Genomic DNA, 138,080 nt, shown 5'->3' on the forward strand with positions numbered 1-138,080 from the left:
TAAGGGGAATGGCTGACAAGCAGCAGATCATCATCCACAGGGACCTTGCTGAACTTGAACAGACACCTCATGAGGTTTGGTACAGGGCAGGGCAGAGGTCTGCACGCAGGCAGAGTAATGTGCTCAGCACAGGCTCTCTCATGGGCTGCTCCCCGTGTTGGAGAGGGATCCAGATAAATAACTATTTAAATGTTGGCAAAACATACAAGCTTAACTGTGTGTTCTCTTCCAAGCCTTCTACATGCTTCTCCAGTCTCTAACACCCTGCTTTCCAACTCCACAAAGCAGGGACTATCCCCCACCAAACATCCCCACACTCTGGGTCCCTGGTCCATGCTCTGGCCCCATGCCATCGGTCAATGCAAGCTCACACCATGCAGGAGGTGAGGGCAAAGATTCCATGGGCTGCACATACTGAGCCCCAAGCAATGGAGATGTGATGTCTACATTAGGCTGTTTGTGCAGCTGCTGCAACATTTTTCTTTTCACTTTTTACTTTTTTTTTTTTCATTTCCTGGGTTAATGGTATATAAAAACAATAGGGAGTTTTGTCTTAGGAGATCATCTGAAAACAACCTCATTCTCTCAGAAAAAGGAGCAAGGATGGGAAATATTTTCTGAAAATTCCCCTAAATGAGAACTGAGGCTTTTCTGGGATTCCCAGGTAAATGACAGAGCTGTACTGCTGTGCACAGTGAGGCTTTCAAGGTGCTTAATCACACTGCAATTTCTGAGTCAGGAATCAAGACCAGGACTAGCATCTGGATTTCATCTCCTCTCCAAAATAAGCAGGACTGGTGAAATGCAGACAGACAGATTGTACTTTCCTGTGAAGTCAGCAGGCCCCACCTCTGCCTATCCCTGCAGCTCTTTCTGTGAAATGAGAGCATCCACACGGCATCCCCACTGGAGTTCTGCAGCTTCCTACACCTCACTGGAATCCAGTGACATCCATCAGCATCAGAGTGCTGAACAGGAGAGTAAGGGAGGACATGTGCAGCTGGTGCAGGGAGATAGGAAGGGAGCAGGATGTGCCTCTGGGAAGCCTCAAGCTGCTGAAGAGAGTCCCTCGCCCTTGCCTCAGACACTCCCCTCAAGTCCCAGCTTAAACACAGCCCAAGAGCTCTGTGCTGCTGCCTCTCCCTGCTGCACTTCCAGCTCTTTGGGAAGGAGAATTCCTGGGAATACAAGCCAGATGTGTGAGTGCTGCAAGTGGATCTCAGAGAGCCAGCACATATGGAAAACCAGAGCAAGCTGAGCTTCTCCACAAGGGAATGGGGGAAGAGCTGCCCTTATGATCCTCATGTACTTCACAAGCAAAGCAATGGAGAGGCTGACAGAAGCATAAATCCCAGCTCCATAGACAGCCTTTGCCACATCCTGGTGCAAAAAAGTGAAGGTTATTGGTATTGTGCAACTACACATGCAGGCTTCTAGCTCTGTCTTGGTTCCAGGGAAAACAACATTGCTTCACAATAACTTCCCTTCCTCCTGAATGGCCCTGGGAGCTCATGTGAGGTAACCCTTTCCTCGTACAAGAGTACAAGAAACTCTTTGCTTTCTTCTCTAGAAAGCAGAAGAGCAGCAAGCAGGAAAAAAGAAATCTTGTAGAGATTGTTTTCTGTACTTTTCTTTTTCCCTGCTTATCTTTCACTGCTGTTTTACTTCGGAAATTCCCTGGTATTCAAATATGGTGTTACCAGACTGTTGCACAATTCCCTTTGGAGCTGTTGTATTACTTACCATTAGCCACTTTCCCACACTCTGATCATGGTAAATGTCTCCTTCCTCCCTTTAAAATTTTACACTCTTTCCTCTAGGGACATGCTGATATTATAGTCCCAAAATTTACTCAGCTGGAACATGGGGTAGAAAATGCAAGAAGTCAACTGCTGCTCATTCACGAGCATGAACAATGGGAAAGGAAAAAATCCCTGCTTTCCTGCATTCAGAATTTGAATATTTATCTTCATCAGTGTTATATATATACTGCAAGGATACCTGAGCTGAGATGCCAGAGTATTACATATTTTTATTTCAATAGAAAATAAGCTGTTCTCAGAATTTTCTGCATATTCTCCCCTTAGTTTCTACTTTGTATATTTAATTTTAAGACCTTTCTTTGTACAACAGCTGGTTAAGTTTCTTACCATATTGAAGTAAAACATTTTCAGCTTACTAGATTGGAAAATGCAATTAAGTTATTGTCAGCAATGCACTCTAATTCTCAACAATAATGTGGTCCCTTTCCAAATCATGTGGCAATGGCTGTACCAGCACAGTACATTTCACAGACCTCCTCTGGATTCAAACCCTAAGCCAGTACAGTAATGTGCAGATTTCCCCAGAAACCATCAAAAGAAAGGCAATTGCATCAGGAAAAAGGTTGACTCAAGAAAACCTTGAGGGTTTTTGGGGGGTTGTTGGGGTTGTTGGGGGGAGGTGTTTACTTGGGGTTTGGTTTGGGTTTTTTATTTGGGTTTTTTGTTTGTTTGTTTGCTTGATGGTGTTGTTTGGGGGCACATGTGGGTTTGTTTTTGTTTTGTTTTGGGGATTTTTCCATAGAAAGCAGAGCTGCTGGTCTCCATAACAAAGGGCAGATGGGAGCAGCAGCATTTAACAAAAAGAAACAGTTTCTACATGGTGCACCAGCATCAATGTAGAAAGGACAAAATAAATAATGCACACAGAAACATCTGGGGTTTGTTTGCAACAGATTAAAGGACTTCCAGCAGTGACTGGACAGGGTGTCCCAGTTTAATAAAAATTAAATTAATTTGAACGCTTTGGAACACAGGAACTGGATCACAGTGCATCTCCAGAGCTCCATGCTAGCAGGCAGAATGGAAAAAGGACATGGCCCTTCAGCCTCACACATCATCCTCTCTGAAATTCAGGAAATCAAAACCCAGCTCTAGGTGCCACAGCCACAAAGCTGATGGCATCTTGGCTTCCCTTCTGGCCCTCTTCTCCTTTCTGTCTGCACCAGCAATTTTCACTGCCTAGCTCAGGCAGAACCTTTTGGAAGCTATACATGAGCAGTGACCAAACTTTCTGTCACTTCAGGCCCTTGGATGAGTTACAGAAATCCACAGCTCTCCTACCAGATGACTGCAGGTATTTCCATCACATTATCCCATCAGCATCTATCCTCCTGCCTGTGCTTTCTTTTCTGAGATCTGCTTCTTGTCCATACAGCTTTCCCAGCTGGCAATTCCTGGTGCAGCCTCTTGAGTTCTGCATAGCCATAAAGCATTCCACCCGCAAAACATGTGGAATTCATAATCAGTGACAGAGATCCTCTGGGTTGCCCAAGAGCATAGACAGTGCCTTATTACTAAAACTTCATCCCTCTCCTTTCTGGGACAGTTGATGTCTGGGCTGCTCTCTCCCTGATGGCTCCCTCTGGCCATGCCTCTGCCACAGGGACAATTCTTTTCTTTCAGCAGCTCTTCCCAGCATCTATCACCCCCTGGAACTGGAAAACTTAGTCCTTCAAATCAGGCAGCCATCACCAAAGCCCAAAGAAACAATTTTTCCAGACTCAACCCTCAGCAGGCCCTTTGCTCCTGCCAAAAGGTAAGCAGCACTTTTTCCTTCCTTTGCCTATTCCCATTTCCCACTGCCCAGTACAAGTGAAACCCAGCTCCTGAATGTCAGTCTCTATTTCATGTCAAGTGCTAAAATGGTGCCACATCTCAGTCTTGGAGCCAACCTGGATTTTCCCTCTTCTGCTTCCTCCCCAGGGTCTGACACTTGCTGCAGGATCAAGGGCAGATCTGTGCAGGATTCCAGAAAGCTGCCAAGCCTGGACTCTCAGCAGACTGTACAGATTTTATATTTCCTTGCCTGACATGAAATTCAGTCAGTCTGAACAGAGTTGGACACACATATAAACACACTCACACACACATTAGTGGCCAAGATTGCCCAACACCATATTTTGGAGGCTCGTTTATTCAAAATCAACCAAATAGCCGTTTTGAAAACATGAACACAGTAAAAACAAAAGTGTTTATATTGAGAAAACTTTTCTATTTTCTATATTTTTTTTGTTTTGAAAGAGAAAAAAAAATAAATTAAACCCCCTGAAACAGTTCAATGTTCAAAGATGTACAGCACAGCCCTGTCCTGTTTTCATGGTCACAGATACTGTTTCATCTAGAGACAATTTGTCTTATTTGCTTACATTTCTATCCTTTCTAAACAATAGGCTTAGATGTTGACTATATTTATATCCGAACAAAAAAAACCAGGCATGTGGGTCAAACTGAGAGCCCCACAGCTCCTGTCTCTGACAGCAGCTGGTGCTGGATGCCCAGGGAAGACTACAGCAGGCAGAGTACAACAATAAATGTGTAGTGATTCTTCCTTAAATGCTCTCTCAGCCTCCAAATACTTGAAATTCAGAAACTTCCTGAGCCATAAGTGCCTCTTTGTATCTGGTACCTCTTGATAATTTAGTTGAATGGATTTTTCCAATGTCAGCCAGCTTCTGATTTATGGGATGATAAAAGTTTTCAGAGCAAAACACATCTTCATGGTGCTGTTTCCCTTCAGGCTCATCACGCTTGATCCCCCAGACTGCTGTTACTCCAGCAATGGAATAACAGTGGTGAGTTTCTGCTTTAGACAAACAGGACTTGCCAAAGTAGCTCTATCTGACCCAAGGAAACACTGTCACTGCACCACTGCAGAGGATTTAGTGCTGCCAGTCCTGACACCTACTGCTGCCCCTCCAGTGAGCCCAGAGCAATGAGGTGACCTGGAAAGAGCCACTCTCAAAGCAGCAGCTTCTGAAACCCACTGCAAATCATGTCCCCTTTGACATCCTCCCGATAGCAGCACCTTGAGCCCTGAAGTTGCAGGGAGCAGCCCATGCTACAACCCAGAAAAAAGGCTTTGGGAACATTACCCTAAATGAACAATCAAAGAGAAAGAAACCCACTGAGACTGAGAGAGCTGCCTGTCCTCTGACCCTTTGGGCAACTGAGCCCGAACTCCTCAGGGCTTTTCTGAAAAACAGGCTGAAGTACAGTCACAGCCCAGCAGGAGTCCTAGAATGTGAACTATAAAGGGATTTGTAACAAGAAAGAAAAAGGGAGATTAAGTAACTTCTTACTCTTTAAAAAAACCACAGGCTTTATCCATTCAGCCACAACCCTGCACCTACAGCCAATGTTTAGTTCATGCCTCACAGATGTGTTGGACAGTTAAACGAGATCTCCTGATAAATGCAAATATGTTGTGACAGAGGAGTTCAAGATAAACACAAAACCTTCTCAAATCGTAGCTTACAAATCATAAACTTCATTTCCCATGCCCCACTAGAAAGTAAGTTCCTATCCTGGTTGTATTTATGCTGACACATGAAGTCAGCTGAGATTCAGGGTTTAACTGTTGAAGCAACAATCACAACAGAGGTAGTAGCAACTCACTGAGAATGTGATAGACTGGAAGTCATTTCCAACAGAGAATATGACAGAGAGTAATACTTACATTAGACTACAGTTAAGAGCTCTTCACCATAAGAGCCAGTTTCCATATTAAACTAAAAATGGAACTTGCTTTTGAGTCCAAGCAGTTCCAATGGTGGTTCCCCAGTGTCGTGGTTTTAAACCAATAACTAAGAAAATTACTTATTTCTTGCTGTGAGATATGGATTAGAACAAGAGCAAAACAGGCATAAAACTTAAAAGGGAAAAAAAAGAAAGTTTATTGACAAACTACAATAAGAACACCAGAATAAACTTCCAGAAAAACCTTTTCATCCCCTGTCTACCCACTATTCCCTTGTTCACATGACAAAAAGAGACAAAAACTTTGGAACTTTGATGGTTAAAACAGTCCCAATTCTTGCTACAGTCTTTTCACCAGTCTTTATAGAGAAACAGAAGTTTCTTCCTGTTAATTTATGGAGTTTTTCACAAGAAAAACTATTTTTGTTATAGTTTTCCATTGCTCTAATGTTAGCTGCCCAGAGCTGCTGTTATTAGAGCCCACTCCTCCCATTTTCACATCACTCTCAAGTGTCTATGGGCCATGAGTCTAGGGATGGGATTTTTAAGGATAAGTTATTCAAAGGCAAAAAAGTCTTCTTCATCTGTTTCTGTGAGCTTCACTAGAAAACAGTTTTCTCATTGCCTCTCAAGGCTTCAAATCTTCCAGCACTTCACTATACCATAATTACTCTACTTTTTTACTCAAAATTTACACTTTGAACACTCTATTCCTCCCTATTTACTGTCATGAATTAAAGGAGTGTTTTCGAGACCTTACTGTCCATTTCCATAGTTTTAACAGAAAGATATTTCAGCTTAATTAAAGCATCTTCTTAATTCTCTACCTTTTCTGAAGCTTCTTTTCTTTCCTGTCACTAGTAGTTTATAAAGTCTCTTTTCATGTTGATCACTCTCTTTTCTCTGTCTGGATAAAAAGATTAATCCGCAAGTCTCATCTGGGTAATGAAAGAGTTAAAGTCTTGCCCAGGCTGTTGTAGGTAGTTCTGTGGCCTCGGCCGGTGCAGGAGCTGGAGCCGTCTGTGATGGAAAGCTCCTCATGGCTGCCCTGGAGAGTGCAGTCGCCGCGCCCAGCCCGCTGCAGGCCCAGAGCCCCTCTCTTTCTTCACTCAGCAGTCTCCAGTGAATCCAGCCACAGCAAAAAACCTGCAGCCGAGCCAGAGATCGGCTCGGCCCGGCCCGGCCGGAGCCCGGAGAAAACCCCCTCCACAGGGCCCGCATCCCCCGGCCGGGAGACGCTGGGCCCAGCCCAGTCCCCGCCCGGCCGCATGGCCTGGGCAGGGAACGGGAGGCCTGAAGCTCTGCCACCCTTCCCAGCCAGGAAAACAAAGAGAACCAAGAGAGCTCTGGTTTTACACTTTAAGGTAGGGTTCACAAGTTGATCCCACTTTTCAATGGCCTAAACTGCTGTCAATTCTCAGCAATGACCGATAATTGGTCAGGAGAAAAGACTCCAGGCAGTTCCCAGCAACTTAAACTTTCTTAAAGGTAAAGTAACTCCATGACACCCAGTGACTCAGCAAAGTGAGGATTAACAGTGACTACTTGCTGCAGAGGACAGGTGTCTACATTTCTGAAACTAACAGTACCCCACTGTCACTGTCACTGTCACTGTCAGTAACAGGGGCAGATGCTGGAAGTAGCCCTGAGGCACCCCCTTGCTCCAAGCTGTTGCCTGCTCTTTCGTGACAGCATAGCATGAATTCCCATCCTACATAGCTCAGAGAACCAAAGTTTTGTTCTTCTTGAGGTTGTGATTTGGCATTTCTGATCAGCCATATAATGTCAGTAACAGTAAAACAATGTAAAAGTTGGTGTTTAGTTACTTCCTTTTACTAGAGGTAATAGGAATGTCGAATCCAAACACTCAGAGACCAGTAAGAGAACAGTATGAAATGGACAGCAATGGGCAAGGAATTGCACAACTAGCTTGATGATGGCAGGGAAGCAATGTGAATGCCTAGAGGTTAAATTATCATGGACGGAAAATAAGGAAGTACGGAGCTGGAATCTCTCAGCATGCTAGAAATATGAGATATGAATTCTAAGGATCGAAAAGCAGACCACATTTCTGGGAAATAGAAAAAAGTAAAAAAAAAAAGATAAATGCTTGGAAACAAAGTTCATTAGTGAAGCTGGGAACTCTGCCCTCTCCCCGGACCTCTGCGCAATTCTAAACACAATTTGATAGTAGATCCTCTAGAAGGATGCAATGAACTTAATCTCTATTTACATAGGAGAGTAGCTCTGTCCCAAGAAAAATAAGGGGGTGTTGAGGGTGATTGTGTTAACCCCGGCTGTGCTAAGGAAAAATTCATGGCATGGTTCTTTTCCTCTCTGGCAGTGACAGCCCCAGAGCTCTCAGCTGTGCAGGCTCCACACCTCTGGCTCTGTTACACTCCTGGTGAACAGAGCCAGAGGTGCTGCTGGTGTGGGCACCACTGCACCGAGCCCAGCAAACACAGCTCAGGAGGAGGCAGAGGGGAACAAGGCTCTGGCTGAGAAGGCAGTGCTGGGTTAATGGCTGGACTTGATCATCTTAAAAGCCTTTTCCAACTTACTGACCTCACTGTCCCTGCCAAAGAGCCACTAGATCCCATCCCTCACCTACTCCTAAGATGTCCTTTATCCGTGGGGCACTCCAGTCCTCAGTGAAAGGATCTCTCAGGGGAGAGCCAAATAGAAGAGCCTCATTTTATTGTGGTACCACCTCTGAACTCCACTCCTGCCATATGGTTGAATTTCTCATTGTCAGAGCCATAATCTTGACTCTGAACCTTGACTGGGCTCTAAGCCAGGACAACAGTCACATCCCAGGTCATGTGGTGGTGAGTGAACCCTACCAACAGTCTAACCAGTGTTTTGACAACCCCTCTCAAGTGTCCTTCTCTCACTGTACATCTAGATTTCTCTTTCTTTGGTTCCTAACTGTAACTCCATGTCTGTACTGAGACTTATACAGTGGGATTCACCACAAAACTTGGGAAGGTTTAGGTGGGAATAGACCCAACTGTCCCCAATGGCAGAGCTACTGCTGTTCTCCAGTGATGCTTTGATGAGTATCTGTCCTATCAGGTGGGCTGTATTTTGAGAAACATCTGGGCAGAATCCATCATTGCCTCAGGGCATTTGGAAACTAATACACAATTTAGTGAATAGACTGGGAGACGAGGACACCTACAGGAAAAAGGATCTTCCCCAGGCTGTTCCTGAAGCATTGCTTCAATAACGTTCTTGACATGGCATCGTGTTTTGTGCTACACAAAACAGCTGATGTGTCTGGAGTAGATGACTGACAGGGCTCCAGGTTCAGCAACAGCTCTTCTGGCATTGATGGTGGTGATTTTTTAACTCCTGGAGCTGACCAACATTCAGAAATTTCTGGGTTTTCCTGCTTATGTGCTTCAATAACTTTCAGTTAACATCACCTGAGATACTTAAGGTTGCCAATGTCTTTTTCTCCTCTATTGTGTCTCGTTCAGCAACTCCTAACTTCTGAACTCGAAGGATATAAGAACAGGATATGGAGGCATAAGGTACCTGCCACACAGTCTGCACTCTATCCTTGAATGACAGCCCCATCCAGGCACGATTCCTACTCTCAGTCAGTCTCTGAGCTCCCTAGAACAGGAGCTGTTGATAGTTAAGCCATATATTACACAGCACAACAGAAATAACCCTGCAGATGGCACTTGTCTGAATCCCTTCCTCTTTATGCAATAAACTGCATTTCATTTTAACAAACAGCAATCCTACAAATCACATTCATTTCCTACCACAGCAGGAATAAAAATTCTTAATTTCCCCTCAGGCAAATGTTTACGTATTCACCAAACTTGAATGATTTACAGGCACCTACTGTGACATGCACTATTCAATATTTCATATTAAAATTCAAGATTATAAAGTTTTAGTATTGTGGAGAAAAGAACAATGTGATATTCTGTTTTTTATAGTATTTCTGTAAGCCCTTAGGTACCATCCTGCACCAGATATGATCCCACTGACCTCCCTATGTGTATTACAGGCTGACACACAATGAAGAACTGTAGGGTTAATTTTAAATCCAGTCTCATGAAAGAAAATAAACTTCAGCCCAGGAAATCTGGCAATGAATTGACACACATGAATTGTTGGTTGGTAATCTATCTGCTCTGTGTCCCACTGTAACACACATCAGGCATGAGCCCGGAGCCCTGCACACAGTTTGCTTTAGCTTGGCTCTAACACACCAGGGAGCAAAGCAATAGAACAGGGCTTGTCCTACTGGGTCCCAAATTTTAGTTCTGGGGCCCATTTCTCAGTTCTGCTCAGTACTGCTGGAAATACGCCAAGAAATCTGGTTCAGGATAAGAACAGCCTGTTCCAAGACAGTTTCTTTCATTTCAACATTTCAAACACTCTTGAACGCTTGGCTCGGCATCCAAAGCAGAAACTCTTAATTCCATCCTTAATTCTGTCTCCTGTATGACTGGGAGATTTTATCTTGACAATTTTGGTTACAGAATTGGGCACTTGGAATGAGAAATAAAATTAAAGAAGCAAATAGTGGTTTGTGGTAAATCTGTTGCATTCAAAATGCTGTTACATTAGAAAAGCAACTTCAGTTCTTGTACTGCAAGGAAACAAATCCATCTTCCATCTTCAAGGAACGAGAAAGTGTCAGCTTCTGGGAAGTTAAAAATCATATAAATCCAAACTATATTTAAAAGTGTATTTGGCTAAATACAAATGTCAATACTATGTCTGTAAGCATCTTCATGAAAACCTGTGGCCTCCCACATTAAGCCAAATTAAAAAAACAAAGTGGCCCATAAATGTGAGTAAAAGATTTGAAAGGTGAATCTACATCAGAAGTTGTTCAGTATTCACAGAAGCTTCTTTCATGAGTCTCTGCTTTCTGCCTCAGGGGGTCTTATGTGTTTGTTCTTTTTTGTAGTCTTTTCTGAGGTCCTGTGACTGATCCTCCTTCATGGCTCCATGCAGTTCCCCATTCATGCACACTTCATCGTGCTTGTCAGGCTGAAGCAGCCAATATTCAAGGCTTTCAAGTTTCACCTCCTGGTCACTCACCCCAGCAATCTACATTGATTTCTCTCTTCTTGACTGCCAGGAGCTAAAAACAGCATGCTCTGAGAGCAAATTATTCACATGGGTAAAAGACTGCAGAATCAGAAAGGATAAAGATGAAAGCCAGTTGGCAGACAGCCATTAGTGGGAGAGACATTCTGCTTCCAAAATATGGCTTTCAAAAGGAAAGCGGAGATTATTAAAGGTATCATTAAATAGAATCACTGCTCTTTAAGAATGGCAGTATGTGGTTTTAACTGGAAGGATAAAAATAACATGAAATACTGTATCAGTTACAAAACCAACCAGCTACAGTTTATTCCATTCATATTATAGCTCTGAACTGCCTCCCTTCTGAAGACTATTATTTCTTCTTTATTATATTTCATTTTATTAAGCAGCTTAGAACTGTATTTATTTGATTTTTTTTTTTTTTAGTACTGGGGTTATAAAAAGACCTGGATGATAAACTAATCCAAGGACATCTTGCCTGGTGATAGCTTGGCAGGTTCCTTGGGAACACTCACCTAACACAAATCCTGTAGATAGAGAAGCTGCCTTTCAGGGACACAGAAAGAGTGATCACATTCCAGCACTGGAATGTCACTGTCCCTCTGCAAAAGGACAGATGCTTCTCCATCACAATGGTTGGGAAGAGACTTGGAAATGTGTTGGAACACAAAGAGGTCTCTGTTCTAAGTGAGAGCAGTAATTACCTGGCAAATAAATATTCTCTCTGGAAGGCCCAGACTGCACAGCTGGAAATACACAGAATTTAGAGGCTGATTTAGGGCTCTGTAACAAATTCCACAGAGATGCATTTAATCAGGAGCCCACTCCTCCCATCAGGGCTGTGTGGAGCACTGTGCTCAGCCAGGGTAGGATGTGGGTGCAACCAAAGGCAGTCCCCACCTTCACAGTGCCCCTGCTCTATAGCCCCACTGGCAGAAGTGCGGCTCGTGAGGAGAGTGTGACTTTGCTGTCAGTGACACTTTGCACAGACCTGCTGAACTGAGAAATAGGAACATCAATTTGGCAAAGTATAAATAGCAAGCAGAGCTCCTACTGCACGCTTCAAGTATTACTTAAAGCTGAGCAAGTCATCCTTATCTTACTGCAACAAGACCTTGTTTTAGAAACAGGGAAATTTATGGAAATGAAAGCATAGTTATCAGCTTGAAGTATTAGTTCCTTCAAAATCAACAGGAAAAGTTTCTCATAAATGACACAAAGGGTTTTCTTGCCCAGGCTAACCTTACTCAAAATCAGAATATGGACCACCAGTAACTAGAATGGAAAATGATACCTTACGTGTGGCTTTACTTTTCAAAGCCCAATCCCAGATCTCAACCACTATAATAAAAAAGCAAAACTCAGTAATGGTCACCATATGCAGCTTCTTCAGACTCTTGATCCAAGAGTTGCTTTAGCCCTCTGCATAATGCATTATGTTCACACACTCTACCACCAGTACTCATATTTTATCCCAAGTGTTGAAATGCTGAGATTACTTATGTCTCAAGCTCCTAAATTCATGTGATTATGCAAGAAATCCAATTCTAATTAAAACCAAATTTCTAGCGCTTCATATGGAGAAGAAAATCTTCAAAATGGGACTGCCAAAGTTGCAAAACTCCAAATACCCATAAACAGGCACAAAATACACTGCTTATTAAATCAGACTATTCTTAAGGTACTCTCAAGGCTGTGAGAGACAAACTGGAGCTGGAACTCCTGATACCATGCTGTCATGCAATATCTTAAGCAATCTCTGCCTGCAGAAACCAGGCAAAAATAGAACAAATTCATAGAAGTCATTAGGAAAAATAACAATGGAAGCCCAAAGAACTGCACACTCAACCTGGGTGGAGATGGGGATGCCTCATCCTGCAATGGTTCAGTGCTGCTGACATTTCTTTCACAGGAAAAGCCATCACATGCACTGGGTGAGTTAATGTTTTCTCAGACTACACATGAAGTCTCATCTCCAGCCATGTGGAACTCTGACTGACAGCCTTAGCAGGCCTGTGCATGTCAGGAACAGTATAAAGTTGATATCTGCATGAACTGAACAGCTGTGGAGACAGAAGTTACTTTGGTTTTGCTAGAAGCATAATGACAGTTCTGAAAATTCCCCTTTTCTCCTCACCTATATGAATCCAGGCCCTGTTCCAGACTGTTTCTCATTAACTGGTAGTCTGGTTTTGTTCCCATCACAGCTGAACAGATTGGATATTTTCTAATCATTTCACCCATCCCTGACATATCAACACCCAAACAATTCTCCAGCCAAAAGAAAACATTTGACAGATCTCAACTGTTAGAACACTCTAACCTGCACTTACAGGAAGATATTAAATTAATCCTGCAAAAGCAACAAGGTCTGGCTATGTTATCAGATGCCTATGCTATTTCTCTAAATTAGACTATTTCTAATTTGTCTTTTCCTTTCATTAATCAGCATAATCAGGTTAAAGTTACAGTCACATGTTTACAGCTTGGACTTGTTTGCTGCATCTGAGTCAGACTTCAAGAGAAGTTGGAGTGTCCCAAAGCTTCTGTTTCTCCCTCTGATATCCATCAGCTCTATAAAAGATGGCATCTGTCACTACAAACACCACTTCATTTTAAAGGGGAAAAGCCTTGATGTAACACTCCTGAACCCAAACTTCCCACCAGTGCTTGTGGATGATGCAGTGGATGCCCCATATGAATTAACTCAAAGGTTTTTAATACTGCTTTTAGAAAAAAACACTGTGTGAGCATCAGAACCACACAGTCTGGTTCTGTACTTGTCCCAAACGTTTAACCTGAGCATCAGCAACAGTGCAAGTTGGCATTGGAGGATTTAGAGACTCTCTTTTCCTCATGGATTTTCCGGTAACTGGGTGTTGTATTAACTCAATCTTCTATGCACAAATTGAGTTATTAATCTTTTTGACAATTACATTAACTTAATTACCTCTGTAGAGTTTGATTGATGCTCTAGTGATCACACCAAGGTGACAAAATGTAAAGCTACCTAGGAGAGCTTTTGGTATGGCTGGTTAGTCACTTCTTTGCCTGTCAGAAACGTCTGACAATGAATGATAAAAACATAAAATAAGCCCCAAAACATGGAATCCATACTTGCAGAAAACAGCTCAGCCTCCAACTCCCTCAGGAATACATCCCTCAGGAAAAACATACCAACAGCAACAGAAAAAAGCTTTTCTTGTTGCTATGGCTTAAAGGCAGATACAATTTGGGAGGAAGGGAAAAAGGAAACCTAGGTAAGGTGACTTTTCTCGACTTCAGTCTTTGCATCTGCCAAATGGGAAAAACATAGATATACAGTCTTGATATATACATGTGAAAATGCTCTGTGTAAGAGGGATAATGAACCTATATCATCGATTTCAGTGGGCTCCAGAGCACACCAAACTGCTGCTGTTCCACAGTTCTCCTCAGGAGTTCCATTAGTTCTTAAAATAATTTGATACATTTCTCCCATGCAGCTATCTGAGCACCTTCAGTGTTGTGCTGCCACATATTTACCCGATCCTTTATTTCTTCTTTCTCAGATCCTATCACCCACTGAAAATACACCAGGTCTACTGTTTCATTAAGTCCTGACACTCACGTATATAACTTTTACAGCCAAATAAACACATCGTAGAATCATTGCCATCAAATCCCAGCAGCTTTTTCTGGAGCTACAGCAGCTCGTTATCCCCACCTGGAGGACGGACCGACCCCTCAAGGACCCGCGTTCACTCACAGTTAGTCTCTGTCTCCGAAGGCACGGGTAAAACTCGGCAGGAACCCCAGCAGGACTCGCACGTGTGTGCACCACATCCAGCACAGGACACACGGACCTGTGCATCACATTGTGAAAAACACAGTTCACTCCTTAGAATTTTTAAAAGTTTAATAAAGGATAAAAGAAGGACAAACAATCCAGCACTGGGGTGCCAAAGAACGGCCAAAGAGCACAGAGGCAGCTTAAAATCGTGATATCTATATACGGTTACATTGCTGGGGTTACATGCATATTCATTATTTTACACATGATTCAAACATTCTTTTGAGTTTTTGATGTTTTAGGAACTCTCTTGCTTGGTTTTAACTTCTGACGTGTCTGCAGGACCTTCTGTAAATTAGGTCTATGTATTTTATTTCTTGTTGTGGTTTTATCCTGTTGGTTCACACTCCTAATAGTGCTGACAGAGTTGATAAATCCTTCTCAGATGCTTATGCTCTGCTTTTTGTCACTGTTATCACTTGGAGAGGCCAGCTGGCAGATGTAAGAAACAGAATAATTGCTTTACACTATTTTCTGAGTTAGTTATATGGAAGTATTTTAGTTTCTATTTTAACATTTTTCTAAAGCCTATGATATATTTATTACATTTTCATTCATATGAACAGTGCATAAACTGACAGATTATACAAAGCAGTTAAAAGTAAGTATAAGTTGTACCATATCAAAATATTTGTGATGTAAAAAGCTAATCTAAGAATGTGAAAGCTAGTATTATCATCTATAACAACATCCAGCACAGGACACACACACGTGTGCTGTAGTTTGGACAGAGCTGTCCTTCAGAGCAGTCAGGAGGGCTGTGGTACCAGGGACACCACAAGTGTTTGACGGATCTCTGCTTCTGACAGAACCCCAAACACGGGTTATGGGGCACTCCCTCGAGGGCAGAGGCCCTGCAGAGGACCTTGGTAAATCAAAGGTCTGGCCAGTAACCAAGCATGTGGAACTTAACAAGAGTGACTGATTCTGCACCTAGGACAGGGCAGTCCTGGCTCTGTGAATGGGCTGGGGAATGAGAGGCTGGAGAGCGGCTGTGGGAAGGGACCTGGGGGTCCTGGAAGGCTGGATGTGAGTCACCATTGCCCTGGCAGCCAGGAGGGACAGCATGTCCTGGGGGACATCAGGCCCAGCATGGCCAGCTGGGCAAGGAAGGGGATTGTCCCACTCTGCTCTGCTCTGGGGTAGCCTCACCTTGAATGTTGTGTGCCATTTTGGGCACCACAGTATAAAAAAAAGACATTAAGCTATTAGAGAGCATCCAAATGAGGGACATGAGGATGGGGAAGGGTCTGGAGGGGAAGCCTTATGAGATGTGGCTGAGGGCACTTTGCCTCATTGTGGGCAGTGCAGGGGCAGGCAGTGGTCTCATCTCTGCTGACAGGGACAGAACTCGAGGAAATAGAGCAAAGCTGAGTCAGGGGAGGTTTAGGCTGGATATTGGGAAAAGCTTCTTCCCCCAGAGGGTGGCTGAGCACTGGAGGAGACTCCCCAGGGCACCACTCAGGGGCCTGATCCTGACGTAGCTCAAAAAGTGTTTGGATCACACCCTCAAGCAGGAACAGGGTGAGATTGCTGGGGTGTTAAAAATAACAATATAATATTGTCTTTCACATTTACTGTTGTTACTGATCATAAGTATTTGGATACAGTACAATTTGTAACTCCTTTTAGCTGCGTATTACTGTAACACAATTTATTAGTTTTGCATTGTATAGCTCATAGAAATAATCGTGTGATGAATATTATATCTATGTATGCACTGTATAGCTTATAGAAACAGTGGTGTGATAAATGTATTAGATTGTAAGCCTTAGCAAAACGTGAAATATTAAAATGTTTCTATGTAGCTAAGAGAGCAGTGTGAAGCAATTATGTTGTTTTTCCCACATCTGCTGAGGGACCTCTCCAAGTGATAACAGTGACACAAACCAGAGAAGATCTGGTCTACAGGATGTCATGCAGATAAGTCAGCATGTAAGGCCAAAGAAAAGAGTTTCTGCAACATCAAAATCTCCCAGAAATGTTTGAATAATGTATGAAACACATGAATATGCATAAACCTCAGTAATGTAACAGTATGTAGGTAACACTGTCTTAATCTATCGGTGTGTTCTTTGGCCGATGGCCAGAAACGCCTCAGCGCTGGACATTGTCCCTCTTTGTCCCCTTATTAAACTTTTAAAGATTCTAAAGCATGAACTCTGTTTTTCCCACGGGTGACCTGTGCTCCGGGTCTCGGCGGTCGCTGTGGCGGCTCCAGCTCAGGAACATTCCAGGGCTCTGCGAGCGCCGCGCGCCCCCCTCAGCGCCGCGCGCCCCCCTCAGCGCCGCGCGCCCCCCTCAGCGCCGCGCGTCTTCCTCAGCGCCGCGCGCCTCCCTCAGCGCCGCGCGTCTCCATGGCGACGCGCCGTGACGTCATCCGCGCGCGCGCCGTGACGCAAAAGGGCCGCGCGGGAGGTGGCGGGAGCGCCGAGGTTGCTGTGGGCCGGGCTGGGCCGGGCCGGGAGCGGCGGCATGGCCGGGCCGCACCTGCAGCAGCCCAGCTTCCTCCTGGTGGGTGCGAGGGGCACAGCGTCCTCCTGCTGCTCGTGGGAATGGCAGCGCTGCGGCGGGGCGAGCCCGCGGGAACGGGCCGGGCCGGGCGGGCAGCGGAGCGGTGTCTCGGTACGCGGTGAAGGCACCGCGGGGGGCCCGTGCGGCCTCGGGTGTCGGCAGCAATGCTGCGCCGGAGAAGCGGCGCTTGGGGGGATTTTCGCACGTCGTGGCCGCGGTAAGTGCTGTCGTGCCCGGCAGCCGTGATCGGATTTCCCTTGTGGTTTGTACCAGGCCACGCTGAAGGCGGATTGTGTCAACAAACCCTTTGCGCAGAGGTGCCACGATCTGGAGACGGTCATCGAGGAGCTGCCTGCTAAGGTGAGCGCTCTCTGCTTTTTCAGAGCATCGCTGCTTGGCAAGTTTCAGGGGAATTGGTTTTTTATACTACAGTTCTCTTTGTTCCTCTTTGTCTTATCAAGACAAACTGTCTGGAACGGGCTGGAGCCACGCGGAGGTGTCCAGGGAAGGGCTGGATGTGGCACTCGGTGCCGTGGTCTGGTTGACACGGTGGTGTTTGGTCACAGCATGCAGTCGATGATCTCAGCTCTTTTCCAGCCTGATTCTGTGGTTCTGAGTTTTGGGTCCCTGAGTAACAGGGAAACAGTGGGACTCCAGTGTTGCCAAGAGTTAAGAACCTTTTCTAATCATTAAAGGGTTGTTTCATTTCACTGCCCAGGTGATGCTGATGAGCACTGTTGTGACTTCAGTAGGATCAGAAATAAAGATAGGTCTCCCATAATTGCTGTGTTATAATGCAGTATTTTGGATGGACAATCTGCCCAGTGATAATCCAAAACCAGTCATAAATAAATGTCAAGAGTTATCTTTGTGGGTCCTAGTACATGCAGTAGAGAATATCCAAGTGAGGAATTGTGCACATTAATTCTTTGTGTCTGTTTTCCCTGAAGGAACTGCATGGCATCTTCCCATGGCTGGTGGAGAGCATTTTTGGCAGCCTGGATGGCATCATCGTGGGCTGGAATCTTCGCTGCTTGCAGGGAAGAACAAATCCTAATGAATATTCTGTGGCTTTGGATTTCCTGGATCCCAGGTAAACTCACTCATTTCTGCACAGATTAAGAAGTGAACTGTTGAACAAATGAGCAGTGTTTGACCTTATTCCATTGTGCAAAACTAAGTTCACAGAAGCCAGGCAGCAGAGGGTATTTACCGTGGGATTCACTGTCTGGTGCTTGTTTGCAGTGGACCGATGATGAAGCTGGTTTACAAACTCCAAGCAGAAGAGTACAGATATGATTTCCCAGTCTCATACCTTCCAGTGAGTAACTGAACAGTTTGTAAGAAGGGAATGTAATTATTGTTGCAGCTACTGGAGCTTTGCATGCATTTTATACCTACATTTCAGTTTAGGCCAAGTGCTCCAGGTTTAGACCCATTTCTTGAAATGGCTCCTGGGGGAGGAGAGTTCCCAGCCATAAAATCTCCAGGAGATTGTGGTTCTCAGCAGCTGGATATGTCTGTTCAGCCAAGAAAGCTGCACTGTGGTTCTTACTCTGTCCCCAGAGAGAGGTGTGTGGTTATTAGTAGTTGCAGGATTGAAAGTAGTTTTGTAAACTTATCCCAGAGCAGTGTCTTCCCTGCCTAAGCTGTGTGCCCATGTGCTTGTCTGACTGCTATCCTGGATGTGAAGTGTCACATTTCCAGCAAATATGTTCATCTGCAGAGTTGTTTTGTTGTTTCTTCCATTGCTACCACCTACATGCTGCATATAAATTGGTTCAGATAGTCCTACAGTCTTTAACAAAGGGAAACCTCATTTAAATATAGGGTAATTGCTGGTCCACAGCTCAGTTACCTGGACAAAACCAGCAGCCAAACACCAATACTCTGCTGCTCCCACTCCAACTGGGAAAGTCATGGTGAAGGCTTTTTAAAAAAATACTGAATTTAACTTCAAAAAATACTGAATACTCATTTTCAGAGAGAGAGCTGAGAGTTCTTTAAAGACCTTGCATTTAGACACAGAACTACTGCAATGCAATAAAATCCCACAGATCTGAATGTAGGGATCATCCCAGAAAGCTGGAATGCAGAATCTCACTATCTGAAAACATACTTTGCAATATGCTGAGTAGCGAGATGAATATTTTCTTACTCTTTCAGGGCCCTGTGAAAGCTTCAATACAAGAGCAAGTTCTGCCAGAATGTTCCTTATACCACAACAAAGTCCAGTTTCCTTCATCTGGTGGTGTGGGCTTGAATTTGGCTCTTAGTATCCTTTAACAGTTGAGTATCTAATTCCTTGTAAAATATCTAAAACTGAGAGATCATGAGTGTTTCTTTTCTACATTTATTATGTATGTGGGGTAAATCATGGCCATGCTGAAGAGTTTGGGCTGATTAGAAATGTTTAGATTACAATTTAAAATAAATGTGTCCTGTTATAAACCCTTGTTGGAGGATTTTCTGGCCTTAATCAAGTCAACAACAAAATTCCCAGTGTTTCTCAGTAGAGCCTGTATTTCACAGTTGGTTTTTTTTGTACCTACTTGTAGTTTATGCAACATGGTGGAAAAGAGCACATTCACTTTGCAGGTAGAGTACTTTTGGAATCAGTGTATCTGTGCTGGTTTCAGTTTGAAATAGTCAGATGTGCCAAGAGTAGCACAAACACCTCAATTATCAATGTTTCAGTCAGCTGGAAAGCAAGAAGCCAAGGCTGAATTTGCTCAAAAGCTCTAGCAAGGCACTTCAGCACTGACAAAGTACAAATGTAGTGGCTGTTCAGCATCTCCCAATATCTAACAGCTGTACCTTGTTTCTATTATGTGATCCTTAACTCCGCTCTTCCAGATCCATTTGAATATTACATGTTCTACTTTGCAATTAGTTTGATTACACAGAAGGTAAGTAGCATTTTTTCCCTTAAAATTTCTCCATAATGCTCAAAGGGCCTGCTGCGGTGCTGTGCAGCTAAATTAACAGCAGGGGCATCTGTTCTGTTGGAATTTGTTAATGCTTTGGTTCACTTGATGATCCAAGACTGGATAATAAATAGAATACCCACCTTGGATACCCAGTAAGCAGTCTCATGCCTACAAGGAGCAGGCAATGGATTCCAAATGGTTTCTTTTCCCCAATAAGGGATTCTCTATCCAGTAAGGGCTTCTCTACAGTCAGAACCACAGCTTGGTGCTGTGGGCTGTGGTTATTTGGTTCCTCTGCCTGTTGTTACCTCTCTTCTCCTGCTTCGTTACAATCATTGCTGCAGCAGCCCTTTTCTGGCAGCTCATTTTCCTTTGCTCCAAGGGGTCTTTGCTGCCATTTCATCCTTTCTAACCACTGGGCCTCTGCTTTTTTTATGCTAAGGGGGTCTGGCAACACTCCCCAGGACTGGCTTAAAGCAGCAGTGTTTAACCCCAGGTATATCCTGTGTGTGTTACAGAACTCACCTGTCACCCATCATGTCAGCCCTTCCAACAGTGCTTATTTCATCCTGGTGGACACATACCTCAAGTGTTTCCTGCCCACAGAAGGAAGTGTCCTTCCCCCACCTTCTTCAAATCCTGGGGGAACCATCCCTTCCCCTACTCCCAGGTAATGGCTACAGTGTCAGGGGCAAATTGTGGGAACAGTGCAGACAAAATATGGCTTGTTGGAACAAAATCAAACAAGTAGAAAACACCTCCAGACTTCCATTGTATGTACTTACACATAGGAATAGTGATGCAGTGGTTGGTTATAGTTGAAGTGCTTAGTAATTACAGTAAGTTGCAGAAGTTTGAAATGTGTAATCAGTTTTGCAGTTTGAAAGACTTGTTTTAAAGTTTATAAAATACTGATTTTAGAAAACACTGATTAAAAGCAATGATACATCCCTACATCCCCCCGTAGTGCACCAAGACTTCCTGATTTCTGTATTTTATTTTGCATTTTCCTCCAAGGTCCCCAGCAGTGCCTTTCTCCTCCTATGGCATGCACCACACCAGCCTGCTGAAACGGCACATTGCCCACCAGCCCTCTGTGAACGCTGACCCAGCCTCCCAGGAGATCTGGAGATCAGAAACACTGCTTCAGGTACCTTGCATTTAAGGGAAGAAAATGCCCTGCAACTTTTTTTTCTGCTCACTGAGGGATCTCTTCTTTTTAAAGCAGAGGCATTTAGGCCAGTTTGCTCTAGCTTGGTTTTGGAACTGAGCAGTGCAGCTGTTGCTTCTGGTTAATGCAACAAAGAACCACTGTGAAGCTGTGGAGTTATAGCTTAGAAAGGCACTAAATGTCCTTTCTTAGACTAAGGATCTAACAAGTGACCTCAGGCATCTGAATATTTTTTTTCTGAAAAAGTTTCTGCATCTGATTTTCTTTTTTAAATCTTACACCAATTCTGTGCTCTGTGCAAAGGCAGAGGTTAAATACAGCCAAGTTGGTTTTGTTCATTATCAAGGGAAGGAAAAGAAACTCTGGATTTAGCAGTTGTTCTAAACCAAGTTGCTGAACTAATTGATGTCTGGCAGATGCTAAGAGTTTGTCATCTCAGCCATTGGCATGATAACCTGAAACATCTTCAATAGGTGCTATTTACCAGTACAGCTTAGTTTTCAAGTTATTTACTGTGGTCTTCCTTTTACTTGTCTTCTGACTGACAGTCCAGGATTATTTCTGTTTCCCTAGCTGAGAAAATATTTGTTTTGCAGATTTTTGTTGAAATGTGGCTTCATCATTATTCACTGGAAATGTATCAGAAAATGCAGTCCCCGCATGTCAAGGTAATAATTTGTACTGCACTTGTGAACATCACCTGCGGTTGAGCTCTTACCTTGGGGTAAATCTCTTATTCTGTGCAGAATTTTTTTTGTATATTGGTCCAAAGGAAAGAAATAATTTAACAGAGTATCTATTTAAGTGTGCCAGAGTTGATAATCCAGTTACAAAGAATGTTGTGAATAAGTGTGTCATCCAGATTTGCCTTCATTGCAGAAGTTGTGTTAGTTTTGTTCTGGTTTTTGTTTCTTTTTTTTTTGTTCAAGATGAGTTTGTGGGATGGTCACAACAATCTGAACATCAGTATCAAAGTACTAATGATCGAGAAGATGCCACTATAAAACCATTGTGCTAAATCCCATGGGGGGCAACATGACTGCTAAAAATAGCTAAAATTGATTTCCAGCAGAGATAGCAACTGTTATTGAAATACCAATTAGTAATTTCTAACATCTGTAACCATTTTTTAGCCTAAATCCAAATTAAAAAAAAAAAAACAAAACTTACTAAACTGCAATTTATATTGTTTCATGTTCCAAAATATGCTTTTCACCTTAATGGTGTCAGAAGCAGTTCTGTAGCTACAGAATTGGATTATCTGGCAAGCTCTTGCTCAGATAATTGTAAGCAGTTTGTGGTGGCCTGTTCAGTAACAAACTACTGCATGTAAGGAGTAAGTAAATGTTGGGGAGGCTAAGATTGAAGGCATTATAAATGTAAAGGGAATTTGAAGGAGAAAATGTTGATCCTCTGAATTCCCTCTGGGTCACAGTGGGACTTTCATAGAAGGGGAGAGAAATAAAAGCTACTCAAGATTTGTTCCTGTGTGGAAGTGCAATATGAGAGTTGATTGAAAAATCCTAATCCTTCGTTCCACAGGATATGAAATAAAACACATTTATATTTTGTTAGGGAAAAACATTGGAGAACTGAAATGTGATGGGTTTTGTTTTTTATTCTCAAAGTTGAGGTCAAAATGCAAACTCACTAATGTTGCAAAGTCTCCACTTGGGACTCCCAGCAGCATGGCTGTGCACCTGTGATGGAAAGGCTTTGCTTGAAGTACCTTTGGTCTGTCTGTCTGTCCAGTCTCTGTGCATCAAGCGCTGTGCTTAGGCCAGAAATGATGATTGCTTTAAACTTCTCTCCTCTGTTCACCCTCTGTATTTCAGATGCTCTCTTCTAGCACTAGGGAGCAGCAGTTGCAGACAATGACTCTGCACCTTGTGGTGGAGTAGGGCCTAGGTAGAGCTTACAGTTCTCTGAAATCAGCACTTCAGGATCCTCCACAAGGTGTGTTGAGCCACAACCTGAGGCCATAACTCCCTGATGGTATTTTAGCTTCATCTTTGATGGGAAGTAATCATGAACATGTAAAGAAGGAAGTCTTTGGGGGGTGGAAGAGTGGAATGGGGGACTGGAAATCCCCATGAGATACATAAATGGATGCAGGATCTCTCCTGCAGGACTGAGGAAAGGTTCCAGATCAGTTGGCAGCAGGACTGTTCATTAGTCTGTGATGCTGAACTGAACTTTGTAGACTGTGTGGGCTGAAGGAGAGCAGTCTGCCTTGTGGTTCCTCAGATGAGGAAGTAGAACATCCAGAAGTGTAAGTTCTGTTTTAACACAAGCTTTAAAGGCCTTGACTGGAAACCTAAGGTGGTCCTATACCTTATTCTTAAAATGATTGATAATTATGCAGGTTCACTTGATTCCATTTATCCTTCTGTGTGTTTGGGAGGAAGGGGAATTAGAGACCACTCAGTCCTGATCTCAAGCTGTTTGAGCATCAGTGATTTGAAATGGCTGCATATCTGTATTGGAAGGTGGGATGAGGTTCTGCAGAGCTTGCTCACTCTTTGCCCAGCAGCCAGATTCGTTTGCTTTCATGGGCCAAGACAGATCTCAGATAAGTGACTTTCTTGAGAAGCAGAATCATGGATTTTTCCTTAAACCATGTTAATGTCATCACAGACCTCCCTTTATAGGTAGAAGGCAGTGGAATGGGCATGAATAGTAAATAATTTCTATTGAGAAGATACATATTACAGCTTTGAATTCTTTTTGAGTCTGCTGTGAACCTGAGATTGATGCTATTTGCTATGCTGTCACTGTTTTCCCTTTTAATTCAACTATTTTCCAATTCTTTTGTCTGTCTTTTCTCTCTCTGATGATCTAGAGTCCAAGTGTGCAGCATCTTTTTTCCTATTCCCTTCTGCTGTTACCACAAGAAACCCTTAAAAATAAGTAGTTTGATAAAACTTTGTCATGCTTCCTGACCTTCCAGTGCCAGGTGTTCAGCCCCTGCACTGCATGTGGAACACCCATTAAAATCCAGGGGTTTGCAGATTCCTGTGGCAGGGGAGTCACTTTGGAAGCAGACAATCTGCCCAAGCTCCTGGGGAGCCTGCAGTAACAATCCTGCCACTCCAAGGGTGTGAAACCAAAAGCTGCCAAACTGACAGCGGAGGAGACAGGGTAGAGGCTGTTTAAAGACAGCAGAGGTGTGATCTGGAGAGTTAGTTTAGATGCCTGACAACAGTCATTGGGGTCTGTGTAGTGTACATTTTTTGTTTTATGTTTTTTCATTAATTTCATACATGTGTGTCACTGTTGCTACAGTATCCTCTTCACTGTCATAGTCAGAAAATACTGGTCAGGTTGTTCCTTGGAGAAGGGATGTGGCTGAGGTGTGCAGAGACTTCAGTGTTATGGCAAGATGCCTTTTGCATCAGCATGTAACACTGTGCTAGGTATGTCTTTGCCTTTTTAGATGTGTAATGTTTCTCTAATAGCAAAAGTCATTTCCTCTTTTGAGGAAATTCACAAGACCTGCAGCCTTCCCAAATAGCCTTTAGGTAGAGAGAAGACATAGGATTTCTCTGGACAGGAAAGTCCAATATGAGTTTCTTCTTCATACAAATTGTGCTTCTCCAGCAGAATAGGAAGAAATGACAAAATTTTCAATGTAAAAACGCTTGCAGAATACTTCTTACTCCATTTTTAATAAAACACTGTAAGGGTGTGTAAATCTTTGTTGCTGCAGTTCAATTCACTTCTGAAATGGGGAATTTCTTTGGCAAAAGCTCTATATTCCCCACCAGTCCTTGCTCTGAGCACAGCAAAGAGAACAGCCACTTTTTTGACACCTGCTGTATTTCCAGGTTGATAAAGGGTAAGAAATACTGTGGAATCAATCTACTGAACACCAGAAAAAAAGAGGATACTGTGGCTGCAGTTGTTATTGTGATATGTTGTCCCTGACTGTATTTGTGATGTTCATTTTTCCCCCCACCCTTCTTCCTTGGGCTCATTCTCACTTTTTTTTTCTCTTGCTCTCTTCTCTCCTTTTTTCCCTCCCCCCTTCCTTTTTGTTTCTGTTGTCTCAGCTGGAGGTTCTCCACTACCGACTCAGTATCTCCAGTAAACACCACGGTAGTCCTGCCCAATCCAGCTACCAGGCCCTCCACGCATACCAAGTATTACCATCTTTTCATTTTGTTTCCTTTTTAAAAATCTTGTTCCATCATATAATCTGCCAAGTGTATTGGTGCTGGCTGTACAGCAGCTTCTTCTGCCAAGGTGTGGTTTTATAATTTGAGAACACTGCATTGAAATTCACTAAAATTGTTCAGTGAAAGAGATACTGAGAGATATTAGCAAAGGTCATGGAGAAAAGAGTTAAACTCTAGCATGTTATGAGGACTAATTGGAAACTCTGTTTCTAGAGATGCATTCTTGCAGTGTAAGACTTAACCAGCTATGCTGTTTTTTGGCACCAAAGCTGTCTTCACCAGTGGCAGATTTCTGCCTCTCACACAGTAGTCATTTAAGCAAACCTTGCGTGGAAGAAAAGATCAGAATTTGCATGGCTGTCACCCAGATTAAGGTAGGTAACATCTGGGGGTTTTTAGCCAAGGAAATGTCATTGGATAATGCTAAATTTGTGGTGGCAATGTCAACTTGACTCCACTTTTGCAAAAGCACAAGTGGTACATTTGCAGATTGTTCAGGAAATGTGCATGCAAAAACATTCCTGTTGGAACAGATTGCTGATTCCTCTTTCCCTACTTCAGCCCTTTTATTCATTGGGTCTTCATTTTGGGAATGGGAGGGCTAAGCTTATATACTGTAAAGCTCTTTAGCACTACATGGCATTTCCCTTTAATCTGCTCTTTAATCCTTTTTTTGTTTTGTTTTAATTAAGTGCTATGATATCTCAAGGTGCTGTTTAGAAAGGAACACAGAAAGTACTACTTTAAATCTTTTTTACTGTAACATTTATTTAATTATTGTATTAAGAATGGCACACATCCATCCTGTATGAAAAGGTTTTACAGCAAAAACACTGTGGGGAAAAGCAGTTTTTAAAGCAGTGACATTCATAATGGTGGTGATCCAGGCTAAGAGGAAATTGTAAGAGCTGCTATGTGGAAAAACTACTAACATCACCCAAAATGATGTATTGAAATAGGGTGGTTTTGTAATTCCAAAGGTACCTTCAAGGGGGGCTTGGGATTTTTAAAATGACACCCTTTCAAGGCCTGTAGCAGAGTACTCAGCCTCTCTAATTGCTGTGGAGATCCTGGTGTGAACTCCAAGGGACCACACAGGAGTTCTGCCTTCTTGCACAAACTCATCAGGACTGTAGAAAACTTGGTGATACAAGTTGGAGCTGTCAGAAACAAGCCCAGCCTTCATTAGAGCTGGTAAAGGTTTATCCCTCTGTCAGGAGAGTCTCGGGTCTGGCTGCACTACAGGGCTGTGTCTGTCATCGAGCCTGGAGTGACTGGCACAGTGTATTCAACATCTTAGAGTGTAAAAGGACATCTGCTCTGCCTCAGGCATTTCTGAGAAGGGACATAAAGACAGACATAGACACACCCTCCCTCCCTGCCTCAAGCACTGGAAACTTCTTGCAGCTAATCCAATACACCTTTCCAGCACTTCCCATTATATCTGCAGCTGTAACTTACATTTCATGTACATTATTCTTCTCAACTTCAGTGAAACAGAGTACAGATCTCAAAATCTGCCTTCAGAGGTGGATTGAGATTAGTTCACTATTAAAGCAGGTGGCAGTAGCAGAGGAGTTTGTGCTTTGGCTGCACATTCAGCAGCCAGGGGAACCAGCACATCTTTGCCTCGTTCACCTCCTTGCTCTATCAAACACACACTTCTCATTAGTAACATCACTGTGGCTCACCTTGTGCTGCTCCCACCCAGGCTGCTTCTCCCCCTGAGGATGTTAGACCCAACAGGATCTCACAGGACTCCAAACAGTTCTTATTCTGACTGTAACTGTGTAGGATTATTCTCTCCTGTAAGGTTGATGAGCACCAGCATAGGAAGGAGAACTCAGTAAAGCCATGAGCATAAACAAAGGACCTGCTGTGCTTCTGCAGCAATGAACTTACAGCCATAATGAAAGGCTGAATATTCTTTTTTCAGAAAGGGGTAAGTCAAAAATCTGCAAGTTACTCTGTTCTTTAAAGCCAGCCCAAAATTCAGTTCATTAGAGTACTGTAGATAACTTTTCTTACAATCCAAATATGCTGCTCCTGTTTCTTAGTGAACTGGTGGCAGAAGATTGATGCAGCTTGTCCTGGGGAGCAAACCTGTCCAAAATCAGGTGGCACCAAACTATGGTGAAGAACCTAGAAGGAAGAGAGCATTTCCTGTATTTGGATCTGAGAATATAATTTTCCTGAATTCCTTGGACATTTAGCAAATGACACTCATTAGTTGCCTCTCTTTTGCTTTAAATCTAGGAGTCATTCAAGCCCACTGAAGAGCACGTGCTAGTGGTAAGACTGCTTGTGAAACATCTGCATGCTTTCAGCAACAGCCTGAAACCAGAGCCTCTCTCCCCTTCAGCCCATTCTCACACAGCCAGCCCACTGGAGGAGTTTAAAAGGTTGGTATATGAGCATGTCTCTGAAATGTATAGAACTAAAAAGCTGAGCTTTCTCTGAGAGGTTGAATTATGTTGTTTTGATGCTAAATACAGAAGTACATTATTAAAAGTACAGGAAAGCCCCTGAGGGGGTTCAGCAGCAGCTATTGCACTAGTCTATAGAGAAAAAAAAATGCTACCAGAGGATTCTGGCCAAGGTTAATTTAGTATTTGGTATTTAATTTGAGTTGAAATTCAACGGCTGGAAGTCATTTCAGTTAAAAAAAGAACAAATTTTGCTCAATTCTTTCTCTGTTTGCATTTGTGAAAGTGTATTGGGTTGTTGGTTGGTATGGTTGAGTGTTTTGTTTTTAAAATTTGCTGCCAGTTTATACACGTGAATGTCTTTGAAACTTTTTGCAGGGTTGTGATTCCTCGGTTTGTCCAGGAGAAGCTTTATATCTTTCTGCAGCACTGTTTTGGCCACTGGCCTCTGGATGCCTCTTTCAGAGCAGTATGTACCTGCTTCTCCCCCTAAGTCTGTACTCAACAGAACTAGTTATTAGAAATAGTTATTAGTTACTGCCGTTCAGCAGCTGTTTCTTAGCCTTTACATCTTTCTTTTCTAGTGGAATTCTTTATATAACAAATAAATTAACAAAAAACCCTTCCTGCCTTCCTTTATTGGCACTCATGTGGGTTTATGTGTACATTTGCTTAGGTTCTTGAGATGTGGTTGAGTTACTTGCAGCCCTGGAGGTACGCGCCCGAAAAGCCACCACAAAGCACGGAGCCTTTGCCTCGCAGCGTCTCGGAGAAATGGTGAGGAGGGGAGCAGCTGGGACTGATCTCAGCCAAACCTCAAGGAGATCCTGACTAAAACACCAGGATTTCAGGAGCTATGCACCAACCTGAATTAATTACTTATATAAGACTAGAGAAAGATTTCTTAGAACACCAGTACTTGTTTTGAGAGTATTCTTTTTTCTCCATGTAAATTTGCCATCTTTCCAGGGACAGTATAAAACATTCCCTTAGTGGCTTATTTGGTAGAAGACAACAGTTCTTTAAATAGCTGTACTCACAAATCCTGTTCTCACTTTGACAGGGCTGCCTTCATTCAAGAAAACCTGCTCATGTATACCAAGCTGTTTGTGGGATTTCTGAACAGAGCTCTTCGAACAGACTTGGTCAGTCCAAAAAACGCCCTCATGGTGTTCCGAGTAGCTAAGGTCTTTGCTCAGCCCAATCTAGCTGAAATGATCCTGAAAGGTAAAAGGATATTTTGACATCTTGTGTTGTCCTGTCTCAGTCTTTCTTCACAATAGTTATATCTCATCTCAGAAGCACTGAGGTGAATGGACCTCTCTCCCATTTTTTGTGCTATTTTGCCATTCAGCAGTCTGTCTTCACTAATGTTTGTCAATTGGTTTAGTGAGTCTGTAGTTCTTTTCTAATCACCACAGACTGCATTCCACAACTTCCCTTTAAAGAACAATGAACCCAATTGTCAGTTTTTCTCACACTTGTATTACTTCAGTATATACCTCAGGATTTAAACTTTATATATCTCTGAAAGTCTCTGTACTTAGTAAAAGAGTCATGCGTGCATTTCAGGATAATTAGGGTGTGGTTAGATTTGGTATCAATGTCTGAAGTATATTTCTCCACTGCCTTTTGTTAAAAAATGTTACAAAATTAAAATGCTGCTTTGTATGGTCTGCATTAAATGCACACAGGCACTTTCTACTCTGGGCAGAGAGAAGTAAATAATGAACTGATTAAGGCCTCCTTCCCCTCAGAACTCACTCTCTAAATAAAAAAAGCAGCCTTAAGGCAGCTGGACCTTCCCCAGCAAGACCAGTATTATGTAACCATCTCCACTGCTTTTTTCAAATTCTAGGAGAACAGTTATTCCTGGAGCCAGAACTTGTCATTCCCCACCGTCAACACCGACTTTTTATGAGCCCCACTCTTGGTGGGAGTTTTTTGTCATCACGGTCTCCAGCTGTTACAGATGCCTCATTTAAGGTGAAGAGTCATGTTTACAGCCTGGAAGGACAGGACTTCCAGTACAAACAGATGTTTGGCACAGAAGTCAGGAATTTGGTAAGCAACAAGCTCCTTGTCACCTGCCTTTCTACTGTGACAGATGTATTCTCAGTGCTGAGCATTCATATCAGGAGAAGTTAACAGTGGAAAACTTCACACCCTGCATTACTGAATAATTTAGTTTGCTGAGTGACTTCTGGACCCTGAGGGGTCTCAGTTCAGCACAGCTGTAAAAGTCTGCTTCTCTTTGATAACTAATAAGTTAATGTAACAGCTTGCTGCCTTGGAGCAGTATATGATATTTCCTCTCAAACATGATTACTGTGATCTGATTGATCAGTACCTACCAGCAAGTCCAGACAAAAGCAGTAGGAAAAAGAAAAAAGGCAGCTGGAGAACCTAAGCAGCACTGAGATTTCTTAAAAGCTTCAAGAGAACTGCCTCTGCCCTGTTGGAAATCCAGCTCACAGCACAAATCCATGTGCACTAAGAGAATGAGTTTGCTGGGATTGCTCTCACTTGCAGCTGTCAAGGCAGAGTTTTACCCATGTATTGATGCTTAGTAGTCCTTTATCTTTGTCCCACACACTCTTTTTTAAATTTTTTTTTTTGTTTTAGGTGTTAAAACTGGCTCAGTTAATTTGTCAGGCACAACAGACAGCAAAGTCCATATCAGACCATTCTGCAGAGACAATGGCCAGCCAGTCCTTCTTCTCATGGTTTAGATTCACACCATCTGAAGTGAATGGTTCCTACACAGGCAATGACCTTGATGAAATTGGGCAGGACAGCATCAAAAAAACAGATGAATATTTGGAGAAGGCACTGGAATATTTGTGCCAGATCTTTAAGGTAAGTAACATCTTTCTAAGAACTTGTGCAGTGAGAACAAGAGTCAGGATTCATCAATGTATGTCTGTGTCCTTTGTGGGGTCACAGAGCTGTCCAGAGACCTTGCTAGTAAATTCTAACATCTCAACTTTACCTGCTTCAAAACCCATTTTTAATACAGATGGAATTAGGTGTTCTGAATTTCTAAGTATCAAACCTATTTTAAGTGACCACTCTTTTGGACTATCATTTATACCAAACTTGTTTATACCAAACTTATCCTCATGTTTCCAAACAGGCAATTTTAAGGTCTCTCCAGCATCTTCTTAATGTAGAGCTGTAAAAATACAACTTGCAGCTAAGGATGAACTGTTAAACATAAAAATAACAGATAAATTTCTCTGCAGCCACACTCCCTTGTACAGAATTGCCCTAGGAGACAGCTCATTGATACTCCTTGGGAGCTAAGGGAGATACAAACTAGAACTAGACAAACACAGACAAATCTGGAGAGGTTTATCTCATTTTAATGTCTAACTGAAGTGCTATTAAGCAGTTCATGGTATTTTTGCTGGCTGTCAAGGACTTCCAGTGCTAATGAGTTTGTTAGTGAGAAATAAATTAAATGGGGGCAGATCAAACACCTGCTTTGGAACTGTGTTATTCTTGTGTAGCTGAGTGAAGCCCAGCTCACCCAGATGATGATGAAGTGTGGGACAGCTCAAGATGAGAATGGAAAAAAACAACTTCCAGACTGCATTGCAAGTGAGAATGGCCTCATTCTTACACCTCTTGGCAGGTACCAGGTGAGAGAAAAAACAATTCCATATCACTGCCTAGGTTGTTCTTGAATAAACAAGTTCTCCTTCTATGATGAAGAGAAATGCAACTAAGAGGGGTGCCATTAAAGAGGTGTTTCAGATGGGAGCTGCAAGGTGAGGTTTATTTTCCCATTTCTAGATCATAAATGGCTTACGGAGGTTTGAGCTGCAGTATCAGGGGGATACCGAGCTCCAGCCCATCCGGAGCTACGAAAACGCCGCTCTGGTCCGGCTGCTGTTCCGCCTGTCCTCGGTGCTCAACGAAAGGGTAAGCACAGCACTGCCTCCTCCACTTTTCCACTGCACACTTCTGTTCTTTACTCCCCCTGTACATGGATGACACTTCACTTGTTCTTATTCCATCTTTATTGCGGTCCAGGTGTCTCATACCACTAGGAAATGCCCTGTTTCTCTACCTGTAATTCTGATTTTCCTACACAAAACATTGCAAATGTGATTTATTAGGGGACTCATGGTTGATGAACAGTGGAGTAACATTCAGAATGAATGCTTCCTAAACAGGGAAAGCAAATGATTTTCTTAAGTGTGAAAACAGAAGGCAAGTCAACCCTAAGAGTTCTGCTGTATAAAAGTGCAGTTTGATCCCACCATTTCCTATAATCCTCATTCTCTAAATGAAGAAAATCATAAAATAAATTACTGTATGACAGCATTTGCAAGAGGACACTAATTTTTAAATGCATCTTCCCTCAGTTTGCTGATCAGATGGAAGTGCTTTGCTCCAGGGACGATTTTGTTGGCAGACTGTGTCGCTATCATCTGACCAACCCCCAGCTCGTACAGAAAATCAGGTACAGCCCTGTGGTGAGGGACAGAACGAGCCAGAACTGGGGACCCAGGATCAGTCTGAGGTTTCTGGCCAGCTACAGGACTCTGATATCTTTGCTGATGATCTACTTCCTTGCATCCTGGTTTTATGTTGGGCCAGTTGGCTGCACATTCATTATCCTAACTGGGTATTTTCTTTATGCTGTAATAATGACTTTTTTCTTTGAAGGATGGAAACCACATGAACACTAGTTTCCTCTTCCTGGCTTGCAAAAATAAATGCTTTAAGGATGAGCCTGGGATTATGACTAAAATGTTTTAATTGTATCAGATCTTCCTAAGATATTTTTTAATACTAAACTTAATGGAGTTTTATAAACATTGATGTGGCCTTGTAGAGATGATAATCAATGTAAATTTTATTTTTATAAAAGTGTTCCTGTAGACTCTAATGAATATGGTGTTTGTTTTGTTTTTTTGAGGGGGGAAGAATGAGCCATGAATATTTATGAAACTGCAGTCATCCCAGAGGTAGATCCCATCACTAACCAGTTCTCCAGCTCACTAAGGACAGGAACGATGTGGTGCAGGAGCTACAGAGCCATTTATGGGTTTGTCCCCTACCCTTCAATGCCTGTGGGTTTTCACTTACCACACAACACAGTAACCCTCATCCCATGGTATCCTAACAGGGGAAAAGCAGTACAATGTTAGCATCCAACACAGGAATAATAATAAATTTATTACAGTAGAAACAAACAGATGATGCAGTAGCTCATGTACAAAATACTGACAGCACTCTGCTGCCTCAGTCAGTGCTTACTAAGTACCCACATTTAAGAACATCCTAAAACTGATGACACCACATGGATTTACAGAGGTCATAGCAGTCTCTTGACACTACTGTAAGAGAGCCCAGCTACTCTTTTAAGGTTTGCTGCATAATACAGAGAGAGATGGGGCAGGATAGAATGGGAACATCTACTGCTTGAAATTCTCCTGCACCAGGAACTAAAGAAGGAGCAATTTAGACACGTAGGGAAATATGAAAAATGCATTAGAGTTACTTGTGGCAAATGTTTTCATTCAAAGTGCCAACAGTAAGGCAGCTGCTGACTGACTTGAGTGCCCATCACTGTTGAAGGCACAATGGATGAGTTGTCAGTTCTACTCCTGAGATATTTTTTGCCTTTTTTGTTTAAACAAACTGATGTAGTATAGAAACATTTTAAGTGCACTGCATTAACTCCCACTGGAAGCCAGATGCCTCAGAAAGACTCTTAAAAGAAGAAATGCAGCTCCAAACCTGTTGGATTGATTGCTGGCACTTGGCCTTTATGCTGTTGGTTTCCCCCCCATCTTTACCTACAATTTACTGAATTTATAGAGGAAGTCAATGTGCACATTAGTATCTCTTCTTTCTCATCAGTCTTACTCTTCTGGAGTGAGAAACATGGTCCATGCTAACCAAAAACCATTTATACAAAGTTGCATTTAAAATAAGCTATAAAATACCTTTTTTTGCTCTGTTTGATTCCACATTCCCACCCCCAAGTACAATTATCCAGATTTATGATATATATTTGAGGGTGCCTTAAAAGGATATAATTTATCCCATCTCTGGGCAAAGCTAGTAGTCAAAAATATTTCCTGCGCCCTCTGGGAAGTTTGCAAGCACATTTGTGCTACAGCTCATTTATTTCTGGGGCAGTATCAGGTCACAAAACAAAATGTGAAAGAAATACTGGCACTGAGCAAATTTTGAAGCAAATTAGGACATTTTTCCCTACCCCCTCTTATACCAGACTCCCTGATGGAAGTCCACAAATAATTTCTTCTCTAAGAAGACAATAAAAACTCACCCTAAATACAGTCTTGAGAACCATATATACACATTTTGTATATCTGAAAATGCTGGCAAAAGTCCACAGAGGCAGAAGATAGAAAGCATGAAAACTAAGTCTAACATCAGGTTCTCTACTGAACCCGACAACCTAGAAACAAAACACCGTAAGGCTTCTTTCTTCTGAAGTAAACCTCCCCATACTGTGGTTTTCCAGTGGCATGTGGAAGAGGCCAGCTGTTGTTGCTTCATGATTTAGGAGGTGAGCTGTTATGCAGCAGAGAGACAGGCCTGACGAATGCTTTGTGCCCAGGTGTTCAGGAGAGCTGTGACCGAATGCTTGTCTGGGAGCTGCAATAGTTTTGAAGTCATGTATCGATACACTGACTGCAAAAAGGGATTGGCTGCTGGAGAAAAAAAGAGAACAGATAAAGGCAGTTGTCATAAAAACCGTATTAAAAACATTAAAAGAGCAACATTAGGTGTTCACACTTCCCCACTACTGCCACATACACCCAACAAATGTCATCTTCATACCATACTGTCTGGGGTTCTTTATCCACAGAGGGCTCTGATCTGGATAGTCTGCTGGAACACTGAGCTGGAGTGGAGGGACATTTGGAAGATTCTTGTCATCTAGAAGGCAAACACACTTCCATCAGAGCATTTCTTGCCATACAGGAGGATTTTTGTGCATAATTGAGCTTGATTTCTAGCCTGTGAACCTCAAGGAGGAACCAGACTGCACATCTCCCCCTTTCTTCTTACCTAGCTTGCATATGAGATGAACTGTGCCATTATTACTGCAGTGTGAAGGGTCCAGGTTCACCAGGAATTTAGGATTTAATCTTGCAACTTCTCCTTGTAAGACATTTGGTATGGTCTGTCTTTCATCCTCTTCATATTTCCGCTTTCGAGGGGAAGCGATGGGGGCCCTGTGTAGGACACATTCCACAAGAGGACCAGGTGAAAACGAGCTAACCCTGGACTTGTTAAATATTTCACACGTGAAAAACAAACAGCTGTAAGTCACCCCCACCCATAAATGCATCTGTTTTTTTTTAACAATTTCTACAGAGACATTTTTTCCTCCAGTGCTGAGCCCTCAGGACAGGCAGCAGCCCCCGGTACGTACGTGATGGGCTGCCCGTGAATCGCGGTCATCGCCGGCATGAACGTCCGGTACAGGGAATGGTTGAAGACTGGGGAGCGGATGTTGGCCAGAACAGCATCCAAAAGGGGCTGGCACAAGTACTGCTGCTTGGTAGGGGGCACTGGGGGAGGTGGTGGAGTAGGCTGAAACACAACAGAATCCCCCTTTTCCTTTAATCATCACCAAACCAGAAATATCTACTGCTGATTCTGAAAAATTTTATAGCTGTAAACTTTCAAGGCATGAAATGCAAATTATTCTCAAAACTGTATGTAATAACATTAAGGGAGTAAGTAAAGCAAAAAAAAAAAATATACCAAAAACAATGCAGTTTTGGTTTAGGAAGGCTGTCCTTAAATCAGCCACAGTCCAAAGAAAGAATTATTCAAGTCTTGGCACAAAGCACAAGAAATTGAAAGTTCAGTTAAAAGATACATACAGGTGACATGAATTAAATGCTTGCCCAGTTTTTCCTGCTTTCTTTCTTTGTCCAACCTTGCTTGAAGTTTTAACAGTGTAATAAAAACTGCAAAAATGATCCTGCCAAGTCTTTTTTGGGATGGGTCTGTGCTGGCACAGAACATTACATACCACAGCCATATCATTTTTCAGCTTCTCCAGAGCAATTTCACATTTCTGCAGTGTCTTCAGGGGGCACCTGCAAAAGAGGAGAAATTTCACCCCCATCACCTCCAAATGGGCACCTCAGCTGAAGTTTCTGCTGGCTGAGCCCCAGAGAGCCTCAATGGCAACAGGGCTGGGTGCTGAGCAACAGATTTCTGGATAGCTGGGAAAACTGACAGGAAGAGTTACCTTTTTGAAGGGTCAGTCAGGATATCCAAGAGACTCTTCATTTTACTCAGGTCCTTCTTCCTGTCTGAAACAGTATGAGAAACACAAACACTGACTACTAGATTCTGTTTCTGCAGACAGAAACACAGCACACTGTCAAAAATGAAAACATGAACCAATACTAAAGAAAGCAGTGAGGATTAAAGACCTCTCATCTAATCCTAAGTATATCCAAAGCATAAATGCTACATGTTTCAAAACCATCAGAAGTAAAAAAAACAAACAAACAAACAAACAAAAAAAAAAACTAATGAGAATTTAAGGGTAAGAATTTTTCCCACTCCTCACACTAAAATCTTTAGTTAGAAGCAAGAGCAGCTAACTTTCTCTGACATTTTTAATTCCTGGAAAAGAAGTCACCACATAAGACAAAGTATTGCTTCTTTCAGTAGGTAAAAGAGCTGACACAGATAAATGCATGGCCAAATACAAGAAACCTCACCTTCATTTTTATCTATTTTATTGATCATTCTTCGGAGTGGCTCAATGTATTTTGATAGTTGTTTGAGTTTTTCCAGATACTGTTGCTCCTCTGATTGACCAGAACTGGCTGGGCTCATGACAGAATTTGGATTTCCTGGCAAAAAGGAAGACTGCATGTCAGAGGTGATAAAAGATACTGCAGAACATGATTCTCACATTTCAGAATCTTGATCTGAAATGTGCCACTCAAAGTGTAGCTCGTGTCAAATATCCAAAACCCACAGCTGGATGCCCTCCACAGTTCAAGTGCTTGCCAGTCTTTGTGTAGAAATAATATGTTCTATGGGCAGAGCAGCAATTCTCACTTTTTCTGAAAAGTTCCAAAATTCCATATAGCCATTTCTAGGTCTTTATTTTGCCTTCACTCTGATGCTTTAAACACTTAAAAAATACCATAAATTCACAGCAGTTTTTGTGAAGTGAGTCCTTTTCTATCTGCAAAGCACCCAACACTGGTATGAGAAGGAGCCAGTTAAGTTACTCCATTCACAATATCACAAACTGCTTATTGTGTCTGGTAGGGAAGTGCAAAGTGCCAGAGTACACCTGGGAAGGTGTTCTGGAGCCAAGCCTGGTGTCTGGAATAAAGTGCTTATGTCCTTTACAACTGCACAGTGTCACTAAGGGTTCCTCCTTGTTGGAACTAAGGAATCATTGCCTCTATAAACTTTCTCCGTTAAATTAAGTATCACTGGTTTTTCAAAGACTGGGGAAGTTAGAAAAACCCATTGCATAGTTCAGCAATGAGAAAAGAGGTTTCAATTGATTTTGATTTGGGAATCCAAGCTGTTACATGGTGTATGTGACATGGTCACTACCTGCAATGCCAACTGCTATGTAGAGCTCTTGCAAGTTTACACTGTACCAAAAATAACAGGTTTCCCAGGAACTATACAGTTACCAAAACACAGCCTGACCCATGGTGTGCAGTGTGGCTCTCAGATCATTTACCTGGAGTGTTTAAAGGACCTGGGGATGGGACACTAAAGTTCTGAGGAGTTCGTGCAGCTGCTGGGCTCTGTGATGGCTGTGGAGATGGACTGGGGAGAAAGCTGCTGGGTGATGGAGCAGGGCCAGAGCTGAAAAATAAACAAAATTAAACCTGCCAGAATCTGACAAGGAAGGATCATCAGCCTGTAAGCAGATATGATTTTAGTAAGTATCACTATGGCAGTGTGTAGTTCTGCCTTGAGGAGATTTCATACACAGATCCTTTATGCAAAATATGAGTTTTCGGAGTGAGTTCAACACGGTCTCACCTGTGCTCCCAGTGGAGTTGGCATCAAAATTCATTCACTTCAATGGGAACAGAGTAGGATTACTGAGTGTTTCTGAAAACCTCCTGCTTAGGGCATGAGCAGAAGTGCTGAAAAGTTGCAGTGTGGCTCACCTGACATTTGAGTTTGGCTGAGAAGTCGGCTGGCCTGGCTGAGGAGACGGCTGCGGCTGTGGTGGTGGAGGCATCGACTGAGGAGTCTGAGCTTGCTGGACAGGAGATGGGGAGGACATCATGGTAATATTGTTCTGGCTGACCTGGAATGTGGGAAAAGATACCATCAATAACAGCAGAAGGGAGCAGAGGGTGGGAACCTAACTAAAAGGCTTTACCTGTGGAGAGAAGTATATCCTCAGGCCTACAAGAAATGAAAGCATTAGATTCCTTTTTCCCCCATAAGGACACCCCCACCTGCATCACTCTTGAAGCTCTCAGGGCAGTAAATCTTACCAACTTCAATAGAAATGACCATTTAAACTGCAGATAACTTGAATTAACTGTATAATAATTATTTTTCACTGCCCAAACCATCATGTTGCACTTAAAATGTCGGAAGTGCCATGTGAAAAACCTGTACTTCATTAGAACTAAAGAAGAGCAGGAAGAAAAGACATTTCCCACTTGATAATTAAGAGTCAAAAACCCCTTCTTATTAAGACATTTTAATTACACTCTTCAAAGGTCTATCAGACTAAACTGCAGCTTCTCAACTGGTTTTCTTTAGGAAGAAGGAAGAAAAAAATTAGGTAAGCCAAATCACCAACATCTTGTTTAAATACTGAGTTCTGAAAATCTGGGTGGAGATAAAGCTCCAAATTGAACAGCTGGGTGGAAAAAAAAATTAAGTTGCTTTCTGACCTTTGGAGAATGATGAGGTGTGCCTAAAGGACAAAAAGGCAAGTAAGAGCATTTCCAGAACAGCACCAAACTCTGGGCAGTAACCAAGTTTATTCTGTACACTCTACAGTGCCAGAGCCAGATGACACTAAACTTGGAGCAACTTCCCACATTTGTTCTAATACACATTTTCCCCCTTAATCCCTTAAAATCAAACAAGAAAACCTGTGCAATGGCAGAGGCATGGGGTAGTAATGCAGATATTAAGTGACCACATTTGTTTAAGGCACAGAGTTCTTATGACTTGAGGCTATAAACAAGTACATACAAACACAAGAGGAATTAGCCTGCAAAGGCAATATATGGTGGCTTATTAACCCATGTGTCCATTCTGTAAGTCACTGATTAGCATCTTTGAATTAGCAACTCTTTCCCTCAGTCTAAACCATTTTTAAGTGAAGGTTCCACTAAACCCAGAAGTCCCAGGCACATCACAGGCACTGCAAACTGGTGTTTCCCTTCACTCTCTTGTTAAATATCCATCTAAATAATCCAACTATGCAGAGGACACGGTGTTTAGCACATTGAAAAGTATTGCATTGTCTACTTTTGCATGGACACACTGACTGCAACAGGAAATGCTTTGCTTGGTACCTCACATTGCAGCTATGCAAAAGGTCACACACCCCCCAAAAAAGGCACAAACAATCCCCAGCTCAGTGCAAAACTACTAAGCTTGAAGATACTGGTTTATTATCTATTACAGAATATTCAAAATCAAATGCAGCCTGACATACTATGATTTTTCTTTAATCTTCAGTAGCCCCAGTACCTTTGCAACCTCTGACACAGAGGTAATACGTAGAACAAGTGAGGCTGAAATGATACAATATCTTCCTTAACCAGCAACTGAAGACTCTGTGCTTACTGTTTTCCAAAGGAGGTGGATTCTTTAACAGCATGTCTCTCCTGAACAGCTGGAAAAGCATTTCTGAGATGGAAAGGCACAGTTTGCCTCTTGCAGACACCAGGCAGTTCACCATGCTTGGAAGGAAGGTAGGATGGACACTGCAAAAAGCATTCCCTGATTCTTCACAAGGCTATTTAATGTGTTATTAGACAGCAAGTGATTTAGAACTTACCCATATGGATACTGCACCCATTTTTCATCAAGTCAGATTAAGACCACTTGGAGTGGTTCATCACTTCCTGAAAATCAGGCCCCTGTTAAGTGTCTCAAGTTGGTTACAAAAAAGTACTTCTGAACACTTCAATCCTTGTGCTTTGGGAAGGAGGGAAGGAGAAAGATTTCATTAGGTTTCCTAGCAGATTTAAGTTTTTAAGTGTGTAATTCAGCATGAAGGACATTGTTTACGTTAATTTACAAATGCTGCAGACAAGTGAAGAAAAGGATATGCAGCATTTAGTGTGCACATAAGCACTGGATGAACTGAATTTTTTGCACTACCCCTCCTCAAATACTTGCACAGACAAACAGATTTCTTCCTTTCCAGGTCTGCTCTCTGCCAGCTTCATTTCAGAACAGCAAAGGCCAATGTCTAATAGTAAGCAAAACTGTGACATTTTCAAAAACATGCATTCAGAAGTGTGCAGTTCTGAACTTCCTGCCTTGATTTTCTTTGACAGCAGTTCCTTTGCTACATAATTTCACGTGTCTTTCTATAGAACAGATTTAAAGATGATTTCAGGTTTAGATTTTTACATTGTTTGCAGGATACGGATTAAGATTGTAACAATTTAATGAAATTTCAGCTTCTAGGGAATGCTCTTTGCAGTTGACTCTGAGTAAAAAGAAGGCTTAAAAAACCACAAAAATAGCAATGAACCCAAAATACAAAAAAAACGTCCTCTCTGGAGCTTTAACTCCATTGAATTAATTCAACTCCAAAGCTAAGCGATGGTTTCTGATCTTCTGTATACCCTGCATCTTCAAAAGATACAAAGAAATCCAACTACATATTCTTTCACTGAGGGATATGAATTTCTGCATATAAAAGCATGTCCATGGACAGCTACAACAGCCCACTGAGCATGAATTTGCTCTGTGACTCTCCAGTGACCTGATCATGACACCATACTCTAATTTTCTGAAGTCTTGCCCAAAAGCTATTCAGGCCTGCATGATAAAAGTTTGCATTTACATCCACTAAATCAAAGCTATTCTTACTGTTTAGAGCACACTGTCCTGGAAGATAAACCCAGCTATGAGTTCTATCTGCAGTTTGTTGAGTCTCAGGCACAGAACAGCACTCAGGAGATAAGGCTGGTAAGGGCTCCCAGTTCTCTCTTTCAAATCAAAACACCAGGTGACTGAGGAATAAAACATATCAATATTTTTTGGTTTGTTTTGTTTGAAAAGACTATAATAAGCCAAAAAAACCCACCAAACAAATAATCTCACTGCAGAATCAAATGAGTCTTATGATAAAAAAGGCCAGACTGTTTTGACATATGGGATAAAAATAAATAGCCACAAGGTATCAATATCACATCTGGTCCTTCTGTTGAAAAGCATTCTTCAGTGCAATACCAAGATTCTTTTCTAAAGAGAAAATACACCCTGAACTACCTATCACCACATCTAAATGGATTTTGATACTACAGTCATGCTCTTAAATGAGTGATTAATAACCACATATCTGCTACAGCCCTTTACTCCTGTTGTGAACAGCCCCAAGGGCTCTGCTGACAAGGAAGTTATACCCAACAGACAATAGTAGTTTAGTATTAAGACAACATATAATATAATATAATATAAGATTAAGACAACATTTCTGATTTCTAATCTACCTAGAACCTGAATAAAACGTTTTGGCAGACAATACTGGAGATTCATGCTGGTCCAGAGCTGTCAAGTGTATGGCAGGTCAGACTGCCTTCAAAACACATTTTCAGCCACCAGTAACCATAACTCACTCACTCATCCTAACACCTGCCCTGGAGCCATTTTCATTACAATCATTGCTCATGAAAAATTTCTCTTCTTCTGCTTTGACCAGTTATTCAGCCTTCTACATCACTTTCACAATCCTTGGCATGCTACTGAGAACTCCTCCTGACGAGCAGTTCACTTGGTGTCAGAAATCAAAGCTCCTCAGTTACCATGACAGTGATGAAAGATCACCCTATGGCACTGAATGCTTCCTAGTCTCTTCTGCTATGAGTCAAATATTAAATTGAAGCAAAATATTAAAATTTTCATGGGAAAGCCTCAGATCTTGTGGATATTTCAAATGGGCAATGATTATCTCAGGCTGTATTTATTAACTGCTACAGTGACCAAAGCACAAAGTAAATTCCCCTCTGACTCCACAGCTATGGCTGTGGTTTGTGTCAGTTAATATATACACCCTGTCCTGGATTGAAATGAACATCCATCTTCAACCAGAAATGACAACAGATGTGTTTGCCTAAGACTGCAGAATCTTTCTGTCACTGCCTTTACAAACTCCTGAGAACAAATGAAGTGCTCTGACCTCATGCATTTCCCAGCAGCAGCTGGATAGGAGCTGCCAGCCTCCCTACACAGGCTCACCTCTGACGCAGGTACAAGTGGAATCCTTCTGGCAGTTCCTCCTACACAACCATGAAATAAAAAACCAGCTCAAATTTTTCTGGGTCCCCGATATCATGCCAAGAAGTTGCTGACACTGAAATGAGCCAAGTTTACTAATAACACATGAAGCACCTGTACAGAGCATGAATGTACATCAAGCAAGGTCCTGGACACAACTCAGCCAGGTACACTCCAGTGCTGACTTGCAACACTCAGAAATGCACACTCATGGAGTGTGGAACCTTCATTTGAGACTTGAATCGATTCTGAACACAGAAAAGTTTTAAATGTTAAAATAAAGATCTATCCCACTTTAAAAATGCTTTATTTGGTACTCCAAGCTCTAAAAAAAAAAAACAACCTATTACTTAAAATGAAAAAGGATCCATAAAACACACAACCTGAACAGACCAACACCCTGAGAAACAGCAGCAAGTTCATTCTTTGATGCAAGAGTGTTGTCCCCTCTCTTGAAGGGCAGCGCTAGAGACCCAGGCAGTGAAGCTCTGCACAACTGCTGACACAATGTGCTGTGACCCAGTAAATACCTGTGGCATTTGCTGTCCGCCCAAGGGGATGGAGCTTGGTGGTGTAGCAGACACCGCGGTGGTAGGCGGGAACCGTGGTCTGATTTGCATCCCACCTCGGGCCATAGGTGCGGTGATCATCTTTGAGGACAGAGGGACAACAGACAAAAGTAATCGCAAAACAAGAAATGCAGTGCACTGGCAGGATGAGAAGCACATGCAGCCTCCAGGAACTGGGGAGGGGGAGCATGAAGGGAAGGTTAGTGAGCTTTTCTCTAAGGGTTAACCTAACGTGCTGGCTTGGAAATCAAACTCCTTTCTATACTCCTTCTATCCTTTTTCAGACAGCACCTAATGAATTCCTGGGATCCGACATGCAGACTCAGACTCGTGGGGTCTAGGGTTGACTATCCTGGCATTTCCATGAAGGGCCTTTCCTGAATTTTTCCTGACATCTTGAAATTCTAAAATTCTTGGAGATAAGTACTCAAAGATTGCTGCCAGGAACGCTCCATGTAAGAAGCTCTATGATGCCATAGGTTTCTGATGTGCTTTCCCCCACTGTGGACCCAAGGCTTTAGCAGCACTGGCTGATGCCCCCTCTGTTCCAGAACATTCTGTCAGCTCAACAGCAGCTGGCAGCACAATGCTCCACAGTGAGCAAATTTCACACCAGCATAACCTATGCCAGTATAACAATGCCAAAGACAGCAAAAAGGACTTCCAGGTTTGAAAAATCTATTTCCTTCCTTTTATAACCCACACAATAAGTCAAATACACCTTTTTAATTACTATGATTTTGACAAATATCTATTCCTATTCCTCTACGACTAACTAAGGCATGCTAAATTATTCTGAGTCCATGATCTTCCTCAAGCCTTTTCAAGCTTTTTGATTCTCCAGCTGTACAGAGTGAGCACACCCTAAAGTACAATCATTTAGGGTAAATTATAAAGGTTAGCATTAGAATCAATTTTTATTTTAAAATAGTATTAGGACTACGCTGCTTTGCAGTGTCTGAAAATACCTTTCAGAACCATCAGCCTGCATGAGCCACTCAGATTTAATTTTTTCTATCTGTATAGCCCTCTGCTACCTAAAATCTAATATTACATCACATACTGAGAATTTACAACAAATACAGCATATATTTGAGGTAGTATTCAGGTATTTTTGACAGATTCACTTATCAGTAAAAGAGCTTCTGTTTGGGACTTCAAAGATCTACAGTAAAGTTCTCTGGGCTACCTTTTTTTCCTAGTTTACATGTTACCAAGGAACCTACACAATCCTAACTAACCTAAGAGATAATGTAGTCTCCTTCCTGTAAATGGTTTGGGGCACTCCTGCTTGGTGTTTATGTAAATGGACTGAAGCAGCCAGCAACACATCTCTAGAGAGTCAAAGAATGCATGTGCTTACAATTGTTAAAAATAAATAAAATTAAATACAACATAGCAAGACTGAAAAAGGAAAGCAGTAACTGATAAAGAAAATAGTGTCAAATTCAGCACAGCTGTTAGTTCACAACATCAGAGCAATGCAGTCCCTTTCCATCCAGGTAAAGAGGGATGGTCAGAGACAGGATTTCAAAAGGGGAACAAATGAGAGCGCCTCAGACATCACACACACATGCACACGTGCACACACAGCATGCAGCAGCTGCCACGAGCAAACACAACAACCCAGCACTGCCACAAAGCACAGGTGGATGCTACGAAGTGCAGTGAAGAGCTACAGTATCAACATGAGAGCTGGTGAAGCAACATAACCCTAACAAAACCAAAAAAAAAAGGGGGAAACTGCTAGGGGTGGGAGGGGGGAAATATATCCTTTCAGGCACAATCACCCCATCTTAGACCCTCGTGAATGCACACAGATCTCTGGAGCGTGGGGAATCCCAGAAATGTTATGGTGACCCACATGTCCCATCTTGGCCATGTTTCTGAAGCCACACCACCAAAGTGTGAGGATTTAGATTACTTCCACTGAGACACAGGAAATCAGATGAATATTCACAGGTTAAGTGTCTGGCAAACCAATGGACACCAGCATGACAAACTCCAATTCAAAGGCTTTCAGCTGTTTGTAGTATTGTGGTTGGTCAAACGAGTGCACAAGCATACAATTTTGGGTTAGGGTTTTTTGTATTTTTTGAAATGTGTGCTTTGGAAAGGAAACACATTTATATTTACAAAATCTGTGACCCTTTGACAAAGGAGTCAGGAAAGGGGGTTCCAGAGCAATATGTCCATAAAGGAGTTACTCTTTTCATAAAATAAGAACACAATCAGAAATGTTTAAGTACTTCTAAAAAAGATTTTAACTGAACACATATCTTCCTCCACAAATGAAATTGATTCTTACGAGGTAAAATCCCAGACCCTGTAAACTGAGATAAATCAGAGAGCAAGAACAGGATCTCCATCCACAGTAAGCTACAAACCCCATTATTTGATAAAAATGAAGTGTAATAGAACAAATAGAATCCAGAACCTGTAACTTTCTTTTATCTAACATCCAAACATTCAGCATTCCATATATATGCAGCTTCTGGTGAGCACATGAACGTACACTGCACTAAAGGCAGCTCAGGTTTTCAATCAGCATCAGCCATTCTGCATTCTGAGCACCTGAAGGGATTGCACCAGAACAGTGACTTGACTTTACTAATTACAGGTCTTTTTCCTTGGTGCTGCAAGCATGTTGTGTAGGTCTCTGGTTGCTAGGACACTACTGCTATGAGCTTCCCTGTGAGTTACCTCCTCACAAAGACTAGGAGCAGGGAAACATTGATCTGTGTGGTGCCTTTAAAACTTCAGAGAAGAACTTCTCACAGGAATCATGTTTAAACCTGGGACTGCTTTTACTTTTATGTAGGAAGGATTTACAGAAACTTCATGGAAAAGGAAAAATGCAGACAATAGCAAGCAAAATTCCCAGTTTGAAAGCCCTTAAAGACTAAGTTAAAATGTAACAAGCAAAGATTAGGAGAGGGTTTGTTTATTGAAAAAGCTTCTCTGAACCAAACAAAGAAATCAAGGCAAATTTATTAAAAATGCTGATGCTACTGAAAAATGTACTAAATAGAAAGCAAAAATCTAGTCTTAAAAGAGACTTCTTCTAAAGAAAGTCCTTATGCACTCTCAACACTGATGCTGGATTGTAATATTATATACAGTCACAATCTTAAAATTATTATATACAAAAAATATTTAGACAAGTATGAGAAACCCATTTAGTTATTGGACCTCATAGTGGTAGGTGAATTTCAGTAGACTCATCTTGCAATGGCATGAACACAAGTGGAGTAAAGCTCGTGTGTGGAATATTCCAAACTCTGTATGTGGTAGATAAAGAGCAATCCCCAAGTTTACTACACAAGACTGGATAAAGCTGCAATACAAAACTGGCTGTCAACCATGTTATCACCCAAAGCTTTTCAAATGCACTGTGCTGTTAAGCCACTGGCACATGAAGTCACTAAAAGGGCAAGAATTAAGTTGACTCTAAGTAAACACAATCCATCTGCTTCAGAGTTGGAAAGAGCAACATTAAAGTCAGTAACAAGAAAAAAAGTCAGTGTCTCCTTCCAGTCAGCCTAAGTCCCTGCAGCTCCCACCTGGAAATTATTTAAGAAACAAACAGGTTTTAATTCACATTCCAACTGTAGGAAGAGAATTGTGCATTGCTGCCAGTACTGTCCCAGCTGTACTTACCGCTGCTCAGCTTTTACATCCTGTGTTACACTAACACAAGCCAAAGGAGCAATTCAGAAACAGAACTTGGCCACACCAACAAGGATGTGGCCACGTCAGAGTTACCATGGCACAAGAGACTATCCCTGAGACAAGTCTGGGAGATGTACATTGAAGAAGCAATTGTTATCACAGTCCATATAAAAAGCTTCTTACTGAATCTGTAAAATTACTCTTGCACTGAATGGAAAATGGTGCTTGAAAAACATGGAATGCCTGGGTACACAAAAAGAATTCTGCCATTAGTCCTATTCAGCCTCATTTCATCTGTCTGTCTCTCTCTTCATCTACAGCATGGTGATATTTGTACTTACCCATGTCTGTAAAATGCCTCAATATGAAACTACAGAGGTAAGCCACAAAAGACTTTCATATTCTTGTGGAAAATTGGATAAGAAGTTCAGCTCAAGCCATTCCCCATTTTTTCCCCCAAGTCTCCTTCATACCAGGCACACATCAAGAAACAACCACTGGGGCTGCAGGTGTATTGTAGGATAAAAAAACCATGTTAGATAACAAGCTTTCACCCAGCACTTTACTTTTTTTAATGTAACTCTGCACTTGTGACACACGCCATTTGTTCTTCACAATTCACATCCAGAACAAGAGCATCTAGATCTACTGCCCATTTCACTCAGAAGAAGAATGAAAGATGAAAGGACTGAAAGGGGAGTGCAGAGAGATTTCACCATCTATACTATTTTTTTTATAGTCAATACATGGAGATGGAAGGTAAATCACATGTGATTAAAGATAGCAGGCAAAGATTCACAGTACAGAAATCAGTTTACACAACAAAGCAGTCACCTAAGAGAGTTTAATGAAAGAAGAGGTGATACACTCCAGGTACCAACAGTCAGACTTCTAGTGTGCCCACAGGAGACCGTCTTACTCATGTGCATTCCTGTGTCAGTACAGGCAACACTCGTACCTACTTGGGACAGAGCATGCACAGAGAGCTTGGCAATGAAATCCTGCCTCTGACTCCAGGAAAAGGAGGAACAGCAGAGAAGACCACATTCCCTTTATACAGGGGATGACCGATGCCAGACCCCTGACCAGAAACCACCAGAATCCCAACTCCATGCTCATCTCTAGCATGCACTTGCTGTGACCTGTGACACTGGGCCCTGGGCCCTTACCTGCCCTGAAGCTCCCATCTGAGCAGCCTGGGCCTGAGCTGCTTGCACTGCTGCTGCTGCCTGCTGCTGCTGCTGGACCAGCTGAGCTCTTACCTAGAGTATGAGAACAAAACCCAAGGTAAACATACCTACCTGAGTAGGGTGTGACACTTCTGTTTCTACTGCACTATGTTCATTAAAAGGGATATGGAGACAAAACCAGCCTCACAAAATAAAGTTTTTGAGTTTTTTTGTGACTATAAGTTCCCATGTTTAAAACATTTAGAATAGTTTTTCCCACAGACTGCACACCCAATTCAACAATTTCTTGCAACTTCTTACCTGTACTTATATAAAAATAACAAACACTTTAATGTTTTGCAAGCCTACCAATGACCAGCATTGCAAATGTTAATACATTAATTACATCTGTCAATGTGACAATCATGACATTTAACTACTCCTAGCTTAGCTGGCAGGAGCACAAAGTGGAAGTATCAACTCATCCATTTCTGAACTGTGGCTGACACTCCTCCCCAGCAAGGCCTGAAGAAAAGCAGGTCTGAGCTTTGGCTCAACAGTAACCTATGCAGCCCAGATAAAAATGATTGTAACACTTGAAAAACCATTAAGAGGATGACCCAGCAAGACATTTAACAGTGTAAAACTATTGTCTTGCCTTCTCTTCAAGGCATGAACAACCAGCATATTAACCAATGTGACCAAAACCTCCCAACATGGCAGCAGAAGCCAAGCCAGCCATGGTAGAGAGCTAACACTGGCTGCAGTCTAGAACACTTCAAAGTACTTCTGTTCTAGAAAAGCAAACAGCATGGAGGTAATTTCTCTTTAACCAGAGTATGTTTCTTTTTCTTTTTTTTGCTTGTCCAGTCAAAGTGAGACAAGAAATTATTTTTTAAATCTTAGCTGCATGAATGGTTTTCACAGATTCCAGAACTCCTACTCCTAAGTACAAAATTGTTCTCTACTGGCAGGCCCAGATATAAATGTTTAAACACACTGTACTCATAACTTGCTGATTGCAGAACTCTTAACAAGTTATGGTTTTCCTACTTCATTACTAGCAAAAGTCAGATATATTTTTTATTTCTCTAGATGGTCATAACAAATCAACAATCAGCTGGGCCCTAGCCCTTACCTGCATAGCTTTTAACTGCTGTGGTGTGAGAGTAACAGGCATAACCTGACCGGGAATTTGTCCTGAGATTGCCTGAGGTTGAGATACCATGGGCTGGGGTTGAGGCTGGGATTGTGGTGGAAGTTGAGACTGTTGTGCCTGAGCAACCTGTTGCTGTTGTTGCTGCTGCTGCTGTTGCTGCTGTTGCTGCTGCTGCATCTGTTGTATCTGCTGTTGCATGACTTGTTGAGGTGGCTGCTGCTGTATCTGTTGTTGTGGTATTTGCTGCTGCTGTTGCTGCTGCTGCTGTTGCTGCTGCTGTTGTGCCTGCATGACCTGTGCTGCCTGCAGCTGCTGCATTTGAGCAATCCTCTGGAGTTGCTGCTGCTGCTGTTGCTGCTGTATCTGAAAAGCAGGAAAAGCCAGGGTGTTAAAGCTTCCAGCAATGCAACAGCAGACTTACTTTTATAGCATAAACCAAAAGTAAACAGCATCCTAATACATCAGATCGATGTTTTAAGCCCAAGGGAAGGCCAACCTTTGTATCTACTCATCCCTTGGATATCTCAACCCTAAGGGATGCTATAGCCTGTATTTCCACATTACAAGCTTTCCTGTAACCTTTAAAAGCGAAGGTGAAGTCTATCAGCTTCTCCTGTACAAATGGGCTCAGATACAGTTTTTCAAATGTAGTCACCCCTTACCAAAAACTGCACAAGAATGACAACTGCAGTTTCCTCATCTGCTTTTGTACCTAAGGCTGATATATATACACACACGTGCATATATACACATATTTTTTTAAAGTGGCAACACGTTATTCACAATGACAAAACAGCCACTATGGCTAGAGTAATTAAAGTTCTGTTCTTTCCCAGTGTCTGTCAGAATAAAAGACTATCCTGACACTTATAAAAAAGAAAAAGAGAAAGACTTGAATTGCCTATTGCAATGACAGAAGAAAGCAACAAAACATCTGTAAAGCCTTTCCTCCATCATACTGCTGTCAATTAACTTGCTAATCTAACCTGAAGCCATACCCTAAAGTAGAAACGTGTTAGTAACAGGCAGAGCTGATAATTCCACACAAGCCAAGACTCATCTGACAAGTAACTGATTGTCTTAGGTTACAATGCAAGATTTAACCAAAAGCATGTATTCTATTACCATCTGTTAAAACCAAGTGGGGCAGTGTCCTTTATCTCTTCCACAACCCATCCTCCCTCCAGGGGGATATCTTCTGTTAATGGGCCATTGAGTCTCACTGCATGGTTGATAAAATTCCATCATCCCATTGTGAGGTGCTCCACCCAGCATTCCTACCTGGATATAATATGAGATTTGGAACACCACAGTCAGCCTTTTTTCATTCGATTCCCAGATGAAGAATAGACCTATCACCACCACAGGACCTTCAGAGGAAAACTTCAGCCTTCTACAGGACCACTGCTCCAACAGAACCACATCTGTCACTCCAGGAGGACTGCAGACACCATTTAATCAGACTGCTACCAACACCCTGACCAACAGGGTGTCAGGTTGTATGCTGACTCTGTCAGTGGTTTTGTACTACTGCATTTTATTTTAATTTTCCTATTAAGCTGTAGCTCTTGGGATCTCCCACTGGCTTCCTTTCAAACCAGCACACTGATCACCACATTTGCCATCGTAGCTGTTTGTCATCACCTGCTGTTGGTTTTGCTGCTGCTGCATCTGCAGTTTCAGCATGTGCTGCTGCTGCTGCTGGACAGCCTGCAACTGCTGCTGTTGCTGCTGCTGCTGCTGGGCCACGGCAGCGGCCGCCGCCTGCTGCTGCTGCACCTGGAACTGCTGCTGCATGGCTGACTGCTGTGCCTGGAACTGCTGCTGCTGCTGCAGGGCCACCTGCTGCTGCTGGAATTGCTGCTGCTGCTGCTGTTGCTGCTGAGCTATCTGCTGAAGTTGAAGCTGGGCTAAAGAGAAGAAAGATTGTACTTAAAACACAGTACCCAAATAATGTGAGATTAATTCATGTCCTTCCTTAGCAGTATATACTTTTGCTTCATCAAATGGATGGGGCACATTACCAACAGAATTAATTACATTTTGTACTACTAACTTGTAATTCACTCTGCCTCCATGGAGCCAGCAACCTAAGTAAAGACAGTAAAAATGTGCAGGAAGAAATATGCACCAAGGTCACCAGCAGGAATCATGGTACCATGGAAAACACAGGTGAGGTCTACAAAAACAGTGTTCTGAATTGACATGGTGAAAGAAGGATTTGCTCATATGACAGCTGCACTGCTGTTGGCTACACTAAGGAAGACATTTATCCAATTAGGTAGCAGTACTTGAAATCAATTCTTTCCCCAGGTGACTTGGCTGGTTTAGCCAGTATGACATCTCTTCAGCACCTTTTCCTTGGGGGAAGGACTTATTACTGAAAAGCTGATCTGAGAACTTCAGTGGTTGAAGCAAACTGAACACTTACTCTGCTGAGTAGCTGTAGAGACACCAGGCATGCCATGAGGGGCCATTCCTGAGGTTCCAGGGGGCTGCTGCTGCCCTGGGAGACTCATCTGCTGTGCCATTGGACCAAGGCCTGTCATCCCACTCATTGGTGCTCCCTGAGCTCGGGAAGCCATGCCCATCCCAGGCGCCCCTGCTGTGGGACCCCCAGTTAGATTCTGCAGGGCATTCATTGGATCTGCAGAGAAAACAGACACTGATATGCAGCCAGCCATGCAATTGCTCTTCTAGAATGCTCTGCTCTCCATCAGCCACTCTCTGATCTGACAACTTCAGCCATGACTAGATCCAACACCCTGACAAACTTGGGTTCACTGCCCTGCCTGTGAGACAAGGCTCCCAGCACATCTCTGCCTCTCTGTAAAGAGAGTAGAGAGGATTTAAAGTGCTCCAGTGTTGTGAAGTTCTACACAGATTTGAAATACATCAAAAAAAGGAACTTATTAACCATCTCCAAATTCATACACAAGTCAAAACAAGCTGCCAACGGAACTCCATGAGGATATAAAGCTTTTAACCTCAAAAACCAAGAGAGTCCCACTGCGGATCTTCCTCCTCAAGACAGAAGCAATGCTCAGGCCAGAGGATGGACTTTGCTATACAGTTCCCTCTCTAACATCACTGTTATTATACACTGAATAAATACAATGCCTTTCAAGACAGTTTTCATAATCTGAATCCTAGGCACACAGGAAAGTGAAGTTAAAGACAGAAAGAATTCAAGAGGTCAAAACACAACATGGGGTGCAGAAGCAACATTAACCAGGTACAGAACACACACCACCTCTTTCTTAAGAATACTTATAAAATAATTTACAACAGTCTAGACTGCATGTTAATTAATCACAGACTGCATATTTTCCCTAGAGGGATAAAACCACAGGACCATACTATGACCCTAACATCCACTGTAGTGAGAATTAGCACAGAGGATCAGATCAAAGGTCACCAAATGGCCCCACAAATACCTCTGCCTCTGGTGCAACAGCTAAGGAAGCCACAGCTGGCAACAGGCAGGAACCTGGGCTGCTCAGGAGATTATTTTCAATCACTCTCTGCTTTGTGAACCTCAGTGCTGTGAGCTAACAAAAGTACAAAAGGGAACAAACAAGTTTGCTGTGTTACATCCAAAGCACTGGCCAATCACCCTGATCACTGAACAGCTCCAAGAATGTCCTGCTCCCCCTTCCTTTACTCCAGCAGCATTTAATATCCCAGCTAGGAAATACACAGATGCTTTTTCATAGGTACATCATAGCCCTGATTTCTGAGCTGTTCTACTTAGAAATGGAGAGTATGGGGGAAAGGAAGAAAACAGCAGAATAGGAACTCTTACCACTGACTGAGGCTTGAGATTTCTTATTGTCTGCAAAAGAAAAAACAATTAATCACCTCTGCTAATATTGTCACATTGACTCTTCAGATATACTCTCTACAAGAAATATATTCACATCATCATTTAAAAAATAAACAAGTCCCACTATCTACTGTAGCTCTAATAAAATACATTAACCTAAGCCAATTTGCTAATCAGAATGCTATATAAAAAATGGACAGAAGGCAAAGACACAGGAAAAATTAGGGAGGAGGAAAAGTAGCAAGTTTAAATAGTTTCTCAAATAATTTTCAATTATAGAGGATGGGTAAAAGAAATAGTATTTATAAATTAGGCATGCATACTACAGGAAGATTTTTAAAGCAACTTGTTAAGAATCACATGCAGAATCACACATAGAAGCCCTAAAATTTAATTTATTTTTTTTTAATGAGGATTCAATGAGTAACCATGATTGAGAAGAAAAGAAAACCAAAACTAAAAAATTACTTACGAATATCTCGGAAATGGATAATAAGTCTGGCCACAAGAGAAAGATATTCCTCCTAGAGGTGAAAAATTAATATTTTAGCATAAGAAATGAAAACAGAACAACCATTACTTTCTGGTTCTTCAGTATTCTTCCTCAATATATTGGATTTTACTTCACAATGTGTGTGGGCTTTTCAGAGCAGTTTACTTCCAAGAAACACTCTGTTTATTAACTAGGAATATTTTTACTAATACGTCATTGTGGCTGACAGTACAAGAACGCCAAGAAACCACAAAATTCACAGGAAAGAACCTCCCTGACAGCCACACTAACAGGACCACAATAAGCAAACATTATAAACCAACATACATTTTCCACTTCTTATCCACTATAATTCCTTATTTATAAGGACAGAACCTGCTTCCTTGGCACACTGAATTATTTAAGTCCTTGAATGATGTCACATTTGTACCACAGTAACTCTTTTGAAAGCTAAATTCATGTTAGAAAATACAAGTAAATTTTAACTCAGAAAAGTAACATGACAGAAGTGTCAGAAATGGAAAGACAAATATTCTTCAAAACATTTTTTTTAGTGTGCTAAATAATTTGTAGGAAGTTTTTCCTGGTTTGGGTTTTTTTTAGGACAGCCTTCCTGCCCATGAAACAACTCACCAGGGAGGATGCCAACAGGGGGCACAGATCTGTGACATCAGCACTGTAATATGTTCACCAAGACAAGTTCTCCCTTGGAGAAAACAACAGTATCCAGTATCTCACACCACAGCTCCAGAGGAGAAGTTGATGATTTGGTAAGAGTGCAGAATTGTACATTATAACCAGACTTTCACAGAGACCATGGCTCTTCCCTCAGGGTTATTCTTGACAGAGCCTTTTCATTAATATCCTAATTTTTTTTGACCTCCAAACTGGAATGGTGCTACAGTGTAGATAAAGGAAATTCTATGCAATTCACTGCACACAAATAGTCAGGTAAGAAAAGTGTGGTTCCATAGATGCATGAAACACTGCAGCATCAGCAAAGCTCTCTTGCACTAAGTCCAGTTTGATGCATCTGTTAGATGCAGAACTCCTTGCTTCCCCTCAAGGTAAAAGAAGCAGCACATAGAAATCAAGATTTCAAACTCTGTACTCTTAAGTGCACTAGCTTTGCTATTTCTGCAATTTGTTCCAAACTTCTTTTGACACCCAATAACTTCTGGAAGCAAATAAAGATTTACCCTTGTTTTGGCCTTCATAAACACATGGCTCTCCATATCTTTGCTAGATTTATTATGGGCAACACCAGCTTTCCTCATAGCTTCATCACTGAAAAAAAAGAGGAAAAAACAAGGCTGGGTATTAATTGAGGGCATTGCAAAATACTTCCTGTCGTTAGAAAAGTCTGTGAAAACAGCTTTTTACCCCTCTCTCATTTATAGGTTAAACAAAAAATCCAAATACCCGCCATAAAAAAAACCCAAATCAAACCAGCACCACATATTACTTAAAACTGCCACCCTTTAAAGTTTCTTCAAATAATGGAGAAAAAAGTCAACTAATTTCTAAAAGGCAACACATTCTTCACAGAAATTCAAGACCAGCTGCTAAACAAGTCATTATTTTACTGCCTGATGTATTATTTTGACAAAATACCAATAATAATGAACAACAGGACTTGTTTATTTGAGGAGAACTGAATGACAGGATTAATGTAATCCATGGTTGGCAAACAACGAGATTGAGCTTCCTAGTGTCGAGATTTTCCAAAAGAATTCTCTAAACATAAGGTGGAATAATAAAACAAAAAACAAAGGTTGCCCGGAGGCACAGAGGCTTAAGCAGTGAGTGAGGACAATGAGTGGGAGCATTGATGAGGGTCAGGGAAGGGCAGAGGTGCAGCCATGGGCAGGGTGGGAGGGGACATGAGTGGAAAAGAAGGGACATTCTCAGTACATCAAAGAGCAGCAACCAATTTAACTATGGAACATGGAGAGAAAGACATCCTAAAACAAGAAGTTCAGCCAGGTGAAGCCCTATTCCAGTTCTCTAGGTATTGTTGTTCTTAGAAACTTCCCTGCAAAATCTGTTCTTTTTTAAAGCAGCCTAGCAGTTACAGTCTAAATTCCACAAACAAGTGATCAGGAAATACTTTTGCTTTGTAATTAACGTCTCAGAAAGTTATTTCTCGGTGACTGCCATTGCATCAGCAGCTACCCTACATTAAATACATGTCAGGGCAGTGACCCCTGGAAGTTTCAACCACTCTGAAGAGGCACTACTGGCTTTTTTCCCTGAATTTTTATGACCTGCCATGCAGCAGGAACGGTGCTTGCACAAAAGTAAACAGGTTCAGCTTTGTCAATTAACTCAATGACAGTCTCAGAAGAGAAGAGCAGATGCTACAGCTTTAAAATGCAGGAGCTTAGGCTGCCACAACTCACACCCTTACCTGGCAAACCAGCAGCTCACAGCTGAACTGCTGTAGTTTTTAAAACACAGAGGAACACTGTACCTGCTGGAAGGCTCTCATGGGAACCTGTTTGTGGGGCCTGGCAGCCACCAAAACAATGCTGCTTATATATGAAGCTTACTTAAACTGAAGCAGAACCTGAACATAATGCAGGGTAACTATTCCTCTTCCATGGGCAAACAAGCCTTGAAGTGAATTGCTCATAAAGGAGCTCTACTGTGGAGGAAAAAGCTATATCCAATTCTCTATTAACAAGTCCTTTTTTTTCATTTTACTACTGGAAATGTTGCTTCTAAATCCACACTACTCTGAATCCTCCTTAACTTTCCAGTCCTAGTACAATGACAATGCCTTTCATGTTGAGAGCACTGAAACAGAGCAGACAGAAAAGACAAAGATTGCACAAAGGCAAGTAAAGAAAGTAACATCTATGTAGCACTTAGTGGATGTGATAGAGACAGTGATCAATATGGTATCAGGAACCCGAAAAAAATCCACAGCAAAGAAATTATCTGCTTTTATATTGATCATTTCCTCTTGACATTATAGAACCTGAAAGATGCATTATTGTGACTACATCTGCATTACTGAAAATGCTACTCCAAGCTCTCCACGTCCTATCTGTTAGCATTCCAATAAAGGTTTAGACTAGGAAGAAACAAAAACACACAACTTGTTCCTTGTTCACATATTTAACTGCAATCAACATAAAAATAGTTACATTAAAAGATTATGGAAGTCAGCTAAAAAAGTCAGCTTTAGCACAGAGCACACTCCTGGCAGACCACCCAACTCTACAGAACTTTGGGAACTAGATGGGACCAACCAATTCAACCTTCCTCTGCCTTGTAGGCACTTTGTACATGTATCTTTAGTAAATGTGCAGATGTGCACGAAAAATCTGCCGTCCTGACTTCATGCAGAACACTCAGAGTTGTGGTTTCACAAGACAAAGCGTTCGACACCAACACCAGCTTCAGGAATTCCCCCTCCCCTCTCAAGAAGCTTGTTTCCAGCCCAAATATGTGCAACCTCTCACTCAGTCTGGTCTAACAGAAAAATCTTGCAGAACATGTTCTCCTTCAAAACTGCTCCCTACCCAGTCCACGCTGTGATTCTGAGAATCAATTGCTACAGTGAAACACGAAGCGGAGGAGGTTCAGGGCCAATACACAACTTGAATTACATCCCATTCCCACACTCAGCACAATTCACTTCTAACACAGCCACGAAGCAGCTTGGGGCAGGATCTGGACACAGCCACAGACTGAGTTTACAGCCCAGATCAGATCTGTCCTTCAGGCAATACCAACACCTAAAAACATACTAAGGAAAGGCCTTTAGAAAAGAGACTCCCAAGGCATCAGTGTGTACTGGCTCTCTGTCAGGGCCAGAATAAAGTGGTGCCCTGCAAACAAAAGTATATTCCACATTCCTACATCACTGCTGACTCCTGGATCACCCCGGGAGAAGCCAAAGCTGCTTCTCAGCCTCAGCCATCAGAGCTCAGGCTTCCTCAATCTTGCAGCTGTATGGAAGTTCTGCTTAGGCCTGCAGTCACACAGAACCTGGTACTGGAAGAGGCTTCTCAGGACATCAAAAGCACTATTCTCTCAAGTATCCACAACCAAATCATGCACATGGACCACTGACACATTCCTCAGGACAGCCGCTGCCACACTGAAATGTGACACATAACATCACTTCTGATAAACAAAGCCAAAGCCCAGAAAACTTGAATTCAGGGTTGTAACGAAAACCCAAGTATGGAATTGCAACATATTGAGACGTCTATATCCAGCAGCTATAAAGAGGCACTCAAAATAAGTTATGTGAATGGTTTCATGCTTCTAATGGTCAGGACCAAGTATAAACATTTATCTTGACAAGTATCACTTCTTGGTTGAAGGATGAACTGGAAGATATACATACATTTAAGACTGTATTTCCCTAACTGCTTGGAACAACCTTCCCAAAATGATAAAAACTTTCAGATTATTCATCAAATATTTAATTATCTCCCTCTTCCACCTACTATGTCAGCCTCTAATGACAAAGCCAGGAGCTTCTGGAAAGAAATAGGAACTTGTTGCATAGAAAATTGCATTTATTTCTCATTCAACAAACTCTACTTCTGGCTAGCTTCATCTTATTCTAAGTGTCACATGAAACCAGGCCAGGCTGCTTTTGGATATCTAACACATAGTAACTGCTTAAAAAATCTGCTGCAGTCACTGTAACAACCCATCCCAGTCATAGTTTTGCTTACTTTTTAAACAAGCCTGTGAAGACAAATATGTGATCCATACTCTGCATGGAGCACAAGGAAGTGACAAAAAACCCCTGTCATTACATCTCTAATAAAAAGCACATGGACAGTGACATCTGTGCACGTGTGTAAAAGAAGACAGAGGGCATTTATTACAAGTTTAGGATTACTGTCATCCCTTCATTTGGCATTAACCTTAAAGATTTTTTGGCCAGTAATAGCAATTTTTTAATCCATTGTTGTACACTTCCATTGAAACATTTGTGAGCATTGTTTGCTGCTCAGAGAAAAACATTAGTTTGCAGGGCAAATACAAACTCGAAGTTTTATTGTGTTAATTTTGCACGTGCTTACTCATGTTTATTTCCTCACAGCTACACAGCACTCAAGGACACTTTTGTTTGCTTGTTTTGACGAAGCAGTAGAAGAACAGAAGGGATTAATCTAACAAGGCTAATGACTTTACAGAAAGTTTAGAAAGTGAAGCATCAGTTGTGAGCACCAAGAAAGTCTGTACGGCTCTGACAGACAAACACCAACACTTCTTCAATGAATACTGCAACAGTTTCATTCTGGGACAGCACTCTAATTGTAGCAAACCCACAAACACTCAAACTACTTATATGACACAAAAAAAACCCAGTCCCATTTTAGATATTGATTGTTAAAATCAACAAGGGAATATCAAGCTTTCCAAGTACACATGAATTAGCACTCCAACATTACTTTAGAAACAATGAACAGTGCTTTCACTGCTGGGCTCACCACCTTGCACAGGGCAGAAGAGCCTTCCAAAAATAGAAAAAGCCTGCAGAGCACCAACATAATTCAAGGAAAGCAATTGTTTCACAAAGGAAAACTGGAAAGGCAACAAGTTAAACTTCACATTAAATCACCAGCTTTTTTATTTCGTATTTGCCCCCAAAAGTCAGATGCAAGCCCATAACAGTGATTTTCATAGGGCTGAATATGCCAAATTTCACAACATCATGGACACTGACAAAATTAAATCCCTAAAACAGATGGTGTCAAGCAGGGTAGGAAGCCGGTGTTGCCGGAGAAAAGGAAAGTGAAAGAGAAGGAGGATCGGAAAAATTAAGTCAAAGAACAGTCCCGGTTACCCCCACACAGGGTCTGAGCAAATCCTGGTAACGAGACCCCCTCAGGAGAGGGCTCCCCTCAGGAGAGGAGACAGCGGGGAGCGGACACGAACCCAGCCCAGCCAGGGCGAGTCAGCAGGGCCGGAAAAGCTCAGGGAGGAGCGGACACGGGCGGGACGAGGCCCCGGGGGCGGCACGAGCCGAGGCCCCCGCGCGGCCTACCCAGCAGCGAGCCCGCGGCTCTCACTCACATCTGGCTGACGAGCTTCTGGCGGAAGTTGGTGCTGCGCCAGTCAGTCTCGGGCCCGGTCACGTCCATGGCCGCCACCGGGAGCGCCTCCCGCCGCCGCCGCCGCCGCCGCCGCCTCCGCCTCCCGCTGCTGCCCTGGGCCGCCGCTGCGGAAGCGCCGCACCACCACTTCCGGTGCGCGAGGGATCGCGGGAAATGGAGTCCCGGCGCGAGCCACCTCCAACTCTCGCGGGATCTGCCTGCTCAGCGTGAGGCTCGCTGGGAAATGTAGTCTTACCCAGGAGCACTACTCGTCGGTGGCGCCCCGGGCGAGCCCCGCACTGCCCTCGAGGGTCGCGGCCGCGGCAGCCCCGGGTTCCCCGCGGCGGTCACTGGCCCGGCACTCACCGGGCACAGCCGCGGCACCTACCCGGGCGGCGCTGGGGCCGCCCACGCCGCCCGCCTCGGTTCCGGCCGCCACCGCCCCTCCCTCGCCCGGTGGTTCCGGGTCGCACATGAAGGCGGAGGCGCCGCCGCCGCTCTCGGTGGGCGCTGGGGCGGGGGCGGGGGAGGGCGGGCCCCGGGCGAGCAGCCCCCGGCTGCCCTGCCGGCACCGGCGCTGCCGTTCCCCGGGGGCGCCGGGGAGCCCTGGGGCCGCGCGTGGGAGCGTGTCCCGGGCCGACCCCACCCCTCGGGCCCAGGTCGTGTCCTGCTGCCCGGGGACACCGGGGGATACCGGGAGGGATACACGGCCAGAGCAGGTGCCGGAGCAGCGTGTGCCAGCGCCGCGTCCCGCCGGGCCGGGCCGGGCCGGGCCGGGCAGCCGCAGTCCTGGGGCAGGAGGCGCTGAGGGCGGCCGGCAGGTGGAGGCGGGCCCGGGTGCCTGGGCAGGGTGCCTGGGCTGCCGGCACGGGAAGGGGAGCTCGGCGGTGCCAGGACCTGCAAAGGCATTGCCAGATCGGCAACAGAAAGTAAAACCAGAACTGTGCTCGACCTGGCTTTGACCTCTTGGTCACAGGGTTGCTCTAGAGCCAGGCTGCCTCACTGAGTGGTGTGCAATTCCAGGTCACCTTTCCCTGCAGAGAAAACTGCTCATTCCGTGTCACTGATGGGAAATGTCTAACTCACGGGTTAGAACCCCACAGACGCCTGCCAGAACAAAATTAATGTGGTGAATAGTATGAAAATACTCATCTTCATGAGAAACTGGAACTGGAAAGTGCTGGAAGAGGCCCTTGCTCACTTCCAGGTCATTTAAGTGTTGTGTTTGGCATAGAAATAATTACTTTCTATTTTTTTTCCTCCTTGTTTGTTAGAAGATTTAAAAAGTCATTATGTGATGTAAGCAAATCAATAAATCAGGTTCAAGTCTTGGCAGATACCTGAGTTCCTCAAAATTCTTTGAGCATATTGGCTAATTTATAAATTACACAAAAAATACACAACAGAAAGCATTACAGTTCTGTGAATATGGGTAAGTTGCAAATCTTTTACAGATAAGGTAAAACATTCAAATTAGAAAGCTCAAATTCTTTAGGTCATACTACTATTCATGGGAGGAAAAAATATTTTAAATATCCATTTATTTAAATATAGATATACTTCATGGTGGTGTTGTCATATACATTTTAAATGAGGTTTTTGATTCTGGATATGTCTTAGAAATAACTTGTAATGTGTTTGGGGAGAGAAAAGCAGCAAACCCCCCCAGGTATTTGCTGAAAAGAATGAATGCCAACATTTGTGTGCCAGCATAGTTTGCAAAAGCTGTTTCCCAAGCCACGCCTTTTGGTTTCCTCCCACAATTCAAGTATACTACTAATGCTAGAAAATCAGAAAGTCAGTTCAGAGTGTGTTTCTGCATATTTCCATCAGCGACGTAAGGCAAGACTGTGTGTATGGAGCAGACAAAAGCACATCATCATTTAGGTGCTCAAAAATAATGCTGAGATATTATATAATACCAAATATCCTCCTTTCTTTCTTTTTGTGGGGACCTCGGTCAAAAGGAGTTGTTTGGGCTGTTTCTTGTATTTGTGGAAGGTTCCTAAAATGGAGTATTTCAGAATCCTTATTTTTGCACAGTTGTGAATGCATAGAGGGATTCTGAAAGAATTACTGATTAAAGCTTCTGCCTCCCCTTTACCTTTCTTCCCTTTTCCTTGAAAAAGCATGAAACGGGCTTAAGTCTTGTCTACAATTAACATGAACTCAATTGTCTTCAATGTAGCAATCTCACAAGTGCCCATTACAAATTATCACATAGTCAATGAATTATTCTGGTATTTGCACTCCAGTTAGAATGAACAATAGTTTAGCTTTTCATTTTATTGTTGTTTGTAGCAACACATTTGTTTTCCCAACTATTTTGGCAGGCAGCCAGCTGCCTCCCTTTTCTGCACACTCCCTGACTTAGTTGATGTGTTTGTTTGTGTGTCCTCTGCCCCGTTAAAATTCTGGTCCGTAGCCAGGTTCTGCCTGCTGGCATCTGCAGCCCCCAAGGCTCAGCATTTTGCTCCAGCCCTGTATCTTGTTTTGTCAGGCTTGCAGCTGAAGCCTGGTTTAAATCCTAATCCTTGTTACTCCCTAGGGAGAGATGAAGGTGTGGGAAACCTTAGGGCACAGATTTTCAAATTCCTCCAATGCATTAAGACTTTAAAGGGCCTATTTTATTTGAATCCCAACCAGCACACCACACTGGTTGTTGTGTGTCAGGGAAAAGCTCTGGTGAATATGGCCTGCAAGAAAGAGGACTGCAAGCTCTAAGAGGGGACCAAGAGGAAATACATCATTTTTAACAGCAAAAGCAAAGTCATGCTGGGTAAGAGTAACTCCAGATATCACAGCAGGTAGAAGACGAGCCTGGCTGCAAGGCAGCTTTGGAAGAAGAGACCCTGGGGGTTCTGACAAGCAGCTAGTTGAATATGATTTCTCCAGTGGGGTCCAGCTTCATACTGGGCTGTGTTAACAAGAGCACAGCCAGTAGGTCATGTGAAATTATTTTTTCCCGTTCTATTGAGCACTCATAATCCCCAAAAATTGGAATACTGTGCCCAGTTTTGAGCTCAATACTGAAAGAAAAACCTGAGAATTCAGTGGAGGAACCATACAGGGCAGGAACACTTACAAGGTACAAGCACCTGTAAGGCAAGAACACTGGATTTGTTCAGCACAGGGCAAAAGAATAAGGCAGAGCCAGTTGACATTTTTTAAGCTACCTAATGGGCACAGGACAATGCAGAGCCAAACTCTCCTTTGTGGAGTCATCCCTGCCAGTGATGAGAGGCAAGTGTCACAAATTACAGGAAAAAAATTCAGACAGCTAAAGAAGAAACAAATCTGGTGGCTAAACCATCAGTTTTCTGACTACTGACAAGGATGGAGATTTTGTACTTGACTAGACAAAGGTTCTCCACATCCTGCCCCGATTTTGAAGGATTCCCTGCTTTGAGCACAGATTGGACCAGAGACCTCCCAAGTTTCTTTCCAGTCTAAATTATTCCACACTTCTAAGAAAGCATGGGACCCCCACCAAGCTCGAGCCACCTGTCCATATGGCAGTAAGCTAAACAGATTTGGATACCCGACACCAGCAAGCTCGAGTTTATTTTGGGCACAGCTGATGCACGAGAAAATATCACTATCTGCGTAAAACACCTCTTTGTAGTGATGTAACTGACAGCCACGAGCTCTTGAATACAAAAATGTCTGAGTTTCCATAGAAACTAACTTGGTTAATCCTTCCTGCATCCAGCCATTTCTCTACAGTAGAGACTCAAGGCTGCCAGCACAACTTTACAAAAAGACACCCCCAAATCCACACATGCACCTCACAGTGGGAGCATCTCTCTGACCTGGATGCTGGTCAAACAAGGGGTGAATACTTGGCTAGGTGTGTATCATACCACACAACACCAACAACTGACTTCAGCACTGAAAATGATCCTCACCACATGAGAGCACAGCATCCCTCACCAGAAAATAGAGGCTGAGTTAGCTGTACTGGCAGCACAGGGACACCATGGTGTGACAACTGATCTGTGTTGAAAAATGTCATTAGGACAGACACTGCATTCTCCTCTACCATGTCTAGTTTGCCATGCCTTTAACTTTTCCCTTCCCCTCTGCTTCTAGTTGAGTTACTCCATTCCTAGACCTTGTGTTCTTAAAAGGATAAGGATTTTCAGTGAGCACAAGAGCAAACCACCATACCAGTTTCTCACCATTTTGCCATTGATCAAACTACAGTGCATTCCCTAAATTCCTCCTGTCCCAATGACAACTTCCTCAGTCATAAGCCACATACCTCTACTGTGAAAGTAAGTATTCTGTTGTTGATCAGAGAGGGGATTTTGTTTTTTAAAAATTACAACTCTTCATGGGTAGTTAATGAATTATTTCAGTTGAATAATTAGAAACATAAGACCTCCACTTTTCTTCATGCCAGTAATCTGCAGAAGCATGTTGTAAAAATAGAATTTGAATACAAGACAACCACACAGAGTTATCTGCAAGTCACTGAGACATTGTAGCTTTCACTGTGTCCACAGCTTATTACCAGAGACCACTAGTATATAACACAGGAAACAGAAGGAAATACTCAACTTCTTTCATGCTCCCTCCATTGCAAGGCATGGCTGCCTTCTCTTGGTTCTCAGTTGGAATCCAGGCACAGAATGTATAAGATTTCAGTCTGCTGAAAAAGAACAGTCTTGTGTTTCTAGGTACCCCTGAGGTTTTTGCCATTTATAGGAGATTTTTTTGCCTGTTGTAGTTTTTTTATCTCTTTGATTCAAAGTGACAAACAGTCAACATCTTCCTACACTTGCTTCTAGACATGCACATACAATTACTGATCCCATATGCTTTCTTCTTTGTGTACTGGACACTCAGTTGTAATACCTTAAAATTAATCACTACATTAACCCACATCCTCTAAAAGACAAACTAACATAACTGCAGGCTCAAATGCATTGTGCAGCCAACAAAGCAAATGTCTAGCTTGATTTTCCCTGCAATTTCAAAGTTGGAACCACTTGCCTTCCCCTGTTTCTGCAGACAACATCTCACAGAACATTTAGAGAACACTTTTTATCTTTGCTGCTGTTAAAGAAGCACAGTGAACTCAAAGGATTCCTCATTTTTCCCACCTTATGGGTTAGTTCTGCAGTACTCAGCCACTGGTGCCCAATGCTAACAGCTGACCAGAACTGAGAAACTATCTCAGGAAGAGAAGGGAAAGAACATATTACTCAAATTTCTAAGAACTTGTTTCAGTCACAGAGCTGTTTTCACAATAACAGAAGAGAGCAGAGAGGCCTCGGGTACATCCTACAAACAAGAAGCTGACAGTAGAGAAGCTCAGTATAGAGGGAAAAAACCTGCTCTGTCTCTCCATCCAGAACTGTCCTGCTTACATTATATTTAGGCAGCTTTGGGGGTTTTTTGTGGTTTTTTTTAATTAAGATTAAGCAAAAGAGATTTTTAGACAGTAACAAAGGTAGAAAGCACACTGGTCAGACCATACAGTTTGAGAAGCAGGGTGTTGTGCTAACAGCAATATCCCTCCTCAGCAATTTTGTAATCAGCATTTACAACAATACCCAAAGAAATACACAAAATTATCAGTCAGCTCAGCAAACACACTGCATTTAATGCAGAAAATTCAAATGCCAAATCCATCTCACTTCTCTTTCAAAGAAGAACACAACAGAACCCCACTAACCCAGCCTCAGCAGCCGCTCTTTGCACCCTCCTGCCCACCGAACCCCAGCTGCTCCTGGTGCAGCTGTTCCAGAGCTGAGCACATTCAGCTCAGGGAATCCTTCTGGCCACATCCCCCACAGCAACCCTGTGCTCCTCTCTACCCTTCTAGGTCTTACACCACTTTTCTACCAGCTCCTGAATCTATCTAGGCAGGAGTTAGGAGGCTTTCCTTGGCTTTTGGCTCAAGGAAGACTTAACCACATATGTCAGGCAGAGTTTATGGACTAATACTACAAATGTTCACCTTTATAGGCTGGGAGCAGTTCATTAGAATGACGTGCAAGCCTGAGTGACCACCCTGAGGGACAGTCCAGCTCGGCAGTGACAGCCGAGGTACAACCCAGGGGCAGAAGCTGAAAATAGGAGGTGAGGACTGCCAGAATTCAGAAATTTGAGCGTAGCAAAATATCTGTAGGTTCAGCTGTTAACCAGCCAAAAATCAGCTGTGGAGGATGGTTCAGCTGCACTCCCAGCATCTCTTTTGCCCACACTAGGTGGTCATGGCAGAGCAGGTTTGTTCAGCTCTTGATAATAGTTGTGGCATAATTCAAGTCTGTATCTATTCAAACTAAATGTGAGATAAACTCCCTGCAGATCTCCAAGACAGCCCCCACTTGCTACTGAGAGCTATTCAGATACTAATGCTCATTCTGGCTACAGAATCACTGAATGATTTATCCTTTTAATTTATTTATATTTTCTCTCTTTTTTAATACCATTTAATCTTCCTGGTTCCAGTTACCACATCTGTAAGATCAGATCTCTTCTGGGGCTTTACTTACTGAAAGCTTCACCCCTTTTCTGTTACTTTTTAAGATTATTCAGCTAGAGAGTGTATTCTGAACAGTATCTACCGTCATATTAATTAAAATTAAATAAAGGTTTGCATTATTATATGGGTTTCCCACTCTACCCTGCATGTATCTCTATAACCTGCTGCTTCTAAAATACATTTCTTTGCTAACACTTGTTTACAGGGCTTCAGTGGCCTGTGTAGTTTTATTTTCTCTCACTTTGCCGTGGCCTCTCTCTCTCCAATCACTGCAGTATATGATACACTAGAAGATTGTATCACAGGTCATGCTGTTTCCCCTCTCCATGAAATTCCAAATTGATTGGATTTCAAATCCATTTTTGGATTCAGAAAATAGTTAATTTGTTGCTTTTTCTTCTGCTTTTTCATACAGTGGTTTTACTTCCATAGGGACTTCTTTTGATACAGAAGAGAAAAAGATGTAACCTGTTTTGGAGCTTTAACTACATTTAACAGTGTTAATCAGTTCCTCATTTGGACCATAGATCACCCTACTTTGGTTTTGCTGCATTTATTTCCTTTCAGTGAAATGGGAAATTTCTGATCAACATCATGTAACACTCACTGTTTTACTTGCCTTTCTTACTATATTATTTCCCTTGCCTCAATCCATCACTCTTTGTATTCCCCAGGAGCAAATGCAATGATACAGTAATGTTTTGTCTGCTTTCATTTGATTTCTAGGAAAAGCATCAGCCTGTCATGAAAAATAACCCATTACTCATCTCTTCAGTTGATCATGGATAGTTTTCCCTCTAATCGACCTGAGTGCTCCTCAGAAGGCTGTCTTGTCAGAGCTCCTCTTCTCAGCTGCTGTCTTGGTTTTGCTGCAGATAAAGAGCAGATAAACATTTATACGCTTTCTCAGGGGTTTTCCATCCCATTCACCATGCAACACCACCTTCCTTTTGTTTGTAGGGTAACTTTCTCAGGCAGAGTAATAAACATTTTCATATTTCTTGGTGTCATCTGGGTAGCTCCTTCCTTGCTGCCATCTGGGTAGCTCCTTCCTTGCTGCCATACCCAGAATACCTGCAGTATTTTGAGAGATCTGCAGTGCTGCACTCACTGCCTATGGCTGGCACAATTAAACAATGGTTCCATTGCTTCACTGTTTGGATTTGCTGAGTTTGTTCTCTTTTGCTTCCCTGGCTGCTGCTAACCCCTTGTGACTATCCCTTGTGGCACTAAGCTATTTCCCAGGCTGCTGAAGAGAGGATCTTATGAACGTGTTAGCAGCCATATCAGCTCACTTACTTCCTTTTGTTAATAGGGGGTGTTTTTTAATGTGCTCTGACAACTGGATAGAGTCTATAAGTTCTGACTGCTACGACTTCTGACATTCTTCAGAGACAATGGACAGGGTAAATTACAGGATGGTAGAACAGGATTCATGAGATTTTGATTGCTTAACCATAGACATGAAACACAGTCACTTCCAGATAGCTTTTTACAGGTGTTTCCCAATGTCCCATAGGGGACCTTCCCAGTGTGTCAGTGGCAGCACTAGAAAAAGGTACAGGATAGCCTTGGACAGTGCCCATTCTGGAGGAAATACCTCCTTTCTGCAGGGACTCACAGGAAAGTAGTTGTGCAAGCTAGCTTGAAGTTGCCAAAATAAAGAAACTCACTTTGAAGCATACAGTTTCATACAGTATTTTGTACAATTATGGTTGGAAATGTGCTCAGCTACGGAAAATGGAAAAACCAAGCACAGTGAGAGAGGAGATCTTTCTGATTCTGTGGTAAAATATTAAGAGAAAGATGGAAGGTGCAGTTTATATTGCAGAAAAGTGACCTGAAAATATTAGGCAATTTCAAATTTGGAAAAAATTTGGTCCATTTTTTGTTGCAGATGATGCAGAAATGCAAAAGAAACAGGGGGTTTTGATAATGGATTGGGAAGTGAAACGCTTGCTAAGAAAGAAAAATACCCATGTGACACACACTCTGATAATGGTCTGAAAACCCAGGAGTCAGAATACTTGTTTTTGGAAAACCTTATTCTGCTGCTTTGGTGTGCTGGTGTCCATCTGTCTGTTTTCAGTATAGTTTGGAATAATTTGTTCAGAACAGAACTGTCTCTCCATTGACTGAAGAGTTGCTTTGTTTTCTGTGACAGGCAAGGGTCAGAGGAGCATTTGTAAAGCAAAAGGCACAAACCTTTGCTGATTCTGTTGTCTCACAGATTTCATTCTGCTGCAGCTGGTGGCTGAGCACTTCTGCCTGGGATGGCGGAGGATCAGGAGCTGACTCAGGCACACAAAGCTCCACTGGAGCCCTCCCTCCAGCAGCGCAGCAGCAACACTTACCGCAGTGCAGAGCACTCGCAGGCGCTGCTCAGCGGCCTGGTGTCTCTCCGGGACAGCAGCATCCTCTTCGATGTGGTTCTGGTGGTGGAAGACAAACCCATCGAGGCTCATCGCATCCTTCTGGCTGCATCCTGTGACTACTTCAGGTACACTTCAGTAACAAGCACGAGTGTGACTGTCAGTCAAAACAACGACATCCAAATCTTCTGTCTGGGCATACTCCTTCTGAATCTAAAATCGGACCTGTAAGATGGAGCTGAGGCTGTTTCACAGTACTAACTATGGCTTTATTCATCTCTGTTATTTCTCTGCAGAAATAAAGCTCTTGTTCCTGCACAATGAGCTTACCTCCACTAAATTCACTGTGGTACTTGGAGGTTTATAAAGAGGAGAGACTGTCTGAACTGGTGTCTTCTGCTTAAGAGCACTCTAAGTGGCTTTTAACATATCCTTAGCATTGTAAGACTTGTGGTGACCATTGCATAATACACAAAAACTCACTGGAGGTGACTCACTGGCCATTAAACCAGGCAGTCCCCAATCAATTTGATTAGCAGTTCCTTTGTTTTCATAAAGCAAACACCCAAGACAATCCAGACAAACTTCTAACTGAAGGAAGATCTGCTCTACCTTAGAAAAAAATTCCCACTGTCCCATTTCCTCTGTGTTTCCTCTTTCCCCACACCCAGAGTATGTGCCTTTGACCATTGACTATCCATATATACTGGGTCTGTATTTAAGTCCTTCACCTGTTGTACCTTCTTGGTTGCCCCTACTGTTTTCCTGCACAATGAAGAGTTACTTTCTTAGGTCCTAAATGCCTGTACTCTTAACTTAGAGAAGAGGTAAACACATAAAAATGTCTAGCTAGGTTTTTGTATTTCTGAATATTTTTTATGTTCCCAGGACAACATAAGATGAGCAAACTGGAAATAGCTTCACTGCAAATCTGCCATAGCATGTGTCCTTGTCTGTTTTGCAGAGGAATGTTTGCAGGAGGATTGAGAGAGATGGAACAAGAAGAAGTTCATATTCATGGCATCTCCTACAATGCAATGTGTAAAATCTTGAACTTCATTTACACTTCTGAGCTGGAACTCAGTGTGAACAGTGTACAGGAAACCTTATCTGCAGCCTGTCAGCTTCAGGTGAGGTACTGGGAGATGTGACAAAAAAGAAACAGGAAACAAAAGCAATGATGAAAGAAACAGAAAACATGGATATGTGGTTAGAGGGAGGGTTAAGAGGTGAGCAGGAGCATGGACACGGTAAGGATTTTGGGGATGCTGTATCCACTGGAACTAACTGTGGAAGGATAGGGACAATGAATGGGTGTACATCTCATTTGTGCCAATGGTTTCTTTACTTAAGACATTACCCATTTCATCTAGAGGAGCATTTTATATAGCATCCACTTTCACTGAGCTGCTTATGAAAGCTTCCCTGAAAGAGAATATCCCTGGCCTATGGTAAAGAATAGGTTTTGAGGCTCAGAAATTGTTGTGCTGCTCAAGGTCATCCCCAAGTGAGTCCACAGGCACATGACCTCTCCTGACTCCATCACTACAGGAAATCCTGCCACTATGGTTTGCACTAAGTGCAGAGTTCATGTGCTTTTAAGACAAGGGTTTTTTTCCCTAATTTCCCCTGCAGCTAACTGCTGCACAAGGCTTTGGTACTAAATCTTAAACTTTTTGAGTGCTTGCTTTGGTTGGTTTTTACACACTTTGTTAGCAGAGAGGCTCCTGGACATCAGTTAGTTCTTTGTTTGCCAGTAGTTCCTCCTGCCAGATACAACTTCAAATTGTGTTCAGAAGACAATACTAAATACTCATTTTCCTTTCCAATGGCTCCCTAAGCTCTTGAGTGATGTATTTGTTACAATCTTTGATATAGTATGTTTGTAGTGCTCTGAAAAAACAAACACAGATGGAATCACCATGTCCTCTGTATCTGTTTTGCTGACTGCTCCAGGGCAGGCTGCAGAGCAGGCAGCCCTGCTGCCCAGTGTCCCACGTGTCTTGGAAGACACACTGCTGCTGCACCTGAAGCCAAACTCAGTCTTGCAGTACAGTGTGGCTAGAAGAGCTGTATTATATTCATCTTCATAGCCACACTGAGTTCTCTTTCTCTGGAGAAAGGTGAACAGGGCACAAGTGAGCGTGGTGGTCAGACTGTGAAGAGAGCATACATTTTGTGGATAATTTCCTTAAAGTCATCCCAGGCTTCATTCCCCTGTCCCTCAAGTGTGGGGCAGGTGGTGTCTGAAATGAAAAATCTCTTTCTCTCTCTCTCTTGCAGATTCCAGAAGTCATTAAGTTCTGTTGTGATTTCCTCATGTCCTGGGTAGATGAAGAGAACATCCTTGATGTGTACAGACTAGCTGACCACTATGACTTGAGGCATTTGAGTGAGCAACTGGACTCCTACATTTTGAAGAACTTTACAGCTTTCTCAAGGACACAAGTGTACCGACAGCTACCCCTGCAGAAGGTCTACTCCCTTCTCAGCAGCAACCGTTTAGAGGTTAACTATGAGTTTGAAGTTTATGATGGAGCACTTTTTTATCACTATTCTCCAGAGGAACTGGAGACAGATCAGGTCTCCCTGATGGAGCCCCTTAAGCTCCTTGAGACAGTTCGTTTTCCTCTGATGGAACCCCAGATCCTGCAAAGGCTTCATGACAAATTAAGTCCATGTCCTTTAAAGGATACAGTTGCAGATGCATTAATGTACCACAAGAATGAATGTCTTCAGCCAATGCTTCAGAGCTCCCAGACACAGCTGAGATCAGAGTTCCAGTGTGTAGTGGGATTTGGAGGGATGCATTCTACTCCATCCATTGTCCTCAGTGATCAAGCCAAGTATCTGAACCCCTTGTTGGGGGAGTGGAGGCACTTTACAGCTGCGCTAGCCCCCAGAATGTCCAACCAAGGGATTGCTGTTCTCAATAATTTTGTATATTTAATTGGTGGAGACAACAATGTAAGTGGTTTTCGAGCGGAGTCAAGATGTTGGAGGTAAGATAAGGATAATCCTGCTATTCATTTTATTGCCACCCTGTTGCCCATTTCTGAGTCAGTAAGCCAGTAGACAGTCAGTACACCTGCCAGCCCAAAGATTAGGAACTGAGCAGGAGCCTCACTGAAAGAAAACACAAGAAATGAGCTTCATAGTAACAGGCAGCTCCCAGCAGTGCTTATGAGACCAAGCCAAGCCTGACAGTGTAGAAACAGGTACTCATTCAAGAGTATTACTCATGCTTCTTTCTGCCTTGTTAGAGGAGGGAAGTATTAAAAGTGTGGGAAGTAGTAATGAACCTGAACTCTGAGTTGTCTAGATGTTCTCTAACTAGCATTTTTTGGAAGTCTTCTATGTATAGTTCTTGTCCCAGTACAAAAGCATTTTAAATAAAATGCTATTTGTAACAGATTTTCAAAAATCTGTGTGCATAATAGCAGCATTCCAGAGTCGTTTTACATTACTGTGTGACAGGGAAAAGAGCAGGAGGAAGGATCAGGTTTAGATCTTCACGCCCATTACATTGCAAAAACAGATATAAACCCTTTTGCCTTTATGTTGTGCTCATTTTAACAAGTCTTAGCTGAGTTGATGTTATTTTATGGCATGCATAGCTTCAATTCTCAACCAGTTTTCAATGTAAGTAAAATTTCCAGATGAGAGAGATAGTTTGATGTGAAAGTGAATAATGAGATTCCCTTTGAACAGCAGATATTTGGGGAAAAGAATCAAAGAACCCACCACATATTTATGCCCTTCTTGAAGATCCAGATTCAGTCTTTGTGTTATTTTTAGACTGTGTTACCTCGTAGAATGGCTTTGTGCAAATAGAGATGGTGATATGTAACCTACATACACAGCAGTGTACAAGATAATGGAAAACCTGGGTTTTTACAACATGATGGTGTCAGCTAAAATGCTGTTTAAATTTATCTTCTATAAATAGAATAAAACAACTTTGCTAATAATAAAATGCCGACAAGGCCAAATTTCACATCACTTACAGATGAGCTCAATTTCAGCTGAAGACAGTGCAGTAACCCACATCCATGGAACTGTCTGGTATTCCAGCAGTGATTCTCTGGCTGCAGGAATAACTTTCTTTGATCCCACTCTTTTACAAGGTATGACCCACGACACAACAGATGGTTCCAGATCCAGTCCCTGCAGCAAGAGCACGCTGACCTCAGTGTTTGTGTCGTGGACAACTATATTTATGCTGTCGCAGGCCGAGATTACCATGAAGACCTGAGGGAAGTGGAGAGGTATGATCCTAAAACCAACACTTGGGAATATGTGACACCTCTGAAGAAGGAGGTAAGGAGTGCATTAGCCACACACACTACCACAATTCCCCAGTTCTTGATTTAATCTTGCTAGATGTTTTTCTCAGGTGTAACTTTTAATTGCTGATATTCAGATGGAAAGTAGTAAACTCTGTATATGCAATAAATGAACAACAAGAAAATAAAATAATAGCATATGTAAATTACATTTTCCAGTTAAATGCTTATTTTTCCTGTTGCTTGTTGATTTCGCCTGAATCTTTATTGTGTTAATCCTTAAAACTATTAATAAAACAAATAATAAATGTGTGTCAGTGCTGAAAATATTAAAAGCTTGAATTGAGTGCTACTAAGTAGAATAATTTGCATTCTTGATAACACTGCTTGTATAAGAAAAATCACCAATAAAAAGGCTTCTAAGTAGATTAGGGAGTAAAGTTATAGTATTAATGATCTTCTAATCAAGGAACAATAAAGACAGAGGATGCTGCTGTTCTGGAAGTTTCCGAAATTCTAGCGTGTTTCATTCAGAAATCCACTGTAATAATATCTTAGAACTGTCCATAAGAAAATCCTTTCTGCTTTTGATCTCTGTGTAACTCATGAGGAATATCACCCCCTTCATGTCTATTCCCTGCTTCCAAACTGGGAGAAATCCATAAATCCAGACCTCAACTTCTTGCTTTGCCATTGGTGTGGTGGTGCAGGTGTACGCCCATGCAGGAGCAGCGCTGGATGGGAAGATGTACATCACCTGTGGGAGGAGAGGAGAGGATTATTTGAAGGAGCTGCAGTGCTATGACCCAAGGACTGACCGCTGGGATGTCCTGGCAGACGGCCCAGTGAGACGGGCGTGGCACGGGATGGCTGCACTGCTGGGAAAGCTCTACGTCATCGGGGGAAGCAACAACGATTCTGGCTACAGGAGGGACGTTCACCAGGTGAGACCATGTCACACCTGTGCCTGTTCTTGATTTCTCATGGATGCTGGCACTTAGGTGTAATGTCTTTCTCCTGCTAAGTGTGCAAATAAAACTGTCTGCTCAGCAATGGCTCCTGGATGACCTCTCCCCCACTCACCTGCAGAACAGGCAATGATTTATTTATTTTGTCAGTCTTGAAGACTTTTTCTCACCCACAAAGCATTAAAGCTCTAGCACTTGGAATTCTTATCAATTTTAAAGCATCTCTGATGGATAGCTTCATTGGCATGCATATGCCCAGTAAGTAGCACATCAGTTTAATTTACTTCATGCTGCCTTTACGTGCATTTTTTCTAAGTGGAGAACTTTTGAATTACCAATGTGTAATTGCAGGGCAAAGCTGTTAAGGATATGTTGGATGGCAGTTGTATAATGCAATTAAAATGTGCAGTATCTGATGGTAAGGGATGTCTGGAGAGAATTCTCTTGAACCTTATTCTAGCCTCTAGAACTACTAGAGACATGAAAAGAAGAGACAAAAAGTAACTTTTTATAGAGCCAGTGGAGATGGCAGAATTAAATTGAGCTGCAGAGTGTATCTGAATGATAAGAAGGTGCCTAGAAACAAAAGCAGTTAGCCAAGTAGGTAGCCAATGAAATCTAAAACTCTCCAACATATGGCGCAGAGGCAGCTTAGCAGATTTATCATATTTGTATGTTCCAGCATTTTTTCTCTAATGCAAACAGGTGCATTATGTCCGGGCTTATATTAGCACATGTCCTCATCTCTCTCCCTTTTGTGTACATTTTTGGAATGACATACAGCTGTTACTCCAGCAACAGGGTCAGAATTTGTGATTCCAAAGCTATGTGGCAACTATGCACAATTTTCTGCTGAGCACTGTACTTGTATTAGGTGGTCATATGCTGTCTCCATTATCAACACTGGCAAAAAAGACTGATGATATTCCTCCCTAAACAGTTTACCTTACAGCCAGGCCCTGTCACTAGGATACAAGCTCAGTTTTAGCTTCTCTCTTTTCTTTTTTTGTTTTACAGGTTGCCTGCTATAAGCCAAGCACAGATCAGTGGACAAATGTATGTCCACTTCCTGCAGGACATGGAGAGCCAGGCATCGCGGTTTTAGACAACAGGATTTATGTCTTGGGAGGAAGATCCCACAACAGGGGAATCCGCATGGACTATGTCCACATTTATGATGCAGAGAGAGACTGTTGGGAGGAAGGACCCCAGCTGGAGGATGATATTTCTGGGATGGCTGCCTGTGTCCTCACGTTGCCCAGGGCTATTCTAATGGAATCAGAGAAGTGGCTCTCAGAATGGCACGCAGACCGAATGAAGCATCACCTTGACTTTCCGTCAGAAGTTATGAGCGTATCAGACTGGGAGGAATTTGACAACTCAAGTGAAGATTAGAAAACTTTAATTTTTTTTTTTTTTTGCCAGTGGATGAGGAAACTAAGGCTTGGGAAAAGTACTTGAGAGATTTTATATGTCTTTCTTATATACATAAAAGTATTTAAAGGTTTTAAAAATAAGTGTTCTGCACAAAATGCCATTCACAGTCAATATCTACCCATCTGCAAGTGTTCTGCACAAAATGCACTTAGTCAGTACCTGCCCACCTGCCAGAAAGCAGTGGTTTTAAAGTAACCCCACAACTGCCATTTTCCCCCAGTTGTATAGAGGTTCTTGTAGTTTGAAGGAGGCTTTTCTCAGCCTTCAGCATGGACAGAAAAAAAAAAGCACAGAAGGCTCAGCTTGACTAGCTTCTTTCCTTCCAGCTTTTAGCTTGAAATAGCTTCTTGAGATTTCTTTTTCCTTTTCTTTTGGGTAATAAAATTTCCTAGCCAGCTTAATACAGGAAGGTAACACCTAGTGCTGCCCTCCTGTGCAGGTGTCAGACAGCTTGATTAGTTTTTCTGCAAGAGTGAACATACAGAAACAGGAACAGTAGCAAGAAAGTCTGAACCTTCATCTCATCTGGGCATGCAGCCATCCTTGTAACTGGCTGAGAGTCTGTGAACTGACACCCACTCCTGAACTTCTATACTGTAAGTTCTGTCAACACAGTGGAAAGAAGATTTCTAGAAAAATCTCTCTGTACAGAATATGGCAATCTCATCATTCCACTGTCAGACACATTTGTTCTCAACCATAAATTAATAAATTCTTGTCAGAACTTTTTTAACTGCTGTCTCCGTTTTATTAACAGTGATGTGGTGGCTGAAAGTTTCATTATATCCTAGAGCAGTATTGGCAAAGTTACCCTAGCCTGGGAGATGGGCAACTTCTTCATTCTTCTGTTATATGCTCTAGAAGAGAATAAAGAGAACAGAGATTAGTTTGCCACAGCAAAAGAGAAAAATAGTGAGATAACAAGAAGTATGGACTATTGCACTGGTCCGAGACCCTGCAGTAGCTGAACTAATGCCAGGAACTACAGCTGAGAAAGATAAGGCACAGTAAATCCTTCCTTCATGGGGCCTTAAAATAATTGGTTCCTGACTACCATCTTGCTTAACATTAGGTTAGAAGCTGATTTAAAATCTGAACCAGTGTCATACTGAACATTATGAGATCCTTCTTCTTGGAGGGGTGGAGTAATCAGTGCCACCAGAAAATCCTGAAAAACTACCAAAAGCTTTTAAATCTTATAGCAATAATGGGGTTTGAAAGGCCAAACCAGTGACAATCAGAATGACATGGGACTAGTAAAGTGACATCGTGACAAATACTGCACATGGATGTGCTACTTCAGAGAAATGCAGTAAGTTCCTGGATATTCCCCCTACTTGGGGGTATTCTGTTTATGGAAGCAAAGAGGATTTCAAAACAGACCTAGATTACTCTGCTTTGGTAAACTGGGCTTCTGGAAAAAGATTCAAGAGTATTTGCACATTTGTTTAAATAAGTTCAATATCTTTTTCTTGATAAGAGGGGCATTTGTTGGACTCTATTCTTCAGCACTGTCAATTTTCATCTCCATCTCTGAACCTTTGCCAATTGGCAGATAAAAGAGCTGGCAACTTCAGGAAGCCCTGATTATGAGCTTTTCCAGAAAATATTTTTTGATAGTGAACTCTGGACTGCACACAGGGTGTGGTAATACACTTAATTACACTGCAACATTAGAGATTGATAAATATTCCTTTTTTGCCTACAGAGTTACTTGTAATGTGTAGGAATTAAATGTAGCCTTCAGATGTAAGGACATACCCCTGACCTGGGTATCACCAGAACCACTCCTTCCAGACTGCAGGTGTCAATTTGTTTCCTCTGCAAACAAGTGATTAAAGACCCAGCTGTTTCTAACTGACATCTAACTCAGTGCAGTGCATTTTCCATTTTAACCAGCACCTCTAGACAGACCAGTGATGTCCTGTGTTATACAGAGATAGAGGGTTATTTATGTTATTTAGATGAAATCTTACCTTAACTCTTTAACAGTGAAAAAAGAAATAATCATTCTTTGTCCAGCTCATTTTCCAGTGTGTACCACTAGAGGGTATTACTCACTGTTACAAACAGCCAACCTGAGAGGCTAATTCTTAGATTACATAGGAGAAGACATTCATGAGTAATTAAGGAGCCAAAGAAACATCTTGAGAAAACTTTGGGGGGGCGGTTTCCAGCTTCTATCCTGTCACTCCTTCTGTGTTTGAGTACTAATTTCTAGAGAGCTTATCCATTATTCCATTTATCAGCATATGCAATTTTGTGATTGCATTATTCACTAAATGCTGCAGTTGGATGCTGTGCAAAGCTAATGAATCTAAGGCTTAGAGTGCAGTTGCAAGGAAATTACTTAAAGCAGATGATCATTTATTTACCTTACACTACATTATTTTCTTTTTTTTTTTTTAACTTATTGGTATAATAACCCCAAGTTACATGAACTAAACCTAAGGGCAGATAATATTTGATAAAAATTTGTTTGTTTCAGCCCCAAAATTTCTTTACATCTGAGCATAATGTGATTGTTGAAACTTACAGTATGTACTATCTTACTTGCATTCATTTCATTTAGGCAAAAAGCCATGGAGTTTAGCTCAAACCATCCTAATCATTTTTTTAGCAGTACCTCATTTTAGGCCAGCATGTCCTTTTTTCAAACTAGCACACAGGCTAAATAATAAAATTGCCTTGCTTTAAAAATGTCAATTTTCTCTTACTCAGCAGACAAAGCACTTCTTGTTTACTACCATTACCTATATAAACAAATTGCAGGAAAGATTATTGAATGATTATTGTTGATACACAGAGCTGTAATTATTATTGATTTGTTTTCCTATCAAGAATGATGCTTCAGGAACTGAACTTTCACGAGCCCACTTAAGCTTTCTGTTACCTCAAGAGAAAGATGTACTCATACGGATTTCCAGCTGATTCTGTATTTTTTTTATTTATAAATTCTCTGATGTCCTAAATATGTCAGTCTTGTATCTGAAAGTAAAAGGCTTTTTTTTTTTTTTTTACAGTAAGCTCTCTGAGCCAGTATAAAACAAGACATTGTGGACAGATGGACAATGAACTAAGAAAGCTTTAAGTTATTTCTGGTCTGAGAGAGAACAGTCAAACAGCTCTTCCAGAACAGAGTGATCAAAATACCAACACTTAAACTGCTGATACATTAGGAAGTCCAGAAGAATAGTAATCAATTTTCTTGATGATCTATTTTCCTATTTCCTGCCAGCACAGAGGTAAAGCTGTAGAGGCATATTTGCCAGATTTGTAATTAGTGGACTTGTATCCTGAAGTATTTCAGGCTTCCACATTTGCAGAAGTGATTGTGATTGCTTGTTTTGTTTCATAACTGCTTTCACTACTGCATTTCTTCTCCAGCTGTCTACTTCCAAATCCAACATATCCTTTCCATTTTCCTCATAGTTTAAATTAGGGTTGTTAATTTTCCATTGGAAGCATACCCAGTACTTGATTTGAAATAAAATAAGGATTCTTATTCTGTACCCTTGACAGAAATTTACTTCTCCTTACTTAGGGACAAGCCACATGTACAGTTTATTTGGCACTCAGTCCAAGTGATGGGATCAAAAGCTTCTGGTGAAAGGAAGAAGGAACAGCTGGGCACAGGGAAAGAGGTACAGGGACTTCTCAAGGGAATATTCTGCCAACTGAGCTTTTATTTCTTGGGCAGCTGATGCACTTTTGAACTCCCCACCTCCTCCACTGCATTACAACTGGCCATGCTCTGAGGGTGTCAGCTGCCAACAGGTAAAGTCAAAGAGCATAAAGGTATTTATATGTACTAAAAAGGTGAAGTGGTGCCAGACATTCATCCATTCTTCCTAAACCAAATGCATTTGTAGGGATACAATAAAGCTGACATGATTGTCTGTAGTCTAGGAAATTGAAGCCCGGTCTTATGAGAAAACATTAATGATGAAATTATTAAAAAGTCACCTTTTTCTCATATGGAAATAGAATGTGGGATCTTTTACCTAAAATACCTGGCTTGTTTAACCACAGTTACTAAAACTGAGGAGGAAATGACTTGAAGGATGCATACATAAGAGTTCAGAACATCTAATTTCAAACTTCCTTCCAAACTGAAAACTTTTCCATGCCTTAGAATCCTTTCTGGATGGGAAGGTGGGTGTGTTGGTTCTCCAGCAGGAGTCCAGCCCCATGCAGTGCCGCACAAAAACTGGTTTATAATTAATACTACTTATTTCTGACATTCTGAGATTCTAGTATTAGCCATACAAAATGGAAGCAAAATCACCATATATATTTGATTTTTATTTTAACAAAAATTGTAATTCAATCAAATGAAGTAGCAGGAATTTTTATTTCCTTTTTATGTCCTAGGTGTTGCTAAATCTGCTGCTAACTTATGGCTTTTACAATTATTTTTAAATGTTATTTAGCATATTATTACAAGTCCAAGTGCTATCTTTTAATCTGTATTTTGGCCATGGTCAAACAGAAAACAAGCCAGATCTGTTCAAATGTCACAAGAAAACATTATAACCTTTGTATTCAATCATAGCCTGTTTAAAATTGACTGGCAGATACAAGCACTTAAACCAGTAGGAATGGATCAGAGGTATAGCTACTGAGTAAGCTTTCCTAGTAATGGATGAAATTTTTTTGCATAGATGTGAATTTTCATTCATCTCTGGGTCACTGTTCTGCTGTACATGACTAACAGCTGTTGTTTTCCACAGGAGATGGCTGTATGTCAGCAGCTGGTAAAATGATACCTGTACATGGATTCAGGGGCTGCTTTAAGATCCTTTCATCTTAATGATGAGACTTCTCCTGGATGGTTTTGTCTAAAACATGACACTGGAGAAGTCTTCCATTTTAGGTGATTTGAACTCTGCTAAATGTCTGCAGAGACACAGCCCATATGTTCCAATCCAGACACCTCAGTTGGCACTGATTGCCAACGCAGGATGAGGAACAAAGAGGAAAAAATTGACTGAAAAATTGTGTAATGACTGAGCTTTTGGAAAAGGCAGAGCATGAAAGAAAGACAGCAAAACTGGAATAGTACTGCAGAACAGTCCAGAGTTAAGCACTTCAAGACAGACATCTTAAATCTATTTCTCCATTTGAACTGGGTTTGTTTTGTTTTCTTTCAAGCACTGCTTCATTTCACTTTGCCAGCCTCGAAACAAAATGAAAACCAAAAGCACAAATTAAACAATGTCACAAGACTGAGCTAAAATCACACCATTTAGAGGTTTCTAGCACGTCCAGAGAGCCAGTGCAGTTATTTTGTCGCGCCCTTGCCCGCTGCATTGGGACAGGCCGAATGCCGCTGCCGGCCCCCCCCGGGACGTGAGTCACAGCTCGATGCCTGTCTGGGCTCACGGCACAAACCTCCCTCTCAAATTCAAACAGCTCATCCGCACCATGTGCCAAGCGCTGCCCCCGAGTCCTGCTGAGTCTTTTCCGGGGCTTCCTTCCTCTTCAGCGGCTGCGACACCATCTTCCCTCCCGCCCGGGCCAGACGGGCTCTGACCCCGTTATCTGGGAACAAGGCTACGAGGAGGCAGGAAACGGCCCCTTAGAGCACGTAGGAACTTATCTAGAGATCAGAGATGATTATCACAGCGGGCCGTTTTGTTCCTTAAAAGAAAACTAGTTAACTAGTAAAAAGCAGCAAAACCTCAGGGGAGATGCTGTCTGTCTGCAAACCGCCCGAGGTCAGGGTGCTGGCACCCCTCAGATCCAGGAGCTGCGAGAGCGGCCCGAGGCAGTCCCGGGGCACCGCGGGGCAAAGCCTGGGGCTGGGCGGCACCGAGGAGGGAGAGAAGATGGAGGGTCCCCCTCAGATACCTTAAGGCCAAGGGCTGGGGAGTTTCTGGAGGGTGACCCGCGTCAAAGCGCGCCTGCAGCAGCGAGGGAGCCCTGCCGTGTGAGGGGATGCGGCAGGCGCGGGGTCACCCCCGCCTCGCTCACCGCACCGACCGGGGGTGCGCCGGGGACGGCCTGAGTGACTCTCGCGGAGAAATGGGGAAGGGGCGGCTCTCTCACTGCCCTGGACGCCAGGACGGGACACCGGGGCACAAACCCCCCGCCTGTCTCCGCCCGGCCCCTGAGGCGGGCGCGGCCCCGCGCCGGCGCCATGGCGCGTGCGCGGGGCGGTGTCTCGGAGCGTTCGCGCGGCCCGGCGCCGCCGCCATTTTGGAGCTCGGCTCGGGAGGGGAGGAACCCGCGGGAGGACGCGGCGCCCGGCGCTTCTGCCTCCCCCGTCCCGCCCCGAGCCGGCTCCGCTCGCCGCTTTCTCGGGCCGCCTGTCTGTGTCAGCCGCCGCTGCTCTTCGTCACCCGCCTGGCCGGGCCCGCCGCAGGCCTGAGAGAGGCGGGAAGGATGCCCTGCACACCCCGCCGCTGAGGGAGACTCGGGGGCCCTGCGCGCCGCGTCTGGCCAGCCCCACCCCAGCCGCTCCTCGGCTCTTCGCCTCCAGCGGCACGGAGCTTCCTTCTCCCTTATTCCCCTTTCCCTGGGTTTCCTTTCTCCTGGACTAGGCACTAGCCGCTTCCCCCTCGCCCCCAGCCCGCTCCGCCTCCCAGGCCTCTCTGCCCAGGCCTCCTCCCGGTCTCTTCCTCTGCCTGGGCCTTCGGGCTCCTCACCTTCCTTCCTCCCTTTCCTTTCCCGCCCGGAGCCATGTCCTCCGCCGCTCGTTTCGATTCGTCGGACCGCTCCAGCTGGTACGTGGGGCCGGTGTCCCGGGCGGAGGCGCAGACGCGGCTGCAGGGGCAGCGGCACGGCATGTTCCTGGTGCGGGACTCGTCCACCTGCCCGGGGGACTACGTCCTCTCGGTGTCCGAGAACTCCCGCGTTTCCCACTACATCATCAACTCCCTGCCCAACCGCCGCTTTAAGATCGGCGACCAGGAGTTCGAGCACCTGCCCGCCCTGCTGGAGTTCTACAAGATCCACTACCTGGACACCACCACCCTCATCGAGCCCGCGCCCAGGTGAGTGCCCCCCGCCCCCGCCACACCCACCGCCACCTTTGCTCCGAGTGGAGCGAGGAGGTGAGACCTGTAAAGGTGTCATAGTCCAGCCGAGTAACTCTGGGAGCCTGGCAGTGGATGTAGATGCTATGAATAAATACTAAGGAAACATTCGCTTCTAACACTGGGCCTTCATGACGCTCTGGATCTCGCTGACAATGAAAAGTGTTGGTCTTTCAGTCAGAACATCCGCGGTCCCTGTGCTGACCTTGTGTGTAGAGGTACCATGTACCTCTACCACGGGCTATAATTGCCTTGAAAGAGGGTGTGGTCGCACGTCACGGTTTTTGTGTTACCCTTCTAGTATTGTCTCTCCGTTCCAAGGATGGATGAGAAGCTGGCTCACCAGTCTTCTCCGTGATTCAAGTACAGCCTCTGAGCTTAGTTTGCTGTCTACCCCTGCACCCACACTGATTACAATAGAACTGGCTTTTATGTGATTAGACCGCTTCACCCTGTTAAGTCAGCATTAATACATTCTAGGGCAGCATTTCCCAAACTTCTGGAGTGGCATTTCTGCGCTAAAAAATGTAAAACGCTTATTTCTCACGGTTTGCTTATGGCACTGTTTATCTGCATATAGCATATACACTTCACTGAGAAATGCTGTTCTAGGAGGATGGGAAAATGTGACTTGGCTATGAGCTCCTTCTTTGTCCTGGTCCCAGCATGGGACATACCTGCAACATGCATCAGTAAACTGCTTATGAAGAGCCCTAGAACATATTCCTTACTTCTAATTAATAAAGCCTTTATCAGTGCCTTTTGTCAAAGCTTTTGGGGTCCCTGGATAGAATGAAATGAAATTAAATAAGAGAAAAGTACTGACATATTAAAAAATAAGGCTAAATTGGTTCACTTCTGAATTCTGCATTTTAATGTCTTATGTTTTGCAGATTAGCAAGTTCTTAGGAGGGAAGAATAACTTTGAGGTTTATAATCACAGCTGAACCTCGGCATAGACCACTACTTAATGACAGTCAGTCACTTGTCAAAGATTGACAATAGCTTGTTAAGTTGAAAAACTTAAGTGTTCAGAAGTCATTCTGAAAAGCTGTCAAGTGATGGGCAGGATGTGACAGCACAACCTTCAGGAACTCTTGAAGCTGCTGGCAACCTTTTGGGTAGTGATTGTGGCTAGAGAGATGGGTAGATAAAATAATTTTCACCATTGCAGGAATGCTTAAATGGAGCTGCCCAGTGGTATGTGCATGCTTAAACTTGTGGAGAGTTGGGAAGAAAAAGTCTTATGCTGAAGCAATCTTCATGCTTATCTCTGTTCTCCAGCCTGGATACTCTTGAACCTTTCTGGATGCAAAAACTTGTTCTTAATCATTTATGTCCATGACTAACTTGGCTTTCTCAAAACACTTGAGTACTTACAGAACTACAAATGGGATCCACTAGGTGTTTTTACTCAGCATGATTTTTGTTAAAACTCTTAGAAAAATCAAGTTGGTGGTTTTAAATTCTGTGCAAAGGAGACTTCCTGCTTCAAGAGAAAGATGAGAGGTAGCATTTCCAGATTATTTTTATTTTTTTTATTTTTAGTTAATGGAGTAGGTTTAGAATAGGGGTGGCCAGGTATGTGCTTCAGATTTGTTATGCTAATTATTTCTCTGGCATTTTCTTGGGCACATTGCTCTCAGATGCTTGTGCTTCTGAAAGCTGTTCATTCTTCAGTTTCATAAAGTACAGTCTGAAAGGTGGTTTCTGTGTAGAGTTCTATAGTACTTCTAGATCTTGGACATGACATCTTAAACTTTTAAAACAGTTGTAAATGGACCATTTTAAACTTTGTTTGTTTTGCATTTCTAGCAGGGAGCTCTGACCATCCTTGCTGATGTTCCTGAGCTCTTGTTTATGCAGAGCAATTGCTCCCTGAAGGGTTCTCTCTGTCCCCCTGCTTTGGCTGCAGCAGGGTTTTTGAAAGGTGGAATATCTTTCTCTTCAGGGCTTCTGGCATGTCTTGCAAAAATCACAGGGATTTGACTTACATCGTATTTTGCAGGTAGCAAAAGAGAATTGAAATAGGCTAATGACATGCATTCTTGCTCTCATAGCTTAGATAATAAGTATCTGCTGTGGCCTATATCCATTAAGGTTTTTTTGACAGCTGCTTTGAATAAAACGTATAACATCTATGATGAAAACAGTGAAAGCATTCTCATTTGATGGACAATCTTGTATATTATCACAGACAACCAAGTGACTGTATTTGACAAATGATTGACATAGTAATAAACAATTATGTAAATAAAGATAATATGGCTAATATGCAAAGGAACAGTTCTAAGGAACAGTTCTAGAAGGGTAGCTTTTTTTTTTTTTTTTTCCTTAGTTCCTTCTTATCAGTGGATGCAGGTATTTCATACTGTCTTTATGAAGATGTCATACCATCTTACTTTTGTTCCCTTTTTCCCCTATGGTGCTTCAAGTCTAGCATTTACTTACTGGATTCTTTAGAACTGGATGCTGAAGTTACAATAAAATTATTTGGATGACTTTGAAGATGGCAGAGGACTCTTGGAGAGATACACAACTACACTCTACACTTTTATGTGCTGTCCTTCCACCTGAATCACCCAAATAGTCTTAATTTGGTTTTCTGTATCATTACTCTCATAACTTAAGCTATAGAATTTGACTCTAAGATTTTCACAACAATTCAGAGCAGATGGATGAAGATGTTACATTATTTTTCCCAGTTTTCTGCATCCCATGATAGATTATTTTGGGTTTCTGGAGAAGCTGCTTTGGGTATTTAAGTAATTATTTGAGAGTGTGAGTTACTCATGAAATGCCTTACAGTGCTACCAAGCCAATAATTTTGTTACAAATCCAAGTAACTCTTCTCTAATTGATGTTCCTACTGCAAACCTGCTACTTACCTTTGTTACTTGAAATACAAACCAATAGCTATTACTTTTACCAAATCTTCAGGTATCCAAGTCCACCAATGGGATCTGGATCTGCCCCTGCCATGTCCACTGCAGAAGAAAATGTGGAATATGTTCGGACTCTCTATGACTTTCCTGGCAACGATGCCGAGGATCTTCCATTTAAAAAGGGCGAGATACTGGTAATTGTAGAGAAGCCAGAAGAACAGTGGTGGAGTGCCAGAAACAAGGATGGTCGGATTGGGATGATTCCTGTTCCTTATGTAGAAAAGCTAGTCAGATCTTCTGTTGGGAAGCATGGAAACAGGAATTCCAACAGTTACGGTATTCCAGAACCTGCCCATGCTTATGCTCAGCCTCAAACCGCAACTCCCCTGCCCTCAGTATCCAGCACACCTGGAGCAGTGATCAATCCTCTGCCATCCACACAGAATGGACCAGTCTATGCCAAAGCTGTCCAAAAGAGAGTACCCTGTGCTTATGACAAGACTGCGCTGGCATTAGAGGTAAGTTTTTCCTCCAGTCCCAGAGTTTTCAATTGCCTTGTAAAAGAAGAAACTAAAAATTATTATGGTGAAGTTGGTGTCGATGACTTCATATGGAGTCTGCTTATTTCTGTTGAGGGACTGAGAAGTTAGGTTAGGTTCTGAAGAAACATCCACAAGAATTGCTTCATCTATACCACTTCCTTTGAGAAAAGTGACCTAGTAAGTAACTTTAGGACCTGTATTTTCCCTCCCTTCTTGCTTGTTCAACTGCAAATGTTACAAGAGTAGCAGTGTACACATGCTGAAGAAGTGCTAACGAGAGGATGGCTTTGCTTCTCCACCTAATCATGGGGAAGGAAAGAGGTATTTCATTAATCATTGTGGAGTTCCAGGCTAAGAACTGACAGTGGCATCATCCAGAGAAAGGTAAAGATTGCTGGCTGATATATTTAGTGTTTCTGATCATCAGCTGTGAGATGCATTTGAAGATCTTGTGCTAAGAGCTGAAATCTTGGCAGAATATATCAGAAATACTCTAGTCCCTTTTACTTTGGTTTTCAGAAGTGGAGTTTGAGAAACCTTAACACCTAAACTGGGGGTGAGGAGTGTAATCTCTCAAGTGCTGCAAGTTCCTGTGCTTGCTATTGCATTTTTAATTTTATTAGAGAAATTTTGTAAAATTTTTGATCATTATTCTGTAAGTAGTAAAGAATTAATATCATACTTCTAGTTTAACAGGAATAAATGATTGACTGGAAGATGTTTTTTAAAGCTATATCCAGAAGACTAAGTTTGTTACTTTTACATTTACATGATACTGAAGGCTAATTAACCTGTAATTCAAAAATGTCTCACCTGGAAGAAGTGAAATTTGAGCATGCTGCAATACTTCCAGGAACAAATGCAAGCAAACAAGCATAAGAAGCAACAGCATTTTAGCAAATGAAATACTAATTTTTTTTTAAATACTTTTGAACTTTTCCTGATTTTGCTCAGTTACTTTGCAAGTTAAAGCTGTTACCTATGGCTGATACTTCTGGTGAAATTTGGAAGGTTTTATTTGTGACTTCCCATTATTCAGAGTGCTCACCCTAATTTTTTTACTCCTGTTCTTGTAAGACTTCTACAGGTGATTACTCTTATGGGGTTAAAAGTTAAATATGAATCACTGGAATTTCTTTGTCTTGTAAGATCTAGTAGCTTATTTGTGAACAGTATGTGAAAATTATCATAGAACAAAGTGTAAATTCACTGCCAACTGCACTGTACAGAAGATTCCTGCCAAAACTACTCATGCTTCTGAAAGCAAGGCAAGGCAAGTGATTGATTTTGTTATGTTATCAATGTGTAATGGAATTACTTCAGGGAACTTGCATTGCTGCAGAGTAGCAGAACCATTTGGAAGGTTGGTCCTTACATACAGACTTTCCTGACTTGCCCTTTAAGTGACCTAGTTAACCCCATCAGTTTAGCTACTCTGGGATACCAGTAGGTTTAATTCTCTGGCCAACAAATAGGTTTGACTTGGTTTGAACCTTCAAATTACTAAAGTTTTGTTTGAGAGATTCATCCTCTAATCACTTACTGCCTCGTGTTTTTGTGTATCTCAACACTGGCTTATGTTATCTTCCCATGCAATCTGTTTCTTTGCAAGTGTACCTCATCCACACTGTGGCTTCTCAAGAGGCTTCAGAAGCAGAATTCTGGCAACTGTTCTACATTTTCATTGAAATCAGCAATTGCAGCTTCTCCATATCTATCCATGCATAGGCAAATTCATTATAGCAGTATTTTTTTTGTCACACGGGCTAATCTTAAAAAAATCATTCAGCTTCTTTTAATGATTTTCCTTTAGTTTGCCAAACACCTGCAGGACTCCGATAAAGTATTTAATCCCAGCTCTACACATTACTAAATAAACTGAACCATTTGAAATTTCTTTTTTAAGACCACTGAAAGTAGGGTTAGACAAAACACAGTTTATGGGACTGTTTTGGGGAAGAAAGTTAATGATGTTCTTTCATAAAAATATTATTTGACAGTTCTCCACCTCAGTATAGTTGTATCCTAAGTGACAGTTCAGCTTGTACAGGTAGAACACCTTGTGAGTGTAATTACATGGTTACTGATTGTACCATCTCATTTAAACTGATCAAGCAATATGAAAGCAAAATATCTGTTTGCTGGCTGTAGCCTTGTGTGGTCATGACACAGACAGTGCTTAAAAGGAAGAGAATAGCATCTGGAGTAAATAAAGCCATGGCACAGTAATCTGCTCAACTTCCTTTCAAGTGGAGCAATGTCATTCTTCTTGCTTCAACTTGAAAATGGGACAAGCTCCCCGCCTGCAAGTCCAGTGTTTCTACTGTACACTGTTGTTTACACAACATGACAGAATTTTTCTTTAAGAAAAGGTAAAAGTTTATAGCCTGTTACAGAGAAGTTTTTGTAAGCAAGTTTTTTGTTGTTGTTTGGTTGGGTTTTTTTTAATTTCTTACATGAAAAATATAAGTGACCAAGTGACTATTCTACAGAAAATCTGAAACAAGGTCTGATAGTTTGGATAAAGATGAAGGGTTCAACTGATGAATTTACAAGTGTGACAATTTAAGAGCAGCTACAATTTTATTTCTGTAGGATGCTAGTCAATAGGGCGTTTATTTTTGCTGGGCTAAATTTATTTAGCATTATATAGAATCACAGAATGGTTTGGGTTGGAAGGGACCTTAGAGCTCATGTCATTCCACCCCCTGCCATGGGCAGGGACACCTTCCACTATCTCAGGTTGCTCCAAGCCCCATCCAACCTGTCCTTGGACACTTCCAGGGATGGGGAGTTCACAACCTCTCTGGGTAACAGGATTGGTGTTACTAAAGTTACTGATGTGTAAGTGTTGACTCGATCCTGTTGTGTTACATTCTCCACTGTTAGTCTCTAAAATAAAAGATTAAATTTTAATCTGTTTGTAGGTTAAAATGGTAGTTATAAGTATGGACACTATCTCAAAGCTTACAGCTGGTGGTACATGTAACTCTGTTCATCTCCCTGCACAAGGAAACAGTAAAGCCTACAATAAATTACATGTATTTCTAAGATTTACATATGCTCTTGTCTGTTGAGTTACTTTGGCAGATCAGATGTAATGTTTTTAATGAACATTCTCCAGATTGAAGTCTGTTGCTTCTCTCTACAACTGACTTCATTACTAATATGTGTAGAATTTTATGGATGCTGCATTAAAGCAACCCAAACCACTAAGCAAGCAAGCAAGCTACAAAATATAAATAAAAACCACCAAACCAAACCCCTAACCGAAAAGCCAGGTCTGTTTCTGTACTTGTGCACTTGTAGCCAAGAAGCTATTTCCTTCCTTTCTGGTGCTGTGGAGGAAGGGGTACAAAGGACAGGGTTACAGTGCCCTGTGCTTACTGGCACCAAAACTCTGCACCACAGGGTTATGCCTTGCTATTCTTCACTCCTGCTGAATGCTGTGGGAAAACTGTGAGGGCAGTCCCATGTTCTGAGGATTTACACCTTAGGAAGGTGATGGATTTGATAAGAGCAGAGATTCTGTGGCACTGTTACTGTGATACAGAGCAGCAAGGTCTACCTGATAGTTTCCCAGCCTTTAAAAACTTGTAGTAATTCTATAGCCAGTCTGTTATCAATAGTGTGCTAATGAAGCCTTGTTTCAAACTGGCAAGCTCTAACCAGGACATGAACAACAAATTCTATATTCACTTATAAAATGGAATTAAATAGGGTAAAGAACCAGACAATGGGAGACCAGCAGCAGCCACCAGATTTATACCTGTTGTTTTTAAAAAATGATTCTCCACTACATCACCAATGCTCTAATCAGTATCACAGTTAATTTTGAAGGCAGCAGTGGTTCTAGAGTTCATCTCCAGACTTAACTTGACAGTGTTACGGAATCAAAGATTTATTTTTTCTTTTTAAACAAGAGTTACAGTATATTTTTTAAAAAGTTCTTCTACTAGTGTTGGCTTTTTATAGGCTCATGCCAGCATTATAGTGTTAAATAGTTTATCTTTTTGTGATGTAGCAATTACAGATGTGTATGTTTGCTATTACAGAGTTAACCTGTCACTGAAATGTTTTGGTGAAATAAATTTCTGTCCACCACAATTATATAACTGCCTTACAGTATTTCTCTTGAGCTTGTTACAATTAGGTTACAGTTAACTTTTTCCCTCTTCAAAGGAAGGTTGAGACAAGTAGGCCAAAATGTGCTAGCAGTAGAACTTTCTTAATTAGGAAATTAGGCTACTTCTTTCAGTAGACAACAAGCATTGTGTTTTTCTTAAGGCAAGGAAACTTAGCCTCGCTGTGTTAAACATTAAAATGCATTTAACTCACAAAGTCTGGATTTTAAGCAAAGTATTGATCCTGCGTTTGTGTAGTGTGAATTGTTGATCAGGGAGCTTTAGTTACTGTAACTGTTGAACTGAAAATGAACTCTCCAAATTCTGTACGGTCACAGCAGTGGCTTCATCTGAAGGAGACGGGCTACCACCATGTAATTGAAAAGCAGCCCTTTTTTGATGCTGCAACATACTCTGACAATTTTCCTGGCTCTTGGTGAAATGTTGTCTTAGTTTAGGGCAAATTAGGAAGGAAAACTCCAAATGGGGATTTCCCCAGGGAAATGCCCCTCCCCACTAACTGGTCCGGGAAAAGAAAAAAAAAATTCCTTAGAGAGAAGTGGAAAAAGCTGTTTATTTAATAGAAATTGAGTAATATTAAATAATAAAACCTCTTGCTGTTCGATGGGATGGCAAGTCTAGGAAGAAAAGTCCTTTTCATGTGGTGTAGCTCGGCTCGCTCAGGTTCTTATCAGTCCCTCCGGCGCTGGAAAGTGCCGAGGCCCAGGCCCCGGTGGGCCACAGGCGTGAGCTCCCGGGGTTTAGCTGGGTGTTCAGTCCAGAGCAGGCTTGCACAGATCCAAGAAAATTGGGAAAAAAACAAACAAAGGTCTAGGGCACTCCTCTGCCTCAGCTAGCTAAAACTAACTAAAATCCAGAGAGAAGCTCTGTCCCGCTGTCTGTCCGTGCTGCAGACACCACAGTCCAGGAGCGGGATGTGTGGGAGTGATGTTTTTCCTTAACACAAACTGCGCGCTTCTTCTTCCCCCTCTCTTGCTCTCAAAGCCAGTCTTAAAGGTGCAGAACTTAATATATAACATAAACCAGACGATTGGGGATACCAGTATCATAAAGTCACCCCAGGACAAATGTGAAGTTCCTTTGTTTTAATCTGTGCCTAGGTGAGGCCAGATTAATGGCATCTAGCACTTCCACATTTCTGTGTTGCCCTTGAACCTCCTTTCATGCCTCAAGAACGGATGAAGCTTTTCCTCTGAACTGTTTGATTCTCCGGTTTGGGCACCAACTGTGTTCTGGCCCAGAACATCAGTAATGAAGGATAATTAAGCTGTGCTTTTAGCCTGGTGCTTTCCTGGAACTTCCAGTACATCCAGCACCAGCTCCTTCAGTGTCCTTTTGTCCTGTTAGCAGAGTGGCTGAACCCTGCTTCTCTTGTGTAGCTCCTCACTTTGGGGACAATGGGGTATCAGGTATTTTCACATGTAGTGTTGGATCTTGTCTATTCTTCTCCAGCCAGGCAGCTGGCCTGAACAACTGGTTTGGTTTTGGTATTAGTGTTACCAAAGGAGGTGAGCTGTGACACTGATTAGGATAATGACTGCAATTCAACACCCTGTAGCTTCCAGAGAGCAGTGTTTTCTATAGCACTGACCCAGTGGGCTAAAATGATGATTTAGAATTTTAATGCATTTTTATCTCCTTAGACTTATATTACAGAACTTTATCAGCCATAGAACTATTAACATACAATTGCTGGAATATCTGTAAAACTCATTGAATTGGTTGACTAAAATGGCTTGCAGGAAACATTTGCAGAGTATGAATCAGCTTCAAATGGAAGACAGGTATAGAAGAGTCTAGAGTGAATGAAGTAACCTTTCTGACTGGCATGTTCCATAGCTTGTATTTCCCCAGGGCTTTGAATTCATGCTCTAACAAGGACATAATGAAAGATGTGATCTAAAATACATTTTGATTTTTATCATTTGGGTGTAACTAAATAGCTGCATTTCAGAAGTATTACTCATTTCAGCAGTGATACTTCATTCCAGCAGTGCTGCTTCACAACAATTGACTTATCTGAGATGCTGAGTCTAAGGAAGTGTTCTCCTCATCTATAGATAAGGGCTATTAGCTGTCCACAGTCATACAGGAAGTTTGTGGAAGAGATGAGAATAGAACCAGGTCTCCTGACTCTGTCCTGTGCCTAATCATAAGACAATTCTTCTGACTGGCTTAAAACCTTCTCTGAAAAAAACAGTGTGTTAAATAATTTTAGTGGGGGATTGCACCTCAGCTGACCATGTTATAGATGCTTTAAAAGGCATTTATGCTTTTTCTTGGGGGAAAAATACATTGAGAGATGAGTTGACCAGATTTTTCTAGACATTTTTGAAATAAAGGTCTTTAAGATAATATCCATGAGTTAGTATAGCATGAAATCAAGGTTCCTGTGCCAAAAATCTTATTTCAACATGCTGTTTAATTTAGTCTTCTCAGGGAAACAACATTTTTAAAATAATATAACACAAGAGAATATTAAGCAGCTTTCATTTAAAAAAAAAAAAAGCCTTCCCAAAAATAGTAGAAAATTATTGCAAATTAATTTACTATTCCAGTGATTCTCAGCATATAGGAGTATGTTTTGAGTAGCTTTTGTCTCTCTGTAGTGGCTGATGCTGGTGTGCAGCAGCTTTGCCCACCTAGCAGCATAAAGGACATTTTACATCATTAATCTACAGGGCAGTTTGTTGCAGTGCAATAGGAGACATATTTTAAATATTATTTTCACTCAGCTGAAGCAGTATTTCCAAACCTATTCACATTGTGAAGTCTTTCCAGAACCAAGTTGAAGAATATCCGTTTTAGAGCTTCAGAATGAATAATGGATTGATCTCTATGAACAGAATTGCATTGTCAGACTCTCAGTAAATGCAGGTCCATGTTTTTGATTCAAAAGATTATTTTTAAGATTAAAGGGTTTGAGAGTGGGTTTGGTTTACAGTGTAGTGAAAATGCAACTCATTAAACCGTTGTGATGTTGGCTGCATCTTTCTCAGGCTGGGTCTAGAATTTGGAACTTAGATCTGTCTTCAAGGGTTATTTAAATGTAGCAATGTAACACTGAGTATTTATAGATGTTATCAGCCTTTTCCTAAAGAGACATTTGCTAGGTTCCTGTTTAGGTCATCTTGTTACTATTTAAAGCTTTCTCAAGTGAGAAGTCTGACAAATTGTGCTTTTTAGCAAATATACAATTAGAACATGCTGCAGCAGGCCCTGGAGAGATGAGGAGCAGTCAGATGAATTCTGTGTGTACATGCAGAGTTTAACTGCTTAATTCTGGCTTGATATTTGAGTTTAGGAACAGCAGATATAAAAATGTCCATTTAAGAAAGTAATACGGCCTCAGATATATCCTCAGAACTTAAGGGACTTCCAAGGGTTTTCTTCTCTCTCCAAAGCACAAGATTACAATTGTTCCAAGTGAGAGTGTCAGATGTGGGGGGCAGACAGGACACAGACAACCAAAGTAGTGGAGAAAAGGTAGGGAAGGCAGAGCAACACCTAAAGCTGAAATCTTTGAGAACAGTTTCAAAGTTCAACAAATTTTATTTTACAAGACAACACTGAGTGACTGACTGCCAATGAGTTTATTATAGTATCTTCAGCCTCACTTAAGGGTTCTTGCTTCTGTGTGATCTTCACAAATGTCTGTTACGGTAGTGGTAACTGGTTAATGGGCTTCAATTCATCTAAGTGACATCCACATCATTTTGTAAACTCGGGGCTTTCTTTAACATAAAAAATACAGATCTTACCTCAAAAGTTTAAGGATGTTGGCCAAGGGCCTATCTGCATGTGGTCTGATAATTTTAATACTCTTTAGAAAATGTAGACAAATTGCTTTACACACTGTATCAATGTCTATTTTTTCCTTAAATAAGATTAAAGCTTGTTTCCTTTGAATTTCACAGCAGTGGTTTGATAACTGAAGCTCAATTACAAAGAGCTTGGACCTAGTTTGGGAAAGGAACTTAGAAACTGTTGGGCATTGGTCATAGGCTGGTTCTGCTTTTTGTGAAATTAGTTTTTAGCTGCTAATGCTAATTGGCACTTTTCTGATATTTACTGTAGTTACCACATAGAGTCAAATAAGTAAACAGGAAGGGAGGGGGAAAGTTAGAGAGCTGCTGTAACAGACCACGTGTTCAGGTCTCCAGAAGCAGCTCAGTGAGAATGAGTATTTAGCTTGTCTTAAATGCTTCTTGTCAATTTGGATATTTCCCTTTGTAAATTGTCCTAGTCCAGATTAAATACAGGTGTTGAACTGTAAGAGTATAATTTATCATCATTTGGGCTGTTGTTTCTAGCTTGATCATAGTTTAAACTTCTCTCATTTTTCACTGCCAGATAGGAAGAGAATAGTTATGGTAGGAAAGGCCTGGCATGTCATCATTCCTGCTTCAAATGCTTTAACAGGAAGTAGACATGAAAACCACAAATAAAGCTAGAATCTACATCTACTACTAAAAAAAAAAAAATTAAAAAATTGGGATTGCTTTTCCTCATTTAGGAAGTGTACCATTATTTTAGAAATTACAGAAGGTTCTTAGACTGTGATCGTCAAAATTAGAGCTTCAAGTTATGGTTTCTTTGCTTTAGGAATCTCTCTTTGAAAAACTACATTTCTTCTAAGTCAGCTGCTGCTAAAACCAGTCCCAGTACGGTGCTCTTTTGAAAGCATGTCGTGACTCATCACTGATGGTAGCTTTACTGATGTGAATTTGTGTCTCAGCTAAAGATACTGTTGCATGAAGCTGTAAGCTCTCCTATAAAAAGAGGTGTAGTTCTGTAATCTTTATAAATATATGCATACTTAAGAGTGTCAGAAAGAGTGCAGATGACATTATTATGTTTAGCAACAAAGTGTTGGTATTGCAGTTCAGTAAAAGTAACTTTTCCACTGAACCTTCTGCCAAGAAGAGGGCAGGAATCCTTTCCCTATGATGGGCTTGTTTGTGCTGTTCTTCATTTCATCTGTGTTTGTATCAGAGGTGAGAATCCCATGTGTGACAAGGGGTTTTTTTGTTTCTAATTCCACAGGTTGGAGATATTGTGAAGGTTACGAGGATGAATATAAACGGTCAGTGGGAAGGAGAAGTCAACGGTCGAAAAGGGCTCTTCCCTTTCACGCATGTCAAAATATTTGACCCTCAAAACCCAGATGAGAACGAATGACTCCCTCTGCCCAATTTACACTGCTGCTTCATTTTCCTGGCTATCATTAGCATTGTTTGAGGTGGGATGATGACTTAATGGCACATTGCTAGCATTGCCCATTTTCCAGCTTGCTGCAGTTTGACAGTTCTTTTAATATACATTTGGAATACATACAACTGAAGTCACTGCCTGACCTTCAGACCATAGTTGTGTCATCCAGAATTTAGTTTCACTTCTAAAACTTTATTGGGCCTTAAGCTGGAGAAGACTGAACCAGAATATAGCAGAGAGGTATTGGAAAAATAACCTTTCCTGTTGAGACTTCTGTGGACTTTCTGGTTTGCTCAGTAGGAAGAGCCCTAATCTTAGATCAAACGTGCAACTTGTGCATTACTGTCCAACAAAAAGCAACAACAAAAATGCAATTTTAGGACTGAAGAAAATTTAGTTTTGAAATTACCTGTCTTAAGGTAGTACATATAAAATGATGGTTTCTTTAAAGGACAATAATTGGAGCTTATGTATTCTAAGCAGTTGTATTAGACACTGCTCTTTTCTGTTAACTCCTAAGCTTGTTGTTGACCTTCCTGAAACAGTGTGTGTTAAATGCAAATAACCATTGATTGAGCTGCATTGAAGCTGAGGCTTATTTATAAGGAAACGTAGGAGGGGTTGATACTTGTAACTTGGTTTTGACATATTTAATGCATTTCTGTTGATTTTTGCAAGCACTAACTGTAGAAAGTGAGCTTTAAGGGGAAACACTTTGGCCTGGTCTACATACAGCTCTTCTGCAGTGTTGAAAGTGTAGTTTTACTAGTACAGAAGTGCTTGTCATCAAGCTGTTACTTGGCAGACAGATCAGATTGCCATGAGGAGAGGTAGGAATGGGACAGAAGAACTTGGTAAACACCGATAAAATCCTCTTATTCAAACATTTAAAGACCTTTTATATCCATTTCTCTGCAGGCTCCCTGCTCTCTCCAAAGTTTCCTAGCTATGCCAGCCCCAGCTCATCAAAAGCTCCTTTTCAAACACAGTACCTTTTTACCAGGGTGTCTGTATTGCTGTGCTTTTCTTCCAGAGCTGCTTTCATCTTCTTTTTCCCCTTCCTTCTTTTTCCTCTCTCATATCCTAAGTCCTCTGCATGCTGACATCTTTTTTTATTTTTCCCCTTCCTAAGGCATTGGCTCTGGTTTATATACGACCCAGGTCCCTCCCCCTGCCAGCATTGTCTAGAAAATGGTTAATTGGAGTCAGCTGCCTGGGTTCCCCCATGTGATAACGCTGGGGCTGGAGGAGGCCACAGGGGTGTCTGTTATTAGTGTAGCTCCTTGTCTCTTTGTGTACCTGAGCTCTCCTGCTGGGACAGTTGTGCAGCAGGAGCTCCTGGCTGCAGCTGGTGCGTGCGGGTGCTCAGCCTGAGCCTGGGTGCAGGATCTAAAAGCGCAGGCACAGTGGAATCCTGGGCCACCTTCTTCAAATGGGTGTTGTAGGTGAACTGGAATGCTCTTTGCAAAATGATGGAACACTGAATTAACAGAATACATGTCTGCAAAGATACAGCTACAAAACCTCCCTTTTCAGACAGCCTGGTTAAGGCAGATGTCCAGTGTGGAAGCTGGCAGGAAAACAGCAGCTCCCATTTTTCAACTTTGGAAGGCTGTTGGTTGTAGCAAAATGAGAAACTTCAAACACCTGCAGAATGTCATCAGAGCTTACAAATGTCTAGTGATATAAACATTGTCTTAAGTTCCAGCATGTTTTCTTGTTGATTTGTGTTGCTTGATCCTAATAAAAGCACGTTGTTGGTAGTTCCTGTGGGAGTGCCATGAGATCCTTAGCACTGAAGAACTGCAGAAATGGCATTCACAAGCAGACATTCAGAATGCCAAGTTTTAAAGAAGTCTCTCTGTTCATCTATTAACTGTTTTCTGTAGTATTGATCAAGTGGCTGACAGTCTGGAAGTTCTTGTAGAGCATTTTACTACCAAATTAACTGTGAAGTAGAGTAGCATTGACTGAAGTGTTTGGTGCTGTAATTCTTGACAATAGGCATTGACATTTTGTCTTGCAAAGAAAAGCTATGCAGTTCTCTTAACTAAAGAAGGTCATGCTTTTCCTGTGCCCCAACAATACCTGCACGTTTACTACACAGATTGTACTACTGAAAGTCATCTTCTGAATACAAACTGCACTAAACTCAGTCTGCTGCAGAGAAATCTTATTTCAGGCCTGACCTAGTTACAGGCAGCTCTTCAGAAGACTGATTGTAGAATTCTTCCTTTGCGTGATAAATAAATACTGTGAGATTTGAGAGCTTGAACATAACTTTTAATCTGATTTTTTTTCACTGAAATAAACATCTTGACTCATCCCCTCATTGAATAAGGTGTACGCCTTGAACACAAATACCGTTTTAGGTTTAATTATGTTCCAATACTGCAGAAAAGCAAAGTATTTTACCTTCAAAACTATGCAAAAATTGTGTGTATTGGTATCTGATGCAAAGACAAGAATTCTTGAATTTCTGTGAACCTGGTTTTAGGCCATGAGTGAACAGTGTTTCTCCAAGTAGCAGCGGTGTGGTTCCGGTATGTAAAATGTGGTTTCAATGTAGCATACTGACCAGCCTAAGCTGATTGTAACCTTGCTTCAAAATGTGTCTTGGCTATTTTACTATGAGACAAGTATTTTCATATAAAGACTGCATTGGATCAGTGTGTGTTTCTCTTTGAAGGACTCTGGGTTCTCGATCGCTTGTCACTCGCTTACACATGTGCTGTCGTTTTATGAAACCTCTTAAATCTGAGTGATAATCTATCAGTGTAAATGTTCTTGGGCGTGTAAGGTAACCTTGATATGAAGCATGAGAGCCTACAAGTGATGGCTTCAATCTATGCACCATTAAAGTTGTCCTTGTTTTGGAACTAGGAGCTGGTGTAATGACCTGGTGCCACAGTAGTCAACTATCACGAAAGGCTTGGCTTCCTCCTGCTGTGTACATGTGTATATAGACATTGAAGCCTCTGACCAGTCTGAAAGTTTAAATGAAAACTGTTTTAATCAGTGTCCATCACTGGATAAGCGCTTATTTAATTCATGATTGTTTACAAATTGGGAAAGAATAAACAGAAAGGGAATATCCTGTTTGGGTTGAGGCTCTGAAGAGCCTGAGCATTATTTTTGTAAAGGGAAAAACAGCATTCTTTGTGCCATTTCATGTGCCTGTAAAGTAATTTTTTATATTGTATTAACATCCTGGGAATGAGTGGGCTGCCTTTGTTTTCTAGTCCAGTTTTCAAGCATTTTCCTCAATACCTGCATTTGAAAGTGAGACCTGCCTAAAAGACTGCCTTTTGGGACCAGTGAAAGCGTTCCTGTATAGTTGTCATATTCTGTTTATTTGTGTTAAAATGTATTTTGGGACAAGGATACAATTATTGCAGTGGGAAAGGTGGCCTTGTATTTGAGACAGTCTTCACTGTGTAAACTTTAAACACAATATGTAATTTAAAGACCATGATCTTCAGGCAATAATATTAAGTGTAAGCTTTTAAAATTTATTTTGGGGATCATAGCTTGTTTTATTTTTTGTGCTATAAGATTAACAGTATTAAATGAATTATATTCTTAGAATATACGGAGTGTCTTTTCTTAAGATTAGTGCCTTTTTAATTTCTTACTCCACTTAATTCATAGAACTGGTCCCAACATCAAGCCACTGTGTTTTTTTCCCCAATGCCCTGTTTGTACAGTCTAAATAAAACTTGCCTCAACTTACAGTATTATTTGTCGTCTTTAGTCTGAAAACCTTGAGGATAACAGCAGAATGTTTAAGCCCTTACTCTGTCCTTACAATGGCCTGTGGGTGAACAGAGTGTGCCAACTGAAGTTTTCCAGAATCAAAGGAAGAATTAAGCAGCAGAAAATGCTGTTGCCAGGCTGAATGATACTCTCCTGTTCCTTCCTCGTGCCTCTTCTCAGACAATGCTGCTGGGCTCTGGAGGTTCACATGAAACAGATGCATCTCTGGTGATACAGATTACCACTGTCTCCTCTACCCTGATGCCCGACACGTCCGTGCTCTTCCTGCTCTTCCACCACTGTATTTATTGTGCTCTTTGGCCCAGGCTTTTAAAGGTCTCTGGAAACCGTGACCTTTGTTTACTGTGATGCCCTTGACTGTGCTTGTAAGAATGACTGGTTTATGCAATGGTTTGAATTTCATTTATTATTGGTTGAGTAACTAAGGTGTGACCTGTGCAGGCACTGGAGAGCAGGGACTGCAGCTCTGGCCCCTGCCGTGAGGTGCTGGTGCAACACATCAGAACTGTCTGTGTTTTGAAGTCAGAATCCACATCCTGGTCATCCTCTGTCTTTTAGCCAATCCAAATCAATAGTAACTTAACTAAAGGGTTTTTTCAGTTAAATCATTAACAAGGTGTCGATACTCGAGCTGATGCTGTATGGGAGGAAAGCTTAAGAAGAACATCAGCCACTCAGCTGCTGCAAAGGAGAAGCCTACAAAGCTTGTATTGGTTCCCTGGACTCTGTAGGTATGGTGACAGCCTCGTGTTTGTCTTCTCTGGAGTACAGATTTCCATGTGATGTTAATAAACATTCATAGCCAACTCTGCATAGTGTCTTATCATCAAATAGTCACAATTGTCAAGTTATGTTTTGGAGAAAACCAGCTGTGTTTTAAAGATGAGAATAGGTCAGATACGTTCAGTGGGCTTGGCAATCCTGCTTCAAGCTAAAAGGCAGAAAGTAAGAGGTAACAAGAAGCAAGCAGTAACTGAGGGTGGGTTTATTTGTCTTACCTGCATTCAGGCTTCCACCAGTGCAGATGTGAAGTAGTTCAGTTACTTCAGTCCAACAACAGGCAGCACAAGCCTCCATTTTTCAGTGCAAGCTGGGATCAGCTGGGTTCATCAGTTTGTCACTTAAAAGATTTACTTAAAAGGTTTTATTTCTAAACCAGTGTGATGACAAACATCCTTTTAGACATGCCCAGAGGTGTGTCTGTTGGAGCTTACACCAGCAGGAAATGCAGCTAAATGCACCAAATAAACTGCAGCCACAGCAGAACAGTTCCATTTCTCCATGATTCTCCATAGTGTGGACTGTACACAGATGAAAGCTCCTGAGGTCCACACTCACCTCGGAGCAACCGTACTGATTCCTGTCCCCCATATTGTCCCCTCTGCCTTTGTTCTAGAGGACAGGTCAGCTGCTCCTGTGGCAGCTGTTGATCGAGCAGTCACAGCTGAGCAGGGAAAGGTGAAGCAGTTCCAGTTTCAGGAACCCTCCGTCCCCCGAGCTGCGAACTGGCGGTCGCTGTGCAAACAGCCGAGTCCCGCTGCAGCAGGGCCGCGTGCCCCGGCGGGAAGGAAACGCTCCCAGCTGTCCCAGAGTGAGCCTCCTGCTCCGAATGCAAGCCCTGAGAGCTTGCCAGAGCCCCAGCGGCACCGATTGTTGTGACTCACTAACGCCGAGTGTTGTGAGCCCGGCCTGAGTCAGGTTGTCCGCGCACCGCTCCAGCTGCCCGCCCTCCCCGGGAGCAGCTGGGAACCCCCAGCACCCCCCCGGGACTCAGCCCCTCCAGACTGGCACAACCTTGGGAGCTGAAAGCTGAGCTACCCCTGCTCTGGGGTGTGACGGTGCTCACCGGGGACTGGCAGCCCCTCGGTGCAGCCTCACCTGCGGAAGATCCATCCCACTGCTGCCAAGGCAGGCGGGGGAGCAAGAGGCGACGGGGAATTAACGCAGTGCTCCCCTCAGTTAACCTTCCCAGCACCTGCTTGCTTCATTCCAGGCATTTTGTAACTAGAACCCTCCCTGCACGAGTTATTAGTCTAACCCGCCGCTGGCACACCAGACAATTGGGATCAGAGCTAAATCTAGGGTATCCACAGGGAACTGGCTCCTGCTTCGTACGTCCTGGCTGGTCCAACAAGGGCAGCTGAAAGTCAGCACTGAGAAATCCATTACTAGCATTTGGTCTAGAAATTTATCACTAAAGCTGAAGTGTGGGTCCCAAGGGATGGTTAATCCCCCACCACTGCAGATTGCCAGTCTGTGCTATCCAGTGAATCCTCTCCAGACCCTCAGACACGAGCAGCTCTCACTGGGCTGTCAGGGGGAAGCAAGGGTAGAAGGGCATTGCTGGACATGCTGCTTTGCCTTCCCCCAGCTGCCCAAAAATCCAACTGCTTTGGGGGGAGTGGCAAATCCAGGGAGAGGATGGTGTTTTGAACAGACAGAAGGGACTGACATAAGTGAACAACAGGACTTGGTTTGAAACTCTGGGCACTCGACTCTTGTTCAGCCCACCACCAGTCAGCAGCCAAGCTGGAGACCCCCAGGGATGCTCCTGACTAGTGACAAACACAGCCAGGCTTAGAGTGCACCGTTGCTATCCTTGCCATAAAAAATACAAAAATCAAACTTACCCATTTTTCATTACTGGGAAGTAATGACCCCTGTATTTCTAGACTCAGTTTCCACAGTTTCAAATGTATTCTGTTACTTTACTTTTATTTTATTTTACTTTATTTTTATTTTATTCTGTTTTGATCTGGATTATGTGGTTCAGGATACCTGCTGAATCCATTTCTGTTATGTTAGACCATCTCTTCTTTTCCCTTCTTCTTGTGAGCATTGATACAATTAATCTACTGACCTTGAAGAGAAAGAGCTTTTCTCTTTCCAGGTATCACAGCTGGTGCTCTGGCTCCGAGTCTGCAGTGACGACGGATACACAGCTCTGGGCTGGATTCCTGCTGAGCATCAGCCTCATGCTCTGCAGGGCACAAAGGAAATATAATTCATCAGGCTTGGCCTTTGTTGTGTAAGGAAGAGCCATATCCCACAAAGATCGAATGCCTCCCACTGTGCCTGACTACCTGCAATAGCTGTGCCTACTCGGCACTTTGGAGAACTAGATCTAAAATTAACAAAGATCATTTCCCTGCAAGAAATAGCACCTTGGCCTGGACACGGGACACATCAGCAGAAGTCTGAAACAGAAAGGCTAAAATTAACTCAGGTCTGGGATTCTGCTGAATGCTCTAACACAGGTCTGACCACCACATGCAGGATAAGCAGCACTGTTGGAAATCGCTGCCCAAAATCATCCCAAACTGCAGGATGTACCCCAGCAGTGACAAAAAGGTTACTCCAAGAACTCAGTAGCAGCTCTTACCTGTATGAGGCTCAGTGATCCACCCTCACTGTCGCTAGTGACCATCTGATCGAGGCAGAGGTGGGCGATGGGATGGAAACAGCTCTCCAGCTGGTGCTGGATTTCTAGCAAGGCTTTGTGCTGTACAGCAGCAGAAGCCCACAGACCCCCACAGTGGTGTTTGTGGGATCAACACTGGCAAATTTAAATAGACAAAAATAAAGACACCTTGGGGAGCAGCCTAGGAACAGAAAGTGTGTGCAGGGCAGTAAAAATGTGGGACTTGCATCCATCAGCCATGAAGGGCTCACGCCTTCATCGCTGCAGTGCCCTGATTTCAGCCCATGCTGCAGCCCCACGGCAGCGCCGCACTGGAACAGCTGTGGAAGATGGAGGGGGGTGGAGATGATGTACCTGGAGAAGGACAGGCTGATTTAACACCCCTCCCTGCTGCCAAATGGCTCTGTGGGCTCTGCAGTCATCACCCAAAATAGAGCCACAGTCTGTGCCTCCTCCAAGAGACACAGAAACATATGGAATCACTGCCCCAAGCAATGCCCTGATATGTTTCCAGCATTGCTTGGGGCAGTGATTTCCTGCAGGAACCACCTCGGGAGATGCCGGCACCATGCCCCACTGTACCTGACTCCTTTCCCTCTCCCCCACCACCCCTGCGTGTTGATGCTTGTTACAGCCTGGGAACACAAGATACAGAGCTTGAGCTAGCAAAGAATGTAGGCAGGGTTTGGGCAGAAGGGAGGAAAGGTCCTGCATTAACCTCACAAATCCACCACATGTGGCTGTCACCTACTGCTGAAGACACAAGGGGTCCCTTCCTGGCAGAGGCCGAGGGGCTCCAAGGCAGCCCCTGCGACAGCCTTGTCTCTCTGGGACCAGACACGCTGCCCCAGAGCTGCCTGCACATCTCAAAGCAGGGACACATCCTCCCCACGGAGAGCAGCTCATCCCAGGCAACCGCCTTCTCCTCCCCTTGTTTTGCTGCCAGGTGCCTCCTAAAACATGAGCTGCTTCAGCCCCAGCTTGCCCAACACTTGGCTTCTGTCAGCACCTGAGCAAGTCGTGCAAAACCCTCACTCCAGACACAGCACAACAGCCCCAGAGCTTTGCCCCTTGTGCACTGTAAGCACAAAGCAACAACATAGATATTTTCTTGGCTTTCTGTTTTCCACGCTGCCCTGGGGTACCCTTGCTGCAGCTTCCAGGCCTCAGCACCTTTGCAGCAACCCCCCTGCAGGCTGCCCCAGCTGTCCCCTCGCAGGTCCCACGCTGTCACTGGGTGGCACTGTGCCCCTGCCTGTGCATGCCCGGCTCCAGCCTCCTCCTCTGCCTCCTCGGTGCCCGGAGGAACCCCGGCTGGGCCGAGGGGCAAAGGCTCCCCTTGCCGAAGTGCACCCACAGTGGCACCGACTGATACCCGGGGACCCCAGGAGCCCGTAAGGTTGTGACCCCAATGCCCAAACAAACAGGCTTCCCACTGCCTCCCTGCCAGGGTCTCTCTCTCCCCACCACAGTTATATTTTCATTACTGTGGCAAAAGGAGACCAACTGCATCTTTACAATAGCCCCTCCATAAAACTAATAGGCCAGGCAATTGGGACAGGCCTGTGAAGTACTTTATAGTCTAGACTCGAGGAGTTCGTGCCACAGCTCACAAGCTGTCCCAGCCCTACATCCCAGGAATCACAGCGTTATTTCTCCCTATCGTCCCCACGTTCAGCCTGGGAGCAGCACAAGGATGAGCATGGTGCTTTCGCTGGTCTCCTGCCACCCAGAGCCTCACCTGATTCCAGCAGCACAAGGCTCCTAGGAGCATCCATAAGAATCAGGGTTTCCTTTCTCCAAGGCACCATGACACAGTTCTGCCCTGATTCCAGGAGACTTGACACCATCATGTGTCCAGGGTCGGGAGGCTGGACCCAGCACTGGGCTAAGGCAGAGGCCAGGGAGGTCCTTTGTCAATGCTTTGCCATTTGCTTCATTTGCAGTTGAAAGCCAGAGAAGCAGAGAGCCCTTCTGACACTGTGATGGCAAAACCTGCTCAGCTCCATAGCAGAAGATCCTTCCCTCTACACCGACAAGCCCACGTTTGTTTGGGAAGCTGGGGTGACACATCTGGTGTAACCCACAGCCCCATTTCACAGGGTACCTGGTGAGCTTTGCCTTGCTGGGACCTGGCCAGTCTCGGTGGTGCACTCCAAGTATTCCTAGCGCAGGGAGCTGGGCTCTGGCTCTAGCAGGGGATGGGTGGAGGACCCTGGAGACAGCAATAACCAAACAGAGCAGCCGCTGCCACCTTCCCTCTTCCTGCTGTGTAAAAACTGCCCGAGAAAAGCCTCCTTTAATCGCTCCCCCTACATTAGACACTCCAAGGGAAATTAGCACAAATGCAACATCAGTGGCACCGAGGGAACACACCCTGACTGACTTGGAGGGAGGTTAATTAGTTTGTTAAAAACCTTTTCTCTTTAGTTGCCACCTAAAGCTCCAAGCCTTGACAAACAGTGGGGGGAAAGGGTCTCTGCAGAAAATCAATGCTCTTTAGAGGTAAGAGTTAAAGATCCTCCAAGGAGCATACAGATGGGAAATAAAGACTGTTTCTCCACCATTAGGGTAGAAGATGAATGTTAGATGGGAAAGCAAAATGTTTCCAGGTTTCTATAAAAGTCAGAAGGGAGATGAAGAGCACATTCCTCCCCCTGCAGTTTACTTTTATCTCTTTGCCTTAGTGTCCCCACCTACCCTGCAACAGAGGCGCTGAAAAGCTTTAACTGGCTCCTGCAGAACTGATTCAGGATCCCAGATACTGAGTGCCAGAGATGTGCCAGAGATGTGCCAGGTGCTATTGCCTGTCCCTTGGGAGGACAATCCCCTCGGTGCCAGAGCTGCCAGCAGACTGCTCCTCGCTCCCAGGCACACCAGCCAGGGAACACGAGTGTGCTGGGGATAGGAAGAAAGCCTCACAAGCCCTTACAGACAGTTGCCCCTTTAGATTAATTTAATAGATGACTGCAATGACCCCAGAGAATTTTGTACAGCTCCCAGCCCACTGTAGCTGCCCCGAGCATGGTGGCACCAGGAACCTGTCACAGAGCTGGTGTGTGCCCATGGTGAGATGTAGCCCTGCCAGTGCTCCTGCTGCTGCCACTGTAGGGCTGTGGTGGGATGGCTTAAGCTCAGTGACTGCCACAGGCAGCGCTTTGGGACTAAAATTTCCTTAGGTACCTGGTTTAAAGTTGGGACTGACTTCATTCAGTATCCACACCAGAGCTCTGTGCTGCCCTGTGGAGGATAGAAGGGCAGACAGTTCCAGCTCCAGAACCAAGTCTTCTTTAGTCTAAGGACATTATTTCTTTGCTAGACATGATGAGCTGTGTGCCCTGCCTTCTATACTGTCCACTGATGTTTGTATTTCAAAAGCCACTACATCATCTGATTCTGCCCAGCCATCTAAAAAAAAAACCAAAACAGACAACATCCTGTATACCGCTGGGACCTCTTTGTCAGAGGCTGTGAACTCATCTGCATCCAGCACCAGGATGGATTGAACAAACTGAAGCAGTATTTTATTGCTGAAGCATAAAACACGGGAATAAACAAGCACCAAAGTGCTACTGATCATTAAAACCAGATGGGAGCCCATTTACTGCCTCCAGCAGTGAGGTGCCATGGCTGCTCTGCTGGGGCCCCCTTGAAATAGGAAACCCAGCACACCATCTGGGAGGTGCTGGATGGCAGTGGCTGCAATTCCAGCCTGGAGTTATCTGCACTGTGCTCACACCACCACCATTGACCAAGGAGTGTCAGAGCTCTGAGTCCTATCTCCAGGAATAATCACCCCTGCGAGGTTGTGCCTACATGGAAATGCCCTGGTAGGGACAAGCAGCCTATCCAGGGCCAGTCCCATTTTCCCAGAGAGATGGGATGGGGAGAATCACAGGCTGAATTCCAACACACAGACCAGGGACTCCACAACATTTCAATAGTATTTGCTCAAATGCACATCAGAGAACCATCAATTCCTGTGCAATTCAACTCCCACATGGTGGATTATCCAAGGCAGTCCAGGTCTGACCTCCTTCCTTACCAACCAGTGCTGTCTGGCATGGGAAGTGAAGTCCTACCGTAAGAAGCCAGAGGCTATTTCCTCTCCTTCCTACTTAACACACCCACCACGGATAAATGCCCAACGAGAACATTCTTCCCGGTCTGTCTACTGAAACTGGCCTCCAGGAACAGCTCCATGCTGAGTACCCCCAGCTGCAAGCTAAGCTCAACCCCCTCCCAAGACAGAAGCTTTGCACCTTTGTCTCCAAGCCCCATCTTCCCGTGGCAGGGAGCCCTCTCAGCAGCTGAAACGGGAGCACGGCATGGGGCCAGGCCTGGATTCCTGGAGATGGGATGGAGGGGAGATGCAAATGGAGCAGGAGACTGCTCGAGAAGCAGAGACAGACAGATGCTTTTACACTTCAAAGGGAACAGGGCCCTGTGAGGCTTTCAGGAATACGCACAAATCGATAGACTCCTTTCAAACACCGAGCACATTTGCTCAAGTGTGAGGCAATTATTCCCTGAGGATGGAGGCAGGACAAGGCCATTAACAGCCATAAGGGCAGGATGAGGAACATGCTGTGGCTCCAGGAGGCGCGCCTGGCCTGCAGTCTTGGTCGAGCTTTCTCATCCAGGATTTACAAAATGCCCTCATGTCCCCAGGGGCTCTGAAGGGACACATTAGTGTCATTCAGCCTACGTCAGTGCAATGCTCAGCACATCCTTTTGGCGAGCAGCGGGTTTGATCACATCCCCTCCACTGCTCTAGTTCACTGCCTTTATCCCTGGAGGGCTGACTTACACTCACTGAAGCAATTCCCATTTCCCCCCTCACCCGAATGCTGCTGGGAAGAGCTGGAGCTGCTCTGGAGAGCTCTGTCTCCACTGAGCCCCTTCTAGATGGCAAAGCAGAGCCCAAACCAGATTGTGGGCGAGCAGAGGGCTGGTGGCTCAGCATGGGGACAGACCCCACGGTGTGACAGGAATCACACCTGACTCATCCCTGTCTACTCTGCACCAGCACTTCCACACAGATTACCCTTAATGCACCATCTCCCAGCAAGGATGTTACAGAGATCACAGGTGCCTGTGCTTTGAGACCCCACAGATGGGAGCTGGAGTGACAGTGCCAGCATGCAGGAAGTCTCTCCTGTGAACAGCTGCTGTTTTACATGTACAGTCATATTTGTACAACGAGAGGCAGAGATACTGCAAGTGAGCAGTGCTTTATGCCTGGTGCATGACTGATGGGAGTGCCCATCCTGTATCACTGGCTGCCCACTCTGCTTTATGGAGGCACATGATTTACCCTCTTCAGTAAAAATAGAGGAGGAGGAAATAAAAATCTCAGCATGTCCCCAAAGAACTGTAGGAGATTAAAATTAAATCTATCCATTACACTCACCAACTAGGGCGCTGTCTGGGCAGGAACACTGGAGTTGTACACCTGCATGTTCAAAGAAAAGAAACTGAGTATTAGAGAAGTGTCAGAGGCAATCCAGCGCCCACAGCAAAGTGCTTCAGGTCGTAAAACAAGCTCACAAGACTTGGAAAAACAAAAAAGGAATAACACTAAACTAAGCTGAACAGCAACACTGCTCAGCACAGCTGCAGCACCTCTTCTCAACCCTGCATCAAAGCTTTGCTTCACCCTCAGTTTAAATTTTGTCTGACACTTCTGCTCAGGCCCAGGTCTCAAGAACGCTTCTGGGTTTGTTCTGGGACGTGCGTGTCATGTTCCTACTTCCTTCGCTGTGTCCTGTAAGCCTCTCCCTGTGTTCCTCCTGCTCTAATGTCCAGAAAGAACATTTAGACCTCACTACAGCTCTGGAAGGCAGGACAGTAAAAAGCAGCTTACCTGGAGGGGCAGGGAGCCAGGCCAGCAGCAGAGGGCTGAGAACAGAGCTCCAGAGACAGGAACAGGCCTCCCTCACAGCCACTGACACTGCAGCAAGGTCGTGTCTCTGAGACCGGCTGTGCCCAGGGCAGCTGAGGGACACAGAACAGGTCACCCCCACCACGAGCCAGAGAAGTCACTCCATTCCCCAGCCGGCCCTGCACAGTTCTATCCCTCTCTCTTTGCTCTTGGCCGCTCACCGAGTACCTGGAGGCCGAGCAGGTACATGAAGACAGCTGCAGCCGCTGAGGAGCGGCCAGAGGGGCCGGCACCGCAGGCAGCTCCGGCCACAGGTGACCAGCACTGCTTGTTGCTCCAACCAAAGGCTGCCTTTGGATCCCACCCCAGGGCTTGGGAATTAAGTGGATTTTAAGCTCTGCAATAAAAGAATGTTGTTATTCCTGGAAGGGGGTTTGCGCTGCTTGCTTGGATCGCCTTAAAGTGAGCCGGTAGTTAGGCTGACCAAGGAAATGCACTACGGTCTCCCGGGAGGCTCAAGGAGCACCATGAGAGACACCCCGGCCCGGGCAGTGGGGTCAGCCCAAAGCAAGGCAGGAGTCCTGCTCAGCCTGGCTGTCCAGCACCGGATGTTTCAAGAGCCCCAGCCCAGCAGGGCATGGAAATGCTGCTCCCCAGGATCGCCTCAGGCCGCTCCGCAGCCAGGGAACCCCGCGGGCCGGGCGGGCCCTATCGCCCCTCACGCGTGAGGGCGCGGCCCCGGGGCCGGAGCTCGGCAGGTGGCACCAGCCCGGCACATCCTTGTCCCTGCAGCACCTGGAAATTAGACAAGCTCTTCGTGAAACCAGCTGGAAGTTGCTCCTACAGAGCCGAGTGCAGAGGCCACAGCCCGGGCCAGGCCGGAGGGGAGCTCGCTGTGTCCGGCCGGGGCTGTGGGCAGAGCTGGGAGCTTTGCAGGGAACAGCCGCCTCTCCCGAGCCTGCAGCTGCCTGCGGGAGAACTGCAGCATCGGCAAGAAAGCATTTTTCTGCCATTCCCATCTGCATTGAAACAGTGTCAGACAAGGCTTAAGGCTGCAAAAAACCAGTAGGAGAAACCAAAATAAATCAAGATCTTGATTTCCCATAGGAAATTTACCTAGATCCCATTTATAGCCCATTTGCCCTCCTCCTTATGTAACTTCTCTGCAGGAGAGGAGCAGAAAACACAGAGAAAATAAACAATTTGCTGCAAAGAATTGGTGCAAGAGCCTGAGTCACATCGAACAGTGTGAGCAGATAACCTGAGGCTCACTGAACACACCGTGGAGAACAATGCTGAGATCAACAGCATGTCATGCATGTACAAACTGGCCCCAGGTAACATGACTAAAGCAGAGCACACTGTGCTTGAGAAATATGCACAAAACCTACACTTTGGAGTTTATTTTATTAGTCTTAATGGCCTGATTTCCACATGTCTAATTTCCTTTTATTGAAGCTGTCAGAGGCACTACATTATCTCACATGCGTGCAAAACCAGCATTTCAGTGGAGCTCATACGGACTTTAAATGCCACAGCTGAAGAAAACAAGCCAGTGGGAACTGCAAAGGGAGGGGGCGGGAGCAGAGTCCAGAGCACACCTACAGGCAAAATCTCCAAAGGCTTCCCAAACAAGCCGAGCGCAGTCTCTAATCAGAGAGAAAGGATAGGTACTTCTCCAGCAAGCTGGATGATTCACTGGAGAAGGGCAAGCAGTCCTGCTGCAACAGAAGGCTGGTGAGTAATTGATGGCTCGTTCTAGGCACAAAGCTGAGTCTCTCACCCCGGTGCAGAGCCACTGCCAAACCAGCTCTACCGCCAGGCCCAGGGGGCAGCAGCACCTGCACGCTGCTACTGCAAAGGTTTGAAAGAAACAGCATTGCACGCGTATTTTCACAGGAATTCCCCAGTGCTGCTCAGCTGTCCTCAGTTACTCGTGCTCACTGCAGCTTTTCATCCTCATTAGCGCTCTGTGACAGGGAAACACATCCCAGCTACAGCCAGGTAGCCTGTGGGGGATGCATTCTCTCTCTCGTGGGCATGCTGCTGGCAGCGATCCTGTGTCGTGCACCGAGTACCCCCCGGCTCCCTGCCCGTGGTGCACTCACTCAGCTCCCCAGCCACTCTGCTCATCTCATTTCCAAAATGTGAAGGACAGTGGTGGCAAAATTAACTGCTAATGGCCAGAGACAGCCTTTTACAGCTGCCATTTGGACAGCAGGAAATCACGATATTTTGGCATTAAAAAAAGCCTGCTCCACATTTTGTTTCCCCAGCCAGATTTCTTTCTAAGTGAGTTGTTCATATCCACATGTGTGTCGTGCACAGCAGGTACAAATCACTACCGGCCAGGGTGCCGTCAGAGGGGAGGCTCACAGGGCATTATGTACATGTACTGTGGCAAAGTCTGACCTTTATTTCAATGCTGCACATCCTCAAATCATGGGAAGCCCGGGGGAAGTACTCAGCTGCTCTGTACATATAATAACTGTGATACAAAAGCAGCTCACAATATACAGTTTAAATAAGGAAATAGTCATTGTAGCTGTGTCCACAAATTTACAGGGCTACTTTTCACAGTAATTTTAACAATAACAACGTGGCTCAACATCCCTAGGCTATGCGGATGCACAGTGAGGAGCTGGTGCCCCAAAAACCTGGTGCACAGCCTTTCCCAGTGTTCCTGCACAGGGGTCCTGAGGCACTGGGCACAAACCCACCCAGGTCTGCTCAGAGACATCTTGCTACACACACACACACACACACACACACACACACACACACACACACACACACAGAGTCACACTCACACGTGTGTGCACAGAAAACCATCTGGCACACAGGCTAAATGACACACCTCAGTGCCCACTGATGGCTGCAGGCCACATGGCAGCTCTTAGTGTGACATGAAAATATTCCCTAAGTGACCCCTAGGAACATGTCTATCCTCCCTGAGAAGCAATGAGTCTGTCTCACCGAGTCCCCAGAGCCAGGGCCATCTGCACTTGGGCAAACAGGGAGGCCTCCCCCTTCTAACAGGAAGATGAAAAGAATCCCTGCTTGCATGGCCGTGCACAGGCTGCTTCCTGAGCAGGATGGGACTAGAGAGGAGGGAGGTGGAACCATTCTGATACCTGACAGATCCCTACAGACTCCCAAAGAGTGGTGAGATGATTTCACACACTCACAGAGCAGCGCAGGAACCACAACTATAAATTATATTCTCCAGGGGTGGCACGGAGCGGGAGAAGAAGTAAGTTCACAGTGGAAAATTTCCCTCTACAGGAAGAGGTGGAGTGACACAGCAGCACTGCTGTTCATGGCCCTGCTTCTGACAACCTTGGAAAGCCCCAGAGGAGCCCCCACATTCCATGAACAACCTCCCTCCACCCCCGCAGAATGAAGAGTATCTCACTGACCTCGAATCTAGGGCTGACAGAGGAGGGATGGCCACGGGGACAGGAAGACACCACACACAGCCTTGCTGCTACTTCTTCTGCATGGAACAAACTCTCCCCTGCCTGCACAACCCACTGCTGTGCTCCAGACATACCTTGCAGTGCATTTTACTCTCATCTGCTGCTGGAAGAAAGGCAAGACTAGCTTTACTCTGACTATACTAACTGAGGAAGCTGCTCAAAGTTCACCAGGATTGCTTGCTTTGCTCATCTTTGCAATATTTTCTACAGCTTTTTGGCCACGTGGATGGCTTACTGGAAGTCCTCAGCCCCTATCTCCTTGCACCAAGTCCCAGGAGGAAGGGATGTTGGAAACTGCCAAATGCGAGGTGCCAACACTAAGACTGTGAGTTCAGCAGCTCTTTAAATACTGTTCTTGCAGACCTGTGGTTTCCTATTCCTGGGATAAAAAAACCACTACAAAACATATTGAGCCTGACCCACAATGACATGGCTGGGGCAACCACTGCTTGTGAAATAAGGTGAGGGTGGTTGTGCAAGGAGACAAGGAAGTGAAGGTGTCCCATGCTACTGCTTGCAGCAATACCTCTGCCTAGTGTAGGCAAAGCTTCACAAGTCCAACACCCCGGAGCAAAGTCAATCTCATTTACAATTTTCTTTCAGTTTTTTTCACTGGGAAGGGTCCTCCCCATTCACCAGCAGGCATAGGGGAACAGAGGGTACTGGCTCCACTCTGCCATGGTGCCATGGGCATGTCCTGGAGTTCCTTGTGTGTTGTACTCCGTGGAGAAGGCCGAGTAGCTCATTGCCCTGTACTGGCTGTGGGAAGGCACCACCCACTGCCCCAGGCCCTGCTCGGTGCCATAGGGACTGTACATGGGCGCCCGGGCCCCGGCTTTCCCCACAGAGTCCAGAGTCATGTTCACCACTCCTGTGTAGTCCTGGGGAGGAGGCAGAGGTGGGGGCAGCGGGGGCAGGTTGGTGAAACCCTCTGGGAGCTGTTTGGAGTCGTGCTCGGGCACCATGGCGAGATCCAAGGCATGGCACCTTGCCCGGAAATCGTTCAAGGTCGCAGCATCGCGGCTGGGAAGCTGCTGGCTGTCCCCAGCCTCATGGAACCTGGGCCCAAGGGCAGAGAGAAGAGAGAGTCAGACCTAGCAAGGTGGAAAACCACGGAAAAAACACAGAGATCCCCTGGGGAAAGGCTCTTCCCCTTGCCTACTGCTTCATCTTAGTGTTGCTGTGGATTTTAGCCCAGGTCTCACTGTCACACTTACAGAAAAATGAAATGCCAGAGAAGGTGAGTCCAGACTACCTTAGTTCTGGCTAAGTTCTAGTCTGGGCTCACTCACACACAATTTTGCAATGAGAAAGGAAAAATCACTGGAGTCTTGCCACTCCTCGAACACTTCCTCCAAAGGACAGGTAAACTCTGTAGTACACAGAGCTGCCTGGGAGAGCATTTTGGGACTGGGAAATAAAGAACATTACAAAGACACGAGCATGCCCAGAACCAGTAGGTTTGAACTAGAAGAGAAAGGCTTTCCTTGGACTTATGCACACTAATCTACCATCTCTCAACCACATGTGCTGTCCAACAGAAAGGCATCTTCCCCTGTTCCCAACTGGTTGTTTTTCTTAGGAAATACCCAGCAGAAGGAGAGGAATCCCACCAACCAAAGTGTGGCTTTGGAGCAGAAGGTGGGACTCACCGATATGTCTGGTAGGACGGCGTTGGCACTTGCTGCTCTCTGGCCAGACCCTCCCTCTGCTCAGCAGGCACTGGTGAGGCTGCAGGGAACGCCTGGCTGCTGTTCTGCTCCGAGCCCCAGAAGGGATATCCACTGCTCACCACCACTGGGTTACTCTCTTCCTTCACATCTACATTCTCATCCTTCTCAAAATCTGACTCAAAGCAGGGAAAAGAAAAATGGAAAAGAATGAGAAAGGGGAAGAGGGAGGCAAAGCTCACAATGGTCTATTGGCAGTTGCAGTAATCACAGGATGGTGGAAGGAAAAACACTGCCACCTCCTGCAATCCTTCTGTCCTAAGGGAATAGCCCCTTCCAGCTCTTTTCTGCCCAGATACTGTAATGGTCAGTCCTGCCCTGTCCTCTCTCCTTAGCTCTGCTACTGCAAGCAGCACCATGAGCTAGAGCAAGGAATGATTTAACTTAAAAAACTTTCTGAATATCATTCTCTGGGTTTGTTGTGATCAATATTACCACGTTCCTCAGCAGCAGGCTCCTTTTCCTCAGGCAACTTCCTCTTCTGGCTCTTGGTTGGACTGGGCTTCTGGCATTTGGCTCGTCCTTCCCTGGAAAGAAACAAGACATGGGGGTAGCTTGGATGTAAGCTTTTGCCTAAATAAATAGGCAGGGATGCTATTAGGAGGAGAAAGAAAAGCTGTAACATTTTTAAAGTTTAAGTAAAAAAGAGTCTTTTTTACTTGGCCTTTTTTCATCAGGAATTTTTTTTTTCAGGAGATTTTTTTTTTCAGGCATAAAATAACACAAAACAAAATCTCAAATATTTTCATAACATTTTCTGCTTGGGAAAAAACTCCATTTTTTCCTTCTCTAATGCCAGTCTGAGGTCGCAATTTAAGCTCTTTTTTTCATCTCATCCACTGGCTGCCCTCAGACCAAGCAGAAGATCTCACTGCTATTGGTATCCATCTTCCCTCTTGCAGACAAAATCTCCCACTGGAAGAGACACTTTTCCACCCACAGGAAAAGAAGACAAGGGAGCTTCCAAATGTCAGAACCAAGCTGATCTCCAAGAGACCAAATGGTCTGCTGTGGACTCCTGTTATCACTGCTATTCACATGTCAGACTCCAGTCTAGCTCCAACATGCCAGGGAGTGCAGGTCTCAAATTTGTCACACCTCCCACATTTCTGTAGGAATTGTCACCTCCCACTCCCCAAGTCTCTTGAGAAGAGGCTGCAGAGAGGGACATCGCTCCCAGATACAGGGAAATGCAGAGTGCACAATGCAGCAGGCTCAGCAGAGCTGGCTGGCAGAGTTTTGCTCAAAGACCTTGGGTAAAATTCACAAGTGAATTCCAGCTATAAACAAATTCAAATGAAAAAACAGTTTACCTTCGAGTGTTCTTCCCATGTTCACGGAAACCTTTAGCAAAGGGATTGTTGTCAATCTTGAGCTTTGTAATCTTTAAACGAAAGGAACAAGACTCAGCATCACAGTGACTGGTTGGGTTCTTCACTGTTCCAAGACCTTCACCTCAGTATTTATCACAGCAGATAACTGTGTGGGAGTTTTGGACATGGCTCTGCCACAGTATCTCAGCTCTCCCAGCAGCTCCCATCATTGATCAGGAACTGACCCACAGAGAGAAGTGACCTTGCCAGGGTCAGCAGGGCTTTGGGTGGGATTCATCTGACTGACAAATACAGAGGTGAGCATCTGTATCTGGACCTGCAGACATACTTTTTACTGTATTTGGAGTTCTGTGTCACTGACAGTGCACTCATCTCATCTCATCACAGAGATGTTTTCCACAGGAACCACAATGTGCCTATTTCTTCCCACTGTCCACCACAGGTGCCTGGGATGAGCAGACAGCAAAGAGACACCTACCTGCTCGTTCTGGTAGGCAGTGACAGAGGTGAAGACAGTCTCAGGGAAGCTGAACACCTGGAAGATGCTCCAGCGGACGCTGAAGAGGTCATCTGCCTGCACGATGTGGAAGCGCGGCTTGTAACGGTGCATGGAGTGCAGGATGATCTGGGACAGACAAAGGACAAGGTTTCCATGTGTCACCACTGCCAGCACATTGCAGATTCCCTCTGGAGACTCTCAGGACACCCATTTCTAACCAGGGACTCCTGCTGGGCTTGGTGTCTCCCTGTAGTGACAGCACAGACCTGCACCTTCCCTAGCAGGGAGCTAAGAGGGCACAGGGGCCGGGCTGAGGGAGGAATAAAGGACATGTTTTGGATATGTTTTGATTTCTACATCATTTAATTTCTCCCAAATCCTGCCTATTTCCCACAAAGTTCATCTGCAATGAATTCCAAGAGAGTACAGCACAACCTACATGCCCATGTTGATCCAGAGTGTTGTTAGTGAGCTTCAGTTTTTGGAAGGAGACAGGTTCTTTCATCCAGTGGCTGCCAGGAGCTGGGGAATCTGGGTGGACATAGGTACGACAAGGGAGCTGGGGCTCTGCTTTTCCAGCAACTTCCCACTGGTCTTTATTCCACTGTGAAGGGACAGACAGAAATCTGGAGCTTAAAAAAATATGCTTTTAGTACAGAAAAGGCCCAGCAAGTTTGCTTCCCAGTCAATTCAGTGCACTCCTCTGAAGCACATGTAGCAGATTCTCTTTTACAAGCCATGATCATGTTACCAAATCAGCTCCAAGTTTAGGCCTCATTTTTCCTCCCTTTCTCCCAATGGCTGCCAGAAAAGTCTGACATTAATCATGATTAAAACTGTACTGCTTACAATGAAAATTAGTTACCTTTCCAGCTGCTCCCCAAGCAAAACTGACAAATAACTCCAGAGAGGCATAAAATCCATCAATTACTTCTGAACTTTGTCCAAAGAGAATTTATTTATCAGTGTGACAAGTGAAGCATAAAGATTAAGCTATTTAAAACAGATGAAAAGACAGCATAAATTCTGTTATTTAAAGCACTTACCTTGTACCTGAAGTTATCCATTGGCACAAAATCTACCAGCATGAGGTACTTGGCATATGGGATTAAGCCAGAGACTTTGATTTTGCATTGAGGAAACATTCGTCTGAGGGAGAAATGAAAAATAGAGTATAAAGGTTTCTCTGTGAAGTGGCTGTAAATGATCAAGCAGCATGTCACATTTACTCACTGCTGTGCAAAGCCCTGTGAGCAGTATTTCTCCAGCCAGCCACTGACCATTTGTCCATCTTATTGATGGACTGTCTAGTCCTGTGAGTTTAGACATGATAGACACTAACAGGGCAGCAGTCACTGAGGGCCTGACACTGTTACTGCTTTTGGTCTTCCAATTCCTCTAACACAACAGTGGGAAACTTGAAAGAACTATTTGGAGGTTGTACATGGTTCCTGGCCTGCTGCAGCTCTCACAGCCCTGGAGCATGGATTAAATCTGAGTGGGTAGAAAACATGCTCTCATCTAAGAGCACACCCAGCTTTCTGTTCCCATATTCCCTGCCACTACTTTTAACTTCTGACTCTGCAAAAAAGCTTTGACAGCTACCTCCCTACCCAAAGGGATTATTCCAGCTCACAGCAGCTTTGACACAATACTTTACAGCTTCACAATTCCATCTTCTTTCACTGCAAGCTCCATAATACATGACTCATTTATACTTCAGTGGAGTCTGCACACACAGATTGTTCCAAGTCTGGGCCACATTTCTTGTCTGCAAACACAGACTCAAACCCAAGCATTTACTGCTCAACTGCTGCTGCCTGTGACCTGGGCAAAGGGAGCCCAGGGCTCTTCCCAGAGCAACCTCAAAGTGACAGGAAGAACACCAATGTTACATGGTGAGATAAGGGTACAGGAGTTTTCTCAGCACGTCAGACCCACAAGTGACCTTTTGCACCTCACAGTTTGGACTTCTAGAACACCCTGAAAGTGCAATTCCTCTGCCAGGATCAGGAAGATCTGGATAATTGGCTACAAAACCAATTTAAGGGCCACCATTCAAAAAATGAGCATCTAGAGACTTTGACAACAGCTGAGAGGGGTGTGGTGTGTGCAGGCAGCTGTCCTGTGCCCCTTACCTGCCAGATTTGGTGATGATCATCTCAGTTCCTATCTGGTGAAACTTCATCCAGAGCCCCATGTCCTCGAGGGTGACCACGATGGAGCTCTGTGGGAAGGGCTCCAGGCTGGGGGAAGGAAGGGCCTCACACGGCGCTTTCACGTCTGGAAGGAGAAATGAAATGGTGACTCAGGAGGGGAACTGACCCTCGGGGTCTGGGCAGTCTGTGCCACAACAAACCTCTTAAAAACTGCTACTTTCCTTCAAAGGATTTTTGTTACTTAGTAGGCTGAGAGGTAGGGAGCCTTTTCCAACCGGTTTGGTTTTAGCTGGTAGGTCCTTTTGTGAGGATCTGCGTGTTGTACCAATTCATCCTAAATTCCATTGTTACAAAACCCACACTGGCAGGTAGCCACAGTCCACTGTTCTGGTATGATCAGGGTTACATAAAACCCTTTATCAAGAGAATGCAATAGAAGCTGAAAGGACTGGAAAGATTTTAAGTGCACCAGTGGGTAGTAGTGGAAAATGACAAGTAGGTGGTAGCAGAGGTGAAAAATCCCCCCAGAAGACAAAGATGAGACAGATAGGAGTCCTAAATGTAAGTGAAGGCAAGAAAAGGAGGTGACAGACTATGGATAGACTATATTCTGAAAAGAGAATGGCTGGTCTGAACTGGAAGTGGAGATGGGGAGCCCAGAGGAGCCTGTGAGAGGGTGGAAGGTGTCTCTTCACTAACACTCCATGGCAGTGCTGCAATCTTCCTGCTCTCCCTCTTGGGGGCACAGGCCCAGCTGTGGGCCTGGGGAAGAGGAAAGGGAGACCATTCTGGAGGAACTGCCTTTGGTGTTGACGCTACCAATCACCTCTGCACAGCTTTGGATTAAAAACATCCTTAAACCTTTGGTAGGTGCTCTCAGCAATATTGTAAGGCAGGCAAGATTGCTGCTGCCGTACTGAAAAGCCCAGTTCCATTTTAGGTGAGAATGTGACCCAGAACAGTTCTGGTGGGCTGAGTTCAGACCCAGCAGGGCTTTAGGAACACTGTCCTGAGGAGGGATGAGGAGCCTGCTCGGTGGGGCACCCACAGCAGCAGAGCTGTCCCAGCTCAGGGCCAGCAGGACCTCTCTGGGTGCTGCATTAGCAGCCAGGCACAGCTATTTGCTTAAAAGGTAGATTTTTCTGCCTCTCAGCCTGATCAGATCTTATTCAGAGCATAGGAGAAAAAAAAGGGAATTTTCACCTTGTTACTTACAGCTTTCCTGAGTAATGCCTTCAAAAGAGTATTCAGAAAAAGTAGACAACTATTTTCAGAGAAATTAGCTTTTTTCACAAAGGGACGTCTTTTCACCAAAAGAACCCAATACAAGCCTAAGTGGTTCTTCCCTCAGGATTAAGAAGTAGAAAACATTAAAATGTAATTTTGTCTGTTTATAGAGGTCTTTAGGCATTTAAAAAAAAAATCCCCTACCCTTTTTTCTGCTTTGATCCAACATTAATGAACTGGCCAAGAAGTGACACCTAGTTTGCTCACCAAGATTAGCCTGTTAACATCTTCTTACTAAAGCTTCCCCCATATCCTCTTGCAAAGACATGAAAGCTGCCATGAGACGATGCATTTGGTAGCTCAGTGCAGCACATGTATCAAAAGGAGTTACAATAAAATTGGGCTGATTTCCCACAGGAGCCATCCAGTCACAAATAAATGCAAACAGGTTTTGATTAGCTAGACAGATGCTCACTCCTTCCCCCAAATGAATTTTCAAATTAACATTTCTTTGAGCAAATTCCAATGCCATTAAAAGAGACTACAACAAGGCAGATCTCAGGAGTCTTTAGTGAGGGGAGATTTCCAATGACGTTGAGGGAATTGAAGTGAAAAGAGTTCAACACTGAATTAAAAATCAAAGGCAGATGTTATAATCTGGATTTTACCAAAATGAGTCCACAACCCACCTGTAGGAGCGCAATGCTGCAGGAGGCAGGAACAATAAATGTTACAGCTAAGGTGTAGAAATGTAGTTAAAGCCTTTCACTGTGCAGATTTTGTGTGCACAGGCTGAGGCTGAAAAGCAGGACATGGACAGTCTGCAAGAGGACCTGGAGCCCAGCAGTGGTGTGAGGTGGTGAATGGATCTGCCCAGCTGCCATCAGCTTCAGCGGGACCCTGCAGTGATGGATCTATTGTAGGCTCCACTTTGGATTTTGTTTGTAAATTTTGTTTGGATTTTTGTTTCCCTCCTAGTTTGTGCCTTTGTAACTGATGGCAAGGCTTAAGCACTCACCCTCCCACAAAGAGAGTCTGAGTGTTGGAATTATGGCAGAGAGATTTGAGCAGGGGATCCAAGCCCTGAATGGAATTTATGTGAGCTGTACTTCTATGGTTTCCTCTTCTGTGCAACTTGGTTTTAAAACCGTTATTATCCAAAAGAGATTTAAACCTTTTCCAGCAGTTCTACTTTTACTTTTAAAAAAATATTCCTATTATCATTGTATCCTATTATCATGGTAACACCACACAAACATACATTCAAAAACATCTTCTTTATGTCCAGATGAGGTTGAAAGGTAGGAAGCTGCTATGGTAAAGGCACTGAAAATTAAGAGATCTTCAATCTATTCTGTGCTTGATGTGAAGGTCCTTATACCAAGGAGTGCTACAGTTTCTGTATCTAGAACAAGCTGTACGTATCTTTTTGTCATCTTGGGGACAGAAAGGAAAGAAGGAGAAATGTGAGACAATTCAGCAGTTTTAGGAGGAAGATCTCTGGATAGAAGATGCTGGACTACAACTGCCTCACCTAAAACAGTTCTTCAATTAATTTTCCATTAAAGACAGACAATGTTAAAATGTCAGAAAATTTCTTGCAGCCTTCCCAAAATGCGTAGGATAGGATCTGCAATACTAAATTCCCAAAAAGGGAAAAAGCTATGCTTACCTTTACTAAAACCAGGTATTATTATTACATTTGTTGCTGTTCCCTTCCAAGTGAAGTCAATCACTTACAGCTATCAGTGTCCACCAGGGAGGAACACGCATCAATATACAAAGCTTTCTAATAAATTCATCTTGCAAACAAGCAAAAAAACCCTCCCGTGTTCTCTGATCTTCTCAGTGTCCGTAGAAACACCCTGACCCTCTGGAGGGAGCCCCATTTCTCAGATCCAGAGAGTTTTTTGGCAGGAACAAAAGTATGATGTTCTCACAAATGTAATGGCTTCATCTCTCAGATGCATCCAGTCATCACCTGGAACATTTCTGCTGGAGGGGGTCATACACCAGAAACAACCCAGTAAGAAAATGAGATGAATACTGCAATATTTGGAATCTTTAACATGAAAATACCATGATACATTCTACCTTTTTTCCATTGCTGCTCTTTTGTTTTTCAACTTAAAATTCAAGTGGCAGAAATCAGTACGAATCAGATCAACACATCAGGGACTGAAAAAACCCAGAGCAGCAGCAAAGGTGGAAATCGTCTAAATCACTGCACTTGCATTTTGCTCATGAATGAGACAACATCTTGCAGAGGAAGAGAAAGGAAGCTGAGACTGCCCAGTCACCTCTGATGGGCCTATAAAATGGGCTAGGATTTTTTTTTTTTCTGATGTAGAGTAAAACCCCGGAGTTAATTTAGGGTTCAGTTGCCCTGACAAAGGCAGCACCTCTGGGCTGGCCCTTGGTGTCCCAAGGCATCTCTGTCATTGTGCCCAATCCAATCATGCCCCACACAGGAGAGATTAACAGCATGCTATGAGATGGATTGAAGGAAAACATCATGAAACCCTAAGGAAATCACAAAAATCCCGTGCTGGGTGTGAACCGGGGAGGAGCCGTCGATGCCTGATTGGGGTTCATGCTTTCAAAGGGCATAAGAAATAGGAAATAAAACCCCAAAACCAGACAGTTTGTATCAGAAATGTTACTAAAAGTATGACAAGTATTTGCAGACTTTCTGTGGCCTTCAACCTGAAGAATTCAGTGCTTTGCAGACAATACACAAACACCTCCAGCCATCAGCTGAAGGGTCACACTGCGCAAGGTGATGTGGGCATGGGAGTTTTGGGCACAATTGTGAGCAAACCTTTGCTACCTTACGAAAGATCTTCCAAGGCTCTCAAAAAACACTCAAATGCACCATTTTTCATCTACTCCCATGAAAAAAAAGAAGTTTTAAAATCCTCTCCAGCCCCATGCACTCTTCTGTAAATGCTGGTGAGCACATCTTCCCTTTCTGGCATGAGGCTAGGATCTTTCTGTGCAGTGAGAAAAGGGAAGGAGTCCTTACCTGGTAAAGCTTGCATTTTTCCATGTACTGTGACGTGGAGGAGCTTGCAGGGCCAAGAGAACCACCAGAGTTCTTACAAGGGAAGCCAAAATAGTCCAGTTCAAAAGCAGGTCTGATTTCCTGAAGCAAGCACAAGCCCTTCCTTCCGAATCCAGTGTCAAGAGTGAGCGGGATGAGGATGGGACCCCAAGCACAGCTAGCCAAGGTGAGTTCCTGTTTTATGGAGGATAATGAGCAGGGAGGAGCTTCCCGCCAGGGCTGTCCCCTTGCGAGCCTTTGATGTCCAAAGGGACAAAGAGAGGAAGGATCTGCAGCAATGGCTGGGGCTAGGGGAAGAAAATCAAAGAGAATTAACATGGCTTTGACATACAGGAAACCCTACAGGGGAAATGCACCTTGATTTACTGCTAACGCACTTTTAAACAAATAGAGACAAGACTGAAAGCATCAGTTGAGGACTCAGCTACAAAATAAAAACAAATGCCTTAAACAGCAAGGAGGGATAATTTCTCTTCGGCTGTTCCATGGGTTTGTGATAATTCTCATCTTCAGCACACAGAATCATTTTACTCTTGATTTCTGGTATCAGAATCAGAACGGCATCGAGCTCGTTCCTTCCCAAGTGGGTGATTTACAGTCTGTGTAAAGTTTGCTCTCACAACTGGAACCCTGCAGCAAGTCATCCCTTCACCCCCAGGTGCCTTCCCCAACAACATGAACACATTTGATGGTAAAACCTCACTCATCTGCCCAGTTTCTGCATTCCCAGCCCTTAACTGCACTTCTTTTCAGGCACTGAGTTTATCCTTTGCTCAAGGCACTGCTCTTACCCAGGGAAGGCTGAGCAGAAATCGAAGGGCTTGAGCATTTTCCCTTAATTAGTTTATTCTGCAAGTGTGACCATTAGCTTTTGTGCTTATAAGTGCTTACAAGTGCTAAGAGACAGCAATCAAGGCTCGAGCTCCAGGGCACAACACAGCCACTGCAGCTCCTGAGGAAGGGGGTTCTGTGCATCCACACACACCAATGGCTGTACAAACATTTACAGGACCAAGACAGTCAAAACGTGGAGCTCAAAAGCAGGATATCGCTCTGAACCGGCCACTGCTGGGTCCTCCACAGCAAATTTAGGAGCTCAAAGAACTTGCTATATAGCTGCCTCTCTTTCACTGTCTAGATTTATACCAAATAAAATAATTTTTTTTTCTCTTTTGTCAGTGATGTTACTGGGACATCTGATCTTCAGTCTGACGTACAAAACAAATTTTGAATTTATTTCATGAGTTTCTACACCCAAGCATTTCTTCAGTTCTGTTTTTATTGCCTTTTGGAGCAGGCAATGCAAGGACATGCAGAGAGGACAAAGGAGCTTAATCAGAGCAGGGACTGACTCTCTTCCAGTGGTATATTGAATTTTAGGCATCCCAGTGCTATCCAGGGAGAGAGAAACCAATTCTTAGTGTTGTAAGGAAGAATGTTTTAAAGAAAAGGGGGTTGGAGAATTTGGGAAGTCTTGAGGAGGATTTTATAGCAGGAGGTGGTGCACTGGCTCCTGGCACCTCTGGTGACATCCAGCCTTGCTGGCATCCCTTTTAAACCCCTGGGTAATGCACAACACTACAGGCTTTTCTCCCTTCTTGGAGACACCCAGAGCTGTGGAGCCTCAGCACCACTGAGGAGAGGAATACCACGTGGTGGGGAAATGTCAACTTGTAGCTCAAATAGAAATTATTAATTAAATATGTGGAGAAATAAAGCAGAAGGGAAAAGGTCAGCTGAAATGGTATCAAGGTCAGATCTCTGCTTGTGCTTGCACAGCCACTACCAGACACAAAATAGGATGCAGAAAAGCTCTTTGCTCTGCTACAGAAGGAAAGCCAGCATCACATCTGCTCCCCCCCTCCATGTCCTGCTTTTCTAATGCTAGTATTTTAATTGTAGAAAGAGGAAAAAGACAACCATAATCAGAATCTGAAAAGGAAAAATAGAACAAAAATTGGGTCAGATTCAAGCTAGCAGTGAGATGAATCAACATCCCACACAGTCAGAAACCGCACAACAGCAGCAGCAGCTCTGGGAATTTCAGACTTCACCTGACAGGAGCGTGGGATGTGTATCATGACTTACTGCTGCTTCCACAAAGGCTATGAGATGGTCTCCTGCTGCCACTTCATTTGCACACTGTGTATCAGCATGTCTGGGGAACGCACATTTGCTACAAGTACTCAAATCCTTTTGGCTTCTCCCAGCTGATTGATGAGGAAGGTGGAGCCATTAATTACCCATGACTAGTTAACAACCAGTTTTCTCCCAGCCATTCTAGTTGCACTGGAAATGTTTTAAAAGTGAAAAAAAAAGTGAATTTGTTACTATTACTGGAAAGTGGGGCTAATAGGAGCAATCCCCAGGAAATTCATCCCTAGCAAAGAGGGAATTTAGCACATCACCCTCATCTGTCCATCCACGGAGAGCCCTCAGGCAGTTTGATGGGAAGTTGGAGGTAAATGTGCTGGTGTCTAACAATTCACTGGCAAATTGGAGGCTGAGGGTGTGGAAAGGGATGGGAGAGAGATGGATGTGACACGTGTAAGCCAGTGACACACACACAGCTCTGCTCCGAGCCCCTTTACAGCAGCAGGGATAAATCCAGCTCTTAACAGCAGGCTCTGCCCTGTGCTGAAGGGATGAGGTAGGGCAGGAGGGAGGGGATGTGTGATGACAAAAGCAGAGGCCAAGAGCTTTTGCTTTGCATCTCTTTGAGAAGATGATTAGAAAGAAACATTCCCCCTCTGGGTTTTGTAGCAAGGCAAATGTTTTCTGGCATTTCTCCCACCTTAAGTGAAGGTTTAACCCTTACTGGACCCTGCAGGGAGCTGGTTTGTGCACAAGAACTGTCCAAGAACACAGTGATACCTTGCAATCGCTGGCTGCTGCCTGGGGCTCCCAGACTGCTGGAGAACAGATAAGGTGTCAGGCTTTGGCTAATGGGGCTGGAGTGGCACTGCAGCCTCTGCCCAGGCAGAGCTCCCAGGGAAGCATGCCCAGAGAGCAAGCTCCATTGTGGGGCACAAAGTTACTGCCTGGGAGACAGCTGAAATGTAAAAGTCACCTTTCAAAAGAGCCAGCCTCGGATCAGTGCTCGTGGGTGCAGTAGCCAGTACCCAACCCTCAGGTTTCCCTCTCTGACAAAGTGTTGCCATATCAGCTTTGACAAACTGGGCTAAAGCCAGGCTGCCTTGTCCACCTGGATCTGCACAAGCAGGAAAGGACAACATGGAGCAGTGCAAACTGCATCTAAGAGATCCTCCCCTCTGAAACGTGAGGAAAGCCTTCCTGCCACTGAAATGGGACTCATTTAGCTGATTCCCACCCGGCACACACAGGCCACAGCCCCAGAGCAACTTGGCAACTCTGTGAAGGATCCTCTGCCATCTGCACAGATGTACTGGAAAGTGAAAAGACAACGTGTCACCAACAGGGCCCAAAATAAACCAGCTCATCACTGATACCTACTTCATTAAAAACATGAAGTGGCCTCAGATTCTCCAGAATCCACAAACTGGCTCCTTAAATCCAGGCTCATCTCACTGTGGAACAAATACAGCCTGGTTTATGCACCCAGGGCCATGGGAAAAAGCTGAGATTGTCCAGAGAAAAAGCCTGGTGAAACTGTTGCTCCTACAGCTGTGCCAGCATGTGACTCCTTGTCCTTGTTAGTGCCTCACACATCACCCAGAAAATAGGAAATACAAGTGCAGGGTTGGCCAGGACAGAGCTGCTGAGCTCTGGCAGCACAGGCACAGCCTGAACTTGGGTAGCTTTCTGAGCAAGTCTCTGTGGGTGGCTACAGGAATGGTAAAAGCCTGCAGAGTGTTTTGAGAGCCTCTGAAGAAGTGGTACATATCTCCTATCATGCTGCAGCACAAGAAACAGTTCCTACCCAGCTCCTTACAGCAGCTCACACAACACAGCATTTTCTTCTGATGGAGGGAAATGGCAGCTTTTCCCTTTCTTTTCATGGTTTTGATTGATTTTTTTCCTGAGAAATGCTATCTGGTGTCTTCAGGTACATTACAGGTGTCATGCAGACCTTCCTACCGTGGGACCAATGCACGGGACCCCACAGAGACCCCACATTTTTCCCGTGTTCTCAAGAGTGCAAAAATGACATTTGGCAGACCAAAACAGCTGTTTGGAGAGGGCCTGTTGGTAACATCTCCACGCTAATTCACCACAGGGTCCCAGGACAGAGGCTCAGTGAGCTGTGGGGATGGGTCACGGGCTGCAGGGCAGCTGTGACAGGATCTGTTCTGGAAGGGAACGTGGGAAAGCAGCTCAGGTACACAAGAAGTTGTACGTGATAAGCTTAACACAAGACTTTTCCTTTTGCAGGTTTGTGGATTGAGGTATCTGGCTGCAAAGCTGAAGAGGACACTCCCCTGTCTCCCTCCCTGACATCTGCCCTGTGCAGTGCAGCTCTGCTCCCATCCCTGCTCCCTGCTCCCATCCCTGCTCCCTGCTCCCATCCCTGCTCCCATCCCTCCCTCAGCATGGGCACAAGAAGGGAAATACTTAGCGGCCACTTAACACTGCAGGCTGAGCTCTGCCTCAAAGGCTGCAGTCCAGAGTCAAATGCAAAATGTGTCTGTCTAGAGCCCTTTCAAGTTCTCACAGACTCCTGATGTGGGTGCACTGTTTTCCTGTCATCCCATTGTGTTTCCCAGACACAGCTGAGTGCTCTGTCCAGCTCAAATCCACAAAAAGAACCTGTTGAAAGGACCCGGGGCAGCAAGGACAGCTCTGCAGACAGCTCGGCCAAGGGCACCGAGCAAGAGCTGCCTTTCCAGCCCTGCATCCTCCCTCCCACACCTGGAGCTCCAGCCCTGCATCCTCCCTCCCATACCTGGAGCTCCAGCCCTGCATCCTCCCTCCCTCCCATACCTGGAGCTCCAGCCCTGCCTGGCAGCCACAAAAGATCAGCCCGAGAAAACAGGCAGCAAATACCTCTGGCTTAACATCCATCTAGAAATACTTCTCTGTTTGTACACACGTGCACACACTCATCTGCAAAGAGAAGCATCGGCAGATCTTCACAACTGCTGGCAGTTTATTTAACCATGAATTGAGACCAGACAAAAGCCCTGAGTGGAATGGATTCTGCTGAGCAGAGGCCCAGCAGGCAATACTGCAGCAATCTCTGTTAAAATGCTGATCTTTCCACAAAAAAAGCAGCAGCTCAGACCCTGAAGGTTTTATCTAAACTTCGTGGACTTTCGAGACTGCTGATACACCATCATGGTACCTTGGTTTCCACAAAATATTACTTTTGTTGGTGATCAGGCAATTGTAAAACCAGGAAACCAAACTCAATCAAGCAAATTATGTTGTTTGGCAAAGACAGATCTCTTCTGTCATGAGGAAGTTTCATTCTTCACTGTTCATCACAGAAAGGTTCTAATCAAACCAGGAAATCAATAAACATCTATAATTCCTTATCAGAGGAACTACCTTCAAAGAGCAAATTAAAATTAAGATTTAAAGTGTTTGGAATTGAAAAATAAAAACTGCTGTGAACTCTACAGAGCTGCATAGAGCTCAGTTCCTCCAACATCACTATTGCCTCTGAAGAACTTTCTGAGGAAATTAATTATCATTACCAGAAATCATGACAAGAGAACAATTAAACCATACACAGCAGAATTTGATTTGGAGCACTTACAATAAATCCCATTTCATTTCAAAAAGATTTTATTGCTGCGTATTTCTTTTCCTTTTATAGTATTATTTATTATTTCTTTGAAAAAGAACTGTAAAAAAATTATATAGCCATAGGATACATCCATCTCCCAGCAGCAAGGGAACTGAACACAGTCTGACCTGTAGAGTCTGAGCTGAGCTTTAGAGGATCTCCCAAAAATAAAATGAACACCAGGACAGATTCATGCAAGATGCTTTTTGAAAACTCATATGGGGCATTCTGATGCATCAGCAGCAGCAAAGCCTGAAGTCAGTAACAAAGCTGGAAATACATATGGATTGTAAGCAGAAAGCCCTTGGATAAGCTCTGAGCTGTACTTTTTCTCACTCAACTTGTTCATCACCTCACAGAAAAATGGTATTTGGGTCCATAATAACATTACTCAGGTAAGAATCCTTCAACATCACTGAAAACAGAAAAAAGCACCTGTCAGATTTCAGGGATTCCTCAGTGCTGGAATGAGGCTGCCATAAGTGTACATGAACTGACACAATCAGACACAGCTGTCTCTTCTCCTTGCACTCCCTCATCTCTCCAGATTTTTTTCCCTTCATTCTTCCCATAGTGAAATTTCTCCTGCCGGTTTTTGTTGCAGGCAGGGGCTGGGTCCAGAGTGCGGGCAGATCACAGCCCGGGGCTCCCTCCCCCTCCCAGCAGATTGTGAAGTGTTTATGACCTGGCTCTTATGGCTCTAGAGGTGCTGAATGGCCTTTTCCCCCCTCGAGTCTCAGCTCCTGATGGGCAGCTACAGACCAACTTTTAGCGGGTTTGGTCCGTAGTTGTGGATTTTATTGCCCAGTTTGTCTCTTCAGCTCACATTTGTAAGCTCCAGAGTAAATTTTTCCCTGGGTAACACTCTGCAGCTCAAAGAACTCCTCTTGTTTTTATTACATCCTTAGTGATTAAAGGGATATTTAAACCTCACAATGTTCCCTGCTGTGAATATAAAAGCCTAACATCATTTCAGATAGATGTGCTTAGAAAAATAAATTAAAAATTAGCCCTACTATATCGAACAAATGCTTCTAAGTGATTAAGAACATCAGACACCTAAATGATTTAAATATATGGGATGCAATTCCTTGAGAAACCAAGGGATGACACATGGCTTTGTCCAGTCAGAACAGTTAAATACACAAATTTCCCTTGGAAGGAGGACAACAGAGGTGTGCAATGAGTGCATTATACTGCTAATACTGGATTTTATCTACTTAGGCAGAAGTGACTTAGATTTCTCCTCTCTAACTCTGCAAACATCAATGCACTTAATAGATGCCACTCTTAAAAACACAAATTTGGCATTTGTGAGGTAAAACTGTTTTTAAATGACTGCCACTTCACAGCCTGACCTATACCTGCCAAACGTAGATACAAACAATGCAATGTAAATTCAACAGAAATATTCATAAATTCTGCTCAGAAAAGTGCTGGGGAGTGTGCAGGAGGAAATCAAATCACCTTTGGGAGCAAGCCAAGCATTCCTGTGAGCACAGATGGGATGGTTATCAATACTGATGGTTACCAATACTGATGGTTATCAATACTGATGGTTATCAATACTGAGGTCACTGGGTTTGCCACTCTCCAAAACTGCATTTCCTGGTTGAAGTTTCTGCAGGAGCTGCTGCTGGGCTCAGGTTTGGTGAGCTGAGCCTCAGATGGAGGTTTGGACTCACCACCAAGGCCTTCATTTGCAAAGAACTCTGAGAGTGCAGAGAGAACCTGGCACACTTGAAGGCCTTGTGCTCTGCAGGACAGGAGTGGACAAGTTACAACAGCAGCTGGGGGGGCTGGTTTAGATTAGCAGAAACCTGCAGCAAAAATTTGAAATCTAAGTCCATACATGGTCCCCCAGTATGTCCTTCTGACTTTTGTGTTTTGTATTTCCTCTCCAAGATGGAACGACTCCTTCTCTTCCCTTTGCACCATAATCTGAAGAAGCTGTCGGGAATTGCTGAATTCTGGAATTCTTCACCCCAATTCCAGATTTTCCCCTAAGAGAAGATCACTTCAACTTTTGTTTTGAACAGTGAAGTTCAGCCATATCCACCAATAAAAATATGGTAATATTAAGGAGGTTCCCTTACAGAGGTGATTTCTAGGGTTTTCTGCACTAGGTGTGATTTCATTTCCTCGTTGAAAATATAACCATAAATATAACCAGAGGGTACTATTTGAAAATAGCACATAGCTGAGCAGGAAAGTGGCAGGGACTCTTTCTGGGAGCCTGCTGAAAAACAAACTGGCAAAACCACAAGTAATTCTTATCACCTCATTATCAAAGCTACTGGTGAACTGGAGGGAGACTGGATGAGGTGAACACCAGAAGAGATTAGAGGAGCTGGTTAAGGAAAGCTTCCATGATTGATGGCCCTGTTCACAAAGAAGAAATGAACATGTCTGCAGGGTGTAAACATACAGATGACAGAGGAAATAATATTCTACAAAGGGATATAATTATCTTCATTAGTTGGGATGAAAATGAGAGAGAAGCAATTTGACTATCCAGGAAAAAACACTGTGGCTGTGCAAGCCTGTTCTCAGAGGAACAGACAAAGTCCTTCCTGTATTAGGATCTTAATGGCTTTTTGCACACACCAGTGCCATTGCAGAGAACAATTCTGCCTTCATGTGAGCAGTAAAGAAGGCTCTGGTGGATCTGCTCCTCTCTTATTCCTACAATTCCTCAAATGAGCACTAAATGCAGTCAGGGGCCATGTGAAGAATGGAGGTTCTGCTGGCACAGGAAGAGGACAGAACCCAGGCTCACTGACACACTCTGGGTTACAGCACTACACATCTCCCGTATCTCTACACATCATAAGTCACAAAAGAGCAGCTATCAGCTCCCAAGGGAGGTGTGACTGCAATAGAAACACCACTGACCTTGGGAGAGCACTCCTCTTTTGCACTCCAGGTCACAACGAGGGGACAGGTGACAAGTTATGGAGCCACTGGGTTACATTTCCCACAAAGTGCCTTTGGGTGACAGTGAAGATACACAAAAGCCACCAGCCACTGTGTGAGAGCTGACAAAAGACTGATCCAGGGATGAGAGAAACATTTTCTCTGCAATTCTGAAGCATAAAGTTTATGAGCTGCTCTCTGGGCCTTCAGAGGGCTTCAAACAGCCCTCAAGGGAGACAAAAGAACTTCAGGTTACACATCCGTACCCACTCTGTTCCTTTAACTCCTGCACAGTGTTCTTGGCTCACCAAGTCATTTTCTGTGTTCTAACAAACTCCTGCCACAGGCAGCTCCTCCCTTTTTCCATCACAACTTTCTTTTCTATCCCTTGATAACCAAGAACAGGCCAGAAACAGAACATTCCCTGTGCTGACAAGCCCTTTCCTTTGAGGAATCCAACCTAGGGCTGTTCTTGCAACAAACTGGGATGGACAATACCTCCCTCTCTTCTGTTTCAGCCCCTAATGTTCACAGAAGTGCCAGATTCAGCTCTGAAGTCCTTTTTACCAGAACTGACATAGCTCTGGTTGAGGCAGTGGGTATTTCTCATGGATTCTGGAGAGGAGTGTGTCCATCTTTGTCCAATAAGGTCAACCTCGAGACTGACTTCCCACGCTTCAAAACCTGGGTTATGGTCTCTGATTAGCGGAAATGCAGCAAACCCATCAACCCATTGTTTAAAGATGGCTTTAACCTTGCAGAGAAGTAAAACTCACATAGCAACAGTTATTTAGGAACAGAACTTGTCAGGTTCTGGTTTAGCACTTACTGCCTGAGTTTTTTCTTGCCTGAAGACAAATGAAAATATTCCTGCAGAAATACAGATCTTGTTCAATTTGCACCAGGATCAGTCAGAATAAAGGAAATCATCACTGTTACCTGCATGCCCTCCTGACCAGCTTTGGCTTCTGCAGTGCAGCCATCTTCACTGATTTTGTGACCCAAGGAGTTCCAAACTGCTTCTGTGCCACATCCTCATCAGTCAGTTCTGTCTGGCATTAGGTGACACAGTGCCAACAAATCTGCAGTGGGATTATCACCATCATTAAAAGGTTTTCTGACAAGCCTGGCCTCACAACTTGTTTGCCATCCCCAAAGTTAAAACTGAAGCCTGCATCTTATTCAGCAACATACCAAGGGCATTCAAGCCTCAGTCTGTTCCTGCTTGCAGAGATAAAAGTTGCATTAATGGATGAAGATAATGTGGGAGACAGTTATTCTTGAGCAAACTCTGCCCAAGCCAGTCCTGGGTTTCCTGACAGCAGTTCTGCCCCAGCTTTTCCAGAAGGTTGCCTTCAGAAATGGAATTAGGCCCTTAAGAAAGCTGTCATTTAAATGCATTTACCAAACAGAGGACATCTTAAACCTCAATGTACTTATGCTCTCATTCCATGTTTAGCCAAACAGTGTTAGAGTTTTTCTTCAGCAAAAATAAAAGCAGCAGAATCAACCCTCCCCAATTCCAACATCATTCTCCAGCAGGCAAAATGCTAAATCCACACCAGTGTTTTGGCAGTGAGGAAATATTCCCAAAACAACAGTATCACAGCAGTAATGTCTTCTGCTCTGGAAATGTGTTACCTTGATGTTTATATAGCCACAGGAGACCATTCAACAATGGCAATGTGTTAATTCCATTGACATTATCGCTCAAATTCAGTCACAGGGGCTGGCGAATTCTTTTTTTTACATGGCTCTTTCATCTAAAAGAGAATAAAGCAGGACATAATGGATGGTTAGTAACATATTGTTAAATGGTTACAGGACACAGGAAATTTCAGCTGGGGAACGGGAAAAACTGAAAAATCCAAGTAAGTCTTAATTAAAACAGAGACTTGGTTTTGCTGCACTCACTGTGCCAATTTCTCAGCATTCAGACTTAAGGATTCTCCAAAAACACTGAGCATGTTCTACTCTTACATGAGCAGACAGTTTTTAGTCCTCTCCAGAACTCTGCTCATGGGAAGCTCTGAGTTACTTGGAGTTATTCACCATCACAAAAACCCAGGTAACTTTTTGTGTTGCTCTCATTTAACTTAATTATGGGAGTGGTTCCTAGTGGATGCTCACATTCAATCAATCACTCAAGATGAAAAACCCTGTAGTTTTACCCTAAATTGGCTAGAAGATAAAATTATAAACAATTTATGACCTATAAAAATGTCCTAGCTGCAAATTCAGTGGCCATTAAGGGGAGGGGGGACAGTTTTGTACGAGTAGTTTCTATTTAACAGAGACAGAAAATGGAAGACAAACTGAAAATCTCACCAGCTAGTGGGAAAGCTCTGAGGCAAAACTGAGTTCTTTTGACTTATGATTTAACCAATAAATCAATGGTGTTATAATGAAATAGATACAGAACCCAGGAAGAATGAGCCAGCTTCAAGTCCATCTTATTCCAAACCTATCACCAGTTCTGCTGCTACTGTTCTCAGAGCCACCAGGATTTCCTTGCTGGAGCAATACCAGCCACTGGGGGAGAAAAGCTGCTAAAGAAAATGATATTCCTAATAAACACTGCCTCAGGGATCACAAGAAGGTGTTGCTAAACAGAACTTACATCAGTTGTTCTGCAGAGTTCCTCTATATGCCATAGCCACAGTAATTTCAGGGAGAAGTAATTAGGGCTGAATTTTTTACCAGCAGAGATATTTACACCTTTCCTTGGCCTTTTGCATTTTTCTGTGGTTAACTGTGAACTTTTGAGTTTGCACATAGTAAAGAAGTCAAGTCTGTTTATTTTAAAGCAGCTAATTTCCATGGAAACTTTAGCTGTAGAAATACTTTATGTCACTGAAGAAACTGTACACATCATAGGCCTAGGGTGACACACAACCTGAGGCTGCTCTTTGCTGTCTTCACTGAAATTAAGAGGAGCTAATTTATGTTTTGGTACCTTGCTGAATCAGGCACATCTTTAAGAAGAAAGATTGTCCTCCTCCTCTTTCCCTCTTCACTTGGAAATAACATTTCCACATTTTCATATTCTTTCCAGGTACTTTTCCACAGGTGTTGATGGTACCAGGTAACAGACACTGCTGTTGTAACTGAAACACCACCACACCCCCAGCCTGGACATTTCTGGACACATCCTGGGTATTTCTGAGTTTCACTGACATTGCAACACGTTCACCTCATTAAAAAATAAAATGCAGCAGGAGTTTTTAATTTAAGCACGGATATTTACTCTCACACTGGAATCAAATTCTCTGTTATCTAAACGTGAAGGCCCCAGTTTGGAGGGTGACACCTGCAGAGCAGCAGCTGAATTAATGCAGAGTTGTTAAGGCCCTTGTGTCTGGCTCTCAACAGCTGCCAATACACGTCCAGAGGCTCAGCCAGGCCAGGCAGCTGCACTGGGACATCTCCTGTGGCAAGGGGGAGGCAGTGCAAGACATGGAGGGATTAAAACAGCCCCCAGGCTTTCTAGCAATCCTGCACTGCTTCCTCATCCTTCTTACACTGAGGAAAACAGCTCTACTAACAACTCCCAAGGAGAAGTACAGGCCTGGTAAAATGTGGCACTGTAGGAGAATCCTTGTGCAGGTCACTGGAAAATCCATTTCCGAGGCAGTGAAAGGTGTCCCGGTGCCTCCTGGCTCGTGCCAGTGAGTGCCCTTGGCTCCTCTGGCTGCTGCAGAAGCACCCACATCTGCCCTGCCCCATGAAAACGTGAGCCCTGCCTGGACACCAGCAGCTGCTTCTGGCAGAATCCAAAGGCTTCCTCAGCTTGCAATGCAATGGGATCACAGACCAGGTCATCAACGTCCTCTGCATTTCCCTCTGCTGAAATCCTTTACAATGTGCAATCCCAAGCTGTTATTACGTTCCAAGCCAGCCAAACTGAAAAATCACCTTGTACCACTGCTGCTTGCTGTGAGGAAACACGTCAGGCTCTTTGTTTTGCTCCCAGGAAAGCCCATTTACTTATTAAGTGTAGGAAGCATTTCCAGCAGGGTGTCTATGGGGAGAGCCATGACAGAAGTTATTTGTTTGAACTTGTGCTGTTTACTTGAGGGCACAGCATTGCAAATTGATGTTGTAAGCTCAGAACTTCCACTATGAATTTCTAAAGTTGATTTTATTTTCCCTAACCCACTCAAACCTAATGGAGATCGAAATTATAGCCAAGACATTCCTAAGTGAGGAATTTCTAAATTCAAACTGCTTTCTGACATCCACACAGCATGGTGAGTTTCTTGGTGAGTATGTTGGCTCAATTAACAAGTTAAGCAATTCTTTGAGCATCTAGTGCCATCTTTTAAGGAGAAAATTATCACTGCAATCTTATTGAAAGAGCTGCATTTTATATATATCCATGCATTTAGAAGAGAAAATGTAACTCTTCATACACATTAGGGTGTAATTTAATGTAACTCTTCATACACATTAGGGTGTAATTTAAGGAAACAAAATCTCTGGTGTGACTTAAATTACAAGGAATCAAAGAACTCTTCTGAGTATGAAGCTTTTCTGCTCATACAACATCCTTTACTAATTATTACTGAACAGTATGTGTTCAGTGCTATATTAGATCATAGTTCATGCAAAGTATAGTGCAGATAAAAAACTGAGTTGCAGATTATTCCTTGTGCACAGCCCTCTGTATCTGTCAGACACCTCAGAGGAGCAAAATGAAAGGAATGTGAATATAGAGGCAGGTTCTTAGGCTAACTGTGGATATATGTAATAATTCAGCATTCTCACAGGAAGCACTGTTCCTGAAATACCTTTGCCCTGGTACACGGCCTTTCACTTGTAGTTATTATATCTCTCAGCTAAAACTAAATGAATACCATTCCAATGTGGTTCTCATATGCTTATACCATATATGAACTTGGTTTATGTTCCATTTATACTGGAATTCACTGTTGTCTGCAAGGTCTCTGAAAGAGATGGGAGAGAAAAAATAGGCTGAGAAATAAAACTTGAGAGGGGGATATCTATGTCTAATCTGAGAGCAAAGACTACTTTTTACCATATATGTTGACTTGGCTTTACATAGGCAGTTTCCTTCAGTAAGACAATGCACTTAGAGAGACATTGCAGAGTGCTCCTCCCACTGGGATTATATAAAGGAATGTTTTTCCACCAGCTACAGACACAACCATTTAATTGCGCAGATAAATCTTACACGCAGGCAGAAGTGTGATTTTACTTCTCCCCTTGGGAGAAGTGATTTGGTTTTTCTGATTCTGCAGTCAGTGCATGGCCTCAGCTCCACATCCCCGCTCCCCTTCCCGAGCTGCCAGATGGCTGCAGGACCTGATCTCACCTCGGGGCTGCTCCAGATAACAGAGACTGTCTTACAAGATTTTATCCAGGCTTGAACACTATGTTTTTCTTTCCCTCTCATACACATTTTTATCCCTGATTAGAACTTGACTTGAACAGAACTACCTCGAGTTGTGTGTTTGTCACTGGCTCAGCTATGCCAGCACAAGTCCCATGCCACTGCCATGAGCCAGGGCATTAATTGGGGTTCACACTGATGAAGCTGAACACGTAATTTGAGCCCTTTCACACAAGACTGACTGTCAGGAGATACCCAAGACACCCCAGTGCTGCACATCATGAAAATGGAAACACCCAGGGGGCTTCCTATGGGGGAATTAAGGAGAAAAAAAGGGAAAAACAGTCATGGGACAGATTTTGTGCGTAAAGCGAGTATACAGTGGATCTGTTTTCCTGCCAAGTATCAATATTAATGGTGACAAAGCAAGCTCTTGTTTTTGTTACCGTGGCCAGGGACACAGTCCTGTAACAGCCCATGAGGATTCTCATTCCCTCTGCCTCCAGTCAGACCATACATTATGCAAAGGACATATGGTACAGTAGCAGAAAGCCCTTGGAACTCAGTGGGGTCAAAACCAGCAATGCACTGCAGTCTCAGCAGTTTCAAGATAAATCCTGGACATCCATTTAGGGTGGGGGTTGCTCTCCCTCCCCTTTTTTCCCCTCCCTTCCCTCCTCTGTCCTAGGGCCCCCTCTAGTGCTCCTGGAGCAGGCAGTGTGGCTGCCAGGGGAGTGGGACAGCCCCAGGCACAGCCCCAGCCAGCAGACACCTGCACAAAGCTCCTGCTGAGGCCACTGAGCCCAAAGACAGCTTTGAGGGCTGGACCAGAGGCTCTGGAGTTGGCTAAACAAGCACTTGCTGATGGGTGTCATCATCACAGATGCATTAAACCAACAGCAGCAGGAAAAATATGTCTACCCAGGGAGATGCACCTTTTATCTCTGCTGATTACCTGGGATTCTGTAGGCATTAATGTGAAAGAGCCATTTGAGTGAAGGTAAATCATCCTCCAGAAGCCAACAAACCCAGATGTTTGCCCTCTGCAATCCTACCTGTTCCACCATGCCCTGCAAGGACAGCTGAGTCCCACAAAGGCATAACTTGGGCTAGTTCAGCCTGTGGTTACCTAACCCTGAGGTTACTCTAAAACCCATAAACAACATCACAATTTAGCATTAGTGGATCCCTGGTCATTAACTGGAAGGGAAACATGACAATTAACACTCAGCCTACATTCAACCTCTTACCATCATCTTCAAATGCAAGAGCAAAGCCTCTTCCTCCCAGCTTTCCATGACTAAGAGGCCACAGAATTTATGTCTGCTGTGCTTTTTTTTTTTTTTTTCATGTGCATCTCAACTCATTTACCTGTCACCCAGAGCCCTAAAATATGGAAGCACCTGCAGGAGCAGAAATGAGCTGTACTCAGTGTGTAACTGTACACACAGGCTACACCACAGATGCTTCACCCTCGCTGGAATCTCCAATTCAATGCTGTGCTTTTTGCAGTGCTGCCATCCCACCCTCAGTGGTAAGACTTTGTCTGTTCTCACCTGGCCTCTCTGTTTCCTTCAGACCATTTTGTCTCCCATCAGCTTCAGTTGCTGTTGTGCCTTCCTCATCTTTTCCTGGTCCCTTTCTCCCTGACCATATGGTGTTTATTTTGGCTGCAAAAGACATTAATTTCATTATTCATGAGAAATCTCACTCCAATTAAGAAAAAAAAAACAACCAAGAGACAACAACTGACAAACCCTAGCACATAATAAAATTAAGGAGGTACTTGGTATCTTCCTTGATCTGCTATTTTGGTTGTGGAAGGAAACATTATTAGCTTTTGAAAAAAATGCTACAGCATTTGTCAGACAGTGGGCAGAAGCCACTAATGACAGCTGTGCTCAACAAAATTAATTCTTAGTAAAACACTAGCTCTTGCCTGAGAGAGATGAATTCTCAATGGTCTTAACTACACATGGATTACATAATCCCTGTGCCAGGAAATGAAATTGCAAACAGCCAAACCCCAGTACTATATATCTTAAAAATACTTCCACCTTAACAGTGAAAAACATCTGTGTGCAAAGACAGTGCCCAGTAACAGCACAGAAAGGATATCAACTCTCCACAGATTATTCTCCACAGCCAATTCAAAATAATTCCTTTTTCCATCTCCTTTGGAACAAAAATGGTTTTTCTATTTGCCTGAAAGTCTTAACAGTCTGGCTTTTCAGTAGCCAAAAAGGACTTGGTTCTTAATCAATTACTGTCAAGGGAAAAGAAAAAAAAAACAAAGGGAGCAAGCCTCACCCCACTTGGTCACAGACCTCACCTTTTTTAAATCAAAACCAACATCCTCCAGCAGCTGCCATTTATTTGTGTGGCACATCAGAAAGACACCTGGGAGCAGAAACTCCACAAGCAATGGTTACCCAGTAAACCCTGAATGCAGATGTAGTGTTTACATTTCATCTGCAGCTTGGTGAGTTGGATCTTGCCTAAGCTTGAATATCAAGCTCTTAGCACCAGGATTAGACCAAAATAAAAGAATCAACTTCAAGTCATGGCTAACTGCAGTTTTACTACAATACTTTTTCTGGATAATTCCACAGGATGACATGGCCAAGCTTCACGAGATGCGTTACTGAGTGAATACCTCTGTTTGTCAGGATTTGAAGTTCTTGCTCCGAGTACCTTTAGGGATGGTTCTTCAGATAAAAATCCTTATCTCTGAGCATCCAGGGACCTTGGCACCCTCACTGCAGAATGTGGCTCCTTCAACTGAAGAACTACATCAGCTGTACTTACAGAGAGGAGATTTCACACATGGGGAAGAAGAAAGGCTCCTTCAGTGCAGCAGTAACACCCTGGTGGAAGAAGGCTCACAGCTGAGAACCCATGGTATTTAGTTAACAGCAGAAGGGCAGGACTGGAGGGAGGTGGCCTGTATAGTTCAGTCTCAGTAATTTCTTCAGCTTGAGAAAAAGTCCTTGAGCTACTCAAGAGCATAAAGGGAATAAAAAAAATTCATAGATTTAAAAAAA

At 43.6% G+C, this 138,080-nt stretch overlaps 5 protein-coding genes across 10 annotated transcripts; 3 read left to right on the forward strand and 2 right to left on the reverse strand.

The window, feature by feature from the left end:
• Positions 1-16,846: 16,846 nt before the first annotated feature.
• SMPD4 (sphingomyelin phosphodiesterase 4) lies at positions 16,847-32,552 on the forward strand. Of its 2 annotated transcripts, XM_005524471.2 has the most exons (19): positions 16,847-16,947; positions 17,221-17,307; positions 17,898-18,040; positions 18,193-18,268; positions 19,114-19,222; positions 19,804-19,856; positions 20,396-20,547; positions 20,895-21,027; positions 21,645-21,716; positions 25,101-25,190; positions 27,483-27,628; positions 28,031-28,121; positions 28,329-28,429; positions 28,716-28,879; positions 29,511-29,716; positions 30,278-30,511; positions 31,165-31,296; positions 31,451-31,579; positions 32,026-32,552. In XM_005524471.2, exons 1-19 carry the CDS (start codon positions 16,909-16,911, stop codon positions 32,350-32,352), a joined length of 2,484 nt encoding a protein of 827 aa, XP_005524528.1. In that variant the 5' UTR covers positions 16,847-16,908; the 3' UTR covers positions 32,353-32,552. The 2 variants fall into 2 exon arrangements, with proteins under 2 accessions (XP_005524528.1, XP_005524529.1); XM_005524472.3 differs by lacking the exon at positions 25,101-25,190.
• Positions 32,553-32,822: 270 nt separating this feature from the next.
• MED15 (mediator complex subunit 15) lies at positions 32,823-59,184 on the reverse strand. 3 transcript variants are annotated; one of them, XM_088064791.1, is made up of 18 exons: positions 59,079-59,184; positions 54,227-54,314; positions 53,007-53,058; positions 52,514-52,543; positions 51,140-51,355; positions 50,353-50,618; positions 48,688-49,071; positions 47,550-47,642; positions 42,670-42,789; positions 37,822-37,964; positions 37,383-37,510; positions 36,391-36,525; positions 35,910-35,973; positions 35,688-35,754; positions 35,079-35,239; positions 34,712-34,878; positions 34,481-34,579; positions 32,823-34,347 (listed from the first exon to the last, which is right to left on the reverse strand). In XM_088064791.1, the coding sequence occupies exons 1-18, from the start codon at positions 59,144-59,146 to the stop codon at positions 34,214-34,216; spliced, it is 2,415 nt and encodes an 804-aa protein (XP_087920917.1). In that variant the 5' UTR covers positions 59,147-59,184; the 3' UTR covers positions 32,823-34,213. The 3 variants fall into 3 exon arrangements, with proteins under 3 accessions (XP_087920917.1, XP_087920916.1, XP_087920918.1); XM_088064790.1 differs by having other exon boundaries at positions 32,823-34,350; XM_088064792.1 differs by lacking the exon at positions 42,670-42,789 and having other exon boundaries at positions 32,823-34,350.
• A 27-nt stretch (positions 59,185-59,211) lies between these two features.
• Positions 59,212-75,390, forward strand: KLHL22 (kelch like family member 22). 3 transcript variants are annotated; one of them, XM_088064794.1, is made up of 8 exons: positions 59,569-59,601; positions 65,075-65,188; positions 67,842-68,094; positions 68,931-69,096; positions 70,250-70,968; positions 72,094-72,286; positions 72,963-73,196; positions 74,238-75,390. In XM_088064794.1, the coding sequence occupies exons 3-8, from the start codon at positions 67,868-67,870 to the stop codon at positions 74,613-74,615; spliced, it is 1,917 nt and encodes a 638-aa protein (XP_087920920.1). In that variant the 5' UTR covers positions 59,569-59,601; positions 65,075-65,188; positions 67,842-67,867; the 3' UTR covers positions 74,616-75,390. The 3 variants fall into 3 exon arrangements, with proteins under 3 accessions (XP_014109321.1, XP_005524532.1, XP_087920920.1); XM_014253846.2 differs by lacking the exon at positions 65,075-65,188 and having other exon boundaries at positions 59,212-59,601; positions 67,825-68,094; XM_005524475.3 differs by lacking the exon at positions 65,075-65,188 and having other exon boundaries at positions 59,212-59,601.
• A 5,449-nt stretch (positions 75,391-80,839) lies between these two features.
• On the forward strand, positions 80,840-99,066 carry CRKL (CRK like proto-oncogene, adaptor protein). The gene is made up of 3 exons (XM_005524476.3): positions 80,840-81,655; positions 84,638-85,100; positions 94,316-99,066. Exons 1-3 carry the CDS (start codon positions 81,342-81,344, stop codon positions 94,448-94,450), a joined length of 912 nt encoding a protein of 303 aa, XP_005524533.1. The 5' UTR covers positions 80,840-81,341; the 3' UTR covers positions 94,451-99,066.
• A 12,548-nt stretch (positions 99,067-111,614) lies between these two features.
• LOC102102819 (T-box-containing protein TBX6L) lies at positions 111,615-130,711 on the reverse strand. Its single transcript, XM_005524477.2, has 10 exons — positions 130,623-130,711; positions 121,019-121,231; positions 116,746-116,890; positions 115,654-115,756; positions 115,047-115,211; positions 114,587-114,733; positions 114,088-114,158; positions 113,210-113,301; positions 112,697-112,889; positions 111,615-112,103 (listed from the first exon to the last, which is right to left on the reverse strand). The coding sequence occupies exons 2-10, from the start codon at positions 121,032-121,034 to the stop codon at positions 111,677-111,679; spliced, it is 1,359 nt and encodes a 452-aa protein (XP_005524534.1). The 5' UTR covers positions 121,035-121,231; positions 130,623-130,711; the 3' UTR covers positions 111,615-111,676.
• Between the last annotated feature and the right edge of the window lie 7,369 nt (positions 130,712-138,080).

This window comes from Pseudopodoces humilis, chromosome 20 (genome assembly GCF_049639895.1).
Source record: "Pseudopodoces humilis isolate 2021_Gansu_Grassland_sample_001 chromosome 20, ASM4963989v1, whole genome shotgun sequence".
Taxonomy (NCBI): Eukaryota; Metazoa; Chordata; class Aves; order Passeriformes; family Paridae; genus Pseudopodoces; species Pseudopodoces humilis.

What these genes read in the sequence shown, in the direction of transcription:
- LOC102102819 (XM_005524477.2), bottom strand. An exon ending in CATGGGAAGAACACTCGAAG is followed by an intron (nt 113,302 to 114,087) that starts GTAAACTGTTTT and finishes GTTTCTTTCCAG; the next exon opens with GGAAGGACGAGCCAAATGCC. An exon ending in GCCTGCTGCTGAGGAACGTG is followed by an intron (nt 112,890 to 113,209) that starts GTAATATTGATC and finishes GCTTTGAGTCAG; the next exon opens with ATTTTGAGAAGGATGAGAAT.
- SMPD4 (XM_005524471.2), top strand. Translation starts at nt 16,909, where the DNA reads ATGGCCGGGCCGCACCTGCAGCAGCCCAGCTTCCTCCTG. An exon ending in GATCAGAAACACTGCTTCAG is followed by an intron (nt 21,028 to 21,644) that starts GTACCTTGCATT and finishes TTTGTTTTGCAG; the next exon opens with ATTTTTGTTGAAATGTGGCT. An exon ending in TGGATGCCTCTTTCAGAGCA is followed by an intron (nt 28,122 to 28,328) that starts GTATGTACCTGC and finishes ACATTTGCTTAG; the next exon opens with GTTCTTGAGATGTGGTTGAG.
- MED15 (XM_088064790.1), bottom strand. Translation starts at nt 59,146, where the DNA reads ATGGACGTGACCGGGCCCGAGACTGACTGGCGCAGCACCAACTTCCGC. An exon ending in TTATGAAGGCCAAAACAAGG is followed by an intron (nt 53,059 to 54,226) that starts GTAAATCTTTAT and finishes TTTCACCTCTAG; the next exon opens with GAGGAATATCTTTCTCTTGT. An exon ending in TAAAATAGATAAAAATGAAG is followed by an intron (nt 35,974 to 36,390) that starts GTGAGGTTTCTT and finishes ATACTGTTTCAG; the next exon opens with ACAGGAAGAAGGACCTGAGT.
- CRKL (XM_005524476.3), top strand. Translation starts at nt 81,342, where the DNA reads ATGTCCTCCGCCGCTCGTTTCGATTCGTCGGACCGCTCCAGCTGGTAC. An exon ending in CTCATCGAGCCCGCGCCCAG is followed by an intron (nt 81,656 to 84,637) that starts GTGAGTGCCCCC and finishes CCAAATCTTCAG; the next exon opens with GTATCCAAGTCCACCAATGG. An exon ending in AGACTGCGCTGGCATTAGAG is followed by an intron (nt 85,101 to 94,315) that starts GTAAGTTTTTCC and finishes CTAATTCCACAG; the next exon opens with GTTGGAGATATTGTGAAGGT.
- KLHL22 (XM_014253846.2), top strand. Translation starts at nt 67,868, where the DNA reads ATGGCGGAGGATCAGGAGCTGACTCAGGCACACAAAGCTCCACTGGAG. An exon ending in CTGCAGCCTGTCAGCTTCAG is followed by an intron (nt 69,097 to 70,249) that starts GTGAGGTACTGG and finishes TCTCTCTTGCAG; the next exon opens with ATTCCAGAAGTCATTAAGTT. An exon ending in ACAGGAGGGACGTTCACCAG is followed by an intron (nt 73,197 to 74,237) that starts GTGAGACCATGT and finishes TTTGTTTTACAG; the next exon opens with GTTGCCTGCTATAAGCCAAG.